General features: G+C 43.8%; 2 protein-coding genes, 5 long non-coding RNA genes and 1 pseudogene across 20 annotated transcripts in view; all 8 read right to left on the bottom strand.

The window, feature by feature from the left end:
- The window catches only part of LOC123188308 (uncharacterized), a 5,260-nt gene extending 1,754 nt beyond the window's left edge, over positions 1–3,506 (bottom strand). For 2 of the 3 annotated variants that reach the window (XR_006494524.1, XR_006494522.1), the window contains exons 1-6: positions 2,795–3,467; positions 2,412–2,455; positions 1,960–2,078; positions 1,712–1,818; positions 1,577–1,641; positions 1,082–1,142 (exon numbers count right to left, since the gene is read on the bottom strand). This is a non-coding gene — a long non-coding RNA (uncharacterized lncRNA). Of the gene's footprint in view, positions 1–1,081; positions 1,143–1,576; positions 1,642–1,711; positions 1,819–1,959; positions 2,079–2,411; positions 2,456–2,794 lie in introns of all 3 variants that reach the window. The other variant, XR_006494523.1, reaches the window with a different exon arrangement.
- A 16,460-nt stretch (positions 3,507–19,966) lies between these two features.
- Positions 19,967–24,440, bottom strand: LOC123188306 (uncharacterized; annotated as a pseudogene).
- Positions 20,508–25,668, bottom strand: LOC123188307 (uncharacterized). Its single transcript, XR_006494521.1, has 3 exons — positions 24,764–25,668; positions 24,452–24,676; positions 20,508–20,797 (listed from the first exon to the last, which is right to left on the bottom strand). It is a non-coding gene; the product is annotated as an uncharacterized lncRNA (long non-coding RNA).
- A 57,966-nt stretch (positions 25,669–83,634) lies between these two features.
- On the bottom strand, positions 83,635–84,722 carry LOC123191625 (serine/arginine repetitive matrix protein 1). Its single transcript, XM_044604288.1, has 4 exons — positions 84,670–84,722; positions 84,117–84,361; positions 83,842–83,969; positions 83,635–83,728 (listed from the first exon to the last, which is right to left on the bottom strand). The coding sequence occupies exons 1-4, from the start codon at positions 84,720–84,722 to the stop codon at positions 83,663–83,665; spliced, it is 492 nt and encodes a 163-aa protein (XP_044460223.1). The 3' UTR covers positions 83,635–83,662.
- Positions 84,723–87,931: 3,209 nt separating this feature from the next.
- On the bottom strand, positions 87,932–90,872 carry LOC123188305 (uncharacterized). Of its 2 annotated transcripts, none has more exons than XR_006494519.1 (4): positions 90,726–90,872; positions 90,410–90,533; positions 88,823–88,994; positions 87,932–88,740 (listed from the first exon to the last, which is right to left on the bottom strand). It is a non-coding gene; the product is annotated as an uncharacterized lncRNA (long non-coding RNA). The 2 variants fall into 2 exon arrangements; XR_006494520.1 differs by having other exon boundaries at positions 90,400–90,533; positions 90,726–90,867.
- A 6,355-nt stretch (positions 90,873–97,227) lies between these two features.
- Positions 97,228–99,506, bottom strand: LOC123191624 (uncharacterized). Its single transcript, XM_044604287.1, has 4 exons — positions 99,383–99,506; positions 99,011–99,132; positions 98,742–98,912; positions 97,228–97,890 (listed from the first exon to the last, which is right to left on the bottom strand). Exons 1-4 carry the CDS (start codon positions 99,504–99,506, stop codon positions 97,768–97,770), a joined length of 540 nt encoding a protein of 179 aa, XP_044460222.1. The 3' UTR covers positions 97,228–97,767.
- Positions 99,507–100,385: 879 nt separating this feature from the next.
- On the bottom strand, positions 100,386–104,519 carry LOC123188304 (uncharacterized). Of its 2 annotated transcripts, XR_006494518.1 has the most exons (3): positions 102,583–104,519; positions 101,663–101,871; positions 100,386–100,619 (listed from the first exon to the last, which is right to left on the bottom strand). It is a non-coding gene; the product is annotated as an uncharacterized lncRNA (long non-coding RNA). The 2 variants fall into 2 exon arrangements; XR_006494517.1 differs by having other exon boundaries at positions 100,386–101,871.
- Positions 104,520–115,817: 11,298 nt separating this feature from the next.
- Positions 115,818–120,608, bottom strand: LOC123188302 (uncharacterized). Of its 10 annotated transcripts, none has more exons than XR_006494514.1 (8): positions 120,286–120,608; positions 119,637–120,194; positions 118,528–118,665; positions 118,133–118,325; positions 117,981–118,044; positions 117,580–117,871; positions 116,986–117,257; positions 115,818–116,626 (listed from the first exon to the last, which is right to left on the bottom strand). It is a non-coding gene; the product is annotated as an uncharacterized lncRNA (long non-coding RNA). The 10 variants fall into 10 exon arrangements; XR_006494516.1 differs by having other exon boundaries at positions 118,133–118,274; XR_006494508.1 differs by having other exon boundaries at positions 116,986–117,136; positions 118,572–118,665.
- Between the last annotated feature and the right edge of the window lie 23,571 nt (positions 120,609–144,179).

Raw genomic sequence — 144,179 nt, 5'->3', positions numbered from 1 at the left:
TACATAGTATAGCATGTACACCATGCAAAGGTTTCAGACACATATATCTGCTGACCAGGCATCTCTCTACTGCTGATAGGAAGACCAATAGCTAGTCATGAATTTCCTAGATCCATACTTCTGTTTAATTGCAACACAGCATAACAAGCTATCGGGTCTGAAACCTAATTCGTGAATTAGCAGGGCAAAGGGTGGGAACGTCAACAACGCATGGGGAATGTAATCAGTGCCGGCAAATAAATCATCACATAGAGTTATTTATCCATGCATCATCTAAACTCAAAGAACATTTATTTGCACCAACAATATTCCACTACTCGGTTCAGTTATTGGGTCATGGGCTCATGGCTTCACGCGCGCGCGTGTGTATATAGACACACACACACACACACACATGAAGCTGCATGAGTTTTGTAATCGTGTGGAGAAAATAGAAAAGAAATAAAGAGAAGAACAAGACATGGCACGTGCCTCTGGCCAAAAGTTTTTGTGTGTCATGTTCGTCGACTTGATGTGAATTGTGATCGATCGTGGGCGATTTCCAACAGCAGAATAATTACTTGACGACCACTTTCTGCAAAGCAGCATCCTGTCTTTTTATTTTGACCAATCGTACTGCTACTCCATGCATATATAGAATTTGAATGTGCTGGTGGATATGAAGATGTGTACGAGTAGAATACAAACTCAGAAATAATTTTGATTTTCAGAATATGTCTCTTCAATTTAATTCCATCACCCGGTGAGTTAACAAGAGTATTCATTCAGTTATCAATATTTCATTATAATTCCCAACAGCATAGATGATATTTATGCACTCTAAGGATATGATTGTGTAGTTTCCATCTTTTATATATGCATTATAGACTGCTGGGCTTAGCATTCTTAAACCTGAGACATACTTTGAAGGATGTTTGAGCTCTGCTGTTGCAATGACACCACACTCGACAAAGCATTGAGTATATGAAACTAAACAACTAATCTACGAAGAAAGTGTCTGCTCGGCTACTTGGCATGCAATCAGAAAGTAGTAAATTCACCAGCGAGCAAAAGAACAATGTAGGGCTTTATGGATCATCACCATGCTGTTCGTCACGCATCATCTTCATTGGATATTTATTCTGAACCGTTATATCAGAGACCTGGAAGAAAGCAAGAACAACAAACATATAACTCAGAAATGAAGACTGCATTTTTCAGTAAATTGAGACCTACAGTAGAAAATACCACCATTTCTCTTGTTTTCAAGGTTTACCTGATATGATATTCCCTTTTAGGAAATGTTAAACATGGCAAAACTACTCTAACAATTATCTATCATTAAACCCATATAGGTGAAATTCGGTGTTCCATTACCTTTATAGTACACAAATCAAACCATTTTTTTTGTAACACCAAGTCCAAAAATCTATGATGCTCTTCTACATGTGCAAATGCAAATTTGAATTTCTGGAACAATCATTTGGCTGTATAGTTTACTTACACTATAAATCCTTTCCTAAACAGTAGTTTATAGATTATCTGCACTATAAACAAGATGGCGTGCGTGGTAGGCTCCGTGGTGCTTAGAGCTTACTTCAACTTTATTCCAAAGGATGTACACCAGCATCTTCCTCGCTGGTCCCCGACATTGCCACATGCCTTCAATAAGACAGCAGAGGGATGATTCATCAACTGAAGATGAAGAAATGAAGGAAGAGCAGAAATATACCCGAGGCATCGGACCGACACCGTACATGGACGGAGCCTGGAGGAACCCTCTTCTACACTTCTCTCGACCTACTACCGCCTTTCCTGTCTTGCACCTTGCATCCGGACCTACATATGAAAGAACGGCCCTCAACATCTAAACAGCACATGAGACACAAAAGTGGGCATACAGAAAATAGTTAATTCAGTCAAGCCAAATCACATCAGTACAAAAAACCATAGCCAAGTGGATAAGACATTTCAGCTTACTTTGTTTGTCCCTTTGTTTTTCTCTGCAGATAAGGATAGTTGCAAACATGGGACACTCCAAAAAGGGTATTACTGCACAGGAGAATTAATCCCTCGCCACACACAGCGCGCGGCTGTAGCTGCAAGATGCCAAGGCATAAAAAATACACAAACATTCTCAGTCCATTTTACTAACAGAACTAATGGCAAAGATGAATTATAGCCAAATAAGGTGATAATGGGTAATATTTTTTCTAACAAATGTCTCTCAATACATCAAAAATAGCTCCAGGATTTGTAACCAAACATCAACCAAGGATAGCTTATAGGCCCCATATCAAATAGATTGATTACTGCAACCAGCATGCTCAAAATCGAGCAAGCATCATCTAACTGAGCGCAAACACCATCTCTCAGTTCAGTGAATAAAGCTACAGAACTGGTACATAGAACTGACTAAAGAGTAAGCTCACCAGGTTATGTGGCATGAGTGCGGTCAGATGAGATGAGGAATGACCTGCAGGAAAAAAAATGGATGCCAAACAATTTCAGTTCATTGGAGATAAATTTCAGGGAAATATGAAATAACTGAGTACAAAACAAAGCACAAAATCTTCCCCTCAGCTTGCTTGGATTTTTGTCGAACACATAGCAGGCATAGATAAAGCAGATTCCACACAAATAAATATGAGAATTATGGGGATCAAATCGAGAGAGAGGGGGGAGGGCTGCTGCAGCCGGTAGCGTGCTCCTGTCGAGAGCTATGGTGGAGGTAGAGAAGGAGCACAACAGAGGCGCAGGGTCGTAACAGGAAAAGCAACGGGGGTGGAGAAGTGCGGGGGCTGGTGGCTCTCACCTAGACTTGTCGAGGAGGAAGAGCCTGGGCGCAGCAGTGCCATGAGCAGCAACCCGTGCCCCTCCTCCTGTCACCCTGCAGGCCACCACGCGAGACTCAAAGGGACGGCGGTGGATGCAGAGTCAGCGATGCCGCGTCGCCCCGCCGGCTATCGTGGCCACAGGATGCCGTGCGCCCTCGTTCGGCTTCCCCTGCTACTTCAGCGACGTGGGTCGCCCCGCCGGCTACCGCGGCCACGGGATGCCGCGCCCCCTCCTTCGGCTTCCCCTGCTACTTCAGCGACGTGGGCGCAGCCTTGCCGGTGGCGCACGCTCTCCTGCGGAGCGCGGTCCGCACATATGCAAGCTCCGCTTCACCACCACGGAATCTTCTCCGCCATCGCGAGCTCCTGCTGCCGCGGCCCCTCCTCCTTCACGGCTCCCCTTTGTAACGCCCTCTCCCCCTCAGTGAGCCCTGCTGCTCCTCTGCATGCCCTTTGCCATAGCCTCTTCATCGTGAGCGTGGGAACCTGGACCTTGGCGGTAACAAATCAGCGCATAATGCTGGCACTGGAAGAACGAAATCGATTTGTTGGAAGGGGAGGCAAATCCTTACCCCCTAACCGACAATGACAAGCAGGCAGTGAGGAAGACAATGACGGGCGACGGCGGCGGCTGACGATGGCCTGTGGAGACGGACGAAGAGGTGGGGATTGGGCGAAGCGAGTCTTGATGGGGAAGGAGAGAGAGGCACGCGCGTCCCTGCCAGCAATAGTGGTTGCAGGCGCTGTAACTCCTAAGCAAACCCAATAGGATACAGCCACCCCACTGACATGTATGGACCAGCGTGGATAGGGGCCATTTGCAGCGGAACAGGGCCACGCGCGTCCAAGTACCAACTCTGACTGAGCGAGGCAAGCCTTTATCCAGCGGCTAAAACAGAGGAGCTCAGTGCGCCTCACCTCACCTCGCTCAGCACTTACCCAATAGACAGACGGGTGGGACCAATGGTCTTGAAGAGGAAGAGACCCAACTGGGTAGACAGAAGCAGGGTACGAGTAGACCAGTGCCAATCCACCGACCCGCCTGACAGCCCCACATCGCCCACAATCGGCCTGGTCTGGCTTTTCCACCCGGACACAGACACGCACACACGGCGTGACTGCCACGTGGACCCACGCATAACGCTGGCCCATTTGTCATCAGCTCTAGCCTAGTCATGCAGTGTACAGAAGAACGAGTGCACGGATGTTTACCACGAGGATGAAAAGTCACTCTGTGCATTTTAAAACCTGAAGGGGAGCTTGATGCTCAACGGGAACAAGCTTTTCAGAAAATGGATACTCTGTTTAAGGCTGCTCTCTTGAGTGTTCTTGGTGAGAACATAGTTGATGCTTATGCGTCAATTGATAATGGAAAAGATATGTGGGATGCACTCGAGGCCAAGTTTGGGGTCTCGGATGCTGGCACTGAGCTGTACATCATGGAGCCATTCTATGATTACAGGATGACTGAAGAGCGCTCCGTGGTTGAGCAAGCTCATGAGATACAGTCATTTGCTAGAGAACTTGAGCAGTTCAGTTGTATGCTACCGGACAAGTTTGTTGCCGGAGGTATCATCACTAAGCTTCCTCCTTCATGGAGGAACTTTGCTACCTTGCTGAAGCATAAGAGGCAGGAGTTTTCCGTCCCGGATCTCATTGGCACTCTTGATGTGGAAGAAAAGGCGAGAGCAAAGGACACACGTGCTCGAGGTATGGAGGGAGGATCTAGAGCCAATGTGGTACAGAAGCAAAACTTCCAGCCCCACAAGTTCAAGAACAAGGGCAAGTTTGATGGAAAAGCAAAGTTTGATGGGAAGAACAAGGCTGTGCAACACACGAACTTCAAGAAGAAGAATGGCAAGAAGAAAGGTGCTTGTCATGTGTGTGGGGATCCTGATCATTGGGCTCCTAGTTGCCCTAATTGCTATGACAAGCGTCATCCTGGGAAAGGCGGCAAGACCGCTAATGTTGTCATTGGAGACACTGACATGAAGGATGTTGGGTATGGTATATTTCCCACTATTCTTTCATAATGTCATTCTCCTGACTGGTTGATTGACACAGGTGCTAATGTGCATGTATGCGGTGATATTTCCATATTTTCGTCTTATCAGACCGCAGGGACTTCAACCGTGCTGATGGGCAACGGTTCAAGTGCTTCTGTTCGTGGTGTTGGCACGGTCGATCTGAAGTTTACTTCGGGGAAGATCGTGCGGCTGAAGAACGTGCATTATGTCCCCTCCGTCAATAAAAATCTTGTTAGCGGATCTCTTCTATGTAGAGATGGCTACAAGCTTGTCTTTGAGTCTAATAAATTTGTAATATCCAAGTATGGAACCTTTGTTGGTAAAGGCTATGAGTCAGGAGGCTTGTTTCGTTTATCCTTATCAGACGTTTGCAATAAAGTTGTTAATCATATTTGCAACAATAGTGAATCCAATGTGTGGCATTCACGTCTTTGTCATGTTAACTTTGATTGCATGTCGCGACTAGCGAAGTTGAACTTAATCCCTAGTTTCACCACCATCAAGGGATCTAAGTGTCAAGTGTGTATGCAAGCTAAGCAACCTCGTAAGTCTCACACGACTGAGGAAATAAGAAATCTTGCACCACTAGAGCTCATACATTCAGATCTATGTGAAATGAATGGTGTGTTGACAAAAGGTGGAAAGAAATATTTCATGACGTTAATTGATGACTCCACTAGATGCTGTCATGTGTATCTTCTGAAATCTAAGGATGAGGCTTTGAACTTTTTCAAGATCTACAAAGCTGAAGTGGAAAATCAACTTGATCGAAAAATCAAGAGGCTTAGGTCCGACCGTGGTGGAGAGTATTTTTCCAATGAGTTTGATGCTTTTTGTGCGGAACATGGTATAATCCATGAGAGGACGCCTCCCTACTCACCTCAGTCAAATGGGGTGGCCGAAAAAAAGAACCGTACTCTAACTGATTTGGTTAACGCCATGTTAGACACATCGGGTCTCTCCAAGGCATGGTGGGGGGAGGCGATATTGACATCATGTCATGTCCTGAACCGAGTCCCCACAAAGAACAAAGAGATAACTCCATTCGAGGAATGGGAGAAGAAAAGGTTAAAACTCTCTTATCTGCGAACATGGGGTTGTTTGGCGAAAGTCAATGCTCCAATTTCAAAGAAGCGGAAGCTTGGACCAAAGACTGTGGATTGTGTTTTCCTGGGATATGCTTTTCATAGCATTGGCTATAGATTCTTGGTTGTAAAATCTGAGGTACCTGACATGCATGTCGGTACGATCATGGAGTCGAATGATGCGACTTTCTTTGAAGATATCTTTCCCATGAAGGATATGGCTACCTCATCTAATCAGAAGATGCCTAGTTCATCGAATCAGGAACCAGTTACAATTACCGAACCCACAATTTTGATGGAACACTTTGAAAGTCCTGTGGAGGAGAACAATGAAGTTCCTATTATGAGCAAGAGATAGAGGAGAGCAAAGTCCTTTGGTGATGATTTTCTTGTGTACCTCATAGATGACACTCCCAGTTCTATTTCAGAGGCCTATGCATCTGAAGATGCTGACTACTGGAAGGAAGCGGTTCATAGCGAGATGGATTCCATCTTGGCAAATGAAACTTGGGAGATAACTAATCGTCCTTATGGGTGCAAACCTATAGGATGCAAATGGGTATTCAAGAAGAAGCTTAGGCCTGATGGTACTATTGAAAAGTACAAGGCTCGGCTCGTGGCTAAGGGTTATACCCAAAAGGAAGGTGAAGACTTCTTTGATACTTACTCACCTGTGGCTCGACTGACCACTATTCGAGTTCTACTTTCACTAGCTGCCTCGCATGGTCTTCTCGTTCATCAAATGGATGTTAAGACTGCTTTCCTAAATGGAGAGTTGGACGAGGAAATTTATATGGAACAACCATATGGGTTTGTACTAGATGGTCAGGAAGGGAAAGTGTGCAAGTTGCTGAAGTCTTTGTACGGACTTAAGCAAGCACCCAAACAGTGGCATGAGAAGTTTGAAAGAACTTTAACACCTGTAGGCTTTGTTGTGAATGAAGCTAACAAATGTGTGTACTATCGCCATGGTGGGGGCGAGGGAGTTATCCTGTGCTTGTATGTTGATGACATACCGATTTTCGGAACCAATCTGAATGTTATTAAGGAGGTAAAGGATTTCCTATCTCGTTGTTTTGAGATGAAGGATTTAGGAGTGGCTGATGTCATTCTGAACATCAAGTTGTTGAGAGACGATGATGGTGGGATTACATTGCTTCAATCTCACTATGTGGAAAAGATCTTGAGTCGCTTTGGCTATAGTGACTGCAAGCCCTCTCCAACACCATATGATGTTAGTGTGTTGCTTCGAAAGAATCGAAGAATTGCTAGAGACCAATTGAACTATTCTCAGATTATTGGCTCGCTTATGTACTTAGCCAGTGCTACAAGACCTGACATCTCTTTTGCTATTAGCAAACTAAGTCGGTTTGTTTCAAAACCAGGAGATGTGCATTGGAAAGCTCTAGAGAGAGTTTTGCGTTATTTGAAAGGCACTGAAAATTATGGAATTCACTACACCGGACATCCAAAGGTGCTTGAAGGGTATAGTGACTCAAACTGGATCTCAGATGCTGATGAGATAAAGGCCACGAGCGGTTATGTATTCACTCGTGGAGGTGGCGCTGTTTCTTGGAAGTCTTGCAAGCAGACCATCTTAACGAGGTCAACAATGGAAGCAGAACTCACATCACTAGATACAGCTACGGTCGAAGCAAATTGGCTTAGTCGGCTCTTGAATGACTTACCGGTTGTTGAGAAACCTGTACCGGGTATCCTTATGAACTGCGACAATCAAACTGTGATCACGAAAGTGAGCAACTCAAAGGATAACATGAAGTCATCAAGACACGTTCAGAGAAGGTTAAAGTCTGTCAGAAAAATGAAAAACTCCGGAGTTATTGCATTGGATTATATCCAAACGTCTAAAAATCTGGCAGATCCTTTTACTAAGGGTTTATCACGTAATGTGATAGATAATGCATCGAGGGAGATGGGTATGAGACCCACAATATGAGTTGTTCACAGTGGTAACCTATTCTTTGTGATGGGAGATCCCGTGAATTAGATGTGGAAGACAAGTTGTTGGTCAACTGAGAGGAGGGTATCCTTACTATTCACTCCATGAAGATGCAATACTCTCCTTATCTGCATGGCAGGTTGATGTATATCTTAATGTGTTCTAAGTGGCTTATTTAAGCAGAGATGTTATCCTGCAGAACATCTTTTGAAGAACACACCTATATGAGTCTGATTGTCAAACGTCACAATCTATGAGAGCAGGGTTCTCTCTAGTAAACTCATGAAAGGTCACGGAGTATGATGCATAAGCTCCACTCGCGGGGAAGACCCACGGTAGCCACGTATCGGTCAAGGCTTTATGTGAAGCTAGATTCGCAGAAAACTTGCAGTTCAAGGCCCAGTCCACTGTTCAAGTTGCTTACTAGTGTAGCATAGAGTTCTAGGTGGAAGTTCAACTTAACAGTCTCTACTGCAGTACCGGTATATAAAACAGTGTTTTGGAACCAAAGGCAAATTTTTGTGTGCCTCTGGGATCTGGTGGGGGATTGCTGGAATTTTGTCTATTTTGGGCCTAGCCCAATAGCAGTTTCAGAAATTCCTAATAAATCCTAGAGGCCCACGCAGCCCATTTGTGCAAGGCAAGAGGTGGAACAAAAGTTTAGTCCCACATTGCTAGTTTAGAGGGAGTTGGACCTCTTTATAAGGGAGGTTCTTTCCCCACATGTATGAGCATGAGAACAAGAGGGACATCCACGCGCTCTCCTCCTCCGCCGCCTGCCTCGCCACGCCACGCCACGCCTCGTCACAACGCGACGCGCCGCGGGTTGCGGAAATGAGCCGAGCCGATGTCTAAATTTCTGCCACGCACGACGGGTATACGAAAGGTCACGTGGGAGTTGAAACGTTTTTCTTGAAGGAAATATGCCCTAGAGGCAATAATAAAGTTATTGTTTATTTCCTTATAATCATGATAAATGTTTATTATTCATGCTAGAATTGTATTTACCGGAAACATAATACATGTGTGAATACATAGACAAACAGAGTGTCACTAGTATGCCTCTACTTGACTAGCTCGTTAATCAAAGATGGTTATGTTTCCTAACCATGAACAATGAGTTGTTATTTGATTAACGAGGTCACATCATTAGTAGAATGATCTGATTGACATGACCCATTCCATTAGCTTAGCACCCGATCGTTTAGTATGTTGCTATTGCTTTCTTCATGACTTATACATGTTCCTATGACTATGAGATTATGCAACTCCCGTTTACCGGAGGAACACTTTGGGTACTACCAAACGTCACAACGTAACTGGGTGATTATAAAGGAGTACTACAGGTGTCTCCAATGGTCGATGTTGGGTTGGCGTATTTCGAGATTAGGATTTGTCACTCCGATTGTCGGAGAGGTATCTCTGGGCCCTCTCGGTAATACACATCACATAAGCCTTGCAAGCATTACAACTAATATGTTAGTTGTGAGATGATGTATTACGGAATGAGTAAAGAGACTTGCCGGTAACGAGATTGAACTAGGTATTGGATACCGACGATCGAATCTCGGGCAAGTAACATACCGATGACAAAGGGAACAACGTATGTTGTTATGCAGTCTGACCGATAAAGATCTTCGTAGAATATGTAGGAGCCAATATGGGCATCCAGGTCCCGCTATTGGTTATTGACCAGAGACGTGTCTCGGTCATGTCTACATTGTTCTCGAACCCGTAGGGTCCGCACGCTTAAGGTTACGATGACAGTTATATTATGAGTTTATGCATTTTGATGTACCGAAGGTTGTTCGGAGTCCCGGATGTGATCACGGACATGACGAGGAGTCTCGAAATGGTCGAGACGTAAAGATTGATATATTGGAAGCCTATATTTGGATATCGGAAGTGTTCCGGGTGAAATCGGGATTTTACCGGGTTACCGAGAGGGTTACCGGAACCCCCCGGGAGCCATATGGGCCATCATGGGCCTTAGTGGAAAGGAGAAAGGGGCAGCCCAAGGGGGCTGCGCGCCTCCCCCCTTCCCCTAGTCCTATTAGGACTAGGAGAGGTGGCCGGCCACCCCTCTCCCTCTTTCCCACTTGGGAATCCTAGTTGGAATAGGATTGGAGGGGGGAATCCTACTCCCAGAGGGAGTAGGACTCTCCTGCGCCTCCCCCCTTGGCCGGCCAGCCTCCCCTCCTCTCCTCCTTTATATACGGAGGCAGGGGCACCTCTAAACACACAAGTTGACACAAGTTGATCCACGTGATCTATTCCTTAGCCGTGTGCGGTGCCCCCTGCCACCATATTCCTCGATAATACTGTAGCGGAGTTTAGGCGAAGCCCTGCTGCTGTAGTTCATCAAGATCGTCACCACGCCGTCGTGCTGACGGAACTCTTCCCCGACACTTTGCTGGATCAGAGTCCGGGGATCGTCATCGAGCTGAACGTGTGCTCGAACTCGGAGGTGCCGTAGTTTCGGTGCTTGATCGGTTGGATCATGAAGACGTACGACTACTTCCTCTACGTCGTGTCATCGCTTCCGCAGTCGGTCTGCGTAGGGTACGTAGACAATACTCTTCCCCTCGTTGCTATGCATCACATGATCTTGCGTGTGCGTAGGAAAATTTTTGAAATTACTACGAAACCCAACAGTGGTATCAGAGCCATGTTATTGATGTTGATGTTATATGCACGAGTAGAACACAAGTAAGTTGTGGACGATACAAGTCATACTGCCTACCAGCATGTCATACTTTGGTTCGGCGGTATTGTTGGACGAGACGACCCAGACCAACCTTACGCGTACGCTTACGCGAGACCGGTTCCCTCGACGTGCTTTGCACAGAGATGGCTTGCGGGCGACTGCCTCTCCAACTTTAGTTGAACCAAGTATGGCTACGCCCGGTCCTTGCGAAGGTTAAAACGGAGTCTATTTGACAAACTATCGTTGTGGTTTTGATGCGTAGGTGAGATTGGTTCTTACTTAAGCCCGTAGCAGCCACGTAAAACATGCAACAACAAAGTAGAGGACGTCTAACTTGTTTTTGCAGGGCATGTTGTGATGTGATATGGTCAAGGCATGATGCTGAATTTTATTGTATGAGATGATCATGTTTTGTAACCAAGTTATCGGCAACTGGCAGGAGCCATATGGTTGTCGCTTTATTGTATGCAATGCAATCGCGATGTAATGCTTTACTTTATTACTAAACGGTAGTGATAGTCGTGGAAGCATAAGATTGGCGAGACGACAACGATGCTACGATGGAGATCAAGGTGTCGCGCCGGTGACGATGGTGATCATGACAGTGCTTCGGAGATGGAGATCACAAGCACAAGATGATGATGGCCATATCATATCACTTATATTGATTGCATGTGATGTTTATCTTTTTATGCATCTTATCTTGCTTTGATTGACGGTAGCATTATAAGATGATCTCTCACTAAATTATCAAGAAGTGTTCTCCCTGAGTATGCACCGTTGCCAAAGTTCGTCGTGCCCAGACACCACGTGATGATCGGGTGTGATAAGCTCTACGTCCATCTACAACGGGTGCAAGCCAGTTTTGCACACGCAGAATACTCAGGTTAAACTTGACGAGCCTAGCATATGCAGATATGGCCTCGGAACACGGAGACCGAAAGGTCGAGCGTGAATCATATAGTAGATATGATCAACATAACGATGTTCACCATTGAAAACTACTCCATCTCACGTGATGATCGGTTATGGTTTAGTTGATTTGGATCACGTGATCACTTAGAGGATTAGAGGGATGTCTATCTAAGTGGGAGTTCTTTAGTAATATGATTAATTGAACTTAAAATTTATCATGAACTTAGTCCCTTATAGTATCTTGCTTGTTTATGTTGATTGTAGATAGATGGCTCGTGCTGTTGTTCCGTTAAATTTTAATGCGTTCCTTGAGAAAGCAAAGTTGAAAGATGATGGTAGCAATTACACGGACTGGGTCCGTAACTTGAGGATTATCCTTATTGCTACACAGAAGAATTACGTCCTGGAAGCACCGCTGGGTGCCAGGCCTGCTGCTGGAGCAACGCCAGATGTTATGAACGTCTGGCAGAGCAAAGCTGATGACTACTCAATAGTTCAGTGTGCCATGCTTTACGGCTTAGAATCGGGACTTCAACGACGTTTTGAACGTCATGGAGCATATGAGATGTTCCAGGAGTTGAAGTTAATATTTCAAGCAAATGCCCGAATTGAGAGATATGAAGTCTCCAATAAGTTCTATAGCTGCAAGATGGAGGAGAACAGTTCTGTCAGTGAGCATATACTCAAAATGTCTGGGTATAATAATCACTTGATTCAATTGGGAGTTAATCTTCCGGATGATTGCGTCATTGACAGAATTCTCCAATCACTGCCACCAAGCTACAAGAGCTTCATGATGAACTATAATATGCAAGGGATGAACAAGACTATTCCCGAGCTCTTCGCAATGCTGAAAGCTGCGGAGGTAGAAATCAAAAAGGAGCATCAAGTGTTGATGGTTAACAAAACCACTAGTTTCAAGAAAAAGGGCAAAGGAAAGAAGAAAGGGAACTTCAAGAAGAACAGCAAGCAAGTTGCTGCTCAAGAGAAGAAACCCAAGTCTGGACCTAAGCCTGAAACTGAGTGCTTCTACTGCAAGCAGACTGGTCACTGGAAGCGGAACTGCCCCAAGTATTTGGCGGATAAGAAGGATGGCAAGGTGAACAAAGGTATATGTGATATACATGTTATTGATGTGTACCTTACCAATGCTCGCAGTAGCACCTGGGTATTTGATACTGGTTCTGTTGCTAATATTTGCAACTCGAAACAGGGGCTACGGATTAAGCGAAGATTGGCTAAGGACGAGGTGACGATGCGCGTGGGAAACGGTTCCAAAGTCGATGTGATCGCAGTCGGCACGCTACCTCTACATCTACCTTCGGGATTAATATTAGACCTAAATAATTGTTATTTGGTGCCAGCGTTGAGCATGAACATTATATCTGGATCTTGTTTAATGCGAGACGGTTATTCATTTAAATCAGAGAATAATGGTTGCTCTATTTATATGAGTAATATCTTTTATGGTCATGCACCCTTGAAGAGTGGTCTATTCTTATTGAATCTCGATAGTAGTAATACACATATTCATAATGTTGAAGCCAAAAGATGCAGAGTTGATAATGAAAGTGCAACTTATTTGTGGCACTGTCGTTTAGGTCATATCGGTGTAAAGCGCATGAAGAAACTCCATGCTGATGGACTTTTGGAACCACTTGATTATGAATCACTTGGTACTTGCGAACCGTGCCTCATGGGCAAGATGACTAAAACACTGTTCTCCGGTACTATGGAGAGAGCAACAGATTTGTTGGAAATCATACATGCCGATGTATGTGGTCCAATGAATATTGAGGCTCGAGGCGGATATCGTTATTTTCTCACCTTCACAGATGATTTGAGCAGATATGGATATATCTACTTAATGAAGCATAAGTCTGAAACATTTGAAAAGTTCAAAGAATTTCAGAGTGAAGTTGAAAATCATCGTAACAAGAAAATAAAGTTCCTACGATCTGATCGTGGAGGAGAATATTTGAGTTACGAGTTTGGTGTATATTTGAAAAACTGTGAAATAGTTTCACAACTCACGCCACCCGGAACACCACATCGCAATGGTGTGTCCGAACGTCGTAATCGTACTTTACTAGATATGGTGCGATCTATGATGTCTCTTACAGATTTACCGCTATCATTTTGGGGTTATGCTTTAGAGACGGCCGCATTCACGTTAAATAGGGCACCATCAAAATCCGTTGAGACGACGCCTTATGAACTATGGTTTGGCAAGAAACCAAAGTTGTCGTTTCTTAAAGTTTGGGGCTGCGATGCTTATGTGAAAAAGCTTCAACCTGATAAGCTCGAACCCAAATCGGAGAAATGTGTATTCATAGGATACCCAAAGGAAACTGTTGGGTACACCTTCTATCACAGATCCGAAGGCAAAACATTCGTTGCTAAGAATGGATCATTTCTAGAGAAGGAGTTTCTCTCGAAAGAAGTGAGTGGGAGGAAAGTAGAACTTGACGAGGTAACTGTACCTGCTCCCTTACTGGAGAGTAGTTCATCACAGAAAACTGTTTCAGTGACACCTACACCGGTTAGTGAGGAAGCCAATGATAATGATCATGAAACTTCAGATCAAGATACTACTGAACCACGTAGATCAACCAGAGTAAGATCCGCGCCAGAGTGGTACGGAAATCCTGTTCTGGAAGTCATGCTACTAGATCATGATGAACCTACGAACTATGAAGAAGCGATGGTGAGCCCAGATTCCGCAAAGTGGCTTGAAGCCATGAAATCTGAGATAGGATCCATGTATGAGAACAAAGTATGGACTTTGGTTGACTTGCCCGATGATCGGCAAGCAATTGAGAATAAATGGATCTTTAAGAAGAAGACTGACGCTGATGGTAATGTTACTGTCTACAAAGCTCGACTTGTCGCAAAAGGTTTTCGACAAGTTCAAGGGATTGACTACGATGAGACCTTCTCACCCGTAGCGATGCTTAAGTCCGTCCAAATCATGTTAGCAATTGCCGCATTTTATGATTATGAAATTTGGCAGATGGATGTCAAAACTGCATTCCTGAATGGATTTCTGGAAGAAGAGTTGTATATGATGCAACCGGAAGGTTTTGTCGATCCAAAGGGAGCTAACAAAGTGTGCAAGCTCCAGCGATCCATTTATGGACTGGTGCAAGCCTCTCGGAGTTGGAATAAACGTTTTGATAGTGTGATCAAAGCATTTGGTTTTATACAGACTTTCGGAGAAGCCTGTATTTACAAGAAAGTGAGTGGGAGCTCTGTAGCATTTCTGATATTATATGTGGATGACATATTACTGATTGGAAATGATATAGAATTTCTGGATAGCATAAAGGGATACTTGAATAAAAGTTTTTCAATGAAAGACCTCGGTGAAGCTGCTTACATATTAGGCATTAAGATCTATAGAGATAGATCAAGACGCTTAATTGGACTTTCACAAAGCACATACCTTGACAAAATATTGAAGAAGTTCAAAATGGATCAAGCAAAGAAAGGGTTCTTGCCTGTGTTACAAGGTGTGAAATTGAGTAAGACTCAATGCCCGACCACTGCAGAAGATAGAGAGAATATGAGAGATGTTCCCTATGCATCAGCCATAGGATCTATCATGTATGCAATGCTGTGTACCAGACCTGATGTATGCCTTGCTATAAGTTTAGCAGGGAGGTACCAAAGTAATCCAGGAGTGGATCACTGGACAGCGGTCAAGAACATCCTGAAATACCTGAAAAGGACTAAGGATATGTTTCTCGTATATGGAGGTGACAAAGAGCTCATCGTAAAAGGTTACGTTGATGCAAGCTTTGACACTGATCCAGACGATTCTAAATCGCAAACCGGATACGTGTTTACATTAAACGGAGGAGCTGTCAGTTGGTGCAGTTCTAAACAAAGCGTCGTAGCGGGATCTACATGTGAAGCGGAATACAGTGCTGCTTCGGAAGCAGCAAATGAAGGAGTCTGGATGAAGGAGTTCATATCCGATCTAGGTGTCATACCTAGTGCATCGGGTCCAATGAAAATCTTTTGTGACAATACTGGTGCAATTGCCTTAGCAAAGGAATCCAGATTTCACAAAAGGACCAAACACATCAAGAGACGCTTCAACTCCATCCGGGATCTAGTCCAGGTGGGAGACATAGAGATTTGCAAGATACATACGGATCTGAATGTTGCAGACCCGTTGACTAAGCCTCTTCCACGAGCAAAACATGATCAGCACCAAGGCTCCATGGGTGTTAGAATCATTACAGTGTAATCTAGATTATTGACTCTAGTGCAAGTGGGAGACTGAAGGAAATATGCCCTAGAGGCAATAATAAAGTTATTATTTATTTCCTTATAATCATGATAAATGTTTATTATTCATGCTAGAATTGTATTTACCGGAAACATAATACATGTGTGAATACATAGACAAACAGAGTGTCACTAGTATGCCTCTACTTGACTAGCTCGTTAATCAAAGATGGTTATGTTTCCTAACCATGAACAATGAGTTGTTATTTGATTAACGAGGTCACATCATTAGTAGAATGATCTGATTGACATGACCCATTCCATTAGCTTAGCACCCGATCGTTTAGTATGTTGCTATTGCTTTCTTCATGACTTATACATGTTCCTATGACTATGAGATTATGCAACTCCCGTTTACCGGAGGAACACTTTGGGTACTACCAAACGTCACAACGTAACTGGGTGATTATAAAGGAGTACTACAGGTGTCTCCAATGGTCGATGTTGGGTTGGCGTATTTCGAGATTAGGATTTGTCACTCCGATTGTCGGAGAGGTATCTCTGGGCCCTCTCGGTAATACACATCACATAAGCCTTGCAAGCATTACAACTAATATGTTAGTTGTGAGATGATGTATTACGGAACGAGTAAAGAGACTTGCCGGTAACGAGATTGAACTAGGTATTGGATACCGACGATCGAATCTCGGGCAAGTAACATACCGATGACAAAGGGAACAACGTATGTTGTTATGCAGTCTGACCGATAAAGATCTTCGTAGAATATGTAGGAGCCAATATGGGCATCCAGGTCCCGCTATTGGTTATTGACCAGAGACGTGTCTCGGTCATGTCTACATTGTTCTCGAACCCGTAGGGTCCGCACGCTTAAGGTTACGATGACAGTTATATTATGAGTTTATGCATTTTGATGTACCGAAGGTTGTTCGGAGTCCCGGATGTGATCACGGACATGACGAGGAGTCTCGAAATGGTCGAGACGTAAAGATTGATATATTGGAAGCCTATATTTGGATATCGGAAGTGTTCCGGGTGAAATCGGGATTTTACCGGGTTACCGAGAGGGTTACCGGAACCCCCCGGGAGCCATATGGGCCATCATGGGCCTTAGTGGAAAGGAGAAAGGGGCAGCCCAAGGGGGCTGCGCGCCTCCCCCCTTCCCCTAGTCCTATTAGGACTAGGAGAGGTGGCCGGCCACCCCTCTCCCTCTTTCCCACTTGGGAATCCTAGTTGGAATAGGATTGGAGGGGGGAATCCTACTCCCAGAGGGAGTAGGACTCTCCTGCGCCTCCCCCCTTGGCCGGCCAGCCTCCCCTCCTCTCCTCCTTTATATACGGAGGCAGGGGCACCTCTAAACACACAAGTTGACACAAGTTGATCCACGTGATCTATTCCTTAGCCGTGTGCGGTGCCCCCTGCCACCATATTCCTCGATAATACTGTAGCGGAGTTTAGGCGAAGCCCTGCTGCTGTAGTTCATCAAGATCGTCACCACGCCGTCGTGCTGACGGAACTCTTCCCCGACACTTTGCTGGATTGGAGTCCGGGGATCGTCATCGAGCTGAACGTGTGCTCGAACTCGGAGGTGCCGTAGTTTCGGTGCTTGATCGGTTGGATCGTGAAGACGTACGACTACTTCCTCTACGTCGTGTCATCGCTTCCGCAGTCGGTCTGCGTAGGGTACGTAGACAATACTCTTCCCCTCGTTGCTATGCATCACATGATCTTGCGTGTGCGTAGGAAATTTTTTGAAATTACTACGAAACCCAACATTTCTGTAGTGGACACTGAATTCGAACGGCGCGCCTCTTCGGCCGCTGCTTGTTCGCTTCGTCTCCCTTTGTTGCTTCACCTCCCGCCGCAGCCTCTTCGCGTCCTTCTCCTGTGCCTATATAAGAGAGGTCGCTCCTCTCTAGAGAGATACACTAGAAGATCCCCTTCCTCTCGCCACAAAGTTCCTGAGCACTGCGCTGCTGCTACGATCTTCCCCATCCCGGCTTGCGGTGTGCACCGCAGGTGGGGACAGTAGGCCTCCGAAACCGCGCCTTTTGAGTCCTGTATGGGAGAAGGGTGATAAGGTTTTTGGGGAGCGCTCAGCACGACTACTGGCTGCTTCATCACGGACGATCCGGTCGCCGACGACTACTTCCCCGACGACGACTTCTTCCCCGACGTCCACGACCTCCTCGACGACATGGCAGGCGAGGACACCGACCCCAAGTCCAGCGCTTCTGCTGCTGCTGTCCCGTACGTGTTCTTGTCTTTCCTGTTAAAGGTTCTGCCGCAGTTCCTTGTTCTAGTCCTTGTCCTACACATGTTAGGTTCTACTTCATATATGCTACTTGCTATACTGTCTGCTTTAGATATGATAGGCTACGGTTCATATATGCAGAAGCTATTTACCTTCTCTCTGTCAGAACGTATGACTTGTTTTATCTCTTCTATATTAGTCATGCTTTATCTAGTATTTCTGTTAATAAAATCATTTGGTAAATTGCTCATATTTCCAACATTAGCTTCTATGCATTTTTATTCAGAGTTGGGGATCTGGATGTTTATTTGGATTAAAACTGAAGGGTACACTTTATTTGAAATCTTACGTGCTGACAATTTCAGGCTACATGAGCTTGTATGCATCAGTTTGAATATGAATAACAACAACCGAATTAAAACTGAAGGGTACATCCAGATCCATTTAGTACACTTCATTTGATGTTGAATGCATCCGAAGTGTACCATTCAGGCCACATGAGGTTCTATGCATCAGATTAAAACCTAAATTTCTCATGCAATGACAATTCGCTAGATGTTGAATGTATTTGGATGAATGAAGTGTGCTAACATGTGTACCCTTTGCACATTAAAACTGGAGCATAGAAATTTTATGTTATTTGAAACTGGGTAAACTCCTGCTCAGTGGATCATTGACTAATCTGGTTCAGTTTGATGGTCAGATTGATTCCGCTATTAAGAACAAACAGTGTTATAGTTTGCGCGGAATTCTATCTGCCAAAATTCAGAATCCTATGGTTCTCTAGATATTGAAAATTATATCTATAGGTAGCTCCTAATCTTCATTGTGTTATGTGACAATTTTTTTTACTTTTGTACCTGATACTTTTATCATCATCTCGAACCCTCGGTTGTATATATACCATAAATTATTTTTGAACAGTTGTATACCTTGTACCACCGACTAATATATTCTATTTCTTTCTCACGATAAAACACCTTTTAGAAATAGCAATCTGATGTGGATATCTTCAGGAATCAAGAAGCGAATGAGATAAGGCAAGTGGACTTCTCATTTGGTCACATGATATGGCACAACTGCATCAAAGTAACTATTTTCGTCAGGATTTATTGCCCAAATGTGTTTGTGTAAAAACACAAGAATGCATTTCTCTTCATCATTCTGATGGTAAAAGAAAATATGTCGAACAATTGTTTATCATGTATACACCTAAACTATTTTGGCGCAATGCACCTGCTACTTGCTTATTCGTCAGCATGGCTTGTTCTTTCTTGCGAAAACAATGTTGCTTTCTATTTTGCTCGTGTGTGTAAATCTACTTTGCAGGCCGTCTAGATAATGTTTCCCGTGGTGTGTAGTAAATCCAACATTGTTGTTCTTTGTCCCTTCTTATATTACTCTAGATTAGAATATGTCTCAGGAGTCAAGATCATCCCTCAGGATCCCAATTTCCTTCCTCATTTCATCTTTGTCGCCTCATGTCCTTCTCAATTTAGATTAGAGAATATCTCTCTCAGGATTCCTTCCTTATTTCGTTGCCTCACTTTCCAGTTAATTAGCCTCTCTTTCCTTCCTTGTTTTTCTGTAATGATTTCCGAGACGGCTTCCTGACACCTAGGAAACTAAAAAACGTATATGAATTGAGTAGTTGGATGTAAAAACCGAGGTGGGACTATTTATTACTGAATCAATTTGTATTTTTACAAATAACACATGCTAGCTTCGTTGGCCGTGCTGTGAGTTCGAGTCTTGTCACCAGCAAGTATTTTTGCCTCAAATTGGGGATAGGTGGGCTGGATTAATTGGGCCAATTTCTGTGCGCGCGTAGGCCCACTTGGGGCGCCAGAATGGCCCAGCCAGAGGCGATAGCAAGGAGGGGGCGTACCAGAAACGGGCGAACAAACCTCACACAAAAATTATAATGTCCAACATAAAAAAATTCAAGTTCATCAAATTGCACCAATCTGATATAAATCATACGAATCAAATCAAATCCATATTTATTTTTGGCAGTGTTCGTCAGACCACAAAATAAATGGGTAATGATATGAAGGGGTAATCTGCGCTAGTCCTTGCACCATGGAGAATAAGCATCTTCTTGCCATTCACAAACTGGGAAATAAACATTAGAGCAGGGTAAACCACATAAATACTATTTCTAGTTTCTCAACATGGAAGGTTCGAAAGCAACAACTTTTCCAATAGCATCTGGAAAAAATGATATGTAGGTATCCACATGATATATATGGCATGAGGGCTTTTACCATAGCCGATCCATATTTTCTGCGCATGATTTGCAAATAATCTGATTACTCCTAGTCACAGCCAGAACTTTTTATTTCAAGGTATATGATCTTGGGATAAATTTTTGTTCTCAATGTCAAAATACCAAATGCCCATAACTAAGAACCACATCCTAAAAGCAAGCATTTTCATGAGAATCAGCAAAAGCGCGCACACACACAGACCATAAATGTTTGTTGAACAGCAAATCAAGCTACTGATTTCCATCACATGGCAACTCGAAAAAAATCATATGTGGCTGTGTACTACATATATCCTAATAGACGTCCAACCAATGAAGTCACATCACATTAAACACCTAATAATGTTTATCCACTTGGACTAACATATCAAGATCAAAGTCTGCTCACCATAGGTGGCTGGAGTCACGTATATAAACAGTGATTGCCAATGCGTGGCCACCGTCCGACTACCGCTACAGCTTCCATTCCTTGTCTCTTTATTCACATGTACCCAGCAGAAGCATACATATCTACATATCATGAATGGATTGTAATCAGCAAGCAGCAGCCTTCTGTATGTAGATGTGTAACAGTAAGCGAGTAGCAGCATGAAAAATCGGTAGTAACAGGCTGTTGTTCTCTTCTCCGATCTCTCTATACATGGAATAGTAGTATAGCACAAAAGAGCAGCAAATAGAGCAAAAGCAGAGCAGCCTCAGCAAGGTAACATACCTCAGAGGAAGACTATTTTTTTTTCTTAACTCAGATATAAAACCGCAATGAATTGTATAACTATCTCCTCTTATGAATACAAATATTGTACACTAAATAGCAAATTAAATTACTGTTATCATTATCTACATTATATTGTAGAGCGAGCATATATTTATACACAAGAGACATATATTTGCAAGTGTTTCTTACTATCAACACCTAGAGCTAAAATAAGTAGACCTAAAATGAAATTCGAGATGGGCGTATATCACAACAAAAAGTACAAAAAGTTCCCATAAGAATAAGAAGAACAAAAAGTTCATTGTGTACCTTCGATGAGTATACACCAGTACTTCTATCAGTGACCCAGAGTAAAGATTAGGCTTTGCCTTGCTATATTAGTGTAGAATCTCTACTCCTAATGTCTCAGTTGGTAGGTCGCATTCCGGGTTTTATTTTCGTCCCACCTCACCCGGTCTTTTTTGGTACTTTTTTGGTACTTGCTCCCACCTCCCGCTCAGCCGAGACGGTTTATTTTCGTACTCCCTCCCACCTTCCAGGTAGTTCCCTCCACGCAAAAAAAATCGAACCAACCAATCTCTACTCCTAATGAAGCAGTTGGTAGCCTCGTACGGTTTATTTTCGTCCCACCTACCATGGTTTTATTTGGTACCTGCTCCCACCTCCCAATTTTGTCGGTTTTTTTTGTCGGTTTTTTATTCGCCCCCCTCCCACTGGCCGGACAAACCCAACGTTTATTTGGTAACACAATGAATTCACATATGGTGATTGATTTCTTCTTTGGTAACCCAACTAACGGATGGTAATCAATCTTCAAATATCAAAACCAAACATACAAGGCAACAATTAATTCATTTTTTTCTGACCGGTTATTTTTCGTCTCCCCTCCCACATACCTTTTCGCTTCACCGCCCACATAAACCCATCGGATTAGTTACCATATAAAAGAATTAATCACAATCAATCAAGCATTGATGGGATATTTCCTTACATTGATGTGATTTTCATTTCTTATCATGAATCATACACGTCAAAAAAAGGTATAGCGTGCGAGTATCGTGGGCACATGCCCTACAAATCCGAAAATGCCTATAAAAATTAAATCAGAATCAATCAAGCATTGCTGGTATATTTTACTTGTTTTGATGGGATTTTTGTACACGGTACCATTAACTCGATCCTCCCACCGCTGCCCTCCTCACGAGCCTGGACGGCCGATCCTCTCGACGTCTACCCTCATGTGTCCTCGCGCCGCCATCATCTTCTTCTCTCCGATCTCCTTGACTAGGAGGACTCCTTTGTGCCCCAGGCCCTGGCCGACGCCGACGACTCCTCGGTACTCCACCCGCGCCATCACATCCGACGCAGGCGAAACTCCAGCTGATGCCACGGGATCCACATCCTACGCTCGTCGGCCATCTTCCACTCCGGCTGCTGCATGGTGCCGCCGCTCCGGGAGGCAACCTGGCAGGGGCAGACGTAGCCGTCCTCGTGCAGCCCGACCCATGTGTCTAGCTCGGCGGCGAAGTAGCCTCGGCCTCTGAAAGGCAGCATCCACTCCCCATGGCGCCTCCACTTGCAGCTCCTGGTGTCGACGGAGTACGTGCCGCAGACCGCCCTGCTCCACGAGGACACGAATATGGTGCGCCCGTCCGGGTGCAGCGCGTAGAAGATCATCTCGTCCTTGGTGAAGGGCGTCGGCATGCTTTTCCAAGACCAGTAGGTGGGCAGCAGGTCGTCGTCTTCCGTCGTCGGTGGCTTCGCCATCGCCTCAAAGGACACAGGCCGCTCCATGAAGTGGAAGGCGAACGCGTACAGCGCGTCGCCGGCGCCGGAGGTCAGGAAGGTGTTGGAGCCACAAAGCAGTGCGTCTCGAACGGGAGGGCCGACGGGCAGTCCGACGGTGTCAGTGTCGTAGAAGAGGGTTCCGGCGTGTATGTTGCTCGTGGCGATGATGTTGCTGCCCAGGGCTGCGAACTACATGGCACGGCCACGCTCAGGTGACACTAGCCGGAGGACAGGGGGGCGCTAAGGTCGGGACTGTCGGCATCGATCTTGCGGATGGTGAAGCCCTTGTGCCAGTCGTCTAGAACCAGATAGAAGCTCTTCTCCTTGTTGCCGCTGCGGTCGTGGTAGTAGTTGGGCTCATCCTCCTCGCCCTGCCTTCTTTGCTTAGACATCCCGCCCCCGACTGACTGAATTCTGAAGTATATACCAGAAAAACACGTACGCAGACAAAAACACTCGAATAGATTGGACGTAGCTGGCTAACCACGGTTGATGTATTATCGATCTACTAGAAGCAACACGGATACGCGCAAGCAATTGATACACACGGGCATGCCTCGTGCCCGCTGATCTTTCTATTGGTCTCTGGGTGTACTGTTTATAGGGGTGCAGGGTAATACGTATATATAGCTATAGCTAGGACTTGCAACATAACCGATTCGGGACGGAACTACTGATCCTACTTGGTGATGGATTCCTGCACAAGCCGGACATGAGACGTGCTTTTTTCTTGAGGGAAATGCCGCCACCGCAGCCGCCAGCGCGGAACCCTAGGGCAGGGCGCTAGGATCCCCAAAGCAGGGCGGGCAGCGAGGAGCGGCGCAAGGAGGCCGTGTCTGGTCGTTCCCGCCACCAGCGCTAAACCCCAGGTATTTACGTTCCGTGTCCTCCCCGCACTCTACGCTGATACATCAGCGAGGAGCTGACGGTGGAAATGCTACTCCTCCCCGAACTCTATGATGCTTGATTCGATCTCGTGGAATGGAGCCATGACGGTGGGCAAGGCTATTGAGTTTGCTCCTAACGCCGGCTTGGGCGATGGGTGGGACGAATGCGAGCAGCGGCCAATGGCGGACATGGACTCAAGCCAGCACAGGTCCACAGCGGTAGAGGAGAGACACCACCCACCACCCATCGATGCAGTGAGGAGTGTGGTGTTCTACAGTATGGTAATTGGTAAAAGTTTTTGGTCCTATAATATCAGAGAGAGAGAGAGAGAGAGAGAGCATATTACATAAAAATAACGCTGAGAATTTAGATGCATTGTTTGTCACGGAGCTGTGACTGGCCAATTTACATGAAATTAATCCCCTTAGTTGTGGTTGCAAATATAATACACCTAATCCATATTGTTATGCACTAGCGTGTGTGTGTGAGATAGATGGATTATGGTCTCATACCCAATAAGATAGATATGTGCGTGTGTTAGAGAGAGAGAGGGGGGGAGAGGGGGAGAGACAGTGAAGAAGAGGGACCGAAAGAGTGTGTGTGAGAGAATTTGATGGTAAAAAAGGTCGCCAATGTCACTTGATATGTATGAGAATATTAAATGTAATATTAACATGATTAATATTAAACTCTTAAAGTTACGGAAATGTTACCCGTTGCAACGCACGGGCGTTCTTCTAGTACAAATAACTAAGGACAAATAGAAAGATTACCAACAAATGGTGTTTATCCCTGCTCTTTCTTCGTGTAGCTCAGCCAGCGGGCTAAGGAGGTTGATGTCGTTCTGCAACATCTGCTCTGATTCCAAACAAAAAAGACAGACATGTTAAATTCCATGGCAAACTGCAGGGAAGCAGGAGCATCGTGCCGTAGGAGAGTATCTGGAGGCAACAACTACACATATGTATGTGCAGTTAGGCACCATTATTTGTTTGGCACTATAATTGAAGAGAAGGAAAACCAATATTAGTGTTTGCACAATAACGCTTCTCTGCTAAATATTGCAAGAGATTAACTTTACTAACCATTTATATCCTCTGGTTTCTCCAGTTAAGCACTTCCTTTGAGTGGAAACTACTGAAGAAGAGAAATAAATAAACAGAAGCAGGAATTGATTCATGAAAAACTTGCCATGACAGATGGCATCCCAATAGACATTGTTGAACTGCTTTTGAGAAGTCAGGATGAGAGACCATGTATAACTAATGCTAATTCTGCTGAAGATTGACACTATTTTTCAGCAGAAGCATTTGAAATCACACTATTGAGCAGAAGCCTTTGGAACCAGATCGTTCTAGGATTGAGGGAACGTAGGCTAGACCGCTAGAGTGGCAGCGAGCTCACCGAGAGGGAGGAGAGGTGCTGTCCGGAGGGCTCGCCTGTAGTTGGATCTGGCCACTCGGCGACGACGAGCCATGGAGGGGGCGCGCTGGAGGGAGCAGCTTGGGTTCTCGGCCTCTGCCATGCTCACCCTGCCGTACCTCCCCTCGTTTCTCTCCTTCTACCTTGTTTTTTCTCCCTCTCATCCTTCCTCGTTTTCTTCCAGGAGCATGCGAGAACAACCATGGTGCCGCCCCGGAGAACCCCGACGCCTTGCAAGTTCCCGCCTCCGCTCGCCTGGATCCGTACGCCGCCGTCGTTCCGCACGTCCATCCCGTCCGCCGCTGCCCTGTGCAGACTTCGCTTGATCGGATCGAACGGGAGAACCACCTGCCGCCCCACACACTCGTTGAGCCGCCTCGATTCGGAGATAGGGGTAGGCGGGGCGGCGAGGTAGGTGGTAGAGGCGCGCGGCGGCGGCTGGCGGCGCACGCTGAGGCGGGGCGGGGCGTGGCAGGAGGTGCGACGACGGTGGAAGGCCGCGGGTGGAGGTGGAGAAACTGGAGATGGGATCGCGAGGCACGGTCATTTTTCTTCTTCTTTTCTCTCGCACGTACCAGTTCGTGTGACTTTTTACTAGGAGTGCGGGTTGAATAGTGAAAACAGCAGGATTATTTTGCAAAAAGGTGCGACGGTGAACCGGACGGACCCAAATTAATACCACCTCATTTATATTATGATTTTGTCTATACAAATCATATAAAAGCGTATTATAGCATAAAAAGAAAGTATATTGTGACGATAAACCCACGGAGTCAATCTGTGAAAAATCATACACCTCTAGCCTAATAAGCATCTCTCAAGCCCCCTCTCCGGTCCACATCCCCATTTTACAAAAAGTAGCTAGTTTACAATTTTTTTGTTAACAAGTTAATTCTTTGTCCCTATGCATAGTAATTCTCACATTTGATACTTGGATTGGACGGTGAACTTCAGAAATTCACCTCATCTCTTCTTCTTCGGAATGTCTATCCCTTGCTAGTCTCATAAATATGAGGTCTCTAAATAACAATGAAAAAATAGCACGCTACAAAATATAGCAAGGCCCTTCTCGAAATGCTACACAAGTTATAGCATGCTATATTTCAAAATAGCGTTTACAAAAAATGCCAAATATATCCATAAATAAAGTATTTCAGTAGCTTAAGACACCATCATAGAGAGACATAATCTTGCCAGATAGGAAGCACAAATTTTAAACTGAATGTCAAATTGTAGTCAATCTATTTAACATATATTAACTCTGAACACTGAGCATCGAGCCTACATCTACCGTGCAATAACCAGAAAGTAAACTTGTGCTTCCCTATTTTTCTGATATTTTTCATTATTTGAACGTTATAACGCTACATGCTACAACGTTATAGCGCCCTCTAGCGTGCTAATTGCATGAATAGCGCCATAGCGGCTGAATTTGCTGAAATATAGCGTTTTCTTCTAAATACACTATAACGGCGCTATAACATCGTTATAACATGCTATTTTTTCGTAGGAAGAAAGTATCATGATTAGTTTCGGACAAAAAATGTTGGGTAAAGGAGATATGTTGGTCTAGTTTTCATTATCATGGAGTTATGCATCAGTAGAAAGCACGTCTATCCCTATACATGTCCTTACTCATTAATGATCACAGGCCATGATTATATTAGCATCCAATTGTATCAAAAAAATTGGAATAAGGACGGCAAATATCAAACTACTTGATCAGATTGTTTTCGGTTATCAATTTTGTGAAATAATGACAAAAAATATCAAACTATTTAAAATAATTTGGGTATTCTCTGAAATTAATTCAATGATTAATTGTATGGAACAACATTTAGATAGAAAACATTATGTCTCAAACATTCTACCTGTTTGGGGTTTAATCTATCAACAAAACCAATGATTGTATGATGCCTCCCCCATGCACCAGAATCACAGAGCGAAAGGGACAAATTGCTCATCTGTAGTAATAAAGGACATATATGTGTGATACCAACTTGTAACGCCCTTGATGCGGCTATATCTCCCACGTGTCGAAGCACGACTTAGAGGCATAACCGCATTGAAAGCAATATCGCAAGTGAGGTAATCTTCACACAACCCATGTAATACAATAAGGGAAAAAAGATACATAGTTGGCTTACAATCACCACTTCACACAAATACATGAATAAAGCATTACATCATCCAAATACAATCAAGGTCCGACTACGGAACCAAAATAAAAGAAGAACCCCAAGTGCGACAAAGGTCCCCGATCGATCCCAACTGGGCTCCACTACTGATCAACCAGAACGAAACAAAACAAAGAACAAGATCTTCATCGAGCTCCTCCTGAGCTTGGTTGCGTCATCTGCACGGACTCATCGGCACCTGCAAGCTGGTTTTGGAAGTATCTGTGAGCCACGGGGACTCGGCAATCTCGCACCCTCGCGATCAAAACTATTTAAGCTTATGGGTAAGGTAAAGGTATGAGGTGGAGCTGCAGCAAGCGGCTAGCATATATGGTGGCTAACATACGCAAATGAGAGCGAGAAGAGAAGGCAAAGCACGGTCGATAAAAGTATGATTAAGAAGTGATCCTAAAACAACCTACGCCAAGCATAACTCCAACACCGTGCTCACTTTCCGGACTCCGCCGGAAAGAGACCATCACGGTTACACACGCGGTTGATGCATTTTAATTAAGGTCAACTTCAGGTTTCCTACAACCGGACGTTAACAAATTTCCATCTGCCCATAATCGCGGGCACAGCTTTCGAAAGTTCAAATTCCTGCAGGGGTGTCCCAACTTAGCCCATGACAAGCTCTCACGGTCAACGAAGGAATAGACCTCCTGCCGAGACATTCCGATCAGACTCGGTATCCCGGTTCTACAAGACATCCTCGACAATGGTAAAACAAGTCCAGCAAGACCGCTCGATGCGCCGACATCCTGATGGGAGCTGCACATATCTCGTTCTCAGGGCAACACCGGATAAGCAATCCGTACAACTAAAACCAGCCCTCGAGTTTCCCCGAGGTGGCGCTGCAAAGGGCTCTAGTTTGGACCAACACTTAGACAAGCACTGGCCCGGGGGGTTAAAATAAAGATGACCCTTGGGCTGGCCTGACCCAAGGGGAAAAAGGCTAGGTGGCAAATGGTAAAACCAATGTTGGGCCTCGCTGGAGGAGTTTTATTCAAGGCGAACTGTCAAGGGGTTCCCATTATAACCCAACCGCGTGAGGAACGCAAAATCCGGGAACATAACACCGATATGACGGAAACTAGGGCGGCAAGAGTGGAACAAAACACCAGGCATAAGGCCGAGCCTTCCACCCTTTACCAAGTATATAGATGCATTAATTAAATAAGATATATTGTGATATCCCAACAAGTAAACATGTTCCAACAAGGAACAATATCTCCATGTTCCCACAAGGAACAAACTTCAATCTTCACCTGCAACTAACAACGCTATAAGAGGGGCTGAGCAAAGTGGTAACATAGCCAAACAATGGTTTGCTAGGACAAGGTGGTTAGAGGCTTGGTTCAACAATATGGGAGGCATGATAAGCGAGTGGTAGGTATCGCAGCATAGGCATAGCAAAAGAGCGAGCATCTAGCAAGCAAAGATAGAAGTGATTTCGAGGGTATGATCATCTTGCCTGAAATCCCGCAAGGAAGAAGAACGAGTCCATGAAGAAGACAAACGGACGTAGACGAACGGATCCTCACAAACGCGACGTTACCGGAACCAACCCGAAGAAGCAAACACCGGAAAGAAGCACACAACATAGTAAACAACCAACACATGAACATGGTATGATATGCGGGATGCGGTATGCGATGCATATGCATGATTTGCAAGGGAATGAATGAACCTGGCCTCGACTTGGAAATCCAAGTGTGCCACTGGAAAGGTGAGATGAAATTACTTGAAAACGATATAAAAATCACCGGAATCGGAGTTACGGTTTGGAAAAGGCAAGCAATTTAAATATGGCACCGGTCTGCGATAAACAACAAGTAGCCATCTAAATGCAACAAGTTAAACATGCTACAGCACCCAAATATGGCAACAAAATATATGGCGGGGATCCATTCATGATGCTTAACAAAAGATGAACACTGAGCTACGGCCAATTCATCCATTAACAGGTTCAAACAAGCATGGCAAAAGAGCAATTGGTAAACAGATTTCAGACTTAGTGAAATTAACACTAGTCTGGAATTTCAGATCAGGTAGCACACTTTGGAGCATGAAAACTATATGCTACAGGAACTTAACATGGCAAAGCAACGCATGGCAGGGAGCTACTCAAAAAGCTTAACAAAAGTCCCTTAGTGACCTTGAGCCAAAAGGGATCAGAGAAAACAAGTGCAAGCATGTGAACATGGCAAAAACATAATCAGGTTACAGACTTAGAGAAAAACTGGAGCATGCAAATATCTTAGCGAGTAGGCATGTTTACGAGCTCGATGCAGTCACTACAGAGCAAGTCATGACAAAACTAAGCATACACCCATCAAGAATACACATTATACAAGCTAGACATGGCAAGAACAATAACATAGCATGCACGGATCAACTACAACATCCTCGGCAAAATCGCTAACAAGTAGACAATCTGCCCAGATTCACGAAATAGCAAAGGTAGAGCTCGATTGACTCAAACTAGGATGCTCCATAATTGCAAACAAAGACATGGATGGATAGAGCACTACAAGATTAACAAAACATCCTTACTGATCATCCTCAAAAGAGGCATGGATCACTAGGAAACAACATGAACATATGGCATATTGAAATAAACAGATCAAGGACTTAGTGGAAATGCTAAGTCCCTGAAATCAGTATTAACGAATGCACCACTTTGCAAACTTATGCTAGTCACCATACACATCACAAAAATACATGGGTTGCACCTTTGGATAGATGGCAAAGCATATAACAAAACACATGTAGAGCTCAGGGGCATATCATGCACACAATAATCATGGCAAAAATGACAAATATCTAATTGGAGCAACAGATCTGGCAACTATCTCAAATAGCACTCTTCTAACAGCATTTCAGGCATCAAGATGAGCTCAAATGAAAATGATGCAATGAGATAAAATGATGTGCTCTCTAAGACGAACATTTTGATATGCTATATGCCCAAAACGGACCTGCGGATGCAAAGTTATGACATGATGAAGATGGCCATATGAAACATGGAAAACTCAGGGACTTAGAAGAAATAGACCTCGCCTAGATCTAGGGTTTGTGCACGTTCTTCGAAGTTCGTCGGGTGAGCTCGCCGGAAGATCGCCGGAAAACGCGAGGAGACGGCTAGAGCTGAGGGAGAAGGCCGGAGACGAGGGGGGGGGCTCGCCGGATCCGAGCCGGCGTCGAGGGCACGGCCGGATGGGGTCGGCGACGTCGGCTGCGCGATGGTGGAGCGCTCCGGCAAGCGGCGGCCGGAGCAGCGGCGAGCTAGCGCGGGGCGGCGACGCTAGGCGTCGGAGGAGCAAGGGCGGCGGCGGCGCCGTGGGTCGGAGGCGCGCGCGCGGCGAAAGAAGCAGACGGCAGCGCGACGAGGTTGGCGGGGCGCGGCGGAGGTCGGCGGCGAGCTAGTGGTGCGGTGGCGGCGGCCAGATGGTGTAGTTGAGCCGTGCATGCTATGTTATTGTTCTTGCCATGTCTAGCTTGTATTTTGTGTATTCTTGATGGGTGTATGCTTAGTTTGTCATGACTTGCTCTGTACTGAGTGCATCGAGCTCGTAAACATGCCTACTTGATATCTGTTTCAGCATGCTCTAATTTTCTCTAAGTCTGTGATCTGATTATGTTTTTGCCATGTTCACATGCTTGCAAATGTATTTTCTGATCCCTTTTGGCACAAGGTCACTAAGGGACTTTTGTTAAGCTCTTTGAGTAGCCCCATGCCATGCTTTACTTTGCCATGTTCAGGTCCTGTAGCATATAGTTTTCATGCTCCGAAGTGTGCTATCTGATCTGAAATTTCAGACAAGTGTTAATTTCACTAAGTCTGAAATCTGTTTACCAAATGCATTTTTGCCATGCTTGTTTGAACCTGTTAATGGATGAATTGGCCGTAACTCAGTGCTAGACTTTTGTTAAGCATCATGAATGGATCCCTGCCATGTATTTTGTTGTCATATTTGAGTGCTGTAGCATGTTCATCTTGTTGCATTTAGATGGCTACTTGCTGTAAATCGCAGAACGTGGCCATATTTGAATTGCTTGCCATTTTCAAACCGTAACTCCGATTCCGGCGTTCTTTATATCGTTTTCAAGCGATTTCATCTCATATTTCCAGTGACACACTTAGATTTCCAAGTTGAGGTCAGGTTCATTCATTCCTTGTCAAATCTTGCATATGCATCACATATTGCATCCCGCATAGCATACCATTTTTGCATCATGTTGTTTGAGTTTGCACGTGGTTGATTGTGTTCTTGTTGCTTGTTTGCCTTGTTTGGGTAGAGCCGGGAGACGAGTTCGCTAACGAGGAGCCCGTTGAGTTTGCTTTCGAGGATCCAGTCAACTCTGACAACTTTGCAGGCAAGATGATCATACCCTCGAAATCACTATTATCTTTGCTATGCTAGATGCTCGCTCTTTTGCTATGCCTATGCTACGATGCCTACCACTTGCTTATCATGCCTCCCAATTTGCCATGTTAAACCTCTAACCCACCATGTCCTAGCAAACCGTTGATTGGCTATATTACCGCTTTGCTCAGCCCCTCTTATAGCGTTGCTAGTTGCAGGTGAAGATTGAAGACCGTTCCTTGTTGAAACATTATTTACTTGTTGGGATATCATTATATTGCCATGTTATCTTAATGCACCTATATACTTGGTAAATGGTGGAAGGCTTGGCCTCTCGCCTAGTGTTTTGTTCCACTCTTGCCGCCCTAATTTCCGTCATATCGGTGTTATGTTTCCGGATTTTGCGTTCCTTACGCGGTTGGGTTATAATGGGAACCCCTTGATAGTTCACCTTGATTAAAGCTTTTCCAGCAATGCCCAACCTTGGTTTTACCATTTGCCACCTAGCCTCTTTTTCCCTTGGATTTCCGGAGCCCGAGGGTCATCTTATTTTAAACCCCCCCCCCCCCGGGCCAGTGCTCCTCTGAGTGTTGGTCCAACTCGTCAGTCGCCGGTGGCTACCAGGGGCAACTCTGGGCTGGCCTACCGGAAGTTTGGACAATCTGAGTGTGCCCTGAGAATGAGATATTTGCAGCTCCTATCGGGATTTGTCGGCACATTCGGGCGGTGTTGCTGGATTTGTTTTAACCTGTCGAAGTGTCTTGAAGAACCGAGATACCGAGTCTGATCGGAAAGTCTCGGGAGGAGGTCTATTCCTTCGTTGACCGTGAGAGCTTGTCATGGGCTAAGTTGGGACTCCCCTGCAGGGATTTGAACTTTCGAAAGTTGTGCCCGCGGTTATGGGCAGATGAGAATTTGTTAATGTTTGGTTGTAGATAACTTGAATCTTAACTTAATTAAAATGAATCAGCTGTGTGAGTTACCGTGTGATGGTCTCTTCTCGGAATTTATTAATGTCCGGTTGTAGATAACTTGAACCTTAACTTAATTAAAATGAATCAACTGTGTGAGTTACCTTTCATTGCCTTACCTATTAAGCTTAAATAGTCTTAATCGCGAGGGTATAGCCGCATCGAGGGTGTTACAAGTTAGCTCGATCTCCTTCCATATTTCTTTTCTCTTGTCACCCCATGTTCGTTTAGCAGGCCATCACACGTATATAGAAGATTAATTAGCCTCGATTTGCTTTCTTATCTTTCTGTCTTAATCTCTGAGATGGCTTCTTGATATCCAAGGAATTTAAAGATGTATATAAATTGGATAGAATCGATTTGTGGGAGCGAGGTGGGACTATTTAATAAAAAAATCAACCTGTTTTCTAGAAATAACACCCCTAGCTTGGTTGGCCGGACCATTATCTACTGGACGCTAGGTTTTGGGTTCGAATCGTCTCACGAGCATGTTTTTTTTTCTTTTGCTTCAAACGGAATAAGTGGGCCAGATTTATTGGGCCAGAGCGCACGTGCGGGCTCGGTTGGCCTGGCTCGAACAACGGACAAAAGAAACGATCGGTGAAACTATTGACGCAGACCCGAATTAGTACCACCTCGCGTATATGTTTTAAATTTAAATTCAAACTGAAAGCGTAAATTCACAGAAAAAAAGTGTATTGTGATGGTGAACCCAAAGACTCAATTCGTGCTTTATTATTACTAGTACAAATGTCCGTGCGTTGCACCGGGCGGAAAAAAAGGGCACAACCTGCTTTCATTTGCCATTGTGCACCATTTCTTATATCCAATTTTAATAAACATCTATGATAAGGTTAAACATGGAATTTTTTCTTATTTTTAATAAAATTTAACGTTTGCATAAAAATGGAACACTTTTTTTCAGAATATTCAATGTTTTTATGAAGTTGGAATATTTCTCTAAAAAGAACATTTTTCTATCAGATGTTTTTTCGAAAAGAATGTTTTGTTATACATTTTTAAGTGGAAACATTTTTCTTAAAATGGAACATTTTTTGGGGAATTTTTAAGCTTTTTTAAAAAGTGCAAACATATTTTGTTGAAAAATAGCATGAACGTTTTTCAACTATATTTATTGTGTTAAGTTTTTTTGTGGATAGTCTTTTTAGGGTATATTTTGGGAGTTTTTACAGATAGTTGGCTGTTTGGTTGGGAAGAGTTTTTCTCCTTTTCTGAAACTAAGGAAAATTTGCAACGGGATAAGAACTTATTGCACTCTGACATTCGTAATTCAAACACTATAGTTTCTTAGAAAAAAGTATGGTCGAATTCCCTGACATGAAGAACAATTGTTCTTTCTGCAAGAAGTCTAATGATTGCATGCTTATTTTGTGTGTGTGTGTGTGGGGGGGGGGGGGGGGGGGATGTATGCATTGTTCGACTTGCAGGCCGTGGTTCGCTAATGATTAACACCGGAGCGAGGGATAACCGGCTATAGTCCAATTTAATGTACGTACTGTTGCTAAAGTTATTAAGATGAGTGTCGTTACTTTTATTAAATCTCAATTGATTAAAGCAACCCATTAAAGTTAGCCGTGAAACTAACTATGCAATTTCTTCATCTATCTATTTGAGAGAATAGCACACATGTTGTGCTTTGCAACAGAAGAAACACCAGACTTTGTGTCCTCCTCATGTGTTGATGGCAGTGTCAGCTAGTCGAGCAAGGCGAGCTTTTGCCCGGTGGCACAAGCTTCGCCGAACACCTTCAAGCGTTGCGCGCTCATAATTATGCCCAGTTTCCTTCACAACAATTTGCTGTAGCAACCAACAAAGAATAATCTTGGCCAACAGAACACACCAATTTCACAAAAAATAGCTAGCAATTTCTCTCCATCTGTCTCACTATATCTTCTCACTATACAATAATGACAACAATACACAAAGCATAGCAACATCCGTACAAAGCAAGTCAAACAAAATAGCCCCAAATCTTAATTCCAATCTATGAATTGCCCTTGGACAAAATTTCCCCAAGTACGCCAAAGATGGATTTTGTACCGAGAAGGGTGTGTGTCTCCCTCTCTGTAGCTCATCTCCAACAGCAATAATCTGAAAACAAATGCACCAAAGATGGATTTTCATCTGTAACTTTAGCACTCCAACGCTTCAGCCAACAAAAAAGGATGTGCTAGCCACCTATTTGTCCCTATTAATAACAAAATCTTCTTGCCTTCTCAGCTTGAACGCGGAAGGCCTTGTACACTTGTAGCAGCTTGTTAGTGAAGCACCTACCTCGGGTGCGGGCGCGGAAGGCCTTGGCGCAACATCTGGGCGTCATGCACAACCTTTCCCAGCGCTCGTCCTCGCCAAAGCCCACCAGCAGCGGGCGAGGGTTCCATGGTGTCTTCTCCTCCAAGTGACTCGGTTCTGCCAAGCTCCACCAGGAGATTCTTCGCCTGGTCTATGATGCACCATCAAGCAACCATGATGAGGGCACCTCGGCCCCTCCGGCTTGGTCACTCCCCTCCTAATGCATCTGGAATTTGCATACAGTAGGTAGTATCAACTTGCCTCGGATGACACGACCCATAATGAAGTTATTCATCTAGAAAATAAGCAAGATGAATGACTCTATCTACAGTTGTTATTCTCATCATAGAATAAGTAGTGAGCTACATGAAGAGTTGATGCATGTGTATAAACAACGACATAATTTTGTCCCAACAATAAATTCCTAACTATTATAGTGTCCGTAAGTTGTCTCTCAACTTTCTCAATCAGCAACCACCTTTCCTAAAGCTATCAATGGTATAATATTACAACCATAAACATCTATCATGGTATGAAACATCAGCATGATAGGGATCAGACAAACAAGCAACAACACAACATAGGCTAAGCCAAATAACCTGTCAAGCTATCAATTCCTATAGTGAAAAATCACAGCAACCTCACGAACACGGGCAATCGCCCAGATGACAAACCTATCACGACCATGCCAGTGCAAGAGCATGTTTAAGCTAAGTTCATCGAGCTTGAAGTGAGGGCCGCCGCCCGTGAGATGCTCCCATCACTTGGTCCATACTGTTGGGGAACGTAGCAGAAATTCAAAAATTTTCCTACGTGTCACCAAGATCTATCTATGGAGAAACCAGCAACGAGGGGAAGAGAGTGCATCTACATACCCTTGTAGATCGCTATGCGGAAGCGTTCAAGAGAACGGGGTTGAAGGAGTCGTACTCATCATGATCCAAATCACCGGAGATCCTAGTGCCGAACGGACGGCACCTCCGCGTTCAACACACGTACAGCCCGGTGACGTCTCCCATGCCTTGATCCAGCAAGGAGAGAGGGAGAGGTTGAGGAAGACTCTATCCAGCAGCAGCACAACGGCGTGGTGGTGGTGGAGGAGCGTGGTACTCCAGCAGGGCTTCGCCAAGCACCGCAAGATATGAGGAGAAAGAGAGGTAGGGATGCACCAACAGGGAGAGGAACTCATGTGTATTGGGCAGCCCAAACCTCAACTATATATAGGGGGAGGGGAGGGGCTGCGCCCTCACCTAGGGTTCCCTCCCTAGGGGTGGCGGCAGCCCCCTAGATCCCATCTAGGGGCGGCCAAGGGGAGGGGAGAGGGGGAGGCGCACCAGGGTGGGCCTTAGGGCCCATCTTCCCTAGGGTTTGCCCCCTTCCCCTCTTCCTTGCGCCTTGGGCCTTGGTGGGGGGGCTACCCAGCCCACCTGGGGCTGGTCCCCTCCCACACTTGGCCCATGCAGCCCTCCGGGGCATGTGGCCCCACTTGGTGGACCCCCGGGACCCTCCCGGTGGTCCCGGTACGTTACCGATAAAACCCGAAACTTTTCCGGTGACCAAAACAGGACTTCCCATATATAAATCTTTACCTCCGAACCATTCCGGAACTCCTCGTGACATCCGGGATCTCATCCGCGACTCCGAAAAACATTCAGTAACCACGTATATCTATTCCCTATAACCCTAGCGTCTTCGAACATTAAGTGTGTAGACCCTACGGGTTCGGGAACCATGCAGACATGACCGAGACGTTCTCCGGTCAATAACCAACCGTGGGATCTGGATACCCATGTTGGCTCCCACATGCTCCACGATGATCTCATCGGATGAACCACGATATCAAGGACTTAATCAATCCCGTATACAATTCCTTTTGTCTATCAGTACAATACTTGCCCGAGATTCGATCGTCGGTATCCCGATACCTTGTTCAATCTCGTTACCGGCAAGTCTCTTTACTCGTTCCGTAACACATCATCCCGTGATCAACTCCTTGATCACATTGTGCACATTATGATGATGTCCTACCGAGTGGGCCCAGAGATACCTCTCCGTCACACGGAGTGACAAATCCCAGTCTCGATTCGTGCCAACCCAACAGACACTTTCGGAGATACCCATAGTGCACCTTTATATTCACCCAGTTATGTTGTGACGTTTGGCACACCCAAAGTATTCCTACGGTATCCGGGAGTTGCACAATCTCATGGTCTAAGGAAATGATACTTGACATTAGAAAAGCTTTAGCATACGAACTACATGATCTTGTGCTAGGCTTAGGATTGGGTCTTGTCCATCACATCATTCTTCTAATGATGTGATCCCGTTATCAATGACATCCAATGTCCATGGTCAGAAAACCATAACCATCTATTGATCAACGAGCTAGTCAACTAGAGGCTTACTAGGGACATGGTGTTGTCTATGTATCCACACATGTATCTGAGTTTCCTATCAATACAATTCTAGCATGGATAATAAACGATTATCATGAACAAGGAAATATAATAATAACCAATTTATTATTGCCTCTAGGGCATATTTCCAATAGTCTCCCACTTGCACTAGAGTCAATAATCCAGTTCACATCGCTATGTGACTAACACTCAAGGTCACATCCCCATGTGACTGACACCCAAAGAGTTTACTAGAGTCAATAATCTAGTTCACATTACCATGTGATTAACACTCGATGAGTTCTGGTCTTGATCATGTTATGCTTGTGAGAGATGTTATAGTCAACGGGTCTGAATCTTTCAGATCCGTATGTACTTCGCAAATTTCTTATGTCATCTTGTAGATGCAACTACTATGCTACATTTGGAGCTATTCCAAATAACTGTTCTACTATACTAATCCAGTTTACTACTCAGAATAATCTGGATTAGTGTCAAAGTTTGCATCGGCGTAACCCTTTACGACGAACTCTTTTACCACCTCCATAATCGAGAAAATTCCTTAGTCCACTAGTTACTAAGGATAACTTTGACCGCTGTCCTGTGATCCATTCTTAGATCACTCTTGTACCCCTTGACTGACTCATGGCAAGGCACATTCAGGTGCGGTACACAGCATAGCATACTGTAGAGCCTATGTCTTAAGCATAGGGGACGACCTTCGTCCTTTCTCTCTATTCTGCCGTGGTCGAGCTTTAAGTCTTAACTTCATACCTTACAACTCAGGCAAGAACTCCTTCTTTGACTGATCCATCTTGAACACCTTCAAGATCATGTCAAGGTATGTGCTCATTTGAAAGTACCATTAAGCGTTTTGATCTATCCTTATAGATCTTGATGCTCAATGTTCAAGTAGCTTAATCCAGGCTTTCCATTGAAAAACACTTTCCAAATAACCCTATATGCTTTCCAGAAATTCTACGTCATTTCTGATCAACAATATGTCAACAACATATATTCATCAGAAATTCTATAGTGCTCCCACTCACTTCTTTGGAAATACAAGTTTCTCATAAACTTTGTATAAACCCAAAATCTTTGATCATCTCATCAAAGCGTACATTCCAACTCCGAGATGCTTACTCCAGTCCTTAGAAGGATTGCTGGAGCTTTGCATACTTATTAGCATCTTTCAGGATTGACAAAACCTTCCGGTTGTATCACATACAACCTTTCCTCAAGAAAATCGTCGAGGAAACAATGTTTTGACATCCTATCTGCAAGATTTCATAAATAATGCAGTAATCGCTAATATAATTCCAACAGACTCTTAGCATCGCTACGAGTGAGAAAGTCTCATCGTAGTCAACTCCTTGAACTTGTCGGAAAACATCTTAACGACAAGTCGAGCTTTCTTAATGGTGATACTTACCATCATTGTCCGTCTTCCTTTTAAAATCCATATGTACTCAACAGCCTTACGACCATCGATTAGTTCTTCCAAAGTCTACACTTTGTTTTCATATATGGATCCTCTCTCGGATTATATGGCCTCAAGCCATTTTGGAATCCAGGCCCACCATCGCTTCTCCATAGCTCGTAGGTTCATTGTTGTCTAGCAACATGACTTCCAAGACAGGATTACGTACCACTCTGAAGTAGTACGCATCCTTGTCATCCCACGAGGTTTGGTAGTGACTTGATCTGAAGTTTCATGATCACTATCATAAGCTTCCACTTCAATTGGTGTAGGTGCCACAGGAACAACTCCCTGTGCCCTGCCACACACTAGTTAAGGAGACGGTTCAATAACCTCATCAAGTCTCCACCATCCTCCCACTCAATTCTTTCAAGAGAAACTTTTCCCTCGAGAAAGGACCCGATTCTAGAAACAACCCCTTATTGCTTTCGGATCTGAGACAGGAGGTATACCCAACTATTTTGGGTGTCCTATGAAGATGCATTTATCCGCTTTGGGTTCGAGCTTATCAGCCTGAAACCTTTCACATAAGCGTCGCAGCCCCAAACTTTTAAGAAATGACAGCTTAGGTTTCTCTAAACCATAGTTCATACGGTGTCATCTCATCGGAATTACGTGGTGTCCTATTTAAAGTGAATGTGGTTGTCTCTAATGCCTAACCCATAAACTATCGTGGTAATTCGATAAGAGACATCATGGTATGCATCATATCCAATAGGGTGCGGTTATGATGTTCGGACACACCATCACACTATGGTGTTCCAGGCTGTATTAATTGTGAAACAATTTCCACAATGTCTTAATTCTGTGCCAAACTCGTAATTCAGATATTCATCTCTATGATCATATCTTAGATATTTTATCCTCTTGTCACGACGATCTTTCAACTTCACCCTGAAATTACTTGAACCTTTCAATAATTCAGACTCGTGATTCATCAAGTAAATATACTCAACATCTACTCAAATCATCTGTGAAGTAAGAACATAACAATATCCACTACATGCCTCGGCACTCATTGGACTGCACACATCAAAATGTATTACTTCCAACAAGTTGCTTTCTAGTTCCATTTTACTGAAAACGAGGCTTTCAGTCATCTTGCCCATGTGGTATGAATTGCATGTCTCAAGTGATTCAAAATCAATTGAGTCCAAACGGTCCATTTGCATGGAGTTTCTTCATGCATATACACCAATAGACATGGTTCGCATGTCTCAAACTTTTCAAAACGAGTGAGCCCAAAGATCCATCAACATGGAGCTTCTTCATGCATTTTATACCGATATGACTTACGTGGCAGTGCCACAAGTAGGTGGTACTATCATTACTATCTTATATCTTTTGGCATGAACATGTGTATCACTACGATCGAGATTCAATAAACCATTCATTTAAGGTGCAAGACCATTGAAGGTATTATTCAAATAAACAGAGTAACCATTATTCTCCTTAAATCAATAACCGTATTGCGATAGACATAATCCAATCATGTCTATGCTCAACGCAAACACCAATCTCGATGGTAGAGGGAGCGTGCGATGCTTGATCACATCAAGCTTGGGAAAAACTTCCAACATATATCGCCAGCTCACCTTTAGCTAGTCTCCGTTTACTCCGTAGCTTTTTATTTCGAGTTTACTAACACTTAGCAACCGAACCGGTATCTAATACCATGGTGCTACTAGGAGTACTAGTAAAGTACACATTAACACAATGTATATCCAATATACTTCTATCGACCTTGCCAGTCTTCTTATCTACCAAGTATCTAGGGTGGTTCTGCTTCAGTGACTGTTCCCCTTATTACAGAAGCACTTAGTCTCGGGCTTGGGTTCAACTTTGGGTTTCTTCACTAGAACAGCAACTGATTTGTTGTTCCATGAAGTATCCATTTCTTGCCCTTGCCCTTCTTAAAACTAGTGGTTTTACTAGCCATCAATGATTGATGCTCCCTTTTGATTTCTACTTTTGTGGTGTCAAACATCGCGAATATCTCAAGGATCATCATATATGTCCCTGATATATTATAGTTCATCACGAAGCTCTAGCAGCTTGGTGGTAATGACTTCGGAGAAACATCACTATCTCATTTGGAAGATCAACTCCCACTTGATTCAAATGATTGTTGTACTCAGACAATCTGAGCACAAGCTCAACAATTGAGCTTTTCTCCCTTAGTTTGCAGGCTAAGAAAATCGTTGGAGGTCTTATACCTCTTGACATGGGCACGAGCCTGAAATCCCAATTTCAGCCCTCAAAACATCTCATATGTTTCATGACGTTTCAAAACATCTTCGGTGCCTCAACTCTAAACCGTTTAACTGAACTATCACGTAGTTATCAAAACGTGTATGTCAGATGTGCGCAACATCCACAGACGATGTTCGAGGTTCAGCACACTGAGCGGTGCATTAAGGACATAAGCCTTCTATGAAGCAATGAGGACAATCCTCAGTTTAAGGACCTAGTCCGCATAATTGCTACTAACAACTTTCAACTAAATTTTCTCTAGGAACATATCTAAACAGTAGAACTGAAGCGCGAGCTACGACATAATTTGCGAAGACCTTTTGACTATGTTCAGGATAATTAAGTTCATCTTATGAACTCCCACTCAGATTGACATCCCTCTAGTCATCTAAGTGATTACATGATCCGAGTCAACTAGGCCGTGTCCGATCATCACGTGAGACGGACTAGTCAACATCGGTGAACATCTTCATGTTGATCGTATCTACCATACGACTCATGCTCGACCTTTCGGTCTCTTGTGTTCCGAGGCCATGTCTGTACATGCTAGGCTCGTCAAGTTAACCTAAGTGTTTTGCATGTGTTCCGAGGCCATGTCTATACATGCTAGGCTCGTCAACACCCGTTGTGTTCGAATGTAAAAATCTATCACACCCGATCATCACGTGGTGCTTCAAAACAACGAACTGTCGCAATGGTGCATAGTTAGGGAAACACTTTCTTGAAATTATTATGAGGGGTCATCTTATTTACTACCGTCGTTCTAAGTAAACAAGATGCATAAACATGATAAACACCACATGCAATCAAATAATAGTGACATGATATGGCCAATGTCATATAGCTCCTTTGATCTCCATCTTGGGGCTCCATGATCATCTTGTCACCGGCATGACACCATGATCTCCATCATCGTGTCTTCTTGAAGTTGTCTCGTCATCTATTACTTCTACTACTATGGCTAACGCTTTAGCAATAAAGTAAAGTAATTACATGACGTTTAAGTTGACACGCAGGTCATAAATAAATAAAGACAACTCCTATGGCTCCTGCCGGTTGTCATACTCATCGACATGCAAGTCATAATTCCTATTACAAGAACATGATCAATCTCATACATCACATATCATTCATCACATTCTTCTTGGCCATATCACATCACATAGCATACCCTGCAAAAACAAGTTAGACGTCCTCTAATTGTTGTTTGCATGTTTTACGTGGCTGCTATGGGTTTCTAGCAAGAACGTTTCTTACCTATGCAAAACCACAACGTGATATGCCAATTGCTATTTACCCTTCATAAGGACCCTTTTCATCGAATCCGTTCCGACTAAAGTGGGAGAGACTGGCACCCGCTAGCCACCTTATGCAACTAGTGCATGTCAGTCGGTGGAACCTGTCTCACGTAAGAGTACGTGTAAGGTCGGTCCGGGCCGCTTCATCCCACAATACCGTCGAAACAAGATTGGACTAGTAACGGTAAGCATATTGAACAAAATCAACGCCCACAACTACTTTGTGTTCTACTCGTGCATAGAATCTATGCAATAGATCTAGCTCTGATACCACTGTTGGGGAACGTAGCAGAAAATCAAAAAAAATCCTATGTGTCACCAAGATCTATCTATGGAGAAACCAGCAACGAGGGGAAGGAGAGTGCATCTACATACCCTTGTAGATCGCTATGCGGAAGCGTTCAAGAGAACGGGGTTGAAGGAGTCGTACTCGTCGTGATCCAAATCACCGGAGATCCTAGTGCCGAACGGACGGCACCTCCGCGTTCAACACACGTACAGCCCGGTGACGTCTCCCATGCCTTGATCCAGCAAGGAGAGAGGGAGAGGTTGAGGAAGACTCCATCCAGCAGCAGCACAACGGCGTGGTGGTGGTGGAGGAGCGTGGTACTCCAGCAGGGCTTCGCCAAGCACCGCAAGATATGAGGAGAAAGAGAGGTAGGGCTGCACCAACAGGGAGAGGAACTCATGTGTATTGGGCAGCCCAAACCTCAACTATATATAGGGGGAGGGGAGGGGCTGCGCCCTCACCTAGGGTTCCCTCCCTAGGGGTGGCGGCAGCCCCCTAGATCCCATCTAGGGGCGGCCAAGGGGAGGGGAGAGGGGGAGGCGCACCAGGGTGGGCCTTAGGGCCCATCTTCCCTAGGGTTTGCCCCCTTCCCCTCTTCCTTGCGCCTTGGGCCTTGGTGGGGGGGCGCACCAACCCACCTGGGGCTGGTCCCCTCCCACACTTGGCCCATGCAGCCCTCCGGGGCATGTGGCCCCACTTGGTGGACCCCCGGGACCCTCCCGGTGGTCCCGGTACGTTACCGATAAAACCCGAAACTTTTCCGGTGACCAAAACAGGACTTCCCATATATAAATCTTTACCTCCGGACCATTTCGGAACTCCTCGTGACGTCTGGGATCTCATCCGGGACTCCGAACAATATTCAGTAACCACGTATATCTATTCCCTATAACCCTAGCGTCATCGAACCTTAAGTGTGTAGACCCTACGGGTTCGGGAACCATGCAGACATGACCGAGACGTTGTCCGGTCAATAACCAACCGTGGCATCTGGATACCCATGTTGGCTCCCACATGCTCCACGATGATCTCATCGGATGAACCACGATGTCAAGGACTTAATCAATCTTGTATACAATTCCTTTTGTCTATCGGTACAATACTTGCCCGAGATTCGATCGTCGGTATCCCGATACCTTGTTCAATCTCGTTACCGGCAAGTCTCTTTACTCATTCCGTAACACATCATCCCGTGATCAACTCCTTGATCACATTGTGCACATTATGATGATGTCCTACCGAGTGGGCCTAGAGATACCTCTCCGTCATACGGAGTGACAAATCCCAGTCTTGATTCGTGCCAACCCAACAGACACTTTCGGAGATACCCATAGTGCACCTTTATAGTCACCCAGTTACGTTGTGACGTTTGGCACACCCAAAGTATTCCTACGGTATCCGGGAGTTGCACAATCTCATGGTCTAAGGAAATGATACTTGACATTAGAAAAGCTTTAGCATACGAACTACATGATCTTGTGCTAGGCTTAGGATTGGGTCTTGTCCATCACATCATTCTTCTAATGATGTGATCCCGTTATCAATGACATCCAATGTCCATGGTCAGAAAACCATAACCATCTATTGATCAACGAGCTAGTCAACTAGAGGCTTACTAGGGACATGGTGTTGTCTATGTATCCACACATGTATCTGAGTTTCCTATCAATACAATTCTAGCATGGATAATAAACGATTATCATGAACAAGGAAATATAATAATAACCAATTTATTATTGCCTCTAGGGCATATTTCCAACACATACACCATCTCTCATACTCCCATTTGCATTTGACTTTGTTTCATAGAATGAGGGCATGTCTTGCACGCATCCCCACATGCCTCCTTAGAAGGGTTCAGTCTACGCCTTGGGCACCGTGTCCGACGGACACCATCACTTGTGTTCATTCAGATCATTTATAGGATACTTAGTAGGAGTAACATAACCCGATTATTTGAACTGCACGCTTTCATAGACACTTTGCTAAATAAACTTGATAGATAAGCAGCTACATCAAAAAAGGAAATTGCAAAATAACATTGTGGGAATAAACATTCTACATCTCTAGGAGAAATCAAGCTAGTGAGCATAGCTTCTAATGAAGATGTGCCAACCTCAGTTTTAGGTAGTTGTATATAGGACTACAACTACAAAAATATTTATTCATTTTAGAATTTCAACTATAATCCATAAATATACAACCAGTATATTTAAAATTTGTATTTAGTGAAAACTGACTTGGCACTTGACATACAGCTGAGATGCGAGCTCCGGGTAAATATGCATTGCAGTAAATACAGTGGGGGTGGGGGGATAGTGGATTTGCATCCAATTCTTGTAGACTCTGCTATATAAATTACCCAAAGAAGACCATACTTAACTTGGAATGAAATTTTAGAGAATGTTCACATAGACAGTCAAAGGACAATTGTTAATGTTATGGAAAAAAGAGTGATTTGGACACATTGTGCAGAATAATCACACTGATTGTCTTGGTTTTATTTATATATATAATTACAACTGACATTGTTGATGGAATGCTAGCAGAAGAAAAACTCCTAGTAGAACAATTGTCATTAAAACCAAGAGGTTAACAATTAATTGGTGCAATGCTGTAACTTTGGGCCAAGAATGTTCATATTTCAGTCGATTTATCAACGGTGTTTTATGGTATCTAGGTCTATGTCATTAATTGACAATTTAGACCACTTGTACAATTCACAATAGTAAACAATTCTCAGTGGCAAAAGGGTAAATGACTTTAGGGATCTTTCAAAAAAAATTGCATCAGTAAAACTTACAAAGGCATAATAGCATATCCAAGCCGAAGTTGTCTCCCTATTTCCCGTCACATGTATGCAGCTACACGCCTACACGCCTAGGTTGTGCTACCACACTCCTAATACTTGTCTTGAAGGATGAATTGGCATAAAACCATGAGCTTGCACATGTTCTGTCCTGAAAAACATCATATAATAGTTGATTAGTTGATTTAAAGCTTAATTGGACACGTTGATTTAGTTTGTCCGAAAGTACACAGCCGTGTGCCTACTGCCTAATTCCTGCCCTTCTCATCCGCTTGTTGTAACAGCGCAGAACTGCTGCGATGCCGCACAACACTACTGCCGGTCCTCTGCTAGGCCGTCGCCCTGTTGCCGACGGCCGACCGTATGTTGTTGCGCCGCTAGGGTTAGTACTGCCGGTCGATTGAGATTTCTACGATCTATTTTTGTTTGGGGCTAGCTAATTAGTGATAGAATGGCCGATTTGAAGCTGTTGTCTTGAAGCTCCCACACCACAAAGCAAATGTCAATGCACTGAGAGAGAGATTTAGAGAGCAGGAGAGGGATGCTCACACGGATCTCCTACCGTCACCTTCAAATCCGATGCCGCCGTTTGCCGTCACCGTAGGTCTCAAGAGGAATCTCACCCGCCAGCAAGGGTCATCTGGGTCCGCTGAGGACGAGCACTGCTCCCCTTCATCGCCATATGTACACTGTAGGAGGCTCCCTCCCATACTCCATCCTCGTCCTCCACTGCAGGAGGCTCCTGCCCAGCCTCCTTGGCGCCCACACCACCCCACCCCCCGCCCCTGCAGGATGAGATCCACGCCGCCGCTGCTCCTCATGAGTCCGATTGTCACCGTCACCTCAATTGCGTTGTCTGCCCGCCTGCACAGCCAGACGATCTGTTGGGGAACGTAGCAGAAATTCAAAATTTTCCTACGTATCACCAAGATCTATCTATGGAGAAACCAGCAATGAGGGGAAGGAGAGTGCATCTACATACCCTTGTAGATCGCTAAGCGGAAGCGTTCAAGTGAACGGGGTTGATGGAGTCGTACTCGTCGTGATCCAAATCACCGATGACCAAGTGCCGAACGGACGGCACCTCCGCGTTCAACACACGTACAGCCCGATGATGTCTCCCATGCCTTGATCCAGCAAGGAGAGAGGGAGAGGTTGATGAAGATTCAGCAGCACGACGGCGTGGTGGTGGATGCAGGGCGTCACAGTAGCAGGGCTTCGCCTATACTACGAGATAGAGACGTAACGGGGAGAAGGGAAAGCACCAAAGGCTCAGGTATGAAATCCCTCCTCTCCCCCACTATATATAGGAGGGCCAAGGGGGGTGGTGCGCAGCCTAGGAGATCCAATCTCCTAGGTGCGGCGGCCAGGGGAGGTTTCCCTCCCCCCCAAGGCACTTAGGGGTGCCTTCCACTAGTGGGACTCCTCCCCATGGAAACCCTAGGCGCATGGGCCTATATGGGCTGGTGCCCTTGGCCTATATAGGCCAAGGCGCACTCCCTACAGCCCATGTGGCCCCCCGGGACAGGTGGCCCCACCCGGTGGGCCCCCGGGACCCCTCCGGTGGTCCCGGTACAATACCGATAACCCCGAAACTTGTCCCGATGGCTGAAACAGCACTTCCTATATATAATTCTTTACTTACGTACCATTCCGGAACTCCTCGTGACGTCCGGGATCTCATCCGGGACTCCGAACAATATTCGGGTTACTGCATACACATATCTTCATAACCCTAGCGTCACCGAACCTTAAGTGTGTAGACCCTACGGGTTCGGGAGACATGCAGACATGACCGAGACGTTCTCCGGTCAATAACCAACAGCGGGATCTGGATACCCATGATGGCTCCCACATGTTCCACGATGATCTCATCGGATGAACCACGATGTCAAGGACTTAATCAATCCCGTATACAATTCCCTTTGTCTATCGGTATGTTACTTGCCCGAGGTTCGATCATCGGTATCCAATACCTTGTTCAATCTCGTTACCGGCAAGTCTCTTTACTCGTTCCGTAACACATCATCCCGTGATCAACTCCTTGGTCACATTGCGCATATGATGATGTCCTACCGAGTGGGCCCAGAGATACCTCTCCGTTTACACGGAGTGACAAATCCCAGTCTCGATTCGTGCCAACCCAACAGACACTTTCAGAGATACCTGTAATGTACCTTTATAGTCACCCAGTTACGTTGTGACGTTTGATACACCCAAAGCATTCCTACGGTATCCGGGAGTTGCACAATCTCATGGTCTAAGGAAAAGATACTTGACATTAGAAAAGCTTTAGCATACGAACTACACGATCTTTGTGCTAGGCTTAGGATTGGGTCTTGTCCATCACATCATTCTCCTAATGATGTGATCCCGTTATCAACAACATCCAATGTCCATAGCCAGGAAACCATGACTATCTGTTGATCACAACGAGCTAGTCAACTAGAGGCTCACTAGGGACATATTGTGGTCTATGTATTCACACGTGTATTACGATTTCTGGATAATACAGTTATAGCATGAATAAAAGACTATTATCATGAACAAAGAAATATAATAATAACACTTTTATTATTGCCTCTAGGGCATATTTCCAACAGTCTCCCACTTGCACTAGAGTCAATAATCCAGTTCACATCGATATGTGATTAACACTCAAGGTCACATCCCCATGTGACTAACACCCAAGAGTTCTGGGTTTGATCATGTTATGCTTGTGAGAGAGGTTATAGTCAACGGGTCTGAACCTTTCAGATCCGTGTGTGCTTTACAAATCTCTATGTCATCTCCTAGATGCAGCTACCACGCTCTATTTGGAGCTATTCCAAATAACTGTTCTACTTGGAGCTATTCTAAATTGTTGCTCCATTATACGTATCCGGTATCTCTACTCAGAGCTATCCGGATAGGTGTCAAGCTTGCATCGACGTAACCCTTTACGACGAACTCTTTTACCACCTCCATAATCGAGAAAATTCCTTAGTCCACTAGTTACTAAGGATAACTTTGACCGCTGTCCTGTGATCCATTCTTGGATCACTCTTGTACCCCTTGACTGACTCATGGCAAGGCACACTTCAGGTGCGGTACTCAGCATGGCATACTGTAGAGCCTATGTCTTAAGCATAGGGGACGATCTTCGTCCTTTCTCTCTATTCTGTCGTGGTCGAGCTTTAAGTCTTAACTTCATACCTTACAACTCAGGCAAGAACTCCTTCTTTGACTGATCCATCTTGAACACCTTCAAGATCACGTCAAGGTATGTGCTCATTTGAAAGTACTATTAAGCGTTTTGATCTATCCTTATAGATCTTGATGCTCAATGTTCAAGTAGCTTAATCCAGGCTTTCCATTGAAAAACACTTTCCAAATAACCTTATATGCTTTCCAGAAATTCTACGTCATTTCTGATCCATAATATGTCAACAACATATACTCATCAGAAATTCTATAGTGCTCCCACTCACTTCTTTGGAAATACCAGTTTCTCATAAACTTTGTATACACCCAAAATCTTTGATCATCTCATCAAAGCATACATTCCAACTCCGAGATGCTTACTCCAGTCCTCAGAAGGATTGCTGGAGCTTTGCATACTTATCAGCATCTTTCAGGATTGACAAAACCTTCCGGTTGTATCACATACAACCTTTCCTCAAGAAAATCGTCGAGGAAACAATGTTTTGACATCCTATCTGCAAGATTTCATAAATGCAGCTAATGCTAACATGAATCGGATGGACTTAAGCATCGCTACGGATGAGAAAATTTCATCGTAGTCAACTCCTTGAACTTGTGAAAAACTCTTTGCCACAAGTCGAGCTTCATAGACAGTGACATTACCGTCCACGTCCGTCTTCTTCTTAAAGATCCATTTATCTCAATGGCTTGCCGATCATTGGGCAAGTCCACCAAAATCCATGCTTTGTTCTGATACATGGATCCTATCTCGGATTTCATGGTTTCTAACCATTTGTCGGAATTTGGGCCCACCATCGCTTCTCCATAGCTCGTAGGTTCATTGTTGTCTAGCAACATGACCTTCAAGACAGGATCACCGTACCACTTGAAGTAGTACGCATCCTTGTCACCCTACGAGGTACGGTAGTGACTTGATCCGAAGTTTCATGATCACTATCATAAGCTTCTACTTCAATTGGTGTAGGTGCCATAGGAACAACTTCCTGTGCCCTGCTACACACTAGTTGAAGTGACGGTTCAATAACCTCATCAAGTCTCCACCATCCTCCCACTCAACTCTTTCGAGAGAAACCTTTCCTCGAGAAAGGACCCGATTCAAGAAACAATCCATATTGCTTTCAGATCTGAATTAGGAGGTATACCCAACTGTTTTGGGTGTCCTATGAAGATGCATTTTATCCGCTTTGGGTTCGAGCTTATCAATCCTGAAACTTTTTCACATAAGCGTCGCAGCCCCAAACCTTTAAGAAACGACAACTTAGGTTTCTCTAAACCATAATTCATACGGTGTCATCTCAACGGAATTACGTGGTGCCCTATTTAAAGTGAATGTGGTTGTCTCTAATGCCTAACCCATGAACAATAGTGGTAATTCGATAAGAGACATCATGGTACGCACCATATCCAATAGGGTGCAACTATGATGTTCGGACACACCATCACACTATGGTGTTCCAGGCGGTATTAATTGCGAAACAATTTCCACAATGTCTTAATTGTGTGCCAAAACTCGTAACTCAGATATTCATCTCTATGATCATATCATAGACATTTTATCCTCTTGTCACAATGATCTTCTACTTCACTCTGAAATTACTTGAACTATTCAATAATTCAGACTTGTGTTTCATCAAGTAAATATTCTCAACATCTACTCGAATCATCTGTGAAGTAAGAACATAACAATATTCACTGCATGCCTCAGCACTCATTGGACTGCACACATCAAAATGTGTTGCTTCCAACAAGTTGCTATCTTGTTCCATTTTACTGAAACCGAGGCTTTTCAGTCATCTTGCCTATGTGGTATGATTTGCATATCTCAAGTGATTCAAAATCAAGTGAGTCCAAACGATCCATCTGCATGGAGTTTCTTCATGCGTATACACCAATAGACATGGTTCGCATGTCTCAAACTTTTCAAAACGAGTGAGTCCAAAGATCCATCAACATGGAGCTTCTTCATGCGTTTTATACCAATATGACTTACATGGCAGTGCCACAAGTAAGTGGTACTATCATTACTATCTTATATCTTTTGGCATGAAAATGTGTATTACTACGATCAAGATTCAATGAACCATTCCTTTAGGTGCAAGACCATTGAAGGTATTATTCAAACAAATAGAGTAACCATTATTCTCTTTAAATGAATAACCGTATTGTGATAGACATAATCCAATCATGTCTATGCTCAACGCAAGCACCAAATGACAATTATTCAGGTTTAATACTAATTTTGATGGTAGAGGAAGCGTGCGATGTTTGATCACATCAAACTTGGAAACACTTCCAACACATATCGTCAGCTCACCTTTAGCTAGTCTCCATTTATTCCGTAGCTCTTTTATTTCGAGTTACTAGCACTTAGCAACCGAACCGGTATCTTATACCCTGGTGCTACTAGGAGTACTAGTAAAGTACACATTAACATAATGTATATCCAATATACTTCTATCGACCTTGCCAGCCTTCTCATCTACCAAGTATCTAGGGTAATTCTGCTCCAGTGACTATTCCCCTTATCACAGAAGCACTTAGTCTCGGGTTTGGGTTCAACCTTGGGTTTCTTCACTGGAGCAGCAGCTGATTTGCCGTTTCATGAAGTATCCCTTCTTGCCCTTGCCCTTCTTGAAACTAGTGGTTTCACCAACCATCAACAATTGATGCTCCTTCTCAGTTTCTACTTTCGCGGTGTCAAACATCGTGAATACCTCAAGGATCATCATATCTATCCCTGATATGTTATAGTTCATCACGAAGCTCTAGCAGCTTGGTGGCAATGACTTTGGAGAAACATCACTATCTCATCTGGAAGATCAACTCCCACTCGATTCAAGTGATTGTTGCACTCGGACAATCTAAGCACAAGCTCAACGATTGAGCTTTTCTCCTTTAGTTTGCAGGCTAAGAAAATCGTCGGAGGTCTTATACCTCTTGACGTGGGCACGAGCCTGAAATCCTAATTTCAGCCCTCGAAACATCTCATATGTTCCGCGATGTTTCGAAAAACGTCTTTGGTGCCTCTACTCTAAACCATTTAACTGAACTATCACGTAGTTATCAAAACGTGTATGTCCGATGTTCGCAACATCCACAGACGATGTTTGGGGTTCAGCACACTGAGCGGTGCATTAAGGACATAAGCTTTCTACTGTCCGCATAATCGCTACTTTCAACTTTCAACTATATTTTCTCTAGGAACATATCTAAACAGTGGAACTAAAGCGCGAGCTTACGACATAATTTGCAAAGGTCTTTTGACTATGTTCAGGATAATTAAGTTCATCTTATGAACTCCCACTCAGATAGACATCCCTCTGGTCATCTAAGTGATTACATGATCCGAGTCAACTAGGCCGTGTCCGATCATCACGTGAGACGGACTAGTCATCATCGGTGAACATCTTCATGTTGATCGTATCTACTATACGACTCATGCTCGACCTTTCGGTCTCCGTGTTCCGAGGCCATGTCTGCACATGCTAGGCTCGTCAAGTTAACCCTAAGTGTTTTCGCTGTGTAAAACTGTCTTACACCCGTTGTATGTGAACGTAAGAATCCATCACACCCGATCATCATGTGGTGCTTAGAAGCGACGAACTGTAGCAACGGTGCACAGTTAGGGGAGAACACTTCTTGAAATTTTTGTAAGGGATCATCTTATTTACTACCGTCGTCCTAAGTAAACAAGATGCATAAGCATGATAAACATCACATGCAATCAAATAGTGACATGATATGGCCAATATCATTTTGCTCCTTTTGATCTCCATCTTCGGGGCTCCATGATCATCATCGTCACCCGCATGACACCATGATCTCCATCATCATGATCTCCATCATCGTATCTTCATGAAGGTGTCACGCCAACGACTACTTCTACTTCTATGGCTAACGCGTTTAGCAATAAAGTAAGTAATTTACATGGCGTTCTTCAATGACACACAGGTCATACAAAAATAAAGACAACTCCTATGGCTCCTGCCGGTTGTCATACTCATCGACATGCAAGTCGTGAATCCTATTACAATAACATGATCAATCTCATACATCACATATGATTCATCACATTCTTCTTGGCCATATCACATCACATAGCATACCCTGCAAAAACAAGTTAGACGTCCTCTAATTGTTGTTTGCATGTTTTACGTGGCTGCTATGGGTTCTAGCAAGAACGTTTCTTACCTACGCAAAACCACAACGTGATATGCCAATTGCTATTTACCCTTCATAAGGACCCTTTTCATCGAATCCGATCCGACTAAAGTGGGAGAGACAGACACCCGCCAGCCACCTTATGCAACTAGTGCATGTTTGTCGGTGGAACCGGTCTCACGTAAGAGTACGTGTAAGGTTGGTCCAGGCCGCTTCATCCAACGATGCCGCTGAATCAAGATAAGACTAGTAACGGTAAGCATATTGAACAACATCAACGCCCACAACTACTTTGTGTTCTACTCGTGCATAGAATCTACGCAATAGACCTAGCTCATGATGCCACTGTTGGGGAACGTAGCAGAAATTCAAAATTTTCCTACGTATCACCAAGATCTATCTATGGAGAAACCAGCAACGAGGGGAAGGAGAGTGCATCTACATACCCTTGTAGATCGCTAAGCGGAAGCGTTCAAGTGAACGAGGTTGATGGAGTCGTACTCGTCGTGATCCAAATCACCGATGACCAAGTGCCGAACGGACGGCACCTCCGCGTTCAACACACGTACAGCCCGATGACGTCTCCCATGCCTTGATCCAGCAAGGAGAGAGGGAGAGGTTGATGAAGATTTAGCAGCACGACGGCGTGGTGGTGGATGTAGGGCGTCACAGTAGCAGGGCTTCGCCTATACTACGAGATAGAGACGTAACGGGGAGAAGGGAAAGCACCAAAGGCTCAGGTATGAAATCCCTCCTCTCCCCCACTATATATAGGAGGGACAAGGGGGGGTGCGCAGCCTAGGAGATCCAATCTCCTAGGTGCGGCGGCGAGGGGAGGTTTCCCTCCCCCCCAAGGCACTTAGGGGTGCCTTCCACTAGTGGGACTCCTCCCCATGGAAACCCTAGGCGCATGGGCCTATATGGGCTGGTGCCCTTGGCCCATATAGGCCAAGGCGCACTCCCTACATCCCATGTGGCCCCCCGGGACAGGTGGCCCCACCCGGTGGGCCCCCGGGACCCCTCCGGTGGTCCCGGTACAATACCGATAACCCCGAAACTTGTCCCGATGGCCGAAACAGCACTTCCTATATATAGTTCTTTACTTCCGGACCATTCCGGAACTCCTCGTGACGTCCAGGATCTCATCCGGGACTCCGAACAATATTCGGGTTACTGCATACACATATCTTCATAACCCTAGCGTCACCGAACCTTAAGTGTGTAGACCCTACGGGTTCGGGAGACATGCAGACATGACCGAGACGTTCTCCGGTCAATAACCAACAGCGGGATCTGGATACCCATGATGGCTCCCACATGTTCCACGATGATCTCATCGGATGAACCACGATGTCAAGGACTTAATCAATCCCGTATACAATTCCCTTTGTCTATTGGTATGTTACTTGCCCGAGGTTCGATCGTCGGTATCCAATACCTTGTTCAATCTCGTTACCGGCAAGTCTCTTTACTCGTTCCGTAACACATCATCCCGTGATCAACTCCTTGGTCACATTGCGCATATGATGATGTCCTACCGAGTGGGCCCAGAGATACCTCTCCGTTTACACGGAGTGACAAATCCCAGTCTCGATTCGTGCCAACCCAACAGACACTTTCAGAGATACCTGTAATGCACCTTTATAGTCACACAGTTACGTTGTGACATTTGATACACCCAAAGCATTCCTACGGTATCCAGGAGTTGCACAATCTCATGGTCTAAGGAAAAGATACTTGACATTAGAAAAGCTTTAGCATACGAACTACACGATCTTTGTGCTAGGCTTAGGATTGGGTCTTGTCCATCACATCATTCTCCTAATGATGTGATCCCGTTATCAACGACATCCAATGTCCATAGCGAGGAAACCATGACTATTTGTTGATCACAACGAGCTAGTCAACTAGAGGCTCACTAGGGACATATTGTGGTCTATGTATTCACACGTGTATTACGATTTCCGGATAATACAGTTATAGCATGAATAAAAGACTATTATCATGAACAAAGAAATATAATAATAACACTTTTATTATTGCCTCTAGGGCATATTTCCAACACGATCTTCATCCGGGCACCCGCTTCTTCCGCCATCGTCCTCAGATGCACGAATATGATCGAGGGAAGCGGCGCACCAGAGGTGGAGAAGGGGCTTGAAGCCGGTGAGGGAGGAGGTGGCAGAGCTGCGGCGCCGGTGGCCTTCGGGGAGGCGACGGTGGTGGTCAGCGAGAGGAGGGCCGAAGGGCTGCGGGGTCGATGGTGGGTTGTGGGTGGGTGTGTGCGCCTGGTGGCGCGATGGGGAAAGAAGGGATCGAGGGAGAGAGGAGCGCCGTACGAGACCTGCGGGATCGAGGGAGATGGGGATCGACTCAGCTAGGTCTTTTTTTTATTTACGGGTGGCAGTGGGTAAATATTAGTACCACCTCATTTACATTATGATTTTGTCGTTACAAATCATAAAAGCGTATATGACATGAGAAGAAAGCGTATTGTGACGATGAACCCACGGAGTTAATACGTGATTTATTATTAGGGAGAGACTAGCAAAAGGGTCCGTGCGTTGCAACGGAAAAGAAAATCATAATGTTCAATCACGATGACCACATTTTATTCACGTCTCATCGCATGATTTCAAAAATTTGTTCACAAATACATTAAAATGTTTCTTTGTTCTAAATTTATTCACAAATCAAAGCAATGTGCATATTTTCGAAATAATATCGTGGTTGTCAAAAAATTTGGTAATTCAAAGAATTATTCTGAATGTCAAGAAGCGTATTTTAAAAAACATACCATAATATTTCAATCCACCCCGGTAGTTAATTCTTTAAAATTCATGCGGGTATATCGTCACAAACATTCAGAAGCATTACTGTTTAACTACATACCTTCGATCATTCATGAACATTTTTATGAATTTGCGAATATGTTTTAAAATCATGAAAATTATTTAATATTCGGATGGTTTTTAAGCATTTTCTTTAGAATCGTTGAACAGTTCTAGAATAGACGAACATTTTTTTGAAATTCATGAATATTTTCTGAATTAGCAAACATTGTATGGATCAGTAAACTCTATTGTAGTTCACAAACTGTTTTGCTAATCCCATTTTATGAGCTCACTGATTATTTCCCAAGGCTACTAATGGCAATCATTTGAGAAAGTATATAAACTGATGGTAATCAGTTTAACTGAGCAAGGTGGGACTATTGACAAAAAAACGCATCACATTCAGGCCTACGCTAGTTGAGAAGTTTTTTTTTTGATTTCATTGAAAGGTGAGATGTGTCTACTGGCCCATAAGCCCCAGCCGGACGATAGGTTTTTTGTTTAGAAAAAGAAAACTGAAACAACTTACGGGAGGGCATAGAAAACGAGAGGAGCTCGATTGACTGCTCAATCCCTTGCGGGAGAAGGTAGGATTCTTACCAAAAAAAAACTGAAACAATCTTTTTTTAGAAGCAATACTGAAACAACCTGGGGGGCTTGATCACAACGTACGCGTGAAGGCCCCAGTGAAACGCAGGCCCAACTCAGCTTATACGAACCTTTTTAATAGCCGATACGAAACTTTGCTATAGAAATTAGTACCACAGCATGTATTTCATGTAAGGTAGAATCAAATGCAGGACGAAACCAAGAATATCACCTTCCTTTAATAATAAAATCTCTACCTACGGGGGGCAAGGGCCGCCAGGCTGCTCCCGGCCCCATGGTGGATGACCCGCCGATCCCTGACGGGTCGTCACCCGAGGGGAGCGACATCTCCAGTGTCGGCTTGGTGGTCTGCCCGGCCTCCTCCCCGCACTCCCCCGTCTCCCCCCCCCCGCCTCCGGGGATGGCCCCAGTCGGCCTGACCGAAGGGCTGCTCTCCGCTCCGTCGACGGTCCCTGAGGGTGGGGCGTCGCCTCCTGTGGATGCCCCCCCTCCGGCTTCGCCTCCCCCGCCACCGTCCTCTCCACGCCGCCCACGCGCCCCCGGCCCCGTCGTCCCCTCGGGCTCCTTCTGGGGCATGCTCTTCGGCCTCGGGTGCGCTCTCTCCTCCTCGGGTCGCTCCTCCACCCGTGACCCAGAGCCCCCTAGGCTGTGCGGGGCCGGGGCTATTGGCCTCTCCCTTGTCGCCCCCTGGGGAGGGGACGGCCCGGATCATCACCCCTCTGGCAGCCCAGCCCCCCCCCCCCACGGACTGCCGCCTACTCCCGCCGCGGCCGGTCGGCTTCCTCCCCGGTGGTGGCCTCCCGCCGGAGTGCTCGGCTGGACGATGCCCACCCCGAGGGCCGCCCGGCGCTTCCCATCCCCGAGCGGGCTCAGCTCCGCGCTGCCGCCCGCAACCTGGAGCCAGGTACGCCCTCCGCTCCCCCCTCTACTTCGTCTTGTTCTTTCTCTGCTCTTGTATCTGTTCCTCTGGGCCATCTCGCCAAAGTGGCCTCCGATTCCGCGATCATCTTTCGTGGGGAGGTGGGCCCCCCTCTCGCCCAGGTTGCGGCCATCAGGGCCCGGGAGGTTCTTGACGGGAAACTGGCGGAGGCCCGAGCGGCCCTCGCTGTTCCCCCTGCCCCTGCGCTAACCAGGGGTTCTGCCCCCCCTCCTCGGACGCGGCAGGCGGCTCCCCCTTCCTCGGGGGCCGGGCCGGAGATCCGGGGACGCACCCGCTCCCGCACGGCGGCTCTTCGAGCGCTTAGCGCGTCCTGTGTCCTGGGGTCAAGCAGCCCCCTAATGGTTCCTTGATGCGAGCCCTCTTTTGGAACATCCGCGGCTTCGGCCATGATGGCCGCCGCCGCCAGTTAGTGGAGTACATGCGAGATGAGCACATAGACATCGTGGCCGTGCAGGAGACCATGCGTCGCGAATTTGCGCTTCCTGAGCTTGACCGGCTGAGCTCTCACCTCTTTGCGTGGCACTGGCTCCCTTCTAGTGGGAGCGCGGGTCACTCGGGCAGCATCCTCTTAGGTGTGAAGGATGCCACCTTTGAGGTGGGCAGCATGGATCGGGGCGAATTCTTCGTGAGCATGGAGGTCTTCGAGAGATCGCTTAACTTCAAGTGGGAGATCATCATAGTCTATGGCCCGGCCGACCATAGTCGGTCGGCTTCCTTCCTGGAGGAGCTTCACCGGAAAATCTCGGCCGCCTCCCTCCCTGTTGTTGTCGGGGGGGACTTCAATCTGCTGCGATTTGCGGATGACAAGAATAATGGCAATGTTAGTTTTGCCCGGATGGACATGTTTAACGACTTCATTGCCGACCTTGCCCTCCGGGAAATTGATCGGGTTGGGGCCCGTTTTACTTGGACCAACCGCCAAGCCTCCCCGACCCTCTCCGTCTTGGACAGGGTCCTAGTCTCCCCCGAGTGGGACCTCCGATGCCCCTTAGCCTCTCTTCGTGCCATCACCCGGATTGGGTCGGATCACGTCCCCTTGCTTCTCTCCTCGAGCGTCCTCAGATTCCCCGTCGGTTCCGTTTCGAGTCCTTCTGGCTCTCCCAGGCCGGATTCTCCGACGCTGTCAGTGCTCGTTGGATCGAGGCCCGTGCCCACCCCCACCCCCGCCCCCCTTCCGCCATAGACGCGTGGCACTTCTGTGCCAAGCGTGCTCGGCAATTTATGAAGGGGTGGGGAGCCAACTTGGGCCGTGACACCAGGGAGCGTAAGAGGGCGCTGCTGACTGCGATCCAGGCCCTTGACCTCCGGGCTGACGCGGTTGGTCTCTCCCCGGACGAGTGGCTGTCCCGCTATGACCTCGAGGACCAGCTCTCCGTGATCTACACTGATGAGGAGGCCTATTGGCGTATCCGGGGCGCTCAGCATTGGGTCTTGAAGGGTGACGCGAATACGGCTTACTTCCAGGCGATCGCCAACGGGCGTCGCAGACGCAACACCATCCCCTGCCTTTGGGATGGAGCCTCTCTCCTTCAGGACCCCCAGGACATCCGCTCCCATGTTGATGGGTTCTATCGTTCCCTCTTCTCCCCCGCTCCTCGGAGCGGTCTCTCTCTCGCCCTTGATTGCTGGACCGGCGCCCATCTGGTTTCTGAAGCCGATAACACATCCCTGACGGCCCCCTTCTCTGAACAGGAGGTCTGGGAGGCCATTAGGGGTATGAACCCCTCCTCGGCGCCGGGCCCTGACGGTCTTCCGGTCATCTTCTTCCAGACCTTCTGGAACGTGATTAAGCCTGAGATCATGGCCATCTTCCAGGAATTCTTCGTGGGCTCGATTGACCTTGGCCGCCTCAACTTTGGGACCATCTCCCTCATTCCCAAGGTCCCTGGGGCGACGGACATCCGCCAGTTCCGCCCGATTACGGTCATCAACGTGATCTTCCGGATCCTGGCCAAGGGGTACGCCAATAGGGTGACCCTGCTTGCTGACCGGATCACTCACCCTAACCAATCTGCGTTCATTAAGGGCCGGTACATCCTAGATGGTGTCCTGGTCCTGCACGAGGTCCTTCATGAAGTCCGGGTCAAACACCTGAAGGCGGTCTTTCTGAAAATCGATTTTCACAAGGCCTATGACACGGTTAGCTGGTCCTTCCTTAGGGAAGTTCTTCTGCGAAAGGGCTTTGACGACTGGTGGATCACGAGAGTCATGCAAATGGTCTCTTGCGGTCGCACGGCGGTCAACATTAACGGCGAGATCGGCCCCTTCTTCCCTACCCTTTGTGGGGTGCGCCAAGGCGACCCCTTCTCCCCGTTCCTTTTCAATATGGTCGTGGACGCTTTGGCCTCCATTCTAGACAAGGCAAAAGCCGCGGGCCACCTCCGTGGTATTACCCCCCATCTCTCCGGGGGCGCGGGGATCTCCATCCTCCAGTATGCCGATGACACGATCATCATGGTTGAAGGCTCGGAGCTGGATATCACCAACCTAAAGTTCCTCCTTCTTTGCTTCCAACAGATGTCGGGCCTCAAGATCAACTTTGATAAGAGCGATGTTATGGTGATGGGATACTCTCCCGCTGAGTCAGTGGCCATCGCCAATAGACTTAATTGCCGCCTGGGCTCGTTCCCCACTACCTACCTTGGGACGCCCATCAGTGACTCGCGCCTCTTGGCCGCCGATCTTCGCCCCTCCGTGACCAAGCTCCAGACTAGATGCGAGCCCTGGCAGGGGAGGTGGCTCTCCAAGGCGGCCCGGACTATTCTTATCAACTCCTCCCTCTCCAGCCTCCTCTTATTTCTTATGAGTTTCTACAGCCTCCACGAATCTCTCCATAAGGAGATCGCCAAAATCCAGTCCCGCTTCTATTGGGCTGGCGAGCACGGCAAGCAGAAGTATCACATGGTCAGCTGGCCTGACATCTGCAAGCCTCGGGAGCAGGGTGGATTGGGGATCATGTGCTCTAAGCGGATGAATATTGCCCTCCTATCCCGGTGGTTGTGGCGCATCTCGCAGGGTCAGGGTGGCCTATGGCTGGACATTATCCGGAATAAATACCTGTGCGGCCAACCCCTTGCCTTCTGCCAGAAGTCGGGAGGTTCTCAGTTCTGGCAGTCCCTCGTCCAGCTCCTCCCTGTGCTCCGCATTGGTACCTCTATCTCGGTAGGGTCCGGCCTCTCGACGCTCTTCTGGTTTGACCGATGGGCCGGCGACTCCCCCTTTGCGGCTCGCTTCCCCATCCTCTTCTCTATCTCTGTCGACCCCATGATTTCTGTTGATAGGGCCCTTATTGACTTAGGGCGCCTCGCTTTCCGTCGGCCATTTGGGCCTGCGGAATCCGCCGCCTGGCGTGAGCTGCTTGATTGCGTCGCTCTGCATGAGCCGCTGGTGGATGGCGCCCAAGACCGTGTGCGTTGGCACTTGGAGTCGTCGGGCCAGTTCTCTACCAAATCGCTCTACATGGCCATTGCCCCCTCCTCCGCCCCCCCTCTTGATGGTATGGTCCGTCCGTCTCCCACTGAAGATCCGCATCTTCATCTGGCAGTGGATCCGTGGACGGATCCCATCCGGTGTGGAGGTCCGCAAGCGTAATGGCCCAGGCACTGGTATCTGCCCCCTCTGTGCTGTCCCCGAGGACTCCAACCACATCTTCTTCGCATGCGCCTCCGCCCGGTTCCTCTGGAGCTGCTTCCGCGAGATTGTCGGGGGCGTTGGACCCACACCAACTTCCCCGACTTATTTGCTGAACTCCAAACGTCCCCCTCATCCTCCCGCCACATTAGGTGGCTGGAGGTTGGGGTCCTTGCCTGGACTCTTTGGACTGTTCGTAATAAGCTTGTGATCGAGCGTACCCCTCTCCGTCGTGCTACTGACGCTCTCTACAAATTCTCGGGTTTCCTGCAGCTTTGGCGGCCGCTTAGCCGTCCCCTGGAGCGCGACGCCATCTCTGCCTTCATCGCCGATCTTCGCTCGATGGCCGTCCGCCTTTCGCCACCGCCGCCACCGCCCCCGCCGGAGCCTGACTAAATCCCCGGCGCGGGTCTCGCTTTGTTTTTTCTCTTTCTTTGGGCTTGTTGAGCTGTGCCCTCAGCAGAACCTTATGACTTTGTTGTGGTACTTGGGTGTGTGTGTGTGGACTTGGTGTGGTTGTATGTCCTTTGGCGGTCTGCTTTATCTATAAAGCGGGGCGAAAGCCTTTTTCGGTAATAAAATCTCTACCTACTAATTACTAATAAATCAAGTATTGCTTCTGGTCGTCCGTCTAAAAAATTTTCCTCGAAGTTGCTATATATTACCTGCTATGCCATCCATAAGTGAACAAAGAGTATCGCTTTTTTTTAACTCAACGTCGTGGTAAGTCTTTTATAGGTAGGATACCCAGTATATGGTCATATACGCTCCTGTGGCGTAGTGGCAGAAGCATGTCGATCCCACTGGGAAGACCAGGGATCGAACCCTTGCTTCCATCGATTTTTCCCCACTTCTTTTTCTCACCCACCTCATCCCCCCCTGTATGTCTTAATGGGCCGGCCCGCGGGGCGTGGCGTCGCTGTTGTTTTTCATTTCATTTTTTTGTCTTTTCTTTTCTTATTTCTGTTTTTTACTTCTTCTTTAAATTAATTCGAGATTGAATTTTTTTTAAAGTTGCGACTCTTGAAAAATGGTCGAGAAATCATAAAGTATCTACGAAATTTAAAAATGTTCGAAAAATCATAATTTTTTTGTTGTTTCAAAAAATGTTGGTATTTTACAAAAATGTTGGCAAATTATAAAAAAAATCACAATTTGGATGTCAGGAAATAAACCATGTTCTTGATTTTGAAAAAAACGATAATGTATACAAAACATATTCGCGAATCTAAAAAGTATCCATGAAATTTTAGAAAATTCTCAAAAAATATTCAACTTTTCTACGAATTTCTATTTTTTGCCCTAATTTTAAAAAATCATTAATTCAAAAAATGTTCAGGAGTTAAAAAACTATTCATGTGTTCAATAAATGTTCATCTAAACAAAAAAATGTTTATGAATTTTAAAAAAAATCTTTTTTTAAATGTATGTCAATTCAAAAAACTTTTCACCATTTCAATAGTCTTTTATGTCTAGGTTTTGATCAGTTTTTGGAAAGTCTTTATATGTCTAGGCGTTGGGAGTAGTTTGTGGTAGATGAGATTTATTTTTAAAGTTTTAAACATTTTCTTGCGCTACACAATGACAAGTGTGTCATGCGGTGGCAAGCTCATTGCATTGGGATTTACCATGTCGAATGCATTGTGATCACATGGACATCACGTCCATCATCAGCAAGATAAGTGGCAAAATGATGAGCCACTTTGTTAAAATAGAAGATACTGATATGTCAGGGTATTGAGTCATACTTATTCGACCAACGTGTAATTTTTGTATGTACCGTTGCAACGCACGAGTATGTTTGCTAGTAGGTATACATATACATATAAATAAATATATATATATATAGATATCAGCTAGCACACAAAATCTGCCCCAACACTTAATTAGTCTGAATTCCATTTCTTATTTATCTGCCTCTCTTTTAATATCGCTGTTTAATTGTCCATCATATTTTTGAACCGTGCATTTTAGGAATCGGATATTATGCAGGCGTGTCTTAGGAAGGAATATCTCTTAATTGCCTTGTTTAATTGCCCATCTTTCTAAAGATGTTTTCTTCCTTTCTGGGCACCCACTCGTCATCCTCCGATCACCAATTTGCAAGCCGACTTATTAAGGCGATTGATGACAGGTAACTTGAACGCGTATATAAATTGATGGCTGTGCTTGTAAAAAGTCGAGGTGGTACTAATTGATAATAAGACCAACCGAATCCAATCAACATAGATGGACATAGTTCAGTTGGTTGGTGTCAAACGTATCGCCTGCAAGGTTTTGAGTTCGATTCCTCTTGCAAGTATCTTTTTTCTTCCTAGTGTTGTACTGGAGCTGGGCCGAGCTGGCCAATGGACATCCTGCAGGCCCACGTACCTCCTCGCATTGCATTGCTGGGCCGAGCTGGCCAACGGACAGCCTGACAATCATGCTTCTATTAGTATCACCTTGTTTATATTACGATTTTGTTCATACAAATCGTAAAAGCGTATTATGACATGAGAAGAAAGCGCATTGTGACGGTGAACCCATGGAGTCAATCCGTATTTCATTATTAGGGATAGACTAGCACAAATGCCCGTGCATTGCAACGGGAAAAACAAAATCGAGCCTTTCCCTGCACTGACTTGTAATTCCTCGTGCGTTGCAACCATCGCATTCACTTTAAGTGGTTCAACACAAATCATGTCTTGACATATCAGGCGGTGCATGTCGATCTTCTTCATCTCTACTGCGAGCTTGGACATTTTTTGGGTAGTAAACTATGTCGCGTTCTTCCACCATGGTCCTCGAACCATAGTTAAAAAAACCCGGTAAGAGTAAACTTATTGTTCTAATCATCAAGTACAAAAGAGAGCCATAATTAATAATCACGAAATTCATTCCCATTGATTGGGAATCAATCAATTGTAAACTTTAGTTTCACACTTCCGGTCAAAAAGCTTGACTTTCACATAGCACTAAATAATTCATATAAAATTATAATATAAACATGGCCAAGCATAATTTATATATACCACAGGAAATTGAAAACAACATTATCAAAAAGTGGAGTACAACATGTGGGAATCAATCAATTGTAAACTTTACTTTCACACTTCCGGCCAAAAAGCTTGACTTTCACACTACCCTAAATAATTCATATAAAATTACAATATAAACATGGCCAGGCATAATTTATATATACCATGGGTAATTGAAAACAACATTATCAAAAAGTGGAGTATAACATGTGGGAATCAATCAATTGTAAACTTTACTTTCACACTTCCGGCCAAAAAGCTTGACTTTCACACTACCCTAAATAATTCATATGAAATTATAATATAAACATGGCCAGGCATAATTTATATATACCACAGGTAATTGAAAACAACATTATCAAGAAGTGAAGTACAACATTAGCGTGTGCCTATTTATTTAATGGTCATCTCTCCTAGATAGAACACAAAATTATCAAGAAGTGAAGTACAACATTATTAGATAGAACACGGAATTTATTCGTTCTTCTAATTCCTTTCTTTCTGTCAAATTTAATTCCTCTTTTAATTTCTTTTCTTTGTGCTCAAGTGCTCATAATTGCAGATTACTTTTTCTTTTAATTATTTTACTTTCTTTCCTGCCAAATTTATTTCCTCTTCTAATTTCTTTCCTTTGTGCTCAAGCGGATTACTTCTTATTTTAAATCTTTCCTTCTTGCTCCTAAGAGCGGAATTTATTCATGTACAGGACCAAAAAGCCCACACGCATGTCATTATTTGATCAAATGAACTCTGTTAATATTAACACAAAATAAAAAGCTTTTGTTTGAACGAACGACTCACTCGGGTATGACGTTTGGAAAGCAATCCCGGAGCTCCTGCGTGTGCAGTTAGTCTTGCAGGGATGCACACAGCCGGCTCCAATTTCCCGTGCATGCATCCATCATATATATAACCACAATTAGTCAGCATGTTCCTCCTCTTTTTCTTCCTCAATCCGAATTTTAAAGCCACAATCAATGCATCTGTTGCATGTCCCTCCTTCTTTTTCTCGTGTCATTCCTTCATTCTTGTTGTTTTTTGCTTCTGGAGGCTTGCTGCTAGGCAACTTGTAAACGTGTATAAACTGATGGAACTTTGAGAAAAGAACCGAATGGGACTATTGGATAGCGAACCCAGATTTGCATCAAAAGCATACATACTCCGTTGGCTGTTGTCATCTTGACAGGAACGTAGATTGTGGGTTCGAATACCGTACGATACATATGTTTAACTGATTGCTTCTTCCCATCGATAACAACAAAAATTATTTTTCAGCGTTTCTATTTCTCGTGGCTTACAGGAGAGCCCACTCGCAAAACGTGGCTGTCGGCCCATTAGAAAAACAGTAGCAACACGGGCCAACACAGAGGTCCAGCTGAGCTACTTGTGACTAAGATGACGTACCAGAAATGAACATGAGCTTAGCCGAGTTGGTCACTGGACCAAGCCCCCATCCCGGTGGCCTCGGATTGAATCCTAGCGCCCCCGCTTTTCTCTTTTTTTCTATTTATGTTTAATTTAGACAGCACGGCCGGTTGGAAACAAAAGAGGAAAACGTTAAAAAAAAATACTCCATAGCCCAATAAGCATGGTCTAAACTGTGTGGAGAGAGTCGAGGAAGTCCGGCAGGGGAAGGCCGTGTCGATGTCCAGGGCGACACCACGCTAGAAACCCGAGCAGGTAGAGTTAGCCACTGGGCTGCATACGGAGAAGGCACTGGTATTCGCCAGAGGAGAAAAGGAAGTAGTTACGTCAATACAAAGCAGAGTGGGGATGTCCAACAACTGTCTGGAACTACGACTGATGATGGCATTTACATGAAATCCGAGCAGATAGAGTTAGCCGCAGGGCTGCACACCGAGAATGCACGAGTATTTGCAACGGGAGAAAATGAAGTATTTACACCGATACAGAGCGGCATGGGGGACATCAGGAATTGGAGCTGATGACAGCGTTTACTCATGTGAGAGAGAGGCATTGGTAAAAAAGCATGGGGGTATATATTAGAGATGTACATGCAATTCGACTCTCGCCAGAGCATGTATGTTCTTTTTTTGAGCGAGAGTAGAACACAAGAAAATAAGCAAAAAATTCGTTGTGTTGCAAGTGATAAAAAATAGTGATTACTTTTCTCACGAAGCTTTTTTATCGTCATTCCTTCCTTGGCTTTCCAACATTTGTTGGAAATTTATGGTTCTAGCACTCTATGTTTAGCCAAGCACGTCTCAACCCATCATCGGATGTCTTGCCGTAAGGAAATCTTGTTTAAATTCTCTACACGTCCGCGCCCATCATCGTGAATTCAGTTTAGAGACCCTCTATTTATTTAAACCCTCTGTCAATGGTTTGTCAGATGTATACTTCTGTTTGTGTAAGCTGCTTGTTGATATTCCAGGCAACTTGCCAGCGTTTATGAATTGGTGAAAATTGGTAAAAGAAAGCAAGGTGGTACTATTTGACAAAAAAGATGAATGCATCCTCTCTAGTTTATAGTATTGTCAAAGAAAAAAGTCCTCCATGAATTCTATGAAGGCCACTTGCCCATAGAAAATAAATTCTGTAACGTGGCTTTTGGCCCATAAGAGATGGCCCAGTAGTGCATTGATTCGATGCAGAGATGGCATTGTGGCACCGTACGTGAGAGGCCAGCTTGCCTACGGAATTTGGTATGTGCGACGTACGAAAATCATGACGGACTAATAATCCGGAGGAAGAAGCGATCGATGCTTTAGTACTACCTCGCTTATATGTTTTTAATTTAAATTGAAAGCGTAAATTTATGGAAAGAAGTGTATTGTGACGGTGAACCCACGGAGTCAATGCGTGCTTTATTATTATAAAAAATAAATAAAAAGAGACTAGCATAAATGCATATACGTTGCGACGGGAGAAAACAAATACCATACATATCTAACTCAATAAGCCATGACATATTCGGCAGCATTTAGTAACGGTGTCATACCACCCAAATCTTCCCCATTTGTTCGGAAGTACAGTCCAGTCATTGTCTAAAGAAAAGAGAGAGGAAAAAAACAAACCGGACCCTCACTTTGTCCTCATATAACTGGACAATCACAAATGAGCATATCCACGTCAAATATAAGGAGGTATGGGGATGTCTGTGTATGTCTGAGAAGCCATTCACGTAGAATATAGTCCACACCGGATCATTTTTTCTCTTTCTTTACCCTCTGTCCATCTCACCAATCACATGTAATTGATCGGACAATTCAAAAACAAAGTAAGAAACATGATTGCATGCATGCACAAATAGAGACTCAATATAAAGACGTGTCCGCAGACATTTGAGATCGAAATTAGACAATCTAGAGCTAACCACAATAAATAAAAGAATTTAAAAATATATGCTCACTCGGTGGGGTCTAGTTGACGCCACGTACAGTCACGTGTAGTTCAAGCGAGCAACCATGTTCTATTTATCTATCGCCCTGTCAAGCGGCTGCCACTTCAAAGCTTATCCCCTCGTAGCAATGTGAGTCGGTGCTGCGAGATGTATTGCGTAGCTGCGAGCCTCGGCGCTGCAAGGTATGTACCTGGGAGCCTGAGCTCGCGCGTCCGAGCGCCCCCAACCCCGCCGCCAGCTCATCTCGCCGGAGAAGAACACCAGCGGCGCCGCCCCGGTGCCTTCCCTCTCTCTCCCGCATGGCCTGCCGCCTCCTTATTCCTTCGTCGGGGAAGGACGCGTTCGCGCCTGAGCGCGCAGACGCCAGCTCATCTCGCCGGAGGGAGCACCAGCGCCGCTGCCCTCTGTGCCTTCCTTTCCTCTCCCACCCTCCGCATGGCCCGCCGCCTCGTGTTCTCCAGCAGGAACGACGCGGTCGCGCCCGAGCGCCTAGCCGCCAGCTCGTCTCGACGGAGTCCGGCGCGTCGCCGGAGGAGCACCAGCGCCGCCGCCCTTGGTGTCTTCCTTTCCTCTCCCACCCCCCGCATGGACCGCTGCGGTCAAGCAAGCAGGTCAGCCCGATGACGTGTAAATCATGGTCAGTTGCTTGGGCTTCTTCGCTTCATTCGCTACATTTGCGCTGGGTTAATTCTTCTTTGCTTCCTTCTCTTCGGTACCCCCTTGTTGATCCGGTTTTGCCTGGGCTGAGTTTGGTGGGCTGGGGCCAGACGGATCAGGGAGAAGTCCAACTCTTAAAACAACAGCGGAAAGTTTTGACGACGGACAAAACTACATATGATTCACTGAATTAGTATCACCTCGCGCATATATTTTAAATTCAAACTGAAAGCGTAAATTCACAGGAAGGAGCGTATTGTGACGGTGAACTCACGGAATCAATCCATGCTTTATTATTACTAGCAAAAGGGCTCGTGCGTTGCAACGGGGAAAATAAATGTATCCATCAAACGCCCATCGATGGCTTGACAACATTCTTGGAGGCAGGTAGGTGCATGCCGAGGTCTAGAAGAAATACATATCATACTTTAGTCCTCATACGCAAAAATATGCCCGTGCATTGCAACGAGAATAAAAAAATATCCCGGCTGAATCCTTCTTCATGAAAAATTCTAAAGAATTCTTAGCATTGGGTAATTCCACATGAAAAAATGCTAAGGATTGAAATAGAGAGGGCTTATAAATCATTTACGTTTGTAGTTCTTTGATTTGGAAGTTTCATAAATCGATTAAACCCTAAAATTATAAGAGCTATGGATTGAAGGTTGCTTAATATTTCCAATGGTCAAGCAAGTCAATGAAGACGACATTATGTGGATGGTCAAGTTACATATCTAAACACAACCTTTTATTTGGCGTTAGTGTTTGGAGTGCCTCAAAAACGACACCTTAACACCAAAGGACGAAGTGAATCTTTTTTTTTGGGGATCCCATGTGCTTCGCTCCGAACGTTCTTCCCATCTCTTTCGCTCTCTCATCCTGATCGATCTCATACGGGCCATCCTCACCGTCGACGTCACCGCCGCCGAACCCAAGGCACAAAGATGGGCGACATGATGGTCACGGCAGAGCACATCTACATGTGCCCGTGCATTGAGCAGCGGAAAGCGGAGGGAGTGTGTGAGACTTCTGTTGCTGCTAGGGTTTGAGAGGGAAGGAATATTTGGATAATAACTAAATGTTGATCTGGTTACACCCCAAACAGATCATATTCAACTATTTTAATGAGAAGATGAGCTAGACATTGACATGTGTGATATGGACAGGAAATTTGAAACATTAAAGAAAAAATGCTGCAATAATTATAAGAACAGAACACTCCCAAGGATATTTTTTGAATTACCTACTTTATAAAATGATATCAATGACCTTAATGTAAACAACATGTCTTAGAATAGTTTTCTACAGAAAACATGTCATAAAATAGTTCATGGCCATGGGCTGCCAGAAAAACATATGTAAAGCGGATCCCTTCCAAGGTTCAAACAGTTCTTTGAACCATCTATCACAATGAAAATTTGCATAATCTAGGGCAGCACGCGGCATACGTCTAGCTAATATGACTCATATGGAACAATAAATCATTTTTGTATGTTGATCAATGAAGCAAATAATCAAACTGAAATTCTATTTATATTGAACACTCAATTCCATCTCGGTAAAAATGAAAACTGAAATTCAATGCACTTCATTGCTACGATGAGCTTTAAGTATTTTTCTTCATAATGTACTCTTCCTCATAGCAACATCTCCTGCTGGAAACGGATTCCTCTGCCTTGCCAGTCAAAACTGCAGCCTTCTCGCTACCGTTGCTTCCATTGACAGATACTGAGAGGGTGTTTGTTTCCAGGGACTTATTGGTCTAGGGACTTAAATAAGTCTCTATAAGTCCCATCTAAATCAAACAGGAGAGATTTATAGGGACTTAAAGTGAGCATTTGGGACTTATGAAATAAGACTCTCAAGGAGGGACTTATAGGGACTTATAGTTGTAATATGGTCTTATAGAGACTTATAAGTCCCAGGAACCAATCAGGTAGGGACTTTTTAGGGACTTGGACTTATAAGTTGGGACTAAAAAAATTCCTAGGACTTATGAACCAAACAGGGCCTGAGTGTACCAAACAATTGGCACAGCGAGCGGAGAAACTTTACATAAGTAGGAAAAGTGTTTCAGGGGGGAGAAGAAACTAAGGTATGCTCTCTATGGTGTCAACCATCCCAAGCTTTTGATTCAGGCTCGCAGCCAAGTGTGCAGCTCGTCGATTATGAGGTTGCAGGATCTGATGAAGTCGCTCGCCTTGCCATTGAAACTCCTACTGTTTCTCTCCTTCAAATTCTTCCACCAAAATAAGCATGCAAACGGCCCAGAAATCTTTATGACGGTGCTAGCGATGTTGTAAAGAATATTTAGCCATCATTGTAGCAGGGAATGAGTGTCATAACTCAGCTATTGGCTGAAACGATAACTGAATTTGATTAGAAAGAAACCCTAAACAGCAGTAGAAAAAGGGAAGGTTGCAAATAAGTATACAATACACTCAAGGCGCATAATCCCATTTGTTGATGGATTTGCCAACCCTACGTCCTTGTGCAGGAACCATGCGAGCTGATTGCGTGGCGCACAATGGATTAACCACCACTGCTGAATATGCTTCTTCTCGGCCAACATCTCGTGCATCTCGACCAGCATCCGCCTTCGGCGCGCCTTCCCCGACCACGGCAGCCGCCCCCTCCTCTACCTCAGCAACAACATGCACCTTTTCTAAGGCCTTCTTCATGCTCGCATTAGAATTTCCTATGCGAAGCAAGTTAACACCAGCTTCACAAAAAATTCCTAGCTTAACTAATTTGCATAAACCATGAAGTCTATAGAAAGTTCCATGTGTTAGGCTATAAAAATAACACATCAGAACTCCAAAAAGAATGATAGTTTGATGTTTTAACTAATCCGTTAAGAACGGAGTGCATTCAAATGGAAAATGAATCGCATAAAAGACTACTTACCTTCTTCCAGTAGTACAAAAGCACATGATATTCAGTTCAGGGAGGGCGAGGCATCACCCACCGTCTTTTTTTCAGGGACTACAGTGTGCTTAAGCCAGCCTGGACCACTTCATAAAATTGAGAACTATACAAAGCCAAATTATACACTGGGATTAATAGAAAAGAAAAGGAAGGAAAAAAATAGAATCTCATAGATAGGTGATACAACATAGTGCTCCAATCCGTCAAGAGCCCTCTCTTAATTCCATTTGAATACCTGTTGGACCACAACATAAGATCATCAGCAATCTTGCTAGCAGTAATGTGCAATTCCACAGAAACATAAGGGAAGAGCTTGTAGTCCCGCGTCTCCATATATTCCAGAGGACCACGATAAGCACAGTAGAGTGAATATTGTCGGAATAATTTTTCTTCCTAGAGATATTTGACTGAATCAACATTGAGTGGATGAAAATTTTGAAGTTCAGACCACAGTAATGCTAGGGACGAGCAGCTGATTAACATATGAGCAACATTCTCTAATTCATTAAAGAAAGGAAAATTGACTGACTGGCATATGAGCACTATACAATCTCGCATATTTGGTGCACCTAATTCATCTCAGAGAAACACACAATTCGTTGGAAAAATAATGCCAAGCTCAATAGTACTGAGCCATACCATTCAATTCATGTTCTTGATCTCACCCTGCCGACATCTTTGCTCAGGCCGAGCTCGCATAGTAGTCCCTCACCAACGATCTCAAATAGTATTGCCCAGGTTACCTCACCAACCAGAGAGATACTTGATCATTGTGTTCACAGATGAGTTGGATGAATGTGAAACTGAACCCAGCTGAAAAATAATGAAAATTTAAACTAAACTGACCCAAAATCAAATCTAAGCCTTTCTATGCATGGCAATGGAGATGAGTTGGATGAATCGGCAACTGAATTCAACTAAAAAACAATGGAAACCTGACCAAAACTGAACTAAAATCAAAATTGGAATAATGAAAATCTGAACTAAACTGAAGAAAAATAAAAACAACAATAGATGTCCCAACCATTTCTCAACACACAGGAGAGTAGAGGCCAAGTATACATTGTTAAAGAATGAGAATATCACTTTTATGTATGGCTGGACGGATATTATCGGCAAAAATTCCTCACAAATAAACATATCTTCTTTACTCTAGACATCACACACATGCCACCAAGCTCTAGGACATTCGCCTCCAACATGGCAATCAAGCATATTCGGCGCCCATGCACTCGGCCACATGATGATCTTGTACCCTTCGGCCCAACCGGCGACGTCGGCGGCGAGTCAAGGCAGCAACGATAGACAAGTGCTGGCGACCTGCAGAGGATGGATAAATGAAAGGCCGAAGAGGGAGGCTTGTATCTATCAAGCATAAATATTTACAATAAAATCGATCTGATCCGTACCAAGTTGAGCAGGATTGTCGTACAGCTTCCTCTTATATAGTATCTACATCAGAAAATCCAGCACACAAATATATAAATATGTTTTCAAAGATAGTGAGGATCGACAGACAGACTTGAAGAATTCTAACAATGTAAACCGTGATAGGCTTGAACCTCCACCACACATGTAATTTTATCAAATTGACAAGGAAAGTTATAGGAATTGTAGCCACAAAAATGTTTCCATCTAAATCATGCTATGTATTCCTGTTTGAGATCTTTTATAGAATCAATAAAATATGACAACATTAGGGATCAAAGATCAAAGATCGACTAAGAAACTCAAGAATTAGGGAATCATACTTACCTTGTTAGGAATGACACTGATGGAATTAGGGAAGTGATGTGTCGTGCTCAGGCCAATGGATCCGTGCGTCCTTGATACACACATGTACGCACACGAAGGTTGTTGGGTTGAAACTTGAAAAGAGATTGATTCATCTGTCGGCCGGACATACACAAACACGATTTTGTTTTGTATCTTCAGCACAAGCACCCGTCTCTGTGTTCTCTTATTTCTCTGCACTGTCCTCATCACCTCGGCATTCCAATCTAGCACCTCCGTCCACGCCACCCCGGCGACGTCGCCCCGGCCTGCCCGCCTGCACTGCGCAGCTTCTCCGAGCTTCCGCCTCTGTGTTTGCTGCGTCAGCCCCAACATGCCACGGCCACTATCTCACGATATGGGAAAAATCTGGAGGGGAGAGGCAATAAAAATCAATTGGGTTCTTGCTTTTCCAATTAATTTTCATGTCGTTGATGTGGATGAAGACACTGTGGGTGGGAAGCTGGACAGCTACACATGTCGGAGCGGCGCATGCTCAATCACCATATCACAGGCCTCGGCCGCCGTGGTCCCCTGGTACCCTAGAGACGCTGCCCCAGTCACTCGTGAGCTGCCGCTAGGCCACCCTGCGCGCCGCAGCTCGAAGCTCCCCTACACGCCGCCGCTGGCTTTCCTCCGTGCACGACTGCCTTGTGACCTGCACGACGTCACCTGAGCCCTCTAGGTGGCGCCACATAAAGAATCGGCACAGCTCGTCGGCGACCATCCCCAGCCCCAGCTCCTATCTTCTTCGTCATGCATGGGGGGACGGGCCACCCGAACAACTCCTCCATCTCGCCTCCTCCCTGTTCTACCTCCCGCACCTCCCAGTCGTGGGTTACTCCTATGTTTATCTTCTGCTCTCTTCCTCCGCAGCCAGAGGCGACGGCGCACTGCACTCACGGCCGCCATCCAAGCTGATTCTGCGCGCGCGCGGCCCAGCAGGCGGACGACTGCAAGGGGTCAACGAGGGCGAGCATCTTTTCCCGAGACGAACTCGAGGCGGCCATGGCCAATCTTGTGCAGCGTGGGGAAACGACAGCCGATGGCGGTAGCTCCTCTGCATGGACGCAGACGGCGTCGGCCAGATGGAGGCGGCCTCCCTCCTCCCACGTGAGCGCGGTGGCCGCCTTGTCGTCCGTAGCCATCTCCACCGCCGGGTACGTGGGCAGCCGATGGCGACGGGGAACCTCAGCAACAGGAATTGACCTCGCAGGGACCGCGGCCGGGGGGGGGGGGGGAGTGGGCGCTCCTTGGCAGCGGCGGCGGCGGCTGGGAGGTTGACGCGGTGGGAGACATCGGCGGCGTAGGGAGGCCGGGTCGTCCGCATTGGGGAAGAATGGTTGGGTCGGGCACTCTTTCTTTTTCCGAATTTTTGTAATGTCTTTTTTCAGATGTTTAGCGAATCGTTTTTTCCATCCATCGATGGCAGTGGTGGGTAATTATTTATCACTTTATCAAGGGAAAGTGACGGTGAACCCACGGAGTCAATCCGTGCTTTATTATTAGGGAGGGATAGACTAGTACAAATGCCCGTGCGTTGCACCGGGCGAAAAATTAAAACCTGCTCCACTTACCATTATGCAGCACTTCTTTAATCCAATTTTTGCAAAACTTCAAAAATAAGACTACATTGAGTATTTCTTTTTTGACCATAAAATTTGGACGTACCCTAACAATGTTCGTCATGATCTATTTCAGTTCTCATGCGTTGCAACGAGAGTAAAATATTACCACCTGCCCCTAACCCAATATATAAGCTGAGTATAATCGCGCATATATGTTGTTCAAACAAACCATTAATCACCGATGCACTTGCTAGGCTGCTTGCTCGGAAAAGCACTGTCTTGCGCCATGGATATCGGCATTTGATGTTGTGGACCAGATTGACCAGTGATCTCGCACATGATTCCTTCTCCGCACTATCTGTATCGCCGATGCACACATAGATGGACTTCTTGGGGTCGACGTGAGTAGCGGCAAAATAAATAAGCATGTGCTTGGAAACCTATAAAACTAATTAACACTCGAACAAATATGTTTGCGCATACAACTCAAACAACTTTGCAAATAGCAAAACAATAGTATAAAATTGTTCAAAAGTACCAAGATCCATTCTTGGAAACAATCCATTATCAGATAGAAGAGTGTCCAATCCTCTCCTATTACAACATCACATATGATATAAAATCAGAATTTTCAAGTTGTAGGTTTAATAAAAATTTAATTCATAATTTTCCAATATCATTGATGAAACGATGTACTAACAAAAAAAAAATACATCATAAAACTCCCACACAAAAAAACATCATAAGCCAATGTGCTTTGATTGGATATTTTTTTGTTTATGCAGAAATGCACTGACCAAACCGAATTACTAAATTATCTCATGAAGTTTCAGGTCGTCTTCACTTTTTTTGTGTGGAACGTCTCCACCACGAGCAAGTTCCAAGTGAACATTACACTCTTGCACATATGTACTGTTAGAACTCTAAATTTCAATATGTACATTTGTTCAAACCTTCAAGCTGCTCTTTGTTAGCGGTTGCGTGTTCCAGAGGCGTAGCAAGCCCCATCAAGCTGCGATTCCGCGATGAAGCATCAGGGGCAGCAGTTTTTTTCTATGGTGTCTTGCATGCAATGCTTCTTCACAAAGTAACAAAAAACACCATCTATTTAGTAACGGAGATCAATAACACACCTCAAGATCAATAATACTTGGTCATTAAAACATCAGAAAGTACTCTCCTGTTGAAAACTTAAAATGCATTAGTACATTGATCTTTTACTTTCATAAGCAAACTTCCATTGATCTTTTGAATTCTGATTCTATAATGAGAACAGAAGAGTCAGGCTACTCATAAAATCCTAGCATTCAAGGCCACACCTATGTCAAGCTTCTATCCCGAGGCACCTTTTCTCGCAAGGCTGAATACTGAAAGGTAGACATGAAAACAAATCAAGTCTCCTTATAGTTTTCTTGCCCATTGGCTTTAACATTCACGTTTCTACTACCGATTCTTCTAAACTGCTGTTGCCCACAACCCGTCCCAAGTCACCAAAGTGGGGAGAAAAAATTCACCAAACTATGGATTGTTGTGTGCTTTGGCCGTTGCAAAGAGAGGCGGGCATCGTAGCAGCTAGCTTAGCCAGCAATGGTAGCTGTCGCTGCTTCTTGTCTTGCTCCTCCTAGTCGATGCTATTACCCGTTTCTGCCTGAAACACCTGCGCATGCAGCAAAAAAAATCAGAGATATAAAATGACAGTAGAGGGATTGTACGCCGTGCCACCCTTAGGCCGCCTCCTGCGCAATTTTCAAACCTCCGCATGCCTTAACTCCTCCTGCAACGCCCTCCCAGAGGGAGGAAAAACAGAGAGAGGTCATTTGAACTCCTTTTCTGCTCTGTTTTCAGTCTTAGCGGACGTACGTGGGCAGGGCCAACACAGGGTCACAGCTATAGGAGGCGCGCTTCAGTTCGACGGCGGTTCACTCAACGTTGCTGTAGATAACAAGATCCTCTCCCCCTTCGACGATGCGCTTGACCCGCTGCTCCAGGGAGGTCGCATCCCGCTGTGGAGGAGGACCAAAGTCTCTGAACAATACTGCTGGTCTATTAAAATAGTTTGGCAAACTGGAATATTTATAGTTCCCTAGGTTGGTAGTCCATGAATTTAGAGCGGGATACATACCAGTCATCTCAACAAAAAGATCGTGATCACATATAATTTGCAGGAACGACAATTTGCAATCATGGAAGTCCGACTGGCAAACCCCTGCAGACTTGTCCATATACAATGACACCTGATGAACAGATGCTTAATTATGCACATCAGTACTTGGAGTTCATAAATCAACAATAAAAAGAAACAATTCAATCTAATGGCAAAGCAAACAAATCAACAGTCAAAAGAGTAAATAAGTTCAAACGAACACATATATGAGATTAGATGATCGTAGCTGAAAAGAAACAGTTCAATCTTCTGACAAAGCAAGACTTATTTTGCAGAGAAATTTCAGGAATTCAAAAGAATAAATAACAAAGAACCAAGGGGAGGGACAAATTTAATGTGGCAGGCTTCATTACCATCTCAAAAACTTGGCGTGGCTCAATCTTTCCCTAATAATAATAATAATAATAATAATATATTTATTTTATATAATAAAGTACGGATTGACTCCGTGGGTTCACCGTCACAATACGCTTCTTTCTGTGAATTTACGCTTTCAGTTTGAATTTTAAACACATACGCGAGGTGGTACTAAAATAAAGTTCCAATATATTAGCTCTTTTTGCTCAAGCACCCACGATCGGTTTCCCAGGAACGATCGATCCTTCCTGACCGATGCCTGGTCAAATTGTTCTGGCCCATGCGGCCCAATGAAGCCTGACAAAAAACGGCCACACAAAAAAAGTTGCTATTACGAGGACTCGAACACGGGTTGCAAGAAAAGTGCACAGATCGAGCGTCCAACTCAGCTGGCCCATCCTATGGTTAAAATAACAAGGATTACCTCTCTTAGTCTATCAGAGGATTTTCAGCCGCCAGGCCACATTATTCCGGCCCACCTTGCCGAAGGAAGCTACACAAGCGAACGGGCGAAGCTAGCCCACAGCCCGGTGCAAAAAAGTATTCAATGGTGGGCTGAATCAAACTCTGAACTGCATATACGATAACCAGTGTCGCTACCAACTGACATAGCTCATGGTGTATTTTCCTTAAAAAGAACTCATGGTGTATTATATTTAGGCTGTTGATTCACCTTTTAAATAGTCCCATACCGCTCTCTTAAACCCAATCTTTATAATTTATATACATCTTCAAATTTTCTCGATATCAAGGAGCCGTCTCGCGACCCAATACAGATAAGTCCTTCCATAATAAAAGATAAGGAAGGAAAGAGGGAAAAATAAAGAAGGCAAGAGGGAGGGACTTCATGTTTCTTGACAGAATAAAGAAGGAAGGAGAGAAAAATAAGGGAGGAAAGAGGGCAGGGGTTTCATATGGAAAGAGGAGGGATTTCACATGTCGCATTTGCAGAATAAGGAAGGAAACAGGGCGGCGATTTCATGTGTAGACAGAGAAAAAAATGGAAAGTGATGTCTTTACACACGCATTGATCAGTACGTACAGAAAGACAGCAACACGGAGCTAGAGCGTCTCACCGGCGGCGCCCAAGTGTGTGATGATCATCATCATGTTGCCGAACTCATCTACCTACACCAGGCACCAACTCACGTCCCCTTTGCGCTGCTGCTGCACAGGTTTGTGTACGTACACCACGCACCAGTAGTTGGCGGCGCACTCCTCGGCGTTCCGCTGCCGGCGTCAAGCGGGAGCTTTTCTGGCACATTCATACTCGGGATCCTCAAGGAACTCTCCACGCAGCCGCTGACACACGCCGATGCACCCATGGTCGGCTCTCCTCCAGCACCCATAGTCGGCTCCCACCTCGCCGCTCTCTGCTCTCTAAGGTGTCGAGTCACTTGCACGGACGGGCGCTGCCGTGATGTCAATGCGCTTCTTGCAATCGACGGCCATGACTGCAGGGTGATCTCTCCGTCGTTGTCGACGATCGTCTGCGGAGCTGATGAGCCAGAAACCGCTTCCGATCCGAGGTACTGCACGGCATAGATGGAGATGTCGAGTTCGGGAACAGAGATCCCCTGTAGTGGCGCCGGCATGATTGGGAGGGGCGGCGGGCTCCTTGTTTTTAGGGACGTTCGGTACGTGCATCGATCTATGAGTTTGTACCGGACACAATTTCCTATCCTAGCTCGGTGTGATTTTTGCTCGACTCTTGGATTGGGTCAAACATGAGTAAGAAGACGCATCATGCAATCTATTTTGATTTTGATAAAGATACGCAGATAAAATAGTACCACCTCCGATGTAGAAAATAATATAGGTGAAAAAAATTGAAAGCGTAAATTCATTGAAAGAAGCGTATTGTGACGGTGAACCCACGGAGTCAATGCGTGCTTTATTATTAAAAAAAATATAAAAAAATTAGGGAAAGACTAGCACAAATACATGTGCGTTGCAACGGGACAAAAAAGGTGTCTTTCAATTTTAAGGAAATACGCATTTCAAAATCCAACCAATTGCACCATTAAAAAAGTATATATTTTGATTCCATTGTAATTTATTAATTATTTTACCCGTCAACGGTGATGTTCTTCTTCCGCAACAAGCACATCATGATTGATCTTGGGACAAGAAACAACAACAAGATCAACTGGGCAATGAAAGACAAGGAAGAGTTTGTTGACATCGTGGAGACTGTCTATAGAGGAGCTCGTAAGGCCGTCGTCTGGTGATTGCTCCCAGGGATTACTCCACCAAATACAGGTACTGAGGTATCTGTGCCTGTCTCTTCATGTGGTTTCAAGGATCCCAAATATTCCAAAGGATGAGCATAGTCATGAAACGCTTCCAATCGATGATTTCCTGGCAGTTTGGAGTATTCCAGTAGCACACCAAACAACTTTTGCTGCAGGACACTGAAGTAATAGATGAGAGCAAGTTTCTGTGGCTTAGAGACACATGGGGCAGATGTCTGAATCAAGTATGGTCTTGTGTAAATTTTGACATGTGTTCAGTCTTCCGTTATGCAGTAGCCATACAAAAAAAACAAAAACTCCAATCAAATACTACTGAAGTTGCTTGTCTATTACCATGAGAACTAAAATACTTCATATTATTCAGTTAGTATGTAAACAAAAAGGATTTTATGGTATCTTTCTATGAACTAAACCAACCATAATTCCTTTCTGGGGCTGCATCAAGAAAAGTAAAATACATTGCTTGTGGTAGTAGTGGGTGAACAAGCAGGTCACGAACAGATGGATATTCATTGAATCTTGACACTGAATCCATCACCCCATCTTCTGCGTAGTTCCAAGGGAACTCTGACAACCAAGATTTTATCCCGATTTCCTCAGAACCCTGCACTTTAAATCACGTATCAATACAACAGCTAGGCCAAGAAGCAAACAACCATGAATTCACCTCTATGCTTGTAATGGATAGGCAGAGAGAGGAACATGTAGAACCAGTAGGAACCGCCGCACTGTCGAGGTCCTCGTGCTGCCTATCGATCGGCCCCTGCTCCTAGCTTCGCGTTCTCTTGTTCCCCAACCAAGTACACATCCCCTGTCAGCCCGTCCCCACTCTCGCACAAACGCGGCATGTACGCGCGGCGGCGCCTGACACCGCTCCTTTGCTCAACCGCTCATCACCAAGGGGTGAAGAAGATGCTGACAAACGGAGTTCCGGCGAAGCCAGCAGAACGACGGCACGGCGATGTCGAGCGCCCCCAGGCGGCGGCGGCGGCGCCCTGCTCGAACGCATCAGTAAGATGGGGCGAGGCGGGAGGTGGCGGCGCGATGGAGTTCGAGATGGGATTGGGAGGGCGAGTGGCTGGCGGCGGCGGCGGTGCTCTGCCCGAATGCATCGGTAAGATGGGGCGGGGCGGGAGGTGGCGGCGCGCTGGGGCCGGTGCGGGAGGTGTTGCCACGCCGGAGGTCGAGAGGATTGGGAGGGCGAGTGGCTGGTTTTTTCTTTTCTTTTCTTTTCTCATCGGGTTGACTTATTACAACGACTGCGGGTTAAATAACTAAAACAACAGGGATTTTTTTAAAAAAGGCGCGACGGTGAACCCGGAGACCCAATCCGTACTTTATTATTAGGGAGAGATTAATTATTTTAGCTATTGTTGCCTTATTTTCGTGATAGTTGGGCGAGCACAGGTTGTGAAAGGCCCAGGTCGAGCAACATGCACGACATGATGATCTCTTCGTTGGGACAAACCTCCCTATAATACCAACATCTTATGGTCTACGCGTTTATCCTCTCGAAAATATGCTTTTATGGTCTACGGATTTAATTTCAAAAATAGAAGGATTTTTTCACGGAGCAAATTTTTTTTGAATGGATGAAATTTATTTGATATTGCGTGATTATGTCACACAGAGCTGCGGGAGAGATGGTAAAATGGAGTGGAGTGCTCCCCCCTCCCAGCCAGCGTGAGAAAGATGCTCTGTTGTCGCATTCCCTCTACTCTTCATCCCTCCGTCTCCCGGTATCCCCTCTGTATCTCAGCAATGACATCGGTGACATCCAGAGTTGAGGAATATCTTAGTTGTCAGCAAGCCCTAGTGTGCTCCAATTACCTTCTCTGTTAAGAAATATTTAATTCTAATATTTCACTCACTTTTAATTATTGTATATGATAATGTATTCATAAGATGTGTTAGGCATGAACATTAAACTATGATAGTACGACAAATAATAGCAAGTAAATATAATCGGTGCTCATTCCGTATTCTTTTTTTTTTTGCAATCGATAGTACACATAGCAGCATTCAACGGCTTCCGATAGGTGTAACCATTAAAAAAGGCAAATAGACCAAAAACCCTTACCTAGAGAGCCTCCTTATCCACATAGCAGATCCAGCAGCGGTGCAATCATTAAAACAAGCGAATAGACCAAAATCCCTGAGACAGCTCCCTTATGCACAACAACGCTGCTCATCATCAACCCACCATCGCCAGCCCAATAGTAGTGACGCTAGTTATTCAGCATGAGGTTGTGTGTTCGATTCTTTGCACCAGCACTATTTTTGCTTCGATGTGTCTTAAATGGGCCAGGATAGGTGGGTGGCGCACGAGCTCGACCCAGGTGGCGCATTGGGCCAGGATAAGTGCGTGACGCACGAGCTCGGCCCAGGCGGTGCAAACTCGAGCGATATGTAAAACGTATCAAGTCGGACGAGCTATTAGTACCACCTCGTTTATAACGATTTTGTCTATACAAATCGTAAAAGCGTATTACGACTGAATGGAAGCGTATTGTGACGGTGAACCCACGGAGTCAATCCGTACTTTATTATTAGGGAGAGACTAGCAAAAGACCCGTGCGTTACAACGGAAGAAAAGAATACCGCACACTCTTAATTTACACAAAATGGTCTATAATTTGAGTATTTGTAACTACGGCCCAAACAAAGATGGTTTTTGCCTACAAAAGCGCAAGTTCAAGATTCCACATGTCTTCTATTTAAACAAAGCTTGAGTGTAGATTTACTACGTACAAAGAAAAGGGCAAGAGATCTTCTAGCAAAAAAGTCCGTGCATTGCAACGGGAGAAAAATAATATGGTACACCCCTATCCTGAAGCATGGCTCAGAACCCACCACAACTTCACTTCCTCTATTTGAACATGGCACTCCATTTAGAAATAGTAGCTAGTTCAAAATTATTCAGCCCATATACTATCTGATTAATTCCTGTAAAAATAGATTAAGAGGTTAATTAATTAGTCATTCCTTTGAATAGTAATGCTCACCTTTTGTGATATTAGGATTGGATGGTGAACTTCAGAAACTCACCTCGTCTCCCCTTCTTCCTAACGTATACCCCCTTCGCTAGTCTCATGAAGACGAGATCTCTGAAGAATCAACATAGTACATGTAGAAAGAAAATAGTTATGTACCAGTAGGAAGCAACCCTATGCGTGTCCTCACTCGTTAATAATCTCAGACCATGATTGCATCAGCATCTAATTGTTTTCAGTCTGCTACATGGATCAATTAGTTTGGAATAATGACCAAAATATCAAACTACTGGATGAGATTGTTTTTAGTCTGCAAGACAGATCATTTTTTCTCAAAATAATCACAAAGCTATCAAACTACTGGATGGAATGAACTAAAGAAAAATCTAGGAAGAGCTATTCGAATGAAACTATCGGCATGCAGAGAAGTACAACTTTCAGCAATGGTAATAAATAGAATGACCTAGACGCATGCCAGGCAATGTGAAAATGAATGTTCTTTGCGTAAACATTTCTTCAGCTTTAGCTAGTAACAAATATGTAATTCGCCATATGATATCAATACAGTGGAACATATAAGTACGTTCTTTTTCAAAACGTAGCACAAGGAACCAAACCATCCAATTAGTCAGTTCACATAAAATCAATCCACATACTTGTCATGTAGCAGACATTTTACCTTTGATAAACTAAGTAATTAACATTCGCAGCTATTGTTATATTTTCTTGTTAGGAAAAGCCATCAAAATTCCCAAAGGCATTAAGTTGTCACATAGTTGTATGTTTGTGTGTCTTGTCCAGAAGGTTTAAGCAACTGCCAAATGTGGCCTTTAAGCAAGTTGAGATTACTTTTTGCGGAGAATAAATATGATCCCAAAAGAATAATTCCCTGTGGCGGCCGAGTAATTAACTTCATAATTAAGCACACAAGCCAACCATAATCAAGCACACAAGTCATCTGCATCTTCCCTACAAAAAATTCATCTGCCTTAGTACCGTTACACTAACATGTCGCAACAACACGTTATTTCAGCATTATTCCTTTGGAATATGTACAGTGTAGTGATGAATGTGTGGAACAAAAAAGAGACGTGGCATTATGGTTGGTACATTGAAGAAGGCCTTGCTCTTGAGCTGGTTGTCCAGTGCTCATGAACTGAAAGAAACAAGAAGACCATGATGAATAAACAACCAACGACACACAATTTGCTGATATTATAGGCCCTGCCGATTGATTCGCAGACAAGCAAAACGCCAATCAGACCTCATCGAACTGTACTTGGACGCTGATGGCATGATCGGGGCTAAGGACCATCTCGTCCAGCGTCTCCATGACGGCCCTGCCGATGGCGGACTGCCAGTACAACTCAAACGCTCCCGCCATCCCTACTCTGAACCCTCTCCCTGCTAATCAACATTATCAGAATTCAGAACAACACCAACATTTTCAATTCCAGTCAGACGGCCACACCGTCACGCTGGAATCCAAAAAAATCAAGCAGATAATTTGCAATGATTTCTCTATTCTTAATACACTTGTTGCCATGCTTGTGTTGTACAGTCTGTACAACATCTGAAAGTGTTGTATTTTAGCTTTGTATGGTGAACAATGTATGTACGGGGAGTCGGGGATCCTAAAAAATCAATCTAATCACATAGTATAACCATCCAAGTACGCACCCAAGCATCATCATGAAGTAGTGGAATAAGACACCTGAGAGTTGAAGGGATCAGACTTGCATTGCTGAATTAGCACCACAACCAAGCCAGGTCGTAGGTGTGGGTCACGGTGGTGAAGAGGTGGACTGAATCTGCCTGGATACAGATTTACCGTGCATTGCTGGACCATATATTTGTGATCCTTCAACTGTAGTTACACGTGTGTTCAGTAGAGGTAGCATCGCAGTGCTGTATAATCGGAATCAGACCATCTTGGCGATGTGCCGTGGAAGGGCAGCTTCCAGAGTTGTACGTGCTTCACCATGAACTTGTAAGAGCCCCCCATGTTGTTGAGCGGCCCGCCGGCGTGGTCCTTGCAGAGATCCTTGACGAAGATCTGCCATGCCCAAATCGAAACCATCATCAGCGCAGGCTCAGCCACTTGGATTGACAGACAGATTGGGGGAGATTCCAACAATTTGTTTATCTATTAACAGACAGAGGGAGAGAAATGATTCGCGGCGCAGAGGAATGATTCGCTTACCGGTAGTCGTCGCCGAAGGCGTCCTTGATGGCTTCGGAGGAGGCGCGGTGACCCCCGCCGGTGTCGCTCGTGAGGATGAGGACGTTCTTGCCGTGGTTGGCGCCGAGCTGCACGAGCTCGACGGTGCCCTCCTCCTCCTCTTCCAGGAAGGGCTCGTCGTCGTCCTCGGGCCCGGCGAGCGACGCAGGGAGGCGGAGGTAGAGGAGGAGGAGGAGTTGCCTGCGCGGCCCGCGGGGGAAAGCTCTCTGGCGTAGGAGGGGAAGTGTTGACCAGGCCCAGTTCAGTCATCACGCGGTTGACAGGGAACGATCAACACGGCCCAGTCAAGCGGGCCGGACGGAAGAAACTTAGCGACTTATACAGACGAAAACCAATAACCTCTTTATTAGTAATAACGCTTTAGTACCACCTCGAATATATTTTAAATTTAAACTAAAAGTGTAAAATCATAGGAAGAAAGCGTATTGTGACGATAAACCCACGGAGTCAATCCGTGCTTTATTATTACTAGCAAAAATGTCCGTGCGTTGCAACGGGAGACAAAAAATTGCACGCTCCTGTTTCAAGACCCCATAGGTCAAATCCTTTTCTCAACATGACGCCCATCCGTGACAATGGACGTCCTTCTTCCCACTGTCACCGACAATGGTTGCAGTGCCCGAGACTACACCCGTGCTTTGGTACAGAGCAAAGCAAATACTGCTAACCATATGTTTATTAACATAACTTCCTATCATTAATAAATAAGCACAAAGATTATTAATAGTACATACCATCAAATTTATGACCTTTTAATGTAACTAACAAATTAGGCTAGCTAACAAAATCACTTTAAGATTATTAAGAAAATTAATAAATTTCCTCAGTAAAAAATCAAATCATTACATGAGCATTTGGATTTGTCTATTATATAGCTGAATTACTGTTACTAATTTTAATCCACTGTACATTTTTTCCATATTTATTAATCAAAGTGCATGTGTTAATTCTTTACTTTAACTGGCAATGCATTATCTTTTAATCTTTGCGAGTGACCAATTTTTTGGCACCGGTGTAGCCATAAGCTCCACTTATTATATTTGTGCTTATAAAAAATAACATGGTATTTTACCTCATAAATATATATTGTTGTAAACTGAAACAAAGTCCAGTGAAGACATTGCCACACGATGGAGTTTGGAGACATGTACTAACTTTTCTTCTGAATGGTCATACCTTCAAAATTCGGGGTCTTGTGCAAAATCAAAATTAGGCCCTATATTTAAAAAATATAAATTAAAATATCTGTATAAATTATTGTGGTGCTACATATTTTTTCAGGGAGTTCACATTTTATCTTAAAATTTAAATCTACCCAAATCAATGATGTATCAGAAAGAACAAAAATTATGACAGTAGAAACTTTAAAGGGGTGAAAGGTTGGAGACCATGAATGGCAGGCATCACATGGGATGGGGTCGCTCTACTAAGAACCATGCAGTGAATGAGAAACAAAAATACAGGGAGAGAGAGAGAGACGTGAGGTTGGCCTGTATTTTAGGGCGAGTCCTTTTCATTTATTTCGCTCTTAAAAGCCCATTAGCACCTAATCACTTGACCAGTAGTTGTTTTTCTTTGAACAATATGTCTTGACCTAGTAATATCAATCTCTGATTTTGGCACCCCTGGAATTTGGATGGGGTCCGTCTCGCGTGCATGCAGTCTCAGCAGCTAGCTTGCCAAGGCTCATTTCACGATTACAGAGGCTATAAAATAAATAATTAACACATGATATAACTTCAGATGCAATGCATCAAGTGTCTATATTATCTTGTACCTATATTTGCATATTAATTCCCCACAAAAATATGTTTCATGTCTACTGTTTTATAGTATTATGTTTTAGAAGTGCCTGCCGCTCGTTTCCTTAGGAATGCCAACTTTTTTTTATTTCCCTACCTATTGGTGTGTGCGATCTATTATTAAAAGCACGGCCGGATGGGTGTAAAAGGTTGGCCCTGGTGGATGCCTTTGATTTCTTTCTTGCATGTTTCCTTGGATCCGTTTATAGCCGACCACATATATAGAATGCGAATTAGCCTCTATTTTCTTTCCCGTTTATAATATAGCCCATCACATATATAGAATGCCAATTAGTCTCTCTTTCCTTCCTTATTCCCTGAGCTACATTTTCCTTCCTTATTTTGATCACGTTGGAAATCCTCTTTTAAATGGGCGTGCAATAATAATTAGCCTCTCTTTCCTTTGTAATATCTTTCTTATGATTCACTGCTTCCTAATACCCAAGAAACTCAAAGACATATTTAAATTGGGTGAGTTGGATGTAAAGCAGCGAGGCGGTACTATTTAGTAGGAAAGTAAACTTTGGATTGAACACGCAAGGTGTGCTAGATGGGTTGATCTCTACAATATTTATCAAACTGCAGGTCCCGAGTTCGAACTCTGGTAACCTGCACGTTTTTTACCTCGTTTCCTTTGTATTACAACCGGGCCTGTAGGATTCAAAGCATGTGAGGCTTGCATGGGCCTATTTTGGAGTGCGGATGGGCTGCTTGATATGGCCCAGCCGGGATGGGTGAGCGTAATGATGCCACTTTATGTACAAATATTTTAATAGGTTTGAAGAAGTTAGTACAGAAAATTAGTACCACCTTGGTTAGAAACTTAGAATCCAAACTGAAAGCGTAAATTCACATGAAGAAAGCGTATTGTGACGGTAAACCCACGGAGTCAATCCGTACTTTATTATTATAGGGATTATATATTATTATATTATTACTATATTATTATTATTATATTATTATTATTATTATTATTATTATTATTATTATTAGGGATAGACTAGCAAAGGGGCCCGTGTGTTGCAACGGAAGAAATAAATCCTTGCTCGTCCTAGTCTATGATTCCACTTCTCTTGCTTGCCACCATTGTCGTCCGTGCGTTGCAACGGGTCAAAAAAATAGCAAAATTTGCTTTGTGTGTGCGATTGCGCAACATTTCTTATGTTCAATTCTCTTTTTCGAAGTATGAAGTGTGGATTTAAAGAAGCCACCTTAACATCCTTCATCTGATTAAAGAGTAGTTGTGCATGGAATAATTTGTCAATCGTTTTTTTACTTTTCGAGAGAACATGAATATTTATTTATTTTAAAAGTAACATTTTTGAATTTTTTAATCATTTTTAAATGGGATTTTTTACAATTCACATTTGTTACACATTTAAAAATAATTTTGATTTATTTAATTTTTGAAAATATTTTTAAATGCAACATTTTTAAAAAAATTGGTACATTTTTAGGAAATATTGAATATAAAAATGATGAACATATTTAAAAATGTTCACATTTTTTGAAATAAAAGCCAATTTGATACAACCTTTCTCTTAAAAAAACACACGCTCTGTGTCTGAAGTAAAAAAAAAGAATTGTTGGTGTGTGGACCATGTAGTATAGAGTTGAGAAAGTCATAGTCATGTCCTTCGATGTCACCTCCTTCGACTTATCACTATCATCGGGTAAAAAAAAGAATTGTTGGTGTTTGGACCATGTAGTATAGAGTTGAGAAAGTCAGTCATGTCCTTCTATGGCACCTCCTTCGACTTATCACTATCACCGGGTGGAAGAGAAGTGGTGGATGTGTTCTGAGTGGTATATACAAATGGTGAAATCGTTGTATACAATTTAAAAGCTTAATAACTAATCCAAAATTTTATTTAGAATTTGCAGAAGATAATAAATGCAAAAGGATTTGAATAGTTTTCGAGATAGTGTTTTATTTTCATTATTTGGGCTTGGCCCAAACAAAACACTTCATTCACACAGAAGTACAATACACGCGCTCTTTCCCTAAAAATCATGCAAGCACGAACTCATCTCCCTTCCCTTTCCCTATGATCAAGTATCCCTACTGCTCGAAGTGCGAAGCACTGCCACCGGCTGCTCATGTCTCCTCGTCGTTCTCGGGATGCAAAGCACTTCATGTCATGTTCTTCCACCATGGCCATCGGACTATATTTTTTAAAACCGAACGGGCAACTGAACCGTTGCGTCTGTCACCGGTTGGACTGCCGGTTCATCGATTTGTTCGTGACAAAAAAAAAACAAGTTATTAAAAATAACCTTAGATCAAATGAGTACACATAATATTGGATGTAATATAAACATAACCAGCCAGGTCACAGGGGCTGAGACATTTTAACTCACCTTCCCTTTAGTTGCCAATTTGAAGGGAGGGATCGAATTATGTTGTGTTTATGGCCAATTGAGCGGTCCATGAGCGATCAATTTAAAATACATAGTGATAACCTGGCTTCTAATGTAAATAATAATCCAATTCTTTTGCAATTGGATACCCAAATTTAGCATACTGCACATTCATCTCTCTTATCGTCAGTGTTTGATTATGCAAAAATAGGTTCAGCATGTAAAATCAAGGCAGCTTCTCTGCACACAATTTCTTGGGAAGAGACAACAAACCTTTGCATCATTCAAATGTCACAGGTGACTTGTTTTAGTTTGGGATCTTGAAAGAATCAAACCAACATACCTTTCCCGGCAACAGTCAGCAGTGGTAAGCATGTGCCGCTGGAGCCCGACCAACTTCCCTTGATCCCATTTATTGTCTCCTATCCACGGCGACAAAGTGAAAAAGGTTTCAGCGGACTTAGTCGGGCATCCACGATCAGGTTTTAGAGGGAGAAGACTCACCGCCTGCTGGCAAGGTCGGGACCGTGGTCGTCCGTCTCCGCTTTGCCGGCCGATAAGATCATTGATATTGACCAGCCAGCTGAGTACTCATCACCTTGCTCTGCTGAATCACCTTGAGGCTATCGTTGGTGCTCCGTGAGGTCTGCGGCCGGGCTCTAAAGTCCTTGATTTGCTGTTCGGTTCACCACAGTGACCAGCGAACAGTGTCAGGAGAAAAATGTCGCTTTACGATCAAGACGGTAGAATAAATCGAGATTATTTCCAAATAAAACGAACAAGAAACTTCATGCATCTACGTGAACAAAATTATAATCAGCAGGGAACATAATTATATTTGACAGAAGCCTCAAACTCGATTGAAATCACAACCGGTACAATTTTCTAAGTTTGGTCTTCACAACTATACAAAAGAAGAAGAATAAATGTATACCATCATTTCAAATCCAAGACAATATTATCAAGGTTAAGAAAAATCGAATCACAACACAGTCCACTGCAATGAATTCTCAAAATATCTTGGAATTACTCTGCTTCGCGTTATTTAGTATGCTTGTTCTCCTTCCCATAGAGTGTCCGTTGATTCAGCTAGTTGGTGATTGTTTTTAGTCCATAGTAGCAAATTTGTTGCACATGCTGCATGCATGTAAAAAACAATGCACGGTGCTGTTTTTTTGTCTGTGAATCGTGTGCACAGCCCACGACAACATAACTGAAGACATACTAAATGCTTTCTAGTTAACTCTTCAAATGACTAATCAATACAGTAAGTCCTCACTGCATCTCTAGGTAGGAACCGAATATCCCGGTCTGTTTTCTCTACCAGTTCAGATCTCACAAAAGTAGGGAGTACGAAAAATATAGCAGAAGGGATAACCTGAAGTAGCTATTATGAACCAAGCATCATATATATCAGCTGCCCATTAATGGGTAGTTCGTGCAATGTGCACAATTTCTATTCAAGTAATAAAAGTGATGGAAGACCTCAAGTACGTTCAACCCAGATTACTTACACATGCAATGCACTTGCCATCAATCGGGCTTAAAATTTGTTCACAGGAGACGGAGATATCGGGTTAGAACTTCCCTTGTTTTTACATTGATTTTAGGGTGGGTGCAGTAGTAGGGCTCTCTTGAATCTAGATGATGTGCAGGTTAGGTGTGGCTGTGAAGGAGATCTGTGAGTTCTTAATATAATCATGAAAAATAGGAAGCTCTTAATATAATCATGAAAAATAGGATGCTCTAGTTCACAAGAAACCAAATTGGCTCTTATAAGCCGATCGATCGGCACAATCAAAACAGTTATTAAATTAACAACAAAATTGAAGGTCATGGCTTTATTGGAGCAAAGATCTAATCTCCACATCTTGAATATGTGGGAACCAGATTAGGATGACAATGTCCTACAAATTCAATACTTCATTTTTCTGTGATCAATGCAAATGTCTTCTATGGGCTTCTGGCTACTTGTTGGCAGCAATAGTAGGTTGGTGAGCAACTGAGCCTGCTTCCTTGTTTAGATATTCAGACCAACACATGGAAAGGCTGAACAAGTATACTTATATAATACTAACAACCTGTCAGTACCAGGGTAATATTTGTTGGTGAAGATGCCTGAAAACCAAAGTTGTGAGTCTAGCTTGTTTCCTCTTGCATCATCTGTGTGGAGGTCATGGCTTTCCATACAGCGGAACAGGGCTAAACTCCACACCTTCAACCAACCAGAGAGAGCTAGTTAGGAAAGGTGGTTATAATGGCGTACTGGAAGCTCAACTCTTCTTTGTCTACACTAATGTACTATTTAACTACTTGGGCCCAGATGCATACAAAAATTGAAGATGAAAGGTTAGGTAGATGCAAATGAGGTTACAGTACATTAGGAAAATTCACTGCTACAACGGACCTGCTATTTTGAAACTTATGTTTAGGACTGTATATGCCAATATCTTCATATCATGTGCAGCAGCCTCTTCAAATTGCTAGTCTCGTTGACATGATTTGTGAAAGAGTCCCACAGGCACAAATTATTGATGCAGTAATAAGCTAATCAAGTTTTGTCCAGCCCGTGGCTGCGTCGACGTTGTTGCTGCTATTGCTGGCTTCTGAAGTATAGCAAAAGAATCTGCGTCATGTAAGTTGCAACTCGCACAATCTTGTCGGGAGGCTTGGGAGTAGCATCGTGAACGACAGTGCGATGACAGTTTGCCTGATGGATAACCTCAGGGTGCAGCCAAGGTGCTTGTGACGCGCTCCATCTCCTACTCATCAAAATCGCTGCGCTGCTCCTACGCTGACTAAGCGGAGGCAGAGGGAGAGGAGGAACACGTCAACGAGCAGCAAGAAATTGTAATCGAAGCAGGCCAAATTGGCGGAGGGAGGCGGGCGGGTGCAGATCTCGCGCCCGGCGGCTCACCTTGTCCTGCCTGCCGCCGCCTCGTCATCGTCGAGGAAGGCGAGCGGGGTGTCCGGGCTATCGGCCGTGGGCTTCTTGGCCGGCAGAGCCGCTAGGGCCTTCCTCGGCCGGCGCCGGCTCCACGAGGGGATCTCTGGCCGCGCCTGCTCCTGCTGCTGGCCTGCACGATGGACGACAGGTCCGCAGAATGGCTGCCACCTCCAGCTCACGCTCGCCGAACTCCTCCTCCCGCGTGGGTCCGCTCCCAGCCGACGCGGCCGCCTTGGATCTCACCGAGCGAGCGAGGGATTGGGTGGAGCTCTGCGGGCGATGGCGAGAGCAGGGGAGGAGGCGGAGGATTTGTTTGGTAGTTTTGGTTTAATAGAGGTTTTTTTTGGTAAAAACAAAGTGGGGGCTCAAATTAGTACCACCTCGTTTATATTACGATTTTGTCTATACAAGTCGTAAAAGCGTATTATGTCATGAAAAGAAAGCGTATTATAACGGTGAACCCACGGAGTCAATCCGTGCTTTATTACGATCATCATGTTCTTGTAATAGGAATCACGACTTGCATGTCGATGAGTATGACAACCGGCAGGAGCCATAGGAGTTGTCTTAATTTATTTATGACTTGTATGTCAACATAAACGTCATGTAGTTACTTTACTTTATTGCTAACCGTTAGCTGTAGTAGTAGAAGTAATAGTTGACGAGGCAACTTCAAGAAGACACGATGATGGAGATCATGATGATGGAGATCATGGTGTCATACCGGTGACAAGATGATCATGGAGCCCCAAGATGAAGATCAAAGGAGCTATATGATATTGGCCATATCATGTCACCATTATTTGATTGCATGTGATGTTTATCATGTTTATACATCTTGTTTACTTAGAATGATGGTAGTAAATAAGATGATCCCTCATAATAATTTCAAGAAAGTGTTCCCCCTAACTGTGCACCGTTGCGACAGTTTGTTGTTTCGAAGCACCACGTGATGATCGGGTGTTAGATTCTTACGTTCACATACAACGGGTGTAAGACAGATTTACACACGCGAAACACTTAGGTTGACTTGACGAGCCTAGCATGTGTACAGACATGGCCTCAAAACACAGAAGACCGAAAGGTTGAGCATGAGTCGTATGGTAGATGCGATCAACATGAAGATGTTCACCGATGATGACTAGTCCGTCTCACGTGATGATCGGACACGGCCTAGTTGACTCGGATCATGTAATCACTTATATGACTAGAGGGATGTCTATCTGAGTGGGAGTTCATAAGATGAACTTAATTATCCTGAACATAGTCAAAAAGGATTTCGCAAATTATGTCGTAGCTCGCGCTTCAGTTCTACTGTTTAGATATGTTCCTAGAGAAAATTTAGTTGAAAGTTGATAGTAGCAATTATGCGGACTAGGTCCGTTAACTGAGGATTGTCCTCATTGCTTCATAGAAGGCTTATGTCCTTAATGCACCGCTCAGTGTGCTGAACCTCGAACGTCGTCTGTAGATGTTGCGAACATCTGACATACACATTTTGATGACTACATGATAGTTCAGTGCGTAATGCTAAATGGTTTAGAATTGAGGCACCAAAGACATTTTTGAAACGTCGCGAAACATATGAGATGTTTCGAGGGCTGAAATTGAGATTTCAGGCTAGTGCCCACGTCAAAAGGTATAAGACCTCCGACGATTTTCTTAGCCTACAAACTAAGGGAGAAAAGCTCAATTGTTGAGCTTGTGCTCAGATTGTCTAAGTACAACAATCGCTTGAATCGAGTGGGAGTTGATATTCTAGATGAAATAGTGATGGTTCTCCGAAGTCATTACCACCAAGCTACTTGAGCTTCGTGATGAACTATAATATATCAAGGACATATATGATGATCCCTGAGATATTCGCGATGTTTGACACCAAAGTAGAAATCAAGAAGGAGCATCAATTGTTGATGGTTGGTGAAACCACTAGTTTCAAGAAGGGCAAGGGCAAGAAGGGATACTTCATGAAACGGCAATTCAGCTGCTGCTCTAGTGAAGAAACCCAAGGTTGAACCCAAACCCGAGACTAAGTGCTTCTGTAATAAGGGGAACAACCACTGGAGCAGAATTACCCTAGATACTTAGTAGATAAGAAGGCTGGCAAGGTCGATAGAAGTATATTGGATATACATTGTGTTTATGTGTACTTTACTAGTACTCCTAGTAGCACCAGGGTATTAGATACCGGTTTGGTTGCTAAGTGTTAGTAACTCGAAATAAAAGCTATGGAATGAACGGAGACTAGCTAAAGGCGAGCTGACGATATGTGTTGGAAGTGTTTCCAATGTTGATATGATCAAGCATCGCACGCTCCCTCTACCATCGAGACTGGTGTTAAACCTAAATAATAGTTTTAGCAAATATGCCCGTGCGTTGCAACGGGAGACAAAAAATTATGGCTAACAAAATAAGTACTCCCTTCGTTCGGAATTACTTGTCATAGAAATGGATGTATTTAGAAATTTTTTAGTTTTAGATACATCTATTTCTGTGGCAAGTAATTCGGAACAGAGGGAGTATGACATAATATCCTGATATATGAGTGTACTCTATTTTAACACAGTGGCTCACCATGTTGTCATTTTATGTCCTCATCCTAGCCGATGATGGTTGCGATGTGCACGTGATCACAATCCTGATATTAAGAGGATTGTTGAACCGCCTTCTTGTCCGGCCAAGATCAAGACCGTTGAACAAAGTTTTTTTAATCGGCTAGCTAATATAATAGGGAAAAACATTGGAATAATATATGTCAGTGTCACCATGTAAAGTGAGTAGTTTGTGTCAGATAGACCATGAAATTTTAGTTGGACTTCTCTCATGCATTTTGACGGGTGTCACTGGGCGAGTGAGACTTGTCGTACGTGAAGACTTTATGGAGAAAAAAGATTCCTTCATATCCTAGTTTAATAAATTGAATTAAAACAATGCATCAGGTGGGCGTATTTCAAAAATTCCCCAAGTTTTATTAATAAGTATAGATTAAAAAATCATGTTTTAAAAAATGTTTGCCTTTTCAAATTGAAAGTTCAAAATATATTTGAGTTTTTAAATTTTTGCAAATTCTAAAAATAATCACAACAGTACCTCCTAGTTTAAAAAAATGTTTGTGTTTTAAAAAATACTCAGTTTAAAAAAAATATTTTTCTTTTGAAAAAAATCGATTTTAAATTTTTGTTAACAACTTTGCAAATTTTCGTGTTCTAAAATATATTCACTTTAAAAAGAAATCCTCTTAATATCTGGCGCGATTGTGCGCTTAATTTGAAATTTCGCGCGGCTAAATGAACACCAAGTCATGTTTGGCCTAGTGGTAGCCTTCTGAACGCTTTAGCATGAGTGTCTGAGTTCGAGTCCTTGCAGCGTATTAATTTTTCTTAGAAACGTTCCCATTACTTAGAAACGTTCCCTAATGGGCTGGCCCATTGTGGCTCTGCGCGTCTGCTTTTTCTTTTTTGGCAGAAACGAATCGGGAGAACGATAAAACTACCGCACGACAAACCACCTCGGACGTACGAATTGTAAGACCTGTGTGCCGTGTGCGTGCGGAGAACGCGGCGTGGGCCGGCCCAAAGCAGCGCGGTGTCAAACTACAGAAATTTTGACGGACGGACAAAACTACGAACGGTTCCCTAAATTAGTACCACCTCGTTTATATTATGATTTTGTCTGTACAAATCGTAAAAGCGTATTATGACATAAGAAGAAAGCGTATTGTGACGGTGAACCCGGAGACCCAATCCGTGCTTTATTATTAGGGATAGACTAGCACATATACCCGTGCGTTGCACCGAAAGACAAAATCAATATGTATTCAAATGTAATTAGAATTTTATGGACAAAATATAACGGCTCATGAACAATTTAATGTTTACAAAGATCTATGGACGCACATTGTCACAAAATAACTTATATATCGGTTGCACTTGCACTTGAATGTGTTAAAATAAACCTAATGGGCTGGCCCATTGTGGCTCTGCGCGTCTGCTTTTTCTTTTTTGGCAGAAACGAATCGGGAGAACGATAAAACTACCGCACGACAAACCACCTTGGACGTACGAATTGTAAGACCTGTGTGCCGTGTGCGTGCGGAGAACGCGGCGTGGGCCGGCCCAAAGCAGCGCGGTGTCAAACTACAGAAATTTTGACGGACGGACAAAACTACGAACGGTTCCCTAAATTAGTACCACCTCGTTTATATTATGATTTTGTCTGTACAAATCGTAAAAGCGTATTATGACATAAGAAGAAAGCGTATTGTGACGGTGAACCCGGAGACCCAATCCGTGCTTTATTATTAGGGATAGACTAGCACATATACCCGTGCGTTGCACCGAAAGACAAAATCAATATGTATTCAAATGTAATTAGAATTTTATGGACAAAATATAACGGCTCATGAACAATTTAATGTTTACAAAGATCTATGGACGCACATTGTCACAAAATAACTTATATATCGGTTGCACTTGCACTTGAATGTGTTAAAATAAACCTATACTTCCACATCATATGCAATTAAAAATATAACTGATTATCTTTGATCCAACGCGCATACCTTAAAAAATATTTTCTTAGTCGAAAGCACTTCCTAGATTTCAAACAAAATGTCAAACTCTATGGTTCACAACAATGTTCCTCAATTGTCAACACACCCCGGGTATTGCTTAAAATCGACACAAAGCGCCCCTTCTTCTGCCAAATTGTGACAAATTCTATATCTATATTGATAGAGAAGGTAAAAAAAATTTGAAAAAAAATCTAATGCACTCTATATCTTAAAAAAGTCACAAATATGGTTACTCATCCCACCAAAAAAGGTTACTTTCCTCTCTAATGATTGTTCTTGATAGTCTAAACATAATGTAATTCTTGTCATGTCTGCCAGAGTTTTACTAAAAGGGAAAAAAGGAAAAATTAGCTAAAATTAGGAACCAAGGAAGAAAATTATGAAACTTAGAAACTTTTGTTCAAAATTGTACAATTAAAAAGCTTGATTTTATCTAAAAATCAGATTAATAACAGAAAGTTAAAATATAAAATAATTTAATTTAATGTTGGATTTCTTACTAATTAATTTCGTGATATGCATATATATGCCCGCTTTTTAAATAGGAAGGCAATCAGCGACAATAATTATCCAGCATGCATCTTGCTTTTTTTAGATCTGCATCTCCGCTTTTAAGTAGGAAAGCAATCAAGCTGCACTAATTAAATCATTGCCTTCCTGTGGAGTCAACTTCTTCATTTGCCTTTTTTTTATTAGCGTTATTCCTTCCTTTCTTGTCTTTCTAATTGCAGAAAATCATTTATTTCTTAGACTCTCGGGGCAGCTCTGCTTATTTCCCAGGAAATTCATAAGCTAACGCGTGCCTGGTTTTAGCCAGTTGGTTGTGCACGTTGAGATTAAATGGCAGGTCTTGAGTTCGACTCCCATGAAGATCAACTAATTTTTGCTCCGCTCCTCTACAATCTCGGCCCATATGCAAGGGCGAAGTCGCAGCTCACAATCTCGGCCCATGTGGGGCAAAGCCCGTGACGGATAAAACTCGTAATTTGTCAAATCTATACCAATGGCAACATTAGTACCACCTCGTGTATATGTTTTAAATTCAAACTGAAAGCATAAATTTACAGAAAGAAAGCGTATTGTGACGGTGAACCCACGCACCGGGCACCATTTTTGTATCTAATTTTAATAATTTTAATATACATCAATAATAAGGTTAAACTGATTAGTTCTTTATGTAGCATGAAGTTCGGACGTGAAGAAGCCGCCTTAGCGTTATCCATCTGTTTTTATGGAAGAGTAATTTTTTCTTGGAATAGATTGTCTGTCATTTTCTTTTTGCTTTTCTGAAAAATGCGGAAAATTCCTTATTTAAAAGTTAGCATTTTCATAAAAACTGGAACACTTTTTTAAGAATAGTTACTATTTTTATGAAAATCAGTGCATTTCTTTGAAGAAGAACATTTTTGAAGAGCTTTCTTTGAAAAGTTTCTTTTGTGTAAGCAACAGTCCCATCAAACTTTCGCTGGTTGGTCGTAAGGATTTGGCAGGCTCGCTCCAGCCACCAGGAGTACACCGTGCCCTCCCGGAGGCCATCTTCACGTCATAATGTCTCGAATCGAAACAAGACCAAGCCGCGATCCTCCTCCAAACTTGGCGAGCAAAATAACAGTTCAGAAGAAGATGCTCCACTGACTCCTCCTGTGAACTGCACATCGAACAAATCTCGCTTCCTTGCCATCCTCTCTGGATCAGCTTGTCCGCGGTCAGAATCCTCCCAAGCGACAGGTGTCAACAGAAATTTTTTACTTTGTTTTCAGCCAAAGCCTTCCAGAAAGTTCGAGAGCAAGTGCTCGAGTAAGAGCCCCAGAACATTGCCTTGTAGGTTGAGCGCGTCATATACATTCCATCTGTTGTCCAACACCAGGAGACGACATCTTGGCCTGTGGTATTTGCACCTCTCTGATCAACAACCATAATTTGATGGATTCATGAACTAACTCGGTGGTGTTGACCTAACGGAGTGCAGAAATCCATTTGTTCCCCTGAAGGGCTGTGCAAACAGAGATCTTCTTCGTTTTGAACTTGCGGAACATGCCAGAAGCGACCTCCCTGCGGACATAGCAAAAAGGAATCTAGCGAGTTCAGCATTCATAGCTCTAACACGTACTAATGAGGAACAGTAAAATCACTCAGCAAAGAGAAATTAGTAACCTGAACGTTTTATCTGTAAGAACATAATAACATGGTGCCTCTATGCAGTTTTGACATGATCATGTTTATGCCCCTAAACATTAGCCAAGTTCATGCACTTCTTGTCACATATGAATAGTGGATATTCATTTATACATTGCTTAAGTTACGAAGACTACAGAATAACATTTTTTTTTCTATAGAACTATCCATGCGGGTTAAAAGCATAAATATGGGGGAGGATCTCTCTTCCTATAGAAGCATATCGCGATGACATGCTAAAGAACGATTTGTGCTGGAGGCCCGATCCCCCGTCTTCAAGGCGGATCTCAAGAACAACACGGTCGGCGAGCAACATGTTGACGACATGGACATGGAGGTGCTCTGTATTAATGGTCAAACAATTTGCTTGATGGATGCACTTCATTGTAAATTAGGTGTTATACTTATCAAATAAAAATAAAATTCCAAATATAAATTGGGAACTACTGGGTGGTAAGGGAAGACTGCAGTTCATCCCCTCAATGATTTTCCAACAAGCTGCGTATTGTCAGTTCTTGCACGGAGAGGATTCAATCATGTATGTATACAAACTTATCTGAAAGTTTCCATGTACGTTCTAGTGTGTCATCTTTTCTAGATCAATGGTCCAGCTAGGAAGCAAATCACGGGAGCAGCTGCACTAAACTGACACTTAATAACAAATTAACACCTGATCACTACACTTTGAACATAAGATTTCTGAAAAGTGCAGGTCAATGGCAGCGTACATTGCTGGAGATCCAGAGAGGCAGGGCTCGGCGAGCAGGGGCGGGGCATAGAGCGCGGCGGCTGCAGCTAGAGCCTCCGCATCCGTGTCGACGTAAGCCTCGGCCGGATCCGACGCGCTGATTCTGACGCTGCCGTGCGTCCTCCTCCTCCTCCCGGTCGTTGGCTCTTATCTAACAGTATAAGAAGCAGGCATGGGCACACAGAATATGATTTAAGAAAACTGACAGGATGCACAAGCTGGGACGCAACTCATGTTTCGGTAACGCACCTTAAGCTCCTCGTTTTCCAGCTCACACTTGTATAAAATCTTTAGATCCTCATTTTCACTCTTTAGGGAATTAGGTGTTCTATATTCAGTGCAGCAGACAAGGGTAGCAGTCCGGTAGCAACCTGATTATGTAAAGATTAGGTGATATGCGCTGCTAGTAGCAAGCAGAGTAGCAGCTGAGGAAATGCTCCTCTTACCGGGGAACATCCGGTCATCGTCGGAGCGCCATAGGGACATGCACGTCGCCTCCCACATCCTCCAGTTCTCATCCGCCTGACATCTCCGCGAGCACACGCTAGTCAGTAGCATCAGTGAGGAGCCGATCGAAATCCTAGGATAAAGAGGAGGGAGTGGATGGAGCGGAGGGGTCACCTTGAGGAGGCGCCACTGGAGGCGAACGTCGCGGGCCTCCCAGGGGCCAGGACTCGTGCTGCAGCGCGTTGACGGCCTCCAGCCGCGCGCGGTCGGCGGCGAGCGCCTCCACCCGCGGCATCATCGCCACGGCCTACGCGCGCAGCCACTCGCCCTCCCGGCAGGCCGGCCCCGCGACGACGCCACCGCCGTCCATGGAATCGCGGAGACGGAGCTGGTCGGCCGGCGCCGCAACAACTTTCTTGTCACGCCGGATTGGCACCTGCCCTCTCCATCCCCGTCCACGAGCCCGCCGGCGCCAACCTCTGGTCCCCTTAATCGAGCCCGCTCGTCTCGAGTGCAGCACGCCATCCCATCCTCTGCCTCCCGCGAGGTCGCCGGCGCGCAGATCGGTCCGCTCGATCTTCGTGAGGCGGATGCCAGCTCCGCACCCTCCCATCCTCTGCCTCCAGCGAGGTCGCGGCCAGTCGATGGAGGGGAGCTGTGAACGGCGAAGAAAGCCCCGCGTGGGGAGGAGATGGGATTGGGAGGCAGGAGTCGGCCGGCGGCGCGCGGGGCCTGGCTGGAGGGAACGGTGGGTTGGGCGGGGCGGAGCGCCGCGAGGCAAAGCGTGGCTGCGTTTTTATTTTCTTTCGTACCGATTCAATTCAATTAGTACCACCTCATTTATATTACAATTTTATCTCGTAAAAGCGTATTATGACATGTGAAGAAAGCGTATTGTGACGGTGAACCCGGAGACCCAATCCGTGCTTTATTATTAGGGAGAGATTAGGGATATATATATCCATCAAGGACATAAATAAATATCTAAATGAGTATATAAGTAATATATTAATTCAAATCAAATGGAATTGGTGGCTGGCTGCACTTAAGAAATAGTCATGCTAATATGTGCTAATATTACACATTTAGTAATTGACTACACACAAGCTTAGAGGTCACAATTTATTCTAAAAGCCTTGGTTCAATTTAGCGTGATTGAAACATTCATTATCCAGTGTGTAAAGACAAACTGTGACTTTATATTTGTTTTTGTTTGGAATTTTCTTTTTAGACATAACAATGCATGCAAGCACAACACTAAATTAGAAATTGTTCTTCTGAAATTAATATGGCATGTAACTATGCCGGCAGAATAGATAACCATTTAAACGAGTACCAATATAAGTGAGTTGCCTCGCCTGTACTCTATCATCTGCCTTGAACTACGGTGCAAATAGCCTCTACAAATATCCTGAAAGAAATCATCAGCAATAAAATTTAGAGCCATGATAAAATCATGTTTCAAGTTATTACTGTTGACACTACTACTCGTATCCAATCAGCTTTAGCCCAAAAAGTGATATTTGAACCAATCACAGAGCAAAATCAAATATGGGTGTTTCTTGTCATGCAGATAATATTGCAAGAAACTACTGTGTATTACTCGTAAAATCCAGTAGCTTACTCAATCAAGTGTTTGCTACTACTCTTATCAGTTTTCATTAATCAAACAATATAGCGTACAAACCTGACATAAAAAAATAATTCAAATCTCAAGCAAATATGCTTCACTCTCTCAGAATGCCCGTGCGTTGCACTGGGCGAAAAATAAAATATAACATGCTCCATGTGCCATTATGCAATATTTTTATAAACCAATTTTTGTAAACGTCAGAAATAAGGTTAAACTGAGTATTTCTTTTTGTAAGATGAAATTTGAGGGACCCTAACAATGTTCATCATTACCTATTTTAGCTCCGCACTTCCATTTAATCCGCACTTCCATTTAATCCGAAAAACATCCGTGCGTTGCAACGGGCTTAAAAATCGACTAAACCAGCTTCACGTGCCACTACGCTCGACTTATATTCAAGTCTGACAACCAAATAAGGTTGCCTTCATCTCTATAAGGTGCATATGCGGGTGTGTTGCCACAGGTTGAATTATTGTTAGAAACTGAGGATCCCAAATATCAAACAATAAATTCTGTTAACAGGAAATGCAGTCAGTAGCATGTTCATTTAGTATATGGTTGTTGACCTAGATTTTCACCACAAAATGCTTTGAACTGATGCATTCAATATCATTAAAACTATGCAGACAGAAGATCAAACTTGAAAGATTAATTAATACTCCCGCCGTCTAGGTGTATAAGTCACCTTACTAAAATCAAATAATCCCAAAACATTATGAGTAGTTTTCTGGAAAGGAGGGGTTCAACAAAAGATCACTTAAATTGCATAATAAAGACCACCATTTTGACATATCAAGTAATTCCATCCTATAGACACAAACCTCACTACCAGTCTGTCATGAATTCCTAAAACAGTATGCCTCTCCAGCGGTCACAGGTGCACGGCTGGGAACTTTCCCCGAGTGTTTTGTCTGCAAGAGATGGTCAAATTACACGATCTGTGAATAGACGACACACCCAGCTAGTATTTAACAAAAAAAAATGCCGTTGAATTCCCATCATGTAGAAGAAGGCACTGCCACCATGAAACCTGCAATGACAAGAGCATGTAAGTATTCTCGGTGTGGTACTTGTAATCCACATGCCCTAACTACCAAGTTCTCAACTAAGAATATATATAATACTGCCAACTTATAATATCACCAGTGCTATTTATAGATGCTGACTGGTAGACAAAGATGATCTGAAATGGTTTATGTCAGAGGAAAGAGTAGAGGGTGCCTTTATTGTGTTTTCAACAGTGAAACTTCTCTCTCCACAAAGTTTTTCCCTATGTTTCGACTACATGTCGTGGCACAAATATTGTTGCTACCACACAAGCTGATGAAAATAGTGTGTACAGAACTCGCGGACCAAGTTGCTCCATGTGAAATTCAACATATAGAAACCTACACAAAGTATAACTATAATCAAGGACATCTAGTGCATTCTTGTGTTTTGGTATTCCAACTCTTCACCAAAAAAATCTACGGAAACCATATGCATAGATTATAGTAGTTATGGTAGCTCATTTCATGTCCAACAAAAATTCATATGTGTTCTTTAAAATAAAAACATAGGTTTTAAATATAAACACAGAGAAATAGGTGTTTTCTTCAAAAAAGGTGTAGAGAATGAACTATATACACTGAATATTCATTACATGAATCAGAAGTAGAAACGGTACTTCAGGACAAAAACATATATAGTACAAGCGGTTCTTCTATCTGTATGTAACCATGTGTCATTAAGCTCAATATACCTCATTTTTTGCTGAAGTCAAGGTCTATTGCGGATCAATGCAAGCAGCTTCAATGTTGAACCTTCAATATAGAATGCAGGCCCTTGAGACTATACAATTGCAGTCAGAGTTGATTGCAATATTGACGCGTATCTCACGAGCAGTTAAACACCAACAGCACAGTGTCTACTATATAGTTAATCTGATCTACATTTGAAAATGTCCAAGATATGCAGTAGCGAATAAGACCACTCCAAATTGAGGATGTTGTTCTTGCTGAAATTATTTCAAGAGCTAGCTGCCTACCAGGGAACGGGAATCCATCGTCCAACCACAAACAGATTAATTTTTCTGCCTCTTCCCACAGCAACACGCTAGCTCGCTGCTGCACTGGCCACCATGGAGCCACCTGCTGCTAATCAAAACACACTGCCACCATCTCCTTCCCTAGTGACAGTGTGCTGCCCACCTGTGGTCGACTGTTGTTACACACGCTGCATGCCTAACGCACCACCGGTCCTCTACCTGCCCTCCAACCTTGTCTAGGTCCGACGTACACATGAATAGATACTGAAATTGTATGGTCGCGGCTTACAACTTACTGCAAGCCCGTCTCAAACTCCCAGTTCCCATGCATGCAGTTTAGTGTTGGTAATACTAATAACAAAACAAAGTAGGTCCACCTTTTGCGTATAGTGATCAATCTCCATCCCGTCATCTTCCCTCGCCAGTCCACTCGCCAGTGAGTCTAGAGCCGAGGCGGCGACTCAATGTCCGCCGAATTGAAGGAAGGCCTGACCCAACGGGAGGGGGTTGAAGAGGAAGTGGGAGTACATGGCCGGGAATGCTGGATTGGGTGAGGGGGCTCGCTGAGAGTGTTTCGGAGGAGGGTGCCTGCACAGCTGGTTTGGCGGATGAATACTTCCCGATGCCATTGGTGGTGCCCGAGGCGGTGGCCAGGAAGAGCACTCGCCGTGCAAGCATCAGAAACGGTGCACACTTGCAGGCTATTCCTCTACCTCTGAATCCTGAACTGGTCGTCATAATATTCAGTCATTGCATGCATATGTAGACGTAAGAACTAAGAACTGAATCGGGCATTGGATTACTTATTATCAATTTCTATACGTAGATGTTACTCCTCCACATTTGACTCGATTGAACTCAATTATCTGGACTCGATCAAACTAAAGTATCTTCACATGTCCATATAATAATTGAACTAATTAATCAAAAAGCAACCTGGTGGGCATTACCTCAAACATATTGTGGGCACTGTGATACAGGATCAGTATCAACAGAACATGGCCGTGTCTGGCCTGGGGAGGATCAGCAGCAACAGAACAACCTTCACCACCTTCTTCCTCCTCTCCAATGCCTGGACCTCCCCTCTCCTTGACCTCACGACCGCTTCAATCCCCCTTTACTGTTGCAATCAGGAAGCACGACCTGGAAAGGCGGTGGCAGCGGCGGTGACTCCATAATATGGTGGAGGCTGCAGGCGCGCCGGCGAGGGAGGCGACGCTGGGCATGATGCTGGCTACACAGGAGGCCGCGTGTGGCGAGGGAGGCTGGGCGTAAATGGGGAGGGGGCGTGATGGCGATTGGTTTCTGCGCGGTGGTGGCGGAAGTTGACACAGGGAGAGGACGGCGGGGTGGCGGCAGTGCGTGGCATGGTGGCGGCGTTGATCAGCGGCGAGGGAGGCGGTGCTGGGCGTTGGCGGCCGTGACGATCCGCGACAGGGCGACGGAGACTGCCATCTCCTCAACGCCTCTCCACTAAAAAGGACCATGGTTTGAATATCAGCGCCGGTGGCCTTGGGGGAGGCGACGATGGTGGTCAACGAGAGGAGCGCCGAAGGGATGCGGGATCCATGGTGGGTTGTGGGTGGGTGCGCCTGGTGGTGCGGACAGAAGGGATCGAGGGAGAAAGGGAGATGGGGATCAGACTCGTTAGGTCTTTTTTTACTTACGGGAGGCACTGGGTAAATATTAGTACTACCTCGCGTATCTTTCTCTAATAATAATAAATAAAGTATAATAAAGTATAGATTGACTCCGTGGATTCACCGTCATAATACGCTTCTTCTTATGATTTTACACTTTCAGTGTGTTTCATATGATTTGTCCGAGGTGGTACTATTTTTCTGCGCAGGCTCACGATCGTTCACTTTTATTTATGGGCCATCAGCCGGCGTGTACGTCTACCCAAGCTAGGCTGCAGCGAACGCACTATATGATTTTCGTCCAGACCGTCACAAATCTATTTTCGTACGTGCTCAATTACGTACGCAAGCTGGCCTCTCAGACGTAATGTGTATGAGGCCTTCTCCTGGCACGATGCACTACTGGGCCTCTTATAGGCTACAAGCCACGTTTCAGATTTTATTTTATAAAATAATGATGCATGCATATTTTTTGTTGAATTGTCCCACCTTGCTTTCTTATACTAATTTCCTCCAATTTATAAACGCTTGTAACTTGCCTGAAATATCAACAAGCTGGCCACACAAACAGAGGATACATAAGGGAATCCATTGGCAGAGGGGCCAAATAAACGGACGGCTGTACTACATGCATGGCGTTCCTCGGCTGGACGTGATTGTGGGCTTGAACGTGCAGACAACCTGGGGCATCAACCTGTGATGCCGCAATTGCAATCAAGACTGGTGTGAAAACGGAGATTGAGAACGACATTGGTGGAGAAGATGAAGAGAGAGAAGAATACAAGATGCATATCGGTGGAACCGAACGGATTTAAGATTTTAAACGGTGGAGGCGAATGGATGAGCAGTGTCGTAGGCGATGGATACGTGCCGATTGCTCGCCCCTTTTACCAGCTGGTTTATTTTTTTAAGAGCATCTACAATATTTGGTATATCCCATCTACACATCCGAAAACACTCGCCCGCAGACGTGTCTGGGCACGCGTGCTGGTATTGATCGCGGGTAGTACCAATATATCTATGTCTGCAACCGTCGTACACATATCTCCGCACCCAAATCTATCAAAGCCATGCAACAACGAAACATGTAGACCAACATCACAAACAAGATCATCGGGCAAACAAATATTGATAGATTCGGACAAACAAATTGGAGGATCATCGTCCGAGTTGGTGGTGCCGTTCTCCGATGTGGAGGAGATGTAACCTGTCAGAAGGCGGATGGCGCGGCTTTGCTGCTCCTGGGTGTGGTGTGCCGCCTTCGCCTTGGCGCTCTTCGTCTCCCTCGCGAGGCGCTCCGAAGCCTCGATCCCGAGGCGGAGCGCCTTCGCATTCTTCCACCAGAGGCGCCTCGCGTTGGTCTTCACCATGGTGAGCAAGCTTCACATCACCTTGCGGAGGAGCGCCATGTGAAGTTTTTATTTGTACGGTGTACCCTTGGAATTTGCTGTCAAACAACTGTTATAGTAGGATAGTTAAGTGGATGTTTTTTTTTTGCTTTACATCATCATCACATGACCACTGATCTAAATGTTCTCTGCCACACTAGCTTTCCTTTCAAGGAAAATTGTAGCCTAACTGTTGTGCCCATTTATTTTCCATGCATTTTGAATGTTAATCAAGACCCATGATAGTAAATGACTCCTGTTGTTATGCATGGGTAATGACAACTACATTTCTCCCACAATTTTGCATGCATATATATATACATATATATATATATATATATATATATATATATATATATATATGGACTAAACTATTTACCTTAATTTTTATTATTTTCTTGGTCAATACATATATTTTATAATATGTTGTTCCAAAAAAATATGGGAACATAATTATTGGTGGTATGATGGTGGTTCAGAATCAACTATACCATTTACAATGTTGAATTAGGTTGAGTTTGGTACATCCAAAAACTTTACAAGTTATCAGTGCCTCAAGTGAGTGATGAAATATTATGTGTCTAACCATGCAAGTTCTCGTGACTATCATTTTTTTAGTTTTCCAAACATTTTTCACAACAATAGCCCTTTTTATCTCGATGTGATATATTGATATGTTTGGAGATAATTTACATGTGTACCGTTTATTTCATATATTGCTAATTCCTATAAACACAAAAAGAATCCTTAAAAAAGTTTTCCCGTATTTAATACTAGCTTTGACCTCTTCTATGTTATCAAACATGTTATGATGTAAAGATCGTGCCTCTCAGCAAGTGCTTGGAAACACACATTAGCATTGACCCATGAATGAGTCTCATTAAGACGCAGTGTCCGACTCACATTTACACATTGTGCCCTTTAGTACAGGGTGCAGGTTTTTGCTCCCGTGACATTAGGGACATTTTTTTACCCGTTGCAACGCACGGGCAATTTTGCTAGTATGTCTAAAATTCAAACTAAAAGCGTAAAATTACGGGAAGAAGCGTATTGTGACGGTGAACCCACGGAGTCAATTCGTGCTTTATTATTAGGGTAGATTATTATTATTACTAGCAAAAGGGCCCGTGCGTTGCAACGGGAGAAAACATCAGTTATCGTGCAAATATGAGACGATGTTTAGTCCTACTCGACTTCATACTAATCTTATTTTGAACTTTATGGATCATATATGTATCTAAGATAGTTCCTTTATACAAGTAAAAAAGAAATGAGCAGTTAAATATTGTGGTGTTATATTTTTCTCAAATGGCAATATATATGGTGTTTGCTGCTTCTCAGCATAGTACAAAGCTGAGCCACTTGATTTGAGACAGAGGGAGTAATAATTATGTAAGCCGAAAATCATGGGAAGTAGATGTAGCATAGCATGGCATACCAAATGATTTTGCAAACACACCACTAAATATATCGAGTAGGACTACTTCTTAATATAAGATCTCCAAATAGGTACATGTTTATTATGAACACTCTGAAGCTATTTCATGTAGCCTTCAAAGGATTTCAAGAAAGTTTTTGCTTGATGTCAGAGATGAATAATTTTAACATATATTATTTTTTTCCAATAATTAAATTATTACTGCAATGTGACACAAAGCAAGGAAATGAGACATGTTTGCCTTCCAAAAATGAGATACATGTTCATCCTTCATACAACCGCAACTTGAAGGCTACAGAGTGAGGCGGCAAAACTTGTAAGATGCATCCATGTGAAGCACGATAGAACGGCCACCGCAAGATCAATCAACCATCATTGAGAGAGAACAATCCTTGACCAGCATTTAACATCTATCAACGAATCCAACTCCACTTCTACTGATGATAACCAAAGAACCTTACTCGTAGAAGGAAAATGATTAGACTGTTTATAACAGTAATATTTTGATCCCGGGGACCCAAATTCAGAGCTAAGCCATTATGTTTGTGCAAAACCCGTTAACACAACAACATAAAACCAAAACTGAGAAAGTCCTATGCCACCGTTACATCCTAAACTACAATATGTCAGCATATAACATATTCATTTGGATTCAATGCCTTGTACATGCCAGGTTATGGATACTTGTATTTGCTTAGATTACGTCGTACACTTCTAGAAAGCAATATTTCCTAGAAGCAGGAAATGACTCAAACCTTTCACCTGCAGACCAGGAACACACATACATGAGTCTGCTCAAACAAATCTACACATGTTGTTGGTATTCAACCAAGTAATTAAGTAAAGTAATTTTGTTCTTCGAAAAAACTAAGATAAGCTTTGCTCGTATATGTTAAATGGTTAACAGAGGATCAAACCTGTCCTAGAACGACCAAATTTCGAGAAAACAAAAACCTTAAAGAAGACACGCGTGCATATTATAGAGAAGACTAACTAATAACACATAGACATGTTATCTTGGAAGTTAGATTGGTTATCTATGCTGGTAGTTCATGGGGTCATACCGTGGTCGATGAAGAGCCTGGTGACTGACAGCTAGAGGATTGGGCATGACTATGGAGATGAACAGGTGAGAGGCATCGCCAAGCCCTGGAGAATCACTGGCCCATGTTGTCCGCTGACACAACGGTCCCTAGATCACTGTAGAAACTGTATTGAGGAACTGAACATGAAGAGTTGCTCCACAAAACCAACTGATCACCGCCTTCTTCTCCACTGGATGTTCCATCGTGTATTGGCTTGCGTGTGATCTGGCATGTAAGCTAAGGAGATTGAAAGAAGAGCCAGTTATTCAGTAACTTCTTATGCAATAAGAAGGAACCGAAAAGAAAAATCAAGCAGTTGTAGACAAACTCACATGCCCGTGTGTTGCAACGGAAGATAAAAGTTGAATTCCCTAGCTTAATAAAATAAGCATGGGCCACGATTTCATATGGTTGATATTGTGCTCCATAAATTTGTTCTTACAAACCTGAAGAATAATTTACCACTCAAACAAGACTGACAAAACAAAAGATTAAAGAACATTTATCATCCCATAAAGAAAGTTGTCAACCATCCGAGCAGTATTACAATAAAAACTAACAAAGACTATCTCCATGATATGATCGTAGCATCAAAGGTCTGAATTAAGGCAAAGCATTTGAAACAAAACACTGGTAAGATAATAACATAAGAGCTTGCAAGCTGAACTTTGAGTTTGAATGATATAACATCGACGTCGGATAACTAAAAGGCACACTTTGTCGGATATCTAAAAAACTGTTGAGACACAGGGGAATGATACACCGCCAGTGATGTGAAGGATGTGTTGCGCCTAGGTTCGCCAGTGGAGATAAAGTGATTTTTAATGCTAACGCCGGGTTCAGACAACCCCCTTCGACCTGCACGACATTCGTCAACCACGAATAAATTTCGCAACCAGGTAGAAAAGATCACCCAAACAATAATTGAACGCGCAAGAGATGAAAAAACAGCCCGAAATTAAGGGATTTTTTTGCCAAACAAAGATTCCTTAACCGGGGAATACAAACCTCCTTCTTACTCTACCTAGGCTAGGGAAGAACAAACACACTAAAAGCGCAAGAAGTCCAGAGTCCATATTCACTCCTAGCATTGTCATTAAAAATTGACACCATTGTCTAATTAGGCCAAAAGAGAGTATACTTATGTCAAAAATAATAAACATCCAATAAAAATATCGAAGGGGAAATATATCACTGGATAATTATGTCAAAAAAAGAGGAAACATATCAGACAACTCTTTGCATCAAATAGCAGGATCTTACTTGATACATGAGATTACACTGCTAGGTGCTTCCTGAATAAATAATAGCACGAGCAAAGATTTGTGTATGCCTTTGTGTCTAGCAACCAATAACACACTACAAAAAGCAGGAGAGTATACAAATAAAGAGCTGCAGTCTATTGATTCCACGAGGACCAACAATGCAAATAACCCTCTCGGCCACTATTGTTGTACATGCAGTGTACTGTACCGTTGACGAAAAAAGAAGACACTGCTTCCAAGTACATATAAACTCATTGTATTATGCACAAATCACATATACTTAAGAAAATATATACCGTGGTGCTACAGTTCACGCCTTGCACATGCATCTCATCAACAATTAGTTGGTCCTCAGCAGGAATTGATGACTGAGAATCTTACCGTATGGGGATAGATTGGATCGAAGCCTGTGTTCGCCCCCCCCCCTCTCTCTCTTTCTCTCTCTCTCTCTCTCTCTCTCTCTCTCTCTCTACACCACAGGCAGTACACCATGGATGGCTGAGCCCCGCGCCCGAGCTCCGTCCACCGCCGCCGTTGCCCGTAACCGACGCTGGCCGACTGGATCCACCCCGTTACGTCTGGTTCCCGCCGCCCCGTCGCCAGAACCTCTTGTTTCACCGTCTTCTACATCGCCATGGACCTGCTGCTGCGTCTATTCTTAAGTAACGAGTAGAGCAGCTCGCTCGCCTCGTGTTGAGCATGCCTGGGCCAGCGCACCTCCAGCTCTCCCCACCTGCAGGCCGCTGCCCCGCGCCGTCTCCGTCTTCCTCTCGCCCTCGAGCTCCCGCGCATCTCTCCCTTGTGGGGATCGAGATCGAGCATAGAGAGAGAGAGGAGGAGGAGGAGGAGGAGGAGGAGGAGGAACAGGGGTCGGTAGTGAGAAGAGGAGACCAGATGGGCGTATGTGCAACCATCTCTCTGGCGGCGCACACGAGGATCGAGCTCACTCTGTGCATTTAAAAACCGAACCGAAAAACCATATCGAAAATAAACCGAACCGAACCAATTTTATGATTTTTGTGGTTTCTAATTTCGGTATGGTATGAACTTTTCATACCGATTTGAACTTGGTTTTTTATGGTATATACCGGAAAACCAAACGGTTAACCGAATAAACCGAAGTAAAAAATAAATTTATATTTCTTAAGATGAACAAGTACATGAGTCAAATGCACTACTAAGCACGTATTTTTTTCTTGTAACATAGTCATTTTTCTATTTTTAAAATGATAAGCACGTCCATAACCATCAAAAGATGAATCAATGCATGCATATATACTTGCATACTATTTGTGTAGAATAGTAGTATGTGTTTTGAGTCATAAATTTGCTAATTGTTATTACGTCATTTCCAAATTCGCGTCAACTTTGGTTTTTATGGTATATACCGAAACCATACCGAAATAATTTGGTATATATTGAAACCGAATCGTATTTTAGTTTCATGCCATATTTACCGAAGTATTAATACCGTACAAACTGAAAAACCATATAAATTGAACCATGTAAACCGAATAAACCGAACGCACAGGGTGAGATCGAGCAGAGGGGGCGGATGTGTATGACGTGCTGTTGGGCTAGCAATCTGTGCGGCGGGAGGTTTGGGCCGAAAGGCTCGAAGTTTATGTGGATGGACCCGAACCGAACTTTAAGGGAATAGTACCATCTTGCATATATGTTTTAAATTCAAATTGAAAGCGTAAATTCACGGAAAGAAAGCGTATTGTGACGGTGAACCCACGGAGTCAATCCGTGCTTTATTATGAGGGATAGATAGATTATTATTATTATTATTACTAGCAAAAGAGCACGTGCGTTGCAACGGGTTCGAGAAACCACCAAAATTGAGTGGATAAAAAAATGCATTAGCAAATTTAAAATGACCAAAAACCCAGAGAATATATTTGCTTAGTAAGTAAAAATTTGCTACCGCGGCCCTTCTAATTTAGGCAACTAACACTAACTAATTAGACTGAGGAAAGAACATAATAATTAGTAACAGTAACTATTTAGACTGAGGGAAAAACATAATGCTGAGAAGTACAACATATCTCTACTGTAATGCTGCCTTATGAAGTGAGTGAAAAAAAAGTCAGTCCATTACTCCACCTCTTCAGTATAAACCAAAGGTGAAACATAACGGTATAAATCCTCAACATGAGTAATGGGATACTGAACGATATGTTTAGATTAACCTGCATATGAATGAACATATACCATAGAAATGCATAATAATCTGTGTATATATGGTAATCCAACATTACCTAATCCTTGTCTATGTATGTATGGTGTTTATTTCCTTTTCAGATTTCTCGTCCTTGTAGTGTGCACACATGTATGTGTGGTGTTCGTCACTGACATAAATATAGTCAAATTTAACTTTTTTCTTTTCGAGATGAGTCAAATTCAACCTTAAAACAAACCCCAATATATGAATATGTTATCGACTTGAAGATTTTTATTGATGCGTGAAGGATCCAAGCAATTAATCCCGCAAAAAAAGAATTAATGTCACAAAATAAATACAAACTATTGAAAACAGAAAAAGAAGAACCTTGTCAACGTGCGTGCATGCAAACGAAAAAAACCAACAACATGCGTGCACGCTAGCCAGCAACACGTGTGTGTCACAAAAAAGAATGTTAGCATGATTTTTTTTGAAACTAAGAATGTTAGCATGCTGGCTGGTCTAGAAGACGCGTCGCTAGTTCCTCCAGCTCCGTATGGACTCATCCGCCGGTCGCACCTGCAGCTTTCCTCAAGTTTTTCTTCCGCAACGCCGCTCTCTTTCTCTCTCTCGCAAGTTTATCCACATCCGAGCTTTCTCCTTGGACACGCCACCGCTGCCACTGCGCGCCCACTGCCGCCGGGATCCCCTCACCAGGCGCCGCCGCCTGATCTCTGCACCATCGGGATCCCCCCTCCTGCCGCTCCACCCCGGACCATAGCGCCACCGGCGGGATCCCCTCCCCCCGCGACACCGCCGGATCTCCGCTGCTCCCCCACGCCGTGAATCCCCCCCTCACTCCCCCGGCCATGACGGGCCTCCCCTCTGCAGAGGAGCTTTGATTTTTCGTTCGTGAGCTTCACCTCCCGAGTAGGGGTCGTCTGCTTCAGCATTTTCAATTGGTGATAAAGACCCATATCTCATCCTGAGCACGGGGCAGCCGGTGTAATCCTCCACGAGGGAGGCTTCACCGCCGCCGCAGGCCGGCGGGATTTGGCTCGGCCTGGCCAGGGTCGAGGCGAGGAGCCAGATGCGGACGTGATATTTTTTTCCAGCGAATCATTTTTCTGCCAGATTAGTGATGGATTGCGGGTTCTAATTTCGAAAAGCAAAGGGACTTTTTTTATAAAAACGCCACGACGGTGAATCCGGAGACTCAATCTGTGCTTTATTATTAGGGAGAGATTATTATTATTATTACTATTATTACTATTATTATTATTATTATTATTATTATTATTATTATGTTATTATTATATATATATATAGGGATTGACTATTTGTCACCCTGGGTGAGGAATAGTTATTCTTCACCTCCTCTATTTTATCATCAATGTACCATAATTTTACGTTCCGTAAGTTTTGTCTTATTTCCGACGTGAAAAGAGACCGTAAGAAAATATATAGTCATCGTAAAAAATATTTTATGTTATGTAAAATTATAAACATAAAAACATAGTGCAAAATACACATAAATTACAATTTTTCTTGTCTTATGACCTATATTTTTATTTTCTTATGCTAAATTTTACGTAGTGAATCAATAGAAATATAACTATTTAAATTCCAAACGTAATTTAATTATCAAATGATCGTAAGATTACCTCGGGTGAAGAATAATTTATTCTGCACCCTGGGTGAGGAATATTTATTCTTCACCCCCCTCTCTAATTTGATATCAATGCAACGTATTTTTACGTTTTGTAAATTTTGTCTTATTTCATACATAAAAAGAGAACGTAAGAAAATATGTACTCGCCGTAAAAATATTTTATATCAAGTAAAATTACGAATGTAAGAATATAGTGTAAAACGTACATAAAATGTGATTTTTCTGGTCTTATAATCTATTTTTTTATTTTTTATACCAAAATTAACATATTGAATCAATATACATGTAACTATTTATATTGTAAACGTAATTTATTTAGGAAGTGATTGTAAGATTACCTCGGATGAAGAATAATTTATTCTGCATCCTGGGTGATGAATAGTAACACTAATATATATATATATATATATATATATATATATATATATATATATATATAGAGGGAAAGGGAAAGATAAAATAGCTATAAATAAAAAATAGTAGCAATTTTTTAGCTATAAATAAAAAACAATAGCAATTTTTTTAGAAAATTAGCTAGCACAAATGCCATTGCGTTGCAACAGAAGAAAATACCAGTTCCTATGAACCACGGTTGTCTGAGTTGAGAAATTGTGTCATGGGACAAGGTCGCTCATGAGAAAAAAGATGGATTATCTAAGGATTGCAACGTGAGTTGATGGTATGGGGGAGGTATGATTCTGAGTAAATTTATGTTCCTGAACTGAAAAAATTACCAATATCAATATTCTTAAGTAATAGCAGAAGCAAGCAAACCAACCTAGAATAACAATTATAGCAGCAAGCAAGCAATTCCGGACTTCATTTAATTTGGTCCATTTAGCAGATGATGGGAATGCTATGGGTGGAGTGGGATGGGCGTCCTGAGGAGTTCGACACCAGGTGCCTTCGACTTTGGAGCATATTATTTGAGAGTTTAATAACTTTGGAGCAAAAGAGCCCATGCGTTGTAACGGGGATAATACATATATCTCTTCCTCCATTTCTCCTTCAGGTGTTGATGCTCTCGATCTTGCGCATAGTGTTAGAGCTTGATGTTCCTCTAGAGGGAAGCACTCATATTGTTGTACGTCAATCAATGTAAATAATTAAGGAGCATCATCATAAAAATTCAACCGAGATGTTACAAAATAATTTAAAACACCATGATTTTCCTTTTTTGTTGTGTCTCGAGAATCCATGGTTTTTCATATAAGGAACTGGCTACATTCCGGATTTTTAGAGATTGAATTTAACTTATACTTCTCTTAATTATTCAACCAAGTGAAAATGGATCTCTCCAAAGTTGTTTATACTGATAATTTATGCAAACTTGTGCCCATTGTACTCTCAAATAAATTCCACAATATCATTTATACATGTAGATCCATCTTAAAATTTGTATAATCCTCTTATAGTCATGCCTGACAGTTTGAGGCTAACAATTCTTTGAACCTAATATTGTCTATACATCCCTTATGTTGTACACTAGTAGACTGCCCGTGCGTGTACACCTCTTATGTTGTACACTAGTAGACTGCCCGTGTGTTGCCACGGGCCAACAAATAAATCCCCCCCCCCCCCCCCCCCCCAATTACGCATGCATCTTCTCTCTTACAAACGCCACACACTCCTATAACTGCTCTTTTCCTCTGAATTAATCATACATCACCTTCTCTGTCTATACATCATTCATCCTCTCAATCCATCACCTTGTCAATTGTTTTGTTGTCTAAAACGGTACAAAAACCCCCGACCATGTCACCTTCTTGATCTATTCCTGATCCAAGAAAGTTAAATCTGGCTAAATGCCCTTCCATTGCTATGGAACAACAAACTTTTCTATGGGAACATATATCAAAAAATAATTGTATGCAATGTGTACATCACATGCTTAGCACTATATGGATTTTGATTTTGCTGACCACATGTCCCATGCGGTCACATGCTTAGCACTATATTGTGACAAATAGTTCTTGTCAATCTTCCGCTTTCTTCTAAATATGTTTCTCCACCAACCATGCATTTTAGCAAAATATCTACTTTCATGTGCTCCTTGTCCGTGCGTTGCAACGGTGCATAATACACTAATCATGTCAAACATATATCATGATTACTGATTTTTCCTTACTATCTCCACTCCCCAATCCAAGCCTGCTGCCATTAATGGCACATCCGACTCACAATCCCTCAACCCTGTCACACCCACACTTCAAAATTATAATCATCGTATTAACATAAGACAAATTATAATCATTGTACTCATTTAAGATAGATTCACTTATATTCAGATTTCAGTAAACAAAACAAATTATTTTCATAGCATCTATATAGGAGTGGAACAGGAGTTTGACCACCAAATAAACACATTAGTAGTGCAATACATGAAGCGTTGTGCAGCTCATCAAGAATGATTATAACAAACGCCAACAACTTTAAATGAGATCATCTGGGTTAAGAACCAAAAGTATGTATTGGCACCATGCTTCTCGTCTCAAACGCTCGGCAGACCTTCCAATGATTAACAGTGTTGATGCCATCTGATTAAGTCTGATTCACTCGTAACTCTCCAATGCCAGAACCGACTGGATTGCAGCCATCTCAGATTCGGTGCTACACATAACCCACATTACATCTATGCTTCGGTAAATACACTTGCTAATCACGTCAATACAAAAGCACAGCTAGGTTCCTAGGCACTTAAGAACTTCGAATACCTTGCCCAATGAGACCTTGCATATCCAGCAATGACATCACCGGGATTGAACCATTTGGCAATGATAAATTGCTGGACTAAAGCATGCCCATCCTCACCCCATCATTCCCATCCGCACTCAGCATCAAGTTCTGACTACCAACGTTGACATGTATGCACCATACTCGACCCTCCTATCGGCTCGCTCCATGGCCCCTAACTCACCCATAGCCTAAATACCTTCTGATGTGGCATCGCACCCAACCTCAATCTTCGGTGACTTTCCTCGGTTTGTTTGCCATCAGCTCCTCTTTCTTATCCTCATCAACAAATCATGTAATCTATACAAATATAACTTCAGGTCAAAGGCTCCATCAGCTCATTACAGCTATCTAAGTCACCTCACAGTTCCCTGCAAACCATTATGTTTAAATATTAGAAAACAAATACAAATGATTTGAATTATAAAAAGCAAGGCATCAAACCTCTTTAGAGAAAGGCTATTATTTATTTCTCAAGTTAGGTACTAAAACTACACAGGAGCGTATAACTACTACTTATTCTGAATACAAATATTGTAGTAAACAACGAATTAAATTATTGTTACCATTCTCTACATTTATCTTCTAGAGCACAAATTTATGTATTCAAGACACATACATTTGCAAGTGTTTTTTACTACTAACACCAACGTTGAGCTAAAATAGACCTAGCATAAAATCTGAGATTGGCATATAGCACAAGAAAGAACTAAAATAGTTCACTCTGTACCTTGAATATGTACTCTACAGTACATCTACATCACTCCATTGCCCACAGTCGACAAACGACACACTTTTTTCTTACATCACTGCACGGTGGCACTGATTCAAAGAATTGGTATGCATGGACCACAACGCCAGCAAAACCCAGCCACCATGACCTGTAAAACCCTTGATGCTCTTTCAGTTTTATCATGGGCCTTGAAATATATTGCACAATCATGGTAGAACGTCGACATTTGAAGGTGATGCTGGATATTATGACTTCAAAGAGCCTTGATGCTGTTTCAATTTTATGATGGATCTTGTAATATATTCCACGTATACAAAAATATATATATTTATGTATGTCAAATAAATTACTCATGTTACAGATTGTAAAAAAAATTCTTGACACGCAAAAAGAAAAACCAATTGAACACGGAATTAATTTTATAAAAAACTAATATCCAACACAGTATATATCTACATAAATTAACATTATTGTTTCAGTTACAACTCATTTCTTAGCACGTAAATATGATGTGAGATCAAGCAGTAAGAACATCTAACGAGTTTTCTAAGTAGTACAAAATTTAATTATTGTTAGAGAGAGAAAACATACCCTGCGTAAGTCTCTTTTTCTCTATTATCCGGCTGAGAGAAACGCCAAACAAAAGCTTCTAAACTGTCAGAATGAAACCGAACAACCGATCTTCATACAAAAGTTGTCTTATGTTACTTAGCTGGCCTAAGAGCATGTTAATCGTGCAATGTGTCATGCACTACGTGTCAACGATGCCCATCTGCTCTATATGATTCTGCGTAATTCACAGATGTATTATCTGAAAGTCAGATTTACATCTAGTCATCTCCTGAAATATTCAAGTCAGACCCCATGCGTGGACCAGGTTGTTCTGCATTACAGATGTGTGTAACTCGTTACCGACAAAAAATTTCAATCCATCTGAATTATTTAGTCTAGCCAGATATGTGTTGAGCAATCACTCTCAACAATTTCATTACCTAGACATATGCCAACGCATCTCCAAGCATCCTGGTAAATACTCGTGCCATCACCTCCACAAACCTGTGTGAGTTGCAACATTGATTGATTTCATATACACATCATAAACAGAATGTTCTTGCTGTTGGTTAAAGAGGGAGAGTAGCTATACCCGGTGCGTCCTCGACAGACACATGTCTGGGAAGCTGGTATACACCATCCTGCTCATGTCACTGGCATGGCCAAGAAGAGGACTCGGCCACAATGCAGTGCAGCAACGGGAACACTCATCAAGAAATTCAGAGAGTACCACCCTATCAAGAAATAAACCAATTACATACGTACAAAGAAGAGTCACGTCAGACCTGCAAAAGCAGAATCATTTTCAGTGCCATCAATATGTTTCGACTATACTGAAATTGGCGATAGACATTAGTCTCGACATTAAGTGTACACAATGTTACATCCAATTCAATGGAAGCAAGCAACATATATAATAAGGACTTTATATAAAGATACGGAGGCACCATATTTTTTTGATTCCTGATGCAACAAACAAAATTTCACCTCGAACTAAGTAAGATGCATATTCTCCTGAAAGATGAACTGACCAAATGCAAGCTAAGGGCTGGTTCAAACTTCATATCTTCGGACAGATTGGTGCAGAAATAGCTATTGCTTGTGTGCAACAGAGCGAAGTGCTTTCTGAAGAAGTAAACAAAAGGAGTACGCAATTAAACAAAGAGAAACATTAGCATGGCTCAATAAGAAATGCTGATTGTTCACTTGCATTAGCAATATAATGATTTAAGTGTGTAGTGCAGAAAAAACACTTTTTTCTCTATATACAGTCCCAAAGTTATACCTTACAAGTCGTAGCTGATGCAACTGCACAAAAATTTGAAATATACCATATCACACTCATCTGGTAATCACCCGTGCGTCGCAACGGGAGCGTGAATACTCTAACAATTTAACATCAGTTGTGTCAAACATATTTAGTGTGCATGCACAACAAACGAGTTGCAGTGTTGCCCTGATCACTAATTGTTAAGAAAACATATTTAGATGTGTCAGTGCAAACTCACATGCCAGCTGCCACCACACAAACACACACACATCAGTATTTTTTATCAGTGCCCAAGGATTTGATCATTTGCTTAAGCCAATAAGCCCGTGATCTCTTAGTCTGAAAAGATCTTTGCAAAAATCCAATTATAACAGAAGAGATATGCAACTATTTAATTCAATAGACTGAAGTGCTAAGCAAGAAAAAAACCTTAAGTTCAAATCCTAACCCTTTCAGCAACCTTATTAGTTGTTTCTTGCATTGAAATTCCTATATATTGATCACTGTAATATCAAGTGGTTAATATGATGCAATGCACGCTGTTGTTTTTCTGGGAGTTAAAGAAAAGAAAAGGAAAAACTATAGCCTAAGTGAGTACTCGTGAAAATTCTGACCTAAAAGCTTGTGAATTAGTTGGTCCAACCAAAGATTAAGAAAGGTTAACAATTTTGTTGTCAATAAACTAAGATGAAACAATCTGAAAAAATATGCTTCCAAACAAAGAATTTCAGATGTCCAAGATCCAAGAATCAGAAACAAGATTGCACAATGAAGTGAGATATGATTACATGGCTGATATCAAGACAAGCGACCAGAGCTTGCAGACCTGATGGCGCTTGTGTGGGGGCAGTGCGACGCCGGCGAGTTCACCGTCACTTCGGAGTTCCACACCCGCCGCAGCCAGGAATCGAGAAGGTCGAGCCCTCAGGTTGGGAGTGGGACTCGCATCCAACTGCCTCACGCCATCTGTCGTTCGATCCCAACGGGTGGGACTCAGATCCGCTGCCGCCGCTGCAATGACAGCACCATCAGGCGTAGGAGAAGCCACATATGTCGTCGGCGGATTCCCTGTAGCCCTGCGCGTCATGCCTCCCTCCGGACGCTATGGCAGTAGCGCCTTGTGCTAGTCGGTTTCCTCCCTCGGAGCCCCCACCAGGGCACAATTCCATATACACGGCCGCTGCACCGAGGGCGAGCGAGGAGGTGCCATGGCAATAGTTCCTTGCGCTCGGCGGCCCTGGGAGACCAGGAGCTCTGGCCCGCGGTCTCCTCTTCGTCGAGGGCGAAGTAGCTCCGGGCAGCTACATCCCTTGGCCACGCGCACCGGCGAGCTCGGTCCTCCTCTGTGCCCTTCCTGCCGCTGGACCCGCGCGTGCCTGCGTGCCTGCGTGAGGAAGAGGAATGGAATCAAACCAAATGGCATCAGGGAAGGGAATCGAAGACCTTGAAGGGACGGGAAGGGAAGGGGGTCGTACCTTGACGAGCAGCTCCATGGCGTCGGGGTCACGGATCAGGGAGACGCCGGCGGCCTCCTGGTCCTATCCCGGCGCTGGTCGCCGCCATGGCCTGCTGGATCTCGCCATGGCCCGGAGTTCGGCGGGGCGATCCCGGCGACAGGGATTCAAGCCGCCCTGCCTGGAGACGCGACGGCGGCGTCTCCCCTCGGACGGCGGCGGCGGCAACGAACGAGTTCGCACGTGGGCGGCGGCTACGAAGAGTCGGCGGCAGGGAGATCGGAGATGGGGTGGAGAGGAGAGTTTTTTGTGCAGGGGTGGTTTTTTTCTGCGTGGGAAGTGGTGTGATAGGAAGGGGGATGAAAAAAAACCCCAACGATAATAAATCGTGCATACTATTCACCAACTCAGACATTAAAAATAGAAAAAAAGAAAAAATTGTGCTACTGTAAATTCTTTTAAGAAAATGCAATGCATCCCACTTTCGGGTGGTTCTTTTAGCTTATAGCAGATGGCCCAATATGGTTGAATTATTTTATTAGCAGTTACAAGTACACTAAATCATGAAAACAACAACGTTCTTAATTGAAGAAGAATCAAAGAGGTAAGTACTAATTACTAACTTTTAGATTCTCTATGCCCATAGTATCACTGTATGAACTCGAAAGAAGCTGGGAGTTGGCCTACAGGAGGCATGCTACGGCCATCAGATGAAGCACATACAACAAGCATATGCCACCACCATGGATGCTTTATGCAATCATACCATGAACAAACTTTGAACATCCTTTATCTTAGTCTTATCTCTGAACAAATCTCAGATCACTGCATGCAACGTCATGTATGAAAATCAATCAAAAAGCACAATCCGAAAACCAAAGCAAAACATTGTAGGATTGGTTAATAACTTTATTTCACCGGTCCTAGCTGGCACATATACTCTTCTAAAGTCTAGAGAAGATTAGCAAGCTAAGAGTCAAAGAGAAGGGAGTAGGAGAGGAGATTGAGCAGAGCGTGGAACTACACGCACGGAGAGGACACACTTCCTGCTTGAAAGTTGGGGCTCGGCATCTCCACGTTAGAGCAAGCCAACGATACATGCAAGCAGTCGGTGCATCTCACTTGGGGATCCCTTGGAAGCGGCGGAAGTACCATGCACGTATGAGGCTGAGATGTTCGCTCCGGCGAAACCGACACTAACAATGTGATCCGGTCGCTGGAGTTACAGGTAAGAATTGGCCACAACTGGACGGAAAAGATGGCCTGATCAGTTTCCTTGAACCTCTGTCACTCGGTTGCTCGTCCACCTCCACGTGAACCCTGCCCCTCCTCCCTCTACAGGTATTTGCCTTGCCTCCAGCATTCTAACACACATGAATTCTATATTGCTTTTCCTCCTGTTTGTAGTTTTGTATGCCAATTATGTTTCTTGATGGATATAAGCCCTTCCATTAAATTTATATATGCATCAGACTGCAATTCCCTGTCGGCAAATTCATTGTTCCACGGCTGTGCCGGCACATCCGGAAGCAGCGATGAACACGTCAGGATCAAGATAGGTGGTCTTTGCTTTCCCCGAGTTTTGTGGCTGCACGCTAGGTCCAGTAGAAGAAGCATCGGCCGTCTCTCTCAAATTCGCCGGTGGCAAACCTCGGATCGACCTTGAGTATGGATTCCCTGCTGGCACCATGGTACGTGAGGCAAGGACAACAGTCCCTCTGCGTGGCCCACGTCGAGATCGCCGCCGGCGAGCAGTATGGATTTCTCCATCGGCGCCATGATACATGAGGCCCAACGACAATAGTCGTTCCGTGTGGCCCTCGTCGAGATCGCAGGGGGCAACCCCCAGTCGGCAGCCTTGCAGTCGACGTGTTTATCGACTTGTTCGGATTCAATTCTCGCGATGTGATATGAGGTGCAAGTGGATTTTGTTTTGATCGTGCTAGAGTCAAGGTGGGAACGGCAGGTGCATCCAGATTTGAAGGACGGAACCAAGAGAGATCTTTCCGGTTTTGTTTTCTTTTTTTTATTTGAGTGTATTCCGATTTTGTTTCCAACCTGTGTCATGTTAGAGATGGGGACGAAGTGATGGGCTGGCTTAGTTGGCACAAAGCAAGACACGAAGGATGGATATGATGGCTTCGTGCACGTACGAACAAAAAAAATCGTGAATATTTCCTTTTCAGTCCGGTCAATCTAGCACCAATCTCAGCCGTCAATCTTTATGGTTAACACAAAATCAACGGATATAAAGGGGTGACTTATGGAGAACTATGAAAGCCTCCGTCCTTTAATATTAGGTAAAGATAAAATAGCTATAAATAAAAAATAGTAGCATTTTTTAGCTATAAATTAAAAACAATAGCAATTTTTTAGGAAATTAGCTAGGGCAAGTTTTGTAGGTATATAAATTAGCTATAAATAAAAAACAGTAGATCCCTTCCTAGACTTTTTTTAGCTATAAATAAAAAATAGTAGTTAGTGAGGTCATTTTGCAAAGGTTTTTGGTTTTTGAAAATACCACTATTTTGCAATGTTTAGTGAGGTCATTTCACTATGTGTACTTGCTTTATATATGTGCTCCTGTGATACTCATATGTCATTGATGTTATATGATATATGTCATTGATGTTATATGATTTTGCAATGTTGGTTGAATGTCGAAGAATATCTGAGTGACCTATGTTTTGCCTTCATTTTCGTTCCAGCAAATTTCAGGCGCTCCACATGTCTACTTTTTAGCAAAGGTCATGCCGAAAATTTCCGTGATTTTCGGCATGACTTGTGCTAGAAACTAGGACATATAGAGTGCCCGGGATTTGCCGGAAGGGGAATTAATCAACATTCCGACCAAATATAGGCCTCTTTTTTCTCTTCATTATATCTTTTATTTACAATTGTTGAAAGGGAAACATGTGTAGCCACGCCGAAGCCGGGGGTTCTGATCGCCTCGAAGAAGACCCCGTCGAGGCAGCAAATCATTATTCGATTACCTGGACGAACACCAGTTGCGGGTGCAGGGTGGCGGCAGTGGCACCAAGCCCGACACTGATGTCGACACTTGCACCGACACCATCCTCGAGACCGGCAACGATGCTGCCGTAGCCGGTAAAGCACCGAAGCAGAAGAGGACACGGAGACCAAACGAGCTTGGCATCGGACAAATTGTGGTCACGGTGATGCACCCCAAGAAATCAGAGCCAACGGCGCTGGAGGAAGCGCGCGCGTGCTAGGGCAATCAACTAGGATGCATCCCCAGGGAAACTGCCAACATCAACGACGAGAAGTTGAAGAAGATACCACATATGGAGCACATGCTCCTAAAGAAGTTGCACAATAGGTTCCTGTTCCCCGGCTGGGATGAAAGCAAACATACGTGAGACGACGATGCCATGGCAAAGATAAACAGCAAGGCGATGGTGACATTCACCAATGACTTGTCCGCCTGGAAAGTTAGGGTGAAAAAAGCAATTGCGAAGAATGAACCATGTGTCGGCGTTCTGGGAACCGGGGTACCCAGACTTGTCTGCATGCGGCCCACGGCGTGGCTCCATCGACGGCCTGGTACGGCCCATCTTCAGCACCAACAACACAAGACCCTCGCGAGGGGCCAAGCCTCGCGAGGCGGATGACGCCAAGACCTCCAAAAGGAGTGGCCTTCCTAGGCTGGCTCCTGAGGAGCGGAGTTTCCTATGCAGGCGCCCACCTCATGAGGCTAAGGTGACGCAAGTTGTGACGACCAAGGCCAGGCGGGCTCCAGCGGGTGCAATACATCAGGTTTCCTTTTTGGTGCTAAAGAGGCAAGTGCTGGCACGGAGTCCCGAGAAATTAGCCAAGGTTTCCATTTCCATGCTACAAGACCAAGACCGCCAGGACAGCAGGACGGAGGTCATCGCCGAGCCCACCACGACGTCACAGCCAGAAGCTTTGCAGGCGAAGACCACCTTTCGTAAGGATAAGATGTACTAGTAATCTCCCTTCGAATTTGGCCATTATGGGATCCCTTCCCGCCTTCATTTTGGGGGAAGAGGACCAAAGCCACTATAAATATAGCCTAGCCACCACCATAGAAGAGGGGATCATTCAGATCATCCACACCCTCACCAGCTCACACAAGCACAAGAACACACCTCCTGAGGTTGTTCTTCCTCTATACCAGTTCATCCTCAGCCCACCTCTAGGCTAATCCACCACAAATAAGGAGTAGGGTATTACACCGCAAAGTGGCCCAAACCTGAGTAAACTGTTGTGTCCCTTTCCATTCTAGTTCATCGAGCTAGGTCGTGAGATCGACGAGTTGGTAGACTGGGAAGGTTGAGTTCTTCGTACGCACCCTAGAGTTCGAATCTATCTCGGGTCTGCGGAGCCCTGAATCTGACATTTGGCGCGCCGGGTATAGGGTTGTGTCGGAGCCTCTCTTCCGCCGGTCGATCCGCCACCGTTCCGACGTCCTCATGGCCGATGCTCGTCGAGTTCGTGCTGAGCGCTAGGCTACCCTCGCCGCCTGCATTGCCTAGACAACACCTGTAGGCGACGACTCCCCCCGTTGTTCCCCATCGCCTGCAGCAAACGCCACTATGCGCCTCGCGGCCCATGAGCAGCAGGCTTCGTTGCTGTAGCCTTCTGTGCGGCGTGATGGGCGCACTGATACGTCTCCAAGGTATCTATATATTTTTATTATTCCATGCTATATTATATTCTATTTTGGACATTATTGGGCTTTATTATACACTTTTATATTATTTTTGGGACTAACCTATTAACCTGAGGCCCAGCCCAGAATTGCTGTTTTTTTTGCCTATTTTAGAGTTTCGCAGAAAAAGAATATCAAACGGAGTCCAAACGAAATGAAACCTTCGGGAACGTGATTTTCGGAACGAACATGATCCAGAGGACTTGGACCCTACGTCAAGACATCAACCAGGAGGCCACGAGGTAGGGGGGGCGCGCCCTCCACCCTCGTGGACCCCCTGTTGCTCCACCGACGTACTCCTTCCTCCTATATATACCTACGTACCCCCAAACTACCAGATACATAGCCAAAACCCTAATTCCACCGCCGTAACTTTCTGTGTCCACGAGATCCCATCTTGGGGCCTGTTCCGGAGCTCCGTCGGAGGGGGCATCAATCACGAAGGGCTTCTACATCAACACCATAGCCCCTTCGATGAAGTGTGAGTAGTTTACCTCAGACCTACGGGTCCATAGTTATTAGCTAGATGGCTTCTTCTCTCTTTTTGGATCTCAATACAAAGTTCTCCCCCTTTCTTGTGGAGATCTATTCGATGTAATCTTCTTTTGCGGTGTGTTTGTTGAGACCGATGAATTGTGGGTTTATGATCAAGTTTATCTATGAACAATATTTGAATCTTTTCTGAATTCTTTTAGGTATGATTGGTTATCTTTGCAAGTCTCTTCAAATTATCAGTTTGGTTTGGCCTACTAGATTGATCTTTCTTGCAATGGGAGAAGTGCTTAGCTTTGGGTTCAATCTTGCGGTGTCCTTTCCCAGTGACAGTAGGGGCAGCAAGGCACGTATTGTATTATTGCCATCGAGGATAACAAGATGGGGTTTATATCATATTGCACGAGTTTATCCCTCTACATCATGTCATCTTGCTTAAAGCGTTGCTCTGTTCTTATGAACTTAATACTCTAGATGCATGATGGATAGCGGTCGATGTGAAGATCTCGCCGATGTGTGGAGTAATAGTAGTAGATGCAGGCAAGAGTCGGTCTACTTGTCTCGGACGTGATGCCTATATACATGATCATACCTAGATATTCTCATAACTATGCTCAATTATGTCAATTGCTCAACAGTAATTTGTTTACCCATCGTGAATACTTATGCTCTTGAGAGAAGCCACGAGTGAAACATATGGCCCCCGGGTCTATCTTCCATCATATTAATCTTCCAATACTTAGTTATTTCCTTTGCCTTTTATTTTACTTTGCATCTTTTATTTCTCTTTATCATAAAAATACCAAAAAAAATATCTTATCATATCTATCAGATCTCACTCTCATAAGTGACCGTGTAGGGATTGACAACCCCTTATCGCGTTGGTTGCGAGGATTTATTTGTTTGTGTAGGTGTGAGGGACTCGTGCGTGGCCTCCTACTGGATTGATACCTTGGTTCTTAAAAACTGAGGGAAATACTTACGCTACTTTGTTGCATCACCCTTTCCTCTTCAAGGGAAAACTAACACAAGTGCTCAAGAGGTAGCAAGAAGGATTTCTGGCGCCGTTGCAGAGGAGGTCTACGCAAAAGTCAACATACCAAATACCCATCACAAAACCTTATCTCCCGCATTACATTATTTGCCATTTGCCTCTCGTTTTCCTGTCCCCCACTTCACCCTTGTCATTTTATTTGCCCTCTCTTTTCCATTTGTCTCTTTTTTGCCCCTTGCACTTTCCGCCATTATGTCTGAAATCGGGGAAATTATTGTCGATATGGACAATAATAATATCATGAAAAATTCTGATGCTCCTGCTGAAGAACCCCCTATCTTACATACAAAAAAAATTCAAATTGGTAGTGGTAATATTATTGGAAAAGGAGTTATCCAAGATTTCTTTACTTGTGACGGTGCTTTGCCTTCTATGGGTAGCTCTATCCTTCATAGAACTAGTAGTCTTGCGGATGCTATCGCCATGCTTATAGTTGAACTTGAAAGACAATTTATGCACATGCTTCCTTGCATACAAAGGATTTTCTTAGAATTTTCTAATATTGAGCATTCTTTTGTTAAGCGTGCCGCTACTATCTTTTTGGCTCATGAGTTTAGATTCATAATAAAAGAGGCCAAAGAAATCTTTCCGCATTATAGGGTGGACACTTGTCGTCCACCCATAGAATCTATCCTTTTTGATCAAGAAGAAATAACGTGTTTTCAATCTCTACACTATGTTGCTTTCAATGAAAATCTTAGAAAAAGGGTTCCAACCAATGTTCTAGTTGATAGAATTTATGAACTTAATAATGATTTGGCTATTCAAAATAATGAACTAGGATATTCTCTTGAGTATAGGCTCACAAAGTTCTGCCAAAAGTATGCTTATAATGATGAATTGGTTGTGCAATACGAAGGGCCAAAGGAGGAACCTATACCTCCCAAAGTTGATCTTGGGGACTTTTGTCCCATTAAATTTAGCCCTTTTGATTACTTTTGCTTGCCTCAAAGAAAACTTGCTGCCGAGCATAGAGAATATGAAATGAGTTTTAATAATCTATCTTATTATTATGGCAACACCTAGATCTATCCTTGCTTTTTATGCCTAGCTAGGGGCGTTAAACAATAGCGCTTGTTGGGAGGCAACCCAATTTTACTTTTATTCCTTGCTTTTTGCTCCTGTTTAGTAATAAATAATTTATCTAGCCTCTGTTTTGGTTGTGTTTTTTTATGTTTAATTAGTGTTTGTGCCAAGTAGAACCATTGTGAAGACTTGGGGAAAGTCTTTTTAATCTTGCTGTAAAAAACAGAAACTTTAGCGCTCACGAGATCTGCTGCCATTTTTATTTGGAAAGTGATATTTAGTTAATTATTTTTGAAGATGATTAATAGATAAATTCCTCACGTCCAGAAATTTATTTTAGAATTTTTGGGGTTCCAGATCTTGCGTTAGCTACAGACTACTACAGACTGTTCTGTTTTTTGACAGATTCTGTTTTTCTTGTGTTGTCTGCTTATTTTAATGAATCTATGGCTAGTAAAATAGTTTATAAGCTATAGAGAAGTTGGAATACAGTAGGTTTAATACCAATATAAATAAATAATGAGTTCATTATAGTACCTTGAAGTGGTGTTTTCTTTTCTTTCGCTAACGGAGCTCACGAGATTTTCTACTTTAAGTTTTGTGTTGTGAAGTTTTCAAGTTTTGGGTGAAAGATTTGATGGATTATGGAACAAGGAGTGGCAAGAGCCTAAGCTTGGGGATGCCCATGGCACCCTAAGATAATCTAAGGACACCTAAAAGCCAAAGCTTGGGGATGCCCCGGAAGGCATCCCCTCTTTCGTCTACTTCCATCAGTAACTTTACTTGGAGCTATATTTTTATTCGCCACATGATATTTGTTTTGCTTGGAGCGTCTTGTATGATTTGAGTCTTTGATTTTTAGTTTACAAAAATCATCCTTGCTGTACACACCTTTTGAGAGAGACACACATGATTCGGAAATTATTAGAATACTCTATGTGCTTCACTTATATCTTTTGAGTTATATAGTTTTTGCTCTAGTACTTCACTTATATCTTTTAGAGCACGGTGGTGGTTTTATTTTATAGAAACTATTATTCTCTCATTCTTCACATATATTATTTTGAGAGTCCTAAATAGCATGGTAATTTACTTAAATAATCCTAATATGCCAGGTATTCAAGACTAGTAAAAACTTTCTCATGAGTGTGTTGAATACTAAGAGAAGTTTGATGCTTGATGATTGTTTTGAGACATGGAGGTAGTGATATCAAAGTTGTGCTAGTTGAGTAGTTGTGAATTTGAAAAATACTTGTGTTGAAGTTTGCAAGTCCCGTAGCTTGCACATATGGTAAACGTTATGTAACAAATTTGAAACATGAGGTGTTCTTTGAGTTTCCTCCTTATGAGTGGCGGTCGGGGACGAGCGATGGTCTTTTCCTACCAATCTATCCCCCTAGGAGCATGCACGTAGTGCTTGGTTTTTGATGACTTGTAGATTTTTGCAATAAGTATGTGAGTTCTTTATGACTAATGTTGAGTCCATGGATTATATGCACTTTCACCTTTCCATCATTGCTAGCCTCTTCGGTACCGTGTATTGCCATTTCTCACATTGAGAGTTGGTGCAAACTTCGCCGGTGCATCCAAACCCCATGATATGATATGCTCTTTCACACATAAACCTCCTTATATCTTCCTCAAAACAGCCATCATACCTACCTATTATGGCATTCCCATAGCCATTCTGAGATATATTGCCATGCAACTTTCCACCGTTCCATTTATCATGACACGTTCATCATTGTCATATTGCTTTGCATGATCATGTAGTTGACATAGTATTTGTGGCAAATGTTGGAAATATGCCCTAGAGGCAATAATAAAATGATTATTATATTTCCTTGTTCATGATAATTGTCTATTATTCATGCTATAATTGTATTATCCGGAAATCGTAATACATGTGTGAATACATAGACCACAATGTGTCCCTAGTGAGCCTCTAGTTGACTAGCTCGTTGATCAACAGATAGTCATGGTTTCCTGGCTATAGACATGGAGATGTCATTGATAACGGGATCACATCATCAGGAGAATGATGTGATGGACAAGACCCAATCCTAAGCTTAGCTCAAAGATCGTGTAGTTCGTTTGCTGTAGCTTTTCTGAATGTCAAGTATCATTTCCTTAGACCATGATATTGTGCAACTCCTGGATACCGTAGGAGTGCTTTGGGTGTGCGAAACGTCACAACGTAACTGGGTGACTATAAAGGTACATTACAGGTGTCTCCGAAAGTGTCTGTTGGGTTGGCACGAATCGAGACTGGGATTTGTCACTCCGTATGACAGAGAGGTATCTTTGGGCCCACTCGGTAATGCATCATCACAATGAGCTCAAAGTGATCAAGTGGTTGATCACGGGATCATGCATTACGGTACGAGTAAAGTGACTTGCCGGTAACGAGACTGAACAAGGTATTGGGATACCGACGATCGAGTCTCTGGCAAGTAACATACCGATTGACAAAAGGAATTGTATACGGGATTGCTTGAATCCTCAACATCATGGTTCATCCGATGAGATCATCGAGGAGCATGTGGGAGCTAACATGGGTATCCAGATCCTGCTGTTGGTTATTGACTGGAGAGCTGTCTCGGTCATGTCTACATGTCTCCCGAACCCGTAGGGTCTACACATTTAAGGTTCGGTGACGCTAGGGTTGTAGAGATATGAGTATGCAGTAACCTGAAAGTTGTTCGGAGTCCCGGATGAGATCCCGGACGTCACGAGGAGTTCCGGAATGGTCCGGAGGTGAAGAATTATATATAGGAAGTGCAGTTTCGGCCATCGGGAGAGTTTCGGGGGTCACCGATATTGTACCGGGACCACCGGAAGGGTCCCGGGGGTCCACCGGGTGGGGCCACCCATCCCAGAGGGCCCCATGGGCTGAAGTGGGGAGGGGAACCAGCCCCTGGTGGGCTGGTGCACCCCCCCTTGGGCCCCCCATGCGCCTAGGGTTGGGAACCCTAGGGGAGGGGGCGCCTCCACTTGCCTTGGGGGGTACTCCACCCCCTTGGCCGTCGTCCCCCCTAGGAGATCCCATCTCCTAGGGCCGGCGCACCCCCCTAGGGGGCCTATATAAAGGGGGGGAGGTAGGGCAGCGACACGTCAAGTCTTGGCGCCTCCCTCTCCCCTACTACACCACTCCCTCTCGCAGAAGCTCGACAAAGCCCTGCTGCGATCACTGCTGCATCCACCATCACGCCGTCGTGCTGCTGGATCTTCATCAACCTCTCCTTCCCCCTTGCTGGATCAAGAAGGAGGAGACGCCATTCGCTCCATACGTGTGTTGAACGTGGAGGTGCCGTCCATTCGGCACTTGGTCATCGGTGATTTGGATCACGGCGAATACGACTCCATCATCCCCGTTCTCTTGAACGCTTCCGCTCGCGATCTACAAGGGTATGTAGATGCACTCTCCTCTCATTGCTAGTTGACTCCATAGATTGACCTTGGTGAAACGTAGGATTTTTTTTGTTTTTTGCAACGTTCCCCAACAGTGGTATCAGAGCTAGGTCTATGCGTAGTTACTATGCACGAGTAGAACACAAAGTAGTTGTGGGCGTCGATATTGTCAATTTGCTTGCCGTTACTAGTCTTATCTTGATTCGGCGGCATTGTGGGATGAAGCGGCCCGGACCAACCTTACACGTATGCTTACGTGAGACCGGTTCCACCGACTGACATGCACTAGTTGCATAAGGTGGCTGGCGGGTGTCTGTCTCTCCCATTTTAGTCGGATCGAATTTGATGAACAGGGTCCTTATGAAGGGTAAATAGAAATTGGCAATTCACGTTGTGGTTTTGGCGTAGGTAAGAAAACGTTCTTGCTAGAACCCTATTGCAGCCACGTAAAACTTGCAACAACAATTAGAGGACGTCTAACTTGTTTTTTGCAGCAAGTGTCATGTGATGTGATATGGCCAAAGTTGTGATGAATGATGAATGATATATATATGTGATGTATGAGATCATGTTCTTGTAATAGGAATCACGACTTGCATGTCGATGAGTATGATAACCGGCAGGAGCCATAGGAGTTGTCTTTATTTTTTGTATGACCCGCGTGTCATTGAGAAACGCCATGTAGATTACTTTACTTTATTGCTAAACTTGTTGGCCATAGTAGTAGAAGTAATAGTTGGCGAGCAACTTCATGGAGACACGATGATGGAGATCATGGTGTCATGCCGGTGACAAGATGATCATGGAGCCCCAAGATGGAGATCAAAGGAGCTATATGATATTGGCCATATCATGTCACTATTATTTGATTGCATGTGATGTTTATCATGTTTTTGCATCTTGTTTACTTAGAACGACGATAGTAAATAAGATGATCCCTCATAATAATTTCAAGAAAGTGTTCCCCCTAACTGTGCGCCGTTGCGATAGTTCGTTGTTTCGAAGCACCACGTGATGATCGGGTGTGATAGATTCCAACGTTCTCATACAATGGGTGTAAGACAGATTTACACATGCAAACACTTAGGTTGACTTGACGAGCCTAGCATGTACAGACATGGCCTCGGAACACAGAAGACCGAAAGGTCGAGAATGAGTCGTATAGAAGATACGATCAACATGAAGATGTTCACCAATGTTGACTAGTCCGTCTCATGTGATGATCGGACACGGCCTAGTTAACTCGGATCATGTTATACTTAGATGACTGGAGGGATGTCTATCTGAGTGGGAGTTCATTGAATAATTTGATTAGATGAACTTAATTATCATGAACTTAGTCTAAAATCTTTACAATATGTCTTGTAGATCAAATGGCCAATGTTGTCCTCAACTTCAACGCGTTCCTAGAGGAAACCAAGCTAAAAGACGATGGGAGCAACTATACGGACTAGGTACGGAACCTGAGGATCATCCTCATAGCTGCCAAGAAAGATTATGTCCTACGAGCATCGCTAGGTGAAGCACCTGCTTTCCCTGCAGAACAAGACGTTATGAAAGCTTGGCAGACACGTGCTGATGATTACTCCCTCGTTCAGTGCGGCATGCTTTACAGCTTAGAACTGGGGCTCCAAAAGCGTTTTGAGTGACACGGAGCATATGAGATGTTCGAAGAGCTGAAAATGGTTTTCCAAGCTCATGCCCGGGTCGAGAGATATGAAGTCTCCGACAAGTTCTTCAGCTATAAGATGGAGGAAAATAGTTCTGTTAGTGAGCACATACTCAAAATGTCTGGGTTGCATAACCGCTTGACCCAGCTGGGAGTTAATCTCCCGAATGACGCGGTCATTGACAGAATCCTTCAGTCACTTCCACCGAGCTACAAGAGCTTTGTGATGAACTTCAATATGCAGGGGATGGAAAAGACCATTCCTGAAGTATTTGCAATGCTGAAATCAGCAGAGGTAGAAGTCAAAAAGGAACATCAAGCGTTGATGGTGAATAAAACCACTAAGTTCAAGAAAGGCAAGGGTAAGAAGAACTTCAAGAAGGACGGCAAGGGAGTTGCCGCACCCGGTAAGCAAGCTGCCGGGAAGAAGCCAAAGAATGGACCCAAGCCCGAGACTGAGTGTTTTTATTGCAAGGGAAGTGGTCACTGGAAGCGGAACTGCCCCAAATACTTAGCGGACAAGAAGGCCGGCATCACAAAAGGTATATGTGATATACATGTAATTGATGTGTACCTTACCAGTACTCGTAGTAGCTCCTGGGTATTTGATACCGGTGCGGTTGCTCACATTTGTAACTCAAAGCAGGAGCTGCGGAATAAGCGGAGACTGGCGAAGGACGAGGTGACGATGCGCGTCGGGAATGGTTCCAAGGTCGATGTGATCGCCGTCGGCACGCTACCTCTACATTTACCTATGGGATTAGTTTTAAACCTCAATAATTGTTATTTAGTGCCAGCTTTGAGCATGAACATTGTATCAGGATCTCGTTTAATTCGAGATGGCTACTCATTTAAATCCGAGAATAATGGTTGTTCTATTTATATGAGAGATATGTTTTATGGTCATGCTCCAATGATGAATGGTTTATTCTTAATGAATCTCGAGCGTAATGTTACACATATTCATAGTGTGAATACCAAAAGATGTAAAGTTGATAATGATAGTCCCACATACTTGTGGCACTGCCGCCTTGGTCACATAGGTGTCAAACGCATGAAGAAGCTCCATGCAGATGGACTTTTGGAGTCTCTTGATTACGAATCATTTGACACGTGCGAACCATGCCTCATGGGTAAAATGACCAAGACTCCGTTCTCAGGAACAATGGAGCAAGCAACCAACTTATTGGAAATCATACATACTGATGTGTGCGGTCCAATGAGTGTTGAGGCTCGTGGTGGCTATCGTTATGTTCTCACCCTCACTGATGACTTGAGTAGATATGGGTATGTCTACTTAATGAAACACAAGTCTGAGACCTTTAAAAAGTTCAAGGAATTTCAGAGTGAGGTTGAGAATCAATGTGACAGGAAAATCAAGTTCTTGCGATCAGATCGTGGGGGAGAATACTTGAGTCACGAATTTGGCACACACTTAAGAAAATGTGGAATAGTTTCACAACTCACGCCGCCTGGAACACCTCAGCGTAATGGTGTGTCCGAACATCGTAATCGCACTCTATTAGATATGGTGCGATCTATGATGTCTCTTACCGATTTACCGCTATCATTTTGGGGCTATGCTTTAGAGACTGCTGCATTCACTTTAAATAGGGCTCCATCGAAATCCGTTGAGATGACACCGTATGAATTATGGTTTGGGAAGAAACCTAAGCTGTCGTTTCTAAAAGTTTGGGGATGCGATGCTTATGTCAAGAAACTTCAACCTGAAAAACTCGAACCCAAGTCGGAAAAATGCGTCTTCATAGGATACCCTAAAGAAACTATTGGGTATACCTTCTACCTTAGATCCGAAGGCAAGATCTTTGTTGCCAAGAATGGGTCCTTTCTAGAGAAAGAGTTTCTCTCGAAAGAAATAAGTGGGAGGAAGGTAGAACTTGATGAAGTATCACCTCTTGAACCGGTAAGTGGCGCAGCTCAAGAAAATGTTCCTGAGGTGCCTGCACCGACTAGAGAGGAAGTTGATGATGATGATCATGAAGCTTCAGATCAAGTTGCTACTGAACTTCGTAGGTCCACAAGGACACGTTCCGCACCAGAGTGGTGCGGTAACCCTGTCTTGGAAATCATGTTGTTAGACAACGGTGAACCTTCAAACTATGAAGAAGCGATGGCGGGCCCAGATTCCAACAAATGGCTGGAAGCCATGAAATCCGAGATAGGATCCATGTATGAAAACGAAGTATGGACTTTGACCGACTTGCCCATTGATCGGCGAGCCATAGAAAATAAATGGATCTTTAAGAAGAAGACAGACGCGGATGGTAATGTGACCATCTATAAAGCTCGGCTTGTCGCTAAGGGTTATCGACAAGTTCAAGGGGTTGACTACGATGAGACTTTCTCACCCGTAGCGAAGCTGAAGTCCGTCCGAATCATGTTAGCAATTGCCGCATTCTATGATTACGAGATATGGCAAATGGACGTCAAAACAGCATTCCTTAATGGTTTCCTTAAGGAAGAATTGTATATGATGCAGCCAAAAGGTTTTGTCGATCCTAAGAATGCTGACAAGGTGTGCAAGCTCCAACGCTCGATTTATGGGCTGGTGCAAGCATCTCGGAGTTGGAACATTCGCTTTGATGAGATGATCAAAGCGTTTGGGTTTATGCAGACTTATGGAGAAGCCTGCGTTTACAAGAAAGTGAGTGGGAGCTCTGTAGCATTTCTCATATTATATGTAGATGACATACTGTTGATGGGAAATGATATAGAATTCTTAAAGAGCATAAAGGCCTACTTGAACAAGTGTTTTTCAATGAAGGACCTTGGAGAAGCTGCTTATATATTAGGCATCAAGATCTATAGAGATAGATCGAGACGCCTCATTGGTCTTTCACAGAGTACGTACCTTGACAAGATATTGAAGAAGTTCAAAATGGATCAGTCAAAGAAGGGGTTCTTGCCTGTATTGCAAGGTACGAGATTGAGCATGGCTCAATGCCCGACCACGGCAGAAGATAGAGAAAAGATGAGTGTCGTCCCCTATGCCTCGGCCATAGGGTCTATCATGTATGCTATGTTGTGTACCAGACCTGATGTAAACCTTGCCGTAAGTTTGGTAGGAAGGTACCAAAGTAATCCCAGCATGGAACACTGGACAGCGGTCAAGAATATCCTGAAGTACCTGAAAAGGACTAAGGACATGTTTCTCGTTTATGGAGGTGACGAAGAGCTCGTCGTAAAGGGTTACGTCGATGCTAGCTTCGACACAGATCTGGATGACTCTAAGTCATAAACCGGATACGTGTATATTTTGAATGGTGGGGCAGTAAGCTGGTGCAGTTGCAAGCAAAGCGTTGTGGCAGGATCTACATGTGAAGCGGAGTATATGGCAGCCTCGGAGGCAGCACACGAAGCAGTCTGGGTGAAGGAGTTCATTACCGACCTAGGAGTCATACCCAATGCGTCGGGACCGATGACTCTCTTCTGTAACAATACTGGAGCTATTGCCATTGCCAAGGAGCCCAGGTTTCACAGGAAGACCAGGCATATCAAGCGTCGCTTCAACTCCATTCGTGAAAGTGTTCAAAATGGAGACATAGAAATTTGTAAAGTACATACAGACCTGAATGTGGCAGATCCGTTGACTAAACCTCTCCCTAGAGCAAAACATGATCAACACCAGAATTCCATGGGTGTTCGATTCATCACAATGTAACTAGATGATTGACTCTAGTGCAAGTGGGAGACTGTTGGAAATATGCCCTAGAGGCAATAATAAAATGGTTATTATATTTCCTTGTTCATGATAATTGTCTATTATTCATGCTATAATTGTATTATCCGGAAATCGTAATACATGTGTGAATACATAGACCACAATGTGTCCCTAGTGAGCCTCTAGTTGACTAGCTCGTTGATCAACAGATAGTCATGGTTTCCTGGCTATAGACACGGGGATGTCATTGATAACGGGATCACATCATCAGGAGAATGATGTGATGGACAAGACCCAATCCTAAGCTTAGCTCAAAGATTGTGTAGTTCGTTTGCTGTAGCTTTTCTGAATGTCAAGTATCATTTCCTTAGACCATGAGATTGTGCAACTCTTGGATACCGTAGGAGTGCTTTGGGTGTGCGAAACATCACAACGTAACTGGGTGACTATAAAGGTACATTACAGGTGTCTCTGAAAGTGTCTGTTGGGTTGGCATGAATCGAGACTGGGATTTGTCACTCCGTATGACGGAGAGGTATCTCTAGGCCCACTCGGTAATGCATCATCACAATGAGCTCAAAGTGATCAAGTGGTTGATCACGGGATCATGCATTACGGTACGAGTAAAGTGACTTGCCTGTAACGAGTCTGAACAAGGTATTGGGATACCGACGATCGAGTCTCGGGCAAGTAACATACCGATTGACAAAAGGAATTGTATACGGGATTGCTTGAATCCTTGACATCGTGGTTCATCCGATGAGATCATCGAGGAGCATGTGGGAGCCAACATGGGTATCCAGATCCCGCTGTTGGTTATTGACCGGAGAGCTGTCTCGGTCATGTCTACATGTCTCCCGAACCCGTAGGGTCTACACACTTAAGGTTCGGTGACGCTAGGGTTGTAGAGATATGAGAATGCAGTAACCCAAAAGTTGTTCGGAGTCCCGGATGAGATCCCGGACGTCACGACGAGTTTCGGAATGGTCCGGAGGTGAAGAATTATATATAGGAAGTGCAGTTTTGGCCATCGGGAGAGTTTCGGGGGTCACCGGTATTGTACCGGGACCATCGGAAGGGTCCTGGGGGTCCACCGGGTGGGGCCACCCATCCCGGAGGGCCCCATGGGCTGAAGTGGGGAGGGGAACCAGCCCCTGCTGGGCTGGTGCGCCCCCCTTGCCCCCATGCGCCTAGGGTTGGGAACCCTAGGGGAGGGGGCGCCTCCACTTGCCTTGGGGGGTACTCCACCCCCTTGGCCGTCGCCCCCCCTAGGAGATCCCATCTCCTAGGGCCGGCGCACCCCCCTAGGGGGCCTATATAAAGGGTGGGGAGGGAGGGCAGCGACACCTCAAGTCTTGGCGCCTCCCTCTCCCCTGCTACACCTCTCCCTCTCGCAGAAGCTCGGCGAAGCCCTGCTGCGATCACTGCTACATCCACCACCACGCCGTCGTGCTGCTGGATCTTCATCAACCTCTCCTTCCCCCTTGCTGGATCAAGAAGGAGGAGACGTCATTCGCTCCGTACGTGTGTTGAACGCGGAGGTGCTGTCCGTTCGGCACTTGGTCATCGGTGATTTGGATCACGGCGAGTACGACTCCATCATCCCCGTTCTCTTGAACGCTTCCGCTCGCGATCTACAAGGGTATGTAGATGCACTCTCCTCTCATTGCTAGTTGACTCCATAGATTGACCTTGGTGAAATGTAGGAATTTTTTTTGTTTTCTGCAATGTTCCCCAACAGCAAAGCCACCATTCATAATCCTTTCATACATGTCACTCTTGGTTCATTGCATATCCCGGTACACCGCCGGAGGCATTCATATAGAGTCATACTTTGTTCTAGTATCGAGTTGTAATCATTGAGTTGTAAATAAATAGAAGTGTGATGATCATCATTTTATAGAGCATTGTCCCAAGTGAGGAAAAAAAGAGAAAGGCCATAAAAAAGAGAAAGCCCCAAAAAATGAGATAAAAAGAGAGAAGGGACAATGTTACTATCCTTTTTACCACACTTGTGCTTCAAAGTAGCACCATAATCTTCATGATAGAGAGTCTTTTGTTTTGTCACTTTCATATACTAGTGGGAAATTTTCATTATAGGACTTGGCTTGTATATTCCAAAAATGGGCTTCCTCAAATGCCCTAGGTCTTCGTGATCAAGCAAGTTGGATGCACACCCACTTAGTTTCTTTTGTTGAGCTTTCATATATTTATAGCTTTAGTGCATCCGTTGCATGGCAATCCCTACTCCTTGCATTAACATCAATTGATGGGCATCTACATAGCTCATTGATTAGCCTCGTTCATGTGAGACTTTCTCCCTTTTTTATCTTCTCCACATAACCCCCATCATTATATTCTATTCCACCCATAGTGCTATATCCGTGGCTCACGCTCATATATTGCGTGAAGGTTGAAAAGTTTGAGATTACTAAAGTATGAAACAATTGCTTGGCTTGTCATCGGGGTTGTGCATGATGAGAGCATTCTTGTGTGACAAAAATGGAGCATGACTAAACTATATGATTTTGTAGGGATGAACTTTCTTTGGCCATGTTATTTTAAGGGGACATAATTGCTTAGTTAGTATGCTTGAAGTATTATTATTTTTATGTCAATATTGAACTTTTATCTTGAATCTTTCGGATCTAAATATTCATACCACAATTAAGAAGAATTACATTGAAATTATGCCAAGTAGCATTCCACATCAAAAATTCTGTTTTTATCATTTACCTACTTGAGGACGAGCAGGAATTAAGCTTGGGGATGCTTGATACATCTCCAACGTATCTATAATTTTTGATTGTTCCATGCTATATTATATTCTGTTTTGGACATTATTGGGCTTTATTATACACTTTTATATTATTTTTGGGACTAACCTATTAACCGGAGGCCCAGCCCAGAATTGCTGTTTTTTGCCTATTTTCGGGTTTCGCAGAAAAAGAATATCAAACGGAGTCCAAACGGAATGAAACCTTCGAGAATGTGATTTTCGGAACGAACATGATCCAGAGGACTTGGACCCTACGTCAAGACATCAACCAGGAGGCCACGAGGTAGGGGGGCGCCTACCCCCCCCAGGTGCGCCCTCCACCCTCGTGGACCCCCTATTGCTCCACCGACGTACTCCTTCCTCCTATATATACCTACGTACCCCCAAACTACCAGATACGGAGCCAAAACCCTAATTCCACCGCCGTAACTTTCTGTATCCACGAGATCCCATCTTGGGGCCTGTTCTGGAGCTCTGCCGGAGGGGGCATCGATCACGGAGGGCTTCTACATCAACACCATAGCCCCTCCGATGAAGTGTGAGTAGTTTACCTCAGACCTACGGGTCCATAGTTATTAGCTAGATGGCTTCTTCTCTCTTTTTGGATCTCAATACAAAGTTCTCCCCCTCTCTTGTGGAGATCTATTCGTTGTAATCTTCTTTTGCGGTGTGTTTGTTGAGACCGATGAATTGTGGGTTTATGATCAAGTTTATCTATGAACAATATTTGAATCTTCTGTGAATTCTTTTATGTATGATTGGTTATCTTTGCAAGTCTCTTGGAATTATCAGTTTGGTTTGGCCTACTAGATTGATCTTTCTTGCAATGGGAGAAGTGCTTAGCTTTGGGTTCAATCTTGTGGTGTCCTTTCCCAGTGACAGTAGGGGCAGCAAGGCACGTATTGTATTGTTGCCATCGAGGATAACAAGATGGGGTTTATATCATATTGCATGAGTTTATCCCTCTACATCATGTCATCTTGCTTAAAGCGTTACTATGTTCTTATGAACTTAATACTCTAGATGCATGCTGGATAGCGGTCGATGTGTGGAGTAATAGTAGTAGATGGAGGCAGGAGTCGGTCTACTTGTCTCGAACATGATGCCTATATACATGATCATACCAAGATATTCTCATAACTATGCTCAATTCTGTCAATTGCTCAATAGTAATTTGTTTACCCACCGTGAATACTTATGCTCTTGAGAGAAGCCACCAGTGAAACCTATGGCCCCGGGTCTATCTTCCATCATATTAATCTTCCAATACCTAGTTATTTCCTTTGCCTTTTATTTTACTTTGCATCTTTTATTTCTCTTTATCATAAAAATACCAAAAATAATATCTTATCATATCTATTAGATCTCACTCTCGTAAGTGATCGTGTAGGGATTGACAACCCCTTATCGTGTTGGTTGCGAGGATTTATTTGTTTGTGTAGGTGCGAGGGACTCGTGCGTGGCCTCCTACTGGATTGATACCTTGGTTCTTAAAAACTGAGGGAAATACTTACGCTACTTTGCTGCATCACCCTTTCCTCTTCAAGGGAAAACCAACGCAAGTGCTCAAGAGGTAGCACGCACCGCCACTCCGTCATTGACTCCGGTGGCTACTTCGTCTTCCCATGCTTGCCGCAGGCCAGCGAATGTGCATGCTGTGTTGCTCATGGCACACGAGCCTCTGTGCTATCGCACGATGTTGAAGAGTCAGGTATTAAGTTTAAGTTTGATTGTGTTAAATCTTTTATGAATACCGATGCTTTTCAAAAGTTTAGCACTAAATATGGACTTGACTTTGAGATAGTAGCCTCCTTTTGTGAATCTTTTGCTACTAATGTTGATCTCCCTAAAGAGAAGTGGTTTAAATATCACCCACCTATTAAAGAAGAAATTAAGGAACCGGTAATAGCTAAAGATGAAACTATTATTTATAATGTTGATCTAGTTGTTCCTACTGCTTATATTGAGAAACCACCTTTCCCTGTTAGGATGAAGGAACATGCTAAAGTTTCAACTGTGGTCAAAAAAAATTATATTAGAACACCTAAACCAGTTAAACAAATCAAGGTAGAACCTAGTGTTGCTATGGTTAAGGATCTCCTGGAAGAAAATATAGATGGGCATGTTACTTACTTCTATGATGAAGCTGCTAGAATTCCCAAACCCGATAAAAAGGATAAACATAGACTCATTGTTGGCATGCCTGTTGTCTCAGTTAAAATAGGAGATCATTGTTATCATGGTTTAGGCGACATAGGTGCTAGCGTGAATGCTATTCCTTTTACCTCATATCAAGAAATTATGACTGACATAGCACCGGCTAAAATAGAAGACATAGATGTTACTATTAACTTGCTAATAGAGACACCATCACACCACTTGGGATTGTTAGAGATGTTGAAGTCTTGTGTGGGAAAATAAAATACCCTACTGATTTTCTTGTTCTTGGTTCCCCACAAGATGACTTTTTTCCCATTATATTTGGTGGACCTTTCTTGAACACCGTTAATGCTAAAATAGATTGTGAGAAGCAAATTGTCGGTATTACCTTTGGTGATGAGTCTCATGAGTTTAATTTTTCCAAGTTTAGTAGAAAACATCATAAGAAGGAATTTCCTAGTAAGGATGAAATAATTGGTCTTGCTTCTATTGTTGTACCTCCTACTGATCCTCTAGAACAATATTTGCTAGACCATGAAAATGAATTGCATATGCATGAAAGAAATGAAATAGACAAGATTTTCTTTGAACAACATACTCTGCTTAAACACAATTTGCCTATTGAAACTCTAGGAGGTCCTCCTCCACCTAAAGGTGATCCTGTGTTTGAATTAAAACAAGTGCCAGACACTTTGAAATATGCTTATCTTGATGAGAAGAAGATATATCCTGTTATTATTAGTGCTAACATTTCAGAACATTAAGAAGAAAGATTATTGAAAGTTCTAAGGAAGCACCAAGCTGCTATTGGATATACTCCTGATGATCTTAAGGGCATTAGTCCCACTCTATGTTAGCAGAAGATTAATATGGAACATGATGCTAAACCCGTGGTTGATCACCAGCGTCGGTTAAATCCGAAGATGAAAGAAGTGGTAAGAATGGAAATATTAAAACTTCTGGAAGCAGGTATAATCTATCCTATAGCTGATAGTAGATGGGCAAGTCATGTTCATTGTGTCCCTAAGAAGGGAGGTATTACTGTTGTTCCTAATGATCAGAATGAACTTATTCCACAAAGAATTGTTACAGGCTATAGAATGGTAATTGATTCTGGAAAATTAAACAAAGCAACTAGAAAAGATCATTACCCTCTGCCTTTTATTGATCAAATGCTGGAAACATTGTCTAAGCACACACATTTTTTGCTTCCTTGGTGGATATTCAGGTTTTTTGCAAATACCTGTCTCTCAACCTGATCAAGAAAAGACCACTTTTACTTGTCCTTTTGGAACTTATGCTTATAGATGTATGCCTTTTGGTTTATGCAATGCACCTGCTACCTTTCAAAGATGTATGACTGCTATATTCTCCGACTTTTGTGAAAAGATTGTTTAGGTTTTCATGGATGACTTTTCTGTTTATGGGAAGTCTTTTGATGATTTTTTAAGCAATCTTGATCGAGTTTTGCAGAGATGTAGGCAAACAAATCTTGTATTGAATTGAGAGAAGTGCCACTTTATGGTTAATGAAGGTATTGTCTTGGGGCATAAATTTTTTGAAAGAGGTATTGAGGTGGACAAAGCTATGGTCGATGCAATTGAGAAAATGCAATGTCCTAAAGGTATCAAAGATATTCATAATTTCCTTGGTCATGCTGGTTTATATAGGAGATTTATCAAATACTTTTCTAAAATTTCTAGGCCTCTTACAAATCTTTTGCAAAAGGATATTCCTTTTGTTTTTGACGATGATTGTTTAGAAGCCTTAGAAACACTCAAGAAAGCCTTAATTTATGCACCTATTGTTCAACCACCTGATTGGAACTTGCCTTTTGAAATTATGTGTGAGGCTAGTGATTATGTTGTTGGTGTTGTTCTAGGACAAAGAGTTGATAAGAAACCGAATGTTATTCATTATTCTAGTAAAACTCTAGACAGTGCACAAAGAAATTATGCTACTACTGAAAAAGAATTTCTAGCATTGGTGTTGCTTGTGATAAATTTAGATCTTACATTGTTGACTCTAAAGTTATTATTCACACCGATCATGCTGCTATAAAATATCTTATGGAAAAGAAAGATGCTAAACCTAGACTTATTCAATGGGTTCTCTTGCTACAAGAATTTGATTTGCATATCACTGATAGAAAAGGAGCAGAGAACCCCGTAGCTGATAACTTGTCTAGGTTGGAGAATGTCCTTGTTGACCCACTACCTATTGATGATAGCTTTCCTGATGAGCAGTTAGTTGCAATAAATGTTTCTCATAACACCCCTTAGTATGCTAACTCTGCTAATTACATTGTTGCTAAATATTTACCACCTAGTTTCACATACCAACAAAAGAAAATTTCTTTTACGATTTAGGACATTACTTTTGGGATGACCCACATCTTTATAAAGAAGGAGTAGATGGTATTATTAGACATTGTGTACCTGAGCATGAAGAGGGACAAATCCTACAGAAATGTCACTCCGAAGCTTATGGAGGACATCATGCGGGAGACAGAACTGCTCACAAGGTATTGCAGGTTTTATTGGCCTACTCTCTTCAAGGATGCTCGTAAGTTTGTCTTATCTTGTGATGAATGTCAAAGAATAGGTAATATCGGTAAGCGTCAAGAAATGCCTATGAACTATTCACTTGCTGTTGAACCATTTGATGTTCGGGATATGATTACATGGGACCTTTTCCTTCCTCTAATGGGTATACTCATATTTCGGTTGATGTTGATTATGTTACTAAGTGGGTAGAAGCTATTCCAACTAGTAGTGCTGATCACAACACCTCTATTAAAATGCTTAAGGAAGTTATTTTCCCAAGGTTTGGAGTCCCTAGATATTTAATGACTGATGGTGGTTCACACTTTATTCATGGTGCTTTCCATAAAATGCTTGCTAAGTATGATGTTAACCATAGAATTGCATCACCTTATCATCCCCAGTC

This window comes from Triticum aestivum, chromosome 2A, assembly GCF_018294505.1.
Source record: "Triticum aestivum cultivar Chinese Spring chromosome 2A, IWGSC CS RefSeq v2.1, whole genome shotgun sequence".
Lineage (NCBI taxonomy): Eukaryota > Viridiplantae > Streptophyta > Magnoliopsida > Poales > Poaceae > Triticum > Triticum aestivum.
The sequence above is the reverse complement of the archived record's forward strand: the minus strand, read 5'-3'. Positions and strand labels throughout refer to the sequence as shown.

Excerpts from the sequence above, each read along its gene's own strand:
- LOC123191625 (XM_044604288.1), bottom strand. The coding sequence starts at position 84,722 with ATGGGCGTCATGTTGAGAAAAGGATTTGACCTATGGGGTCTTGAAACA. Across the intron at positions 83,970-84,116 it reads GCCTTCGGCGACGACTACCG|ATCTTCGTCAAGGATCTCTG; the intron begins GTAAGCGAATCA and ends TGGGCATGGCAG. Across the intron at positions 83,729-83,841 it reads CACGGCACATCGCCAAGATG|GCAGATTCAGTCCACCTCTT; the intron begins GTCTGATTCCGA and ends ATCTGTATCCAG.
- LOC123191624 (XM_044604287.1), bottom strand. The coding sequence starts at position 99,506 with ATGATGCCGCGGGTGGAGGCGCTCGCCGCCGACCGCGCGCGGCTGGAG. Across the intron at positions 99,133-99,382 it reads TCCAGTGGCGCCTCCTCAAG|GTTGCTACCGGACTGCTACC; the intron begins GTGACCCCTCCG and ends TTACATAATCAG. Across the intron at positions 97,891-98,741 it reads CTCTCTGGATCTCCAGCAAT|GGAGGTCGCTTCTGGCATGT; the intron begins GTACGCTGCCAT and ends CTATGTCCGCAG.